Genomic DNA, 144179 nt, shown 5'->3' with positions numbered 1-144179 from the left:
TGTGTTGCATGTCGACGTTTGCCTGAATTAGGTGACGCGGGTAGTTTTATTGTTTCTTAACCTGTGCAGTCAAAAGTAATAGTAGCGACCGTCAGATACTTGTTTACTTAGTTGTTTTCGCGCAACAGCGCTGGCCGACGGGTTTGGCGTCCGACGAAAGGACGAGCACTCAACGCAATCTACGCCCAAAGTGTTCGTCGGCCTCCTAAGAAAGTATGTTCTGTGCAGCGATGCGATTTCGACACCCGTACGGCTGATCTTTTCCGGCATCGCTTTTCGCGCTGAAAACTCGGAACGCCCATGAAGTCGAATGGCGGGGCATTTGAATATACAGCTCTAATGGCAGGCCTCCGAAAACAAATTTCGCGCCTATGAGAACAAAATGTTGTCACTTCTGTTTTTGACGGATATGACGTCAAATTATTTTTTCTTCCGCCGGAAGTGTTCCCTCCTCACACAGATGGCGCTAAGCCCCATGAACCGCCGGTAAGCAACCATGTTTTGAACGTATGGGCTTCTATGGAAGCTTCGCTACCAGGTATATCTACCTTGCGACGTACGCCGAGCGGCGTCCGTCGTGCGAAGATAGCGCGGCGCGAACACGTGCTATTATACCCCGGCTCCTCTCCTCCTCCTCCCCGGTGCGCGCTCCGATTGGTCGGCTCCTCTCCTCCCGGCGAGCGGGTCACCTGACCTCTCCGGCTCTGCTCCTGCCTGACGGCGTTGTCATCGACGGCGCACGCTACACTAAGAACAGCTCCGCTGTATCCTCTCACGCCTTGATTGCAGGTCTATAATTTATCATTCCGCAACGCCAAGTGCATTAAAAATACTAGACCCCGTCCACCATCTGGGTATGTCAAGCGTATGTATGTAACCAGCATGTCATTATATGCTGGGTGCCTGGCCATAGAAGCATTGAGGGTAATGTGCTAGCTGACCGAATGGCTAGGTCAATAACGTCGCACGCTATTAACCCTACACCTGTTGTCCCTGTAACAGATCTGAAACCTTTCTTGCGAAAGAAACTGCGAAGCCACTGGCAACGCTTGTGGGATGCTGAAACAAGTAATAAGCTTAACTTGATTAAACCACAGTTAGGTTTCTGGCCCCCCGTAGTGAAAACACGGCAAACTGACGTCCTATTCAGTCGGCTGAGAATAGGACACACCTACGGAACCCACAGTTTTTTGTTGACAGGTGATGAACCACCAACCTGTCGTAGATGTGGTGAGACGCTGACCGTCCTCCATGTCCTCCTGGAGTGTCGGGAAGCCGAAGTAGAGAGAAGGAAACATTTCCCTGTAGCATACCACTATCATATCCCTCTTCATCCTATGATGTTTATTGGTGAAGAACCGCTGTTTAACACCAGAGCAGTCCTCGGTTTCTTGAACGAAGTGGTCCTGCATGTTATAAGCCCAACAAATTCGTAGCGCATCCTCTCTCAAGAGGATGCCGCTGTGATAGTTTTGTATAAGCACATGCCTCCAGGCCCTTGTGTTTCAAGGGCTCTGTTTAGGTAGTAGTGTTTTTTGACAATTTTTATATCTGACATATCTTGTATATCATATCATTGTTTAGCAATGCCTCTTTTACGTTCATAGTACACGTCACCAGTCATTGCCATTATCTTATTCCGTGTAGATTTTACGCACTTTACAGCGATTATTTTAGGCCCCTTTACAGCCATGTCACATCTACTTCTCTCAATTCATCACTTCACTGCGAACTAATACTGTCATGGCGCTCTTTGGTCATACCTGGCCCTTGCGCCACTAAACTCCAACAATCATCACAGCTCCGCTGTTAAAATAAAGTCACGCACTGCCAGATCGCCGACCACGCACCGTCACGGGAAACTAACTCGCCCCGCTTTCCCTTGAATGGCAGCACCTAAAACAAGGTTGAGCTGCATCTGTAAATTAGCCTTCTGCAATGCCGAAACAGCTGCTCTTACCGGCAGAAGAGGCTTGGTTAGCCAGAATTAGCGCAAGCACGAAAAACGGTATACCGACGCTGCCTTGAGGTTCCAGCGCCACCTCGTCGTGACGTCACAAATTTTGACGGCGCCTGTTCTGGTCTAGTTAGTTTGTTATCGGTAAAGAGGGCTGCATTGTATTGCAGAAGAGTCAAAGGCTGAACGTGGACAGTTTTCAGAAATTTGGCGAAAAAAAATAATTTCGAAATCCGTGGTGTCACACTGACCTAGCGGAGCTGATGCTTTTGCGTACAATTTAAAAAAATCTACGCTTCAATTCCTCTTCTATTATTCAACGTATTACGATAAAATTGGCTGAAGGTACCGCCTACCGCATAGCGGAGGAGCGACCTACGCTCATGTGCTCATTTGTGTAAAGTTTATTCTCTCTCTCTCTCTCTCACAACCAAAATAGGGCTTTGGAAGAATATACTTTTATTGCGATAGCAATTATATTGACACTTCAAGTGGATTTCTGCCATCGGGGTCGTCGTCATCGTCACCGTGAGGTTCCGTATAAAGTCCAATGGCGATAAAATCGTCGCCGCACGCCGTATGTGCGAGTGAAAGCGCGCGGGGGGCGCGGGACTTCACCGAGAGCGAACGCACAACGGTTGCGAAAACGCGACTTCTGTCGCGGTGGTAAGTGGTTCTTGAGGGAAAGGGAAAGGTTGGCGCTATCTTCTGCAGCCCTTGAGGGAGCACGGCTCAGCGCCGCGCAAAAGGCCGTGGGGGTATGAGAAGGAGAGAGAGGGGGTACGCTGTGCTGCGGCACCAAATGCGTGTCTTGCAACAGGGCGCAAGGGTAACTGGCGGCGCAGTCTCCCACGCGAAAGGAGCAAATCGGGAAGGCAGCGCGGGAGGGAGGGAGGGAGGGAGGGGGGGGGGACGGCGTCTACTCTGCCACCAAATGCGTTCTTGTACTTTGCGCCTGTGACGGCTGTCGGTGTTGTCGCGCGCACCGTAGCTTGAAAGCGATCTTCACACGGCTCTGACCTTTGTATGCGCTGTGCGTACGCCGCTCAGTTTCCGTTGACGCGATAGACCGCACAACCCTTCGCTCGCTGCGGCGGCCGCGCTTCCCCATGCCCACGTTTTGACAGTGGTTGTCTGCGGTCATCGAGTCTATTCATGTTTGCTTGTGCGCGCTGACACCACGCTTGTTAATTCAGTTAGTAAGCGCATGTGTCCAAGTTTATGCCACCGATGAAACTACTATCCCTACTCCTTATAGCTCTCTACTAATTTGCTATCGCAATTGATGCTTCGCCTTTCGGGCGAAACTGCGACATTTTTTTTGTCTACACTGATTTGGCGTTTCACTTGTTGGCCCTTTTTAAGTCCTGCGACTGCCTTTCGTCGTTCTGCTTCGCTTAGCGTGTAATATAGTTTCGAAACACTATTTGCCTATTGCCACGCACTTTTCGCCTGGTTAAGGTGCGCCTCGTTAGGGACCTTTTCAAGAAACGAAGATACACCGATGCTGGGCCTATTATTAGCGAAGGTGCCATGGCCAGTGGCAGAAAGCACTCAGAGAAGGAATGCTTTCTGAATTTGGTCCCTGTTCTTATGGCGCAGGATGGCGACGGACTTTTTGCGCAAGTGCACCCAGCGACAAGCTGCGCCATCTCTGGACAGCTTCAAGCACTTCTTCGCACTCAATTCTCTACCGTGGCCTTTTGACGTCGCGGAGAGAGTTGACACGGGTTTGCGCCCTTTGGAACGTGTCCTCAGCCTGAGCCTGATGTGGGATATCGACACGTGGTTCCGCGCTTACGTGAACTCAGCCCCAGTTTACGAGTCCAACACCACTGGGGTCCTAACGTTGTTCATCGAGGTAAGTGACTCCTGCTTTGAGAGGAACTATAAAGCGCCAGCCGTCAGCTATTCGTATTGAGGAAGTTCACTTATAAGGAAAAAAATCACGCGCCATTCCACTTCGGTGAAAGTGGATTACCAGCGAAGCAGTTTTGCACACGACATACAGGTGACACAGAATTTCGATCAGAGGTATTAGCTAAATTTTATTTCTCTTGAATGGGGATGGCGGTCATTGCGAAGAAAGACACATGCACACAAACTTTTATTTTGATCAGCGGTCTTAATCGGCGGCAAACATTCGCGTGGAAGACTATACCGCCACCTCAAGGAGCCGGAGGAACTAGACACGTACGACGGGACCGCCGCTCTTTATTATCTTTGTAAGTTCCAGTTCTGTCTGCGCTCCCTAATACGTCAGTTCCTCGAGTTTGCTTTTATGTCTATAGTGAGAATGACATAAACACTTCCCCGCTGTAAAAAAAAATAACAACGGACTTGTCTTCCTGCTTAATGGCAGGCCAGCGCACAAGCATCCTTGTGGCTCGACTTCGTGCGCTCCCTCGACATGACCCACAGCCGAACGCGTTACTACCGACGTATGCATAGCGCCTACAACGCCACCCTTCCGGACAAGGACGAGGTCGTTCGTCGACTCGCCGTCGAAAAGAAAATCCTGTCCGTCCTGGACACTGTGCGAGCATCACGGACCGGTGCGAAGCCCGCGGTAACCAGCTTGCGCAAGATACTAACCACCATCGCCAACGCGAAACTCTCCGACTGGCTCGAACCAATCAGGGCTGCCTCTGGCTCGAAGGCCGCTGATGAGAACCAACTCGTGTCTGTGCAAGACGTGCGCTTGCTACGGGTGGTAGACGAGTTGCTGTCGGCTCACAGCTCGCAACACCTGCTGGAACACTTGTCCTGGTGGCTGCTTCAGCGGCTGACGGTGATTGGATGGCCGCAGGGGTATGACGTCATTGCCGGGAGCGAAACAGTAAGCGCCACGTGTTTTCTGCAGTCTCTGGATGGTGCATGGTAGTGCATGATCAGTACTTTTCAGTGCTAATATTTTGTTTCGTACGGTGACCTCGATATTTCTGTTGAAAGCTTTTGAAGATATACTTCTGGCACTTAATGCTGCTTTGATATCACTCCGAATGTCGCAGTATGATCACATTTTACGTTGCCGACTGTTTTAATGGGTGCGTATTGCAGGCCTGGTTTGCCAACAAAATAGTTGCGAAGTCTTCGTCTGTGCACCTCGCCATAAGCGATGTTCAAATAGTGGAGGGCATGCCATCACCGATGGCTTCCAGCACCTGTTGGGCACAGTACGGCTCTTCGAGATTGTTTTTCGGTACTCTGAGGGAGCCGCTGCTGCGGGAAGTGCTATATGGAGGCCAAGAAGGGTACAGAAAGATGGCAACTTGGCACTTACATTTAGTGATATCGCATTTAAGCAAGACTTTCCCTATTTCGAGGTAGCATCCTCTGGCCCCAAAACGTGGGCCGATCGCGAGGCTGTGTAGTCTGAAAATGTGAGCCAATGGCGAACGCATTGCACTCTAACACAGCGGCTCAAAGCGCTTGCTGTCGGGAGGGAATAATGTCAGGAACTGGCACGTCACACGCGCCAGAAGATTCAAAGGACGACTTTGGCTCGAGAGAAGTAAGGCGTGCGATCGTGGCCTAATGGTTTGAGCACTTTGCGGCAGCTGCAAGATGCCTCTATCATGCATTTCTCTAGAGCATTGTATAGGCAGACTTCACCCTCTTCGGAGGTATCTAACAGTAAACTCGAAGTGTGATAAGCGTGTGTGATCGCGTCAACGCATGAACGAAATCGCAAAAGAAAAACGAGGTGCAGAAACGTCGCTTTGATAAATTAGTGCGCAACGTCGCACACGCGCCTGCGAATGTCGACACGTCACAATCATGGCAATCTAAGTACTCAGAAAGTTAGCAGCGCTAAGTTCTGGCTTGGTTTTGTTTCTGTGCATTTAGCCCTTGTTTATTTGTTTGTTTGTTTGTTTGAGTCTGCCTACCATTCCTATGTGCTATTTGCCTAAACGAGAGGAAATAACATAATAACCCTCATCACTTGTGATGCCAACCTCTTATACACACATATTTAATTAGAAAACAAGACCTCCTGCTTCCTTTTAATCTATTGCAAGTAGCTGGTAATGTTATTATCTGATATCACATAATCTCCTCTTTTATATATGCAGAAGCAAGTTTTCAGTTGTAGATAGTTCAAGAAACCAATTACTAGTTGCTATAGACGTTTTCATCGTCAGGAGGGAGCAACTCTTCACTGGACGGTTACACGCAGGTACAAAGGCACGTGCTGCAGCTTTTGCAGTGCTTTTGCGGAGGTTGCCGACCATAATTGTAACAGCTCATAGGTTGAAACATGTCCACTGGCGAGGCCAATGCAGATCTTGGTGCAAAGGTTCATAGTGAATAATATTGTGTTCAAAACGAATTTCATTGTTTTTATAGGAATGTAGCCCTCCATAAAGATGACAATACCGTAGAGAACATAAAAAGTTGTCGCAGTTTCACCTGAAAGGTGAAGCATCAATTGCGATAGCAAATTTGTAGAGAGATATACGGAGTAATGATATTAGCTTTATCAGCTGTATAAACTTGGACATGCAGCAGCACCGGCAACGCGCCGAACTGTTGTCGACGCCGTCGGCATTTTGCCCGCGTTCGCTCAAAATGCGTGCGGCGTTGGTGACTGTTGCCGGAGCCTCTGATATAAATAGGCACTTGGTGCCGCAGCTAAACGTCGCCTCCCTTCCCTCCCCCTTCCCCCCTCCCCCACGGCCTCTCGCGCATCGGAAGAAGGCGCGTTTGCTCTACATATATGGTGATTGTAAAGGAGGAAAGAGACGCCTACTTCTGCAGCCCTTAAGGAAGCACGGCGCAGAACGCGCGTTTGTTCTCCGCCGTGCGTTCACTCCCCGTGAAAGAGCGCGTCCCTCGCGCCCTTTCACTCGCACATACAGCGTTCGGCGGCGCGCGGCCACGATTTCATCTCCATTGACGTCATACGGAACCTCACGGCGACGGCGACGGCGACGGCGACGGCGACGCCGACGGCAGAAATCTGCTTTTGAGTGTCCATATAATTGCTATCGCAATAAAATGTACTGACGATTTCAAGAAAACAACGATGCATCGATCACGCCATAGCCTGAACTAGTGACATTAACCTGCGTATTCCGACGGGAGCCCAATGCTTGTGAAAAACCAAGCGACCTCCGTACATGGTCTGGTAACCTACGATGAGCTTCTGAGATTTTTCAGAAGCTTGTGTATAACTATAAATGGTGATCACATATAGTGCTCTGTATACATCAATAGCGTATGCCTTTACCTTAACACTTTAAATATTTAGAGTCTGAGAAAATGGTACTAAATAATTTAGCAGATTCACCCGAAGGACGAAGCATTGACTGCGGTAGCAAGTTTCAGCGTTGCGCTTGAATCCTCCGACGGTGTCAAGGGGGCCGACAGTTGGAGTAGCACACTGGGGTGTAAAGGTTACAAGCAGAAATAAGGTGCCTCACAAAGAATGGTCTACGTTTGGATAGGATGACGTATCTTCGTTAAAAGCTTCCGACGAAGATAGGTCCACCTATAGACAATTGCCTTTGACCATTTTTCATAAGACGATTTCCTTTTCAGGTACAATTTCCTTTGACGAAGTTAGGTCCACCTATGGTAATGCTAGTCAGCCTTTCTGAGGCACCTTATCCCTGTTCGTAACTTTTATACCACAGTAACTATACGCGGGTGTCACATGTTGGCGCGACGCACCATGCAAGGCAACTCCAGCTGAGTATAGAAGGAACGGCGTCTCGGTAGCTACAACGCATGTCAACCAACGCTGGATTAATAACGCCGGTGGCATATTATTACAAATATTAGATGAAACGCATTCGGTGAAATTCTAGTTTGGCGTTTACTCCTCCGAACAGAAAATACACACTGCAGCTCAGCAGGAACGCTGGTGTGCTCGTATGCGTTAGCATGACGCTCGTGCAGCAGCGGAAGGCAGATTGCTCCGCTTGCGCCGCCACCGAGGTGATTGAGCGTAGCGTTCGTTGATGGTTCATCCTCTCGCTGCGCCTCGTTTGCAATGCGTTTAGCGGTAAAATGGTTATTACGAGGCCATACTGTTGTGCGCGATCAAGCGACATAGTGGATAGCGAAATATACTTTGCAAAGAAAAAAAGAGGAGACTAGCATTTTCCAATAGTAAAAAAAATATTTGTTAATATAAGGACAGACGGTGCGGATATTTAGCGTAAATATTATTGGTCACCATTTGCATTCGCCCAGTACTTTTCTGGGAAAAGGGGGGGAAAATTATGTGAAGATGCCAGGGAAACAATGGAGTTTGTGTAACGTAGCAAGAGTGGGCTTTTCGTTACCCTATTGGCTCCATTGGCGGTGGCTCGCAGCGTGCTCAAGGTAGATATACCTGGTAGCGAAGCTTCCATAGAAGCCCATACGTTCAAAACATGACGGTTCATGAGGCTTAGCGCCATCTGTGTGAGGAGAGAACACTTCCGGCGGAAGAAAAAATAATGTAACGTCATATCCGTTAAAAACAGAAGTGACGTCATTTTGTTCTCAAAGGCGCGAAATTTGTATTCGGAGGCGGGCCATTACAGCTGTATATTCAAATGGCCCGCCATACGACTTGGCGGGCGTTCCGAGCTTTCAGCACGGAAAGCGAGGCAGGGAAAGGTCTGCTGTACGGTTGTCGAAATCGCATCCCTGCACTAAACATACTTTCTTTGGAGGCCGACGAACGCTTTGGGCGTAGAGTGCTCGTCCTTTCGTCGGACGCGAAGGCCGTCGGCCAGCGCTGTCGCACGAAAACAACTGAAGTGGACAATTATTATCAGGCGGTCGCAACTTGCTGCTTTTGACTGAACAGGTTAAGAAACAATGACACTACCCGCGTCACCAAATTTAGGCAAACGTCGATAAGCAAAACAACACAACATGTGAGGGAGGCGTATTGCAACAGGTGAGCGTTACGAGCGCGCCTTTCTGCACACTTCAAGAGCTGCATTGCATTGCAAGTGATAGCGGCGTGAACGGCCGCCGCTATCGATGGGCGCTCTTACGGTGGGCGATGAAAAAATGGATTTATTGATAATGATGAAGTGAAACATAATTGTCACTTTTTTTCTCGCCATGCGTATATAAAATTGATTCGAACTTTATTTTCGATGAATGAATCTCTGTGTCTCTCTTTAATTATAAAACACTTTTTTTTCTTTCCCAATGTCTGTTCCCTCCAAACATAGTCGCGCTTCAATCGCTGCTCCCATAACCACCCTTGCTGATGTCGGTGACACTTTGTTCTGAACCGCTTTTCGCCCGAAGCTTCGCGACCTATGTGAATCGACCTTGGCGTGCTGCCGTACTAAAACAAACAGGCAGGAAGGTCCTGGATGATCTCCACATTGTTATTCCTCCTAAAGCGTCAGGCAGGCAAGACATACCCTGTGAATGGCGGTGCTGTTTCCTGACATCGCCTTTACCCCGCAACATGCACCCAGATTACCACCAAGGAAGAAGAGCAGCCCGAGCTAAAGCCCTGAATGAACGCTATAGCAGCGCAGAGGGAGCCTACTTCGTTGACGATGCGGGCCCCGTTAGAGGGATTTCCACAGTAGCAGTCATCCACCAAAATCAGGTGGTTGACGGTCTATCAGTAAGGTTCTCGGATGCATCTATTGTAGAAGAAACCGCGATCTCCCTCCCAGCAACACACTCTTCTGCGGACTATATGCTTACCGACTCTAAGGTAGCATATAGGAACTATATGAGAGGACGAATTTCACATCTAGCTCACGCCATCCTATGGCAGGCACGAAGACGAGCCACGAGAAAGAGGCTCATCTGGGTGCCGGGTCACCAGGGGGTAGGCGGAAACGAGTTAGCACACAACTCGGCCCGAGCCTTCCTTCCCCGGGCTCTGTCTACCGACCCCTCAGACCGCTGCGTTCAGTTACCAACACCCATTACAACATACGCAGATATACTGCAACTATATCGCCTGCGCAGACAAACTCTACCTCGTCCCGCTAAGGGACTTACTAAAGCAGAAAAGACTCGTCTGCGCAGGCTCCAAACTATGTCGTACGGCAGCCCGACCGTGCTGGCCAAAAGAGATCCCGAACATTTTAACGCTGCCTGTAAATTCTGTGGCGGTCGGGCTGACCGGTACCACATGGTTTGGTCGTGCCAAGCAAACAGCAGCATAGAGCAAATTACGCAGCCGAGGTGGGAGTGGTGGGAGGAGGCCTTGTTCAGCCCGCCTCTCGAGGACCAGCGGAGCCTCGTGGAGTGGGCGCGGGTGGCAGCCCTGTCCAACGGAGTCCCGGAATAGGGACCCGCCCGACCCTGTCCAGCAATAACTGATACAACATATAACTTTCAATAAATGTTTTTTTCATTCATTCATTCATTCATTCATTCATTCATTCATTCATTCATTCATTCATTCATTCATTCATTCATTATGCTTCCAATAATCTCACGTGAAAACATGTTTAAAAGTTGACAAAACAGGAGACGTATGCTCGGACAATTACTTTCGGCAATGGAACTTTCAGTGCTCGGTTATTTGCCTGTGTCAAACGTACGTATGCGAAATGAGCCGTATCTCCAGCAGACCTCTGAGGCACACGATCACGGAGACGTTAAAATATTATGATGTAGGCTTGGTTTAAGGCATAACGCTAGCTGTGTTCTGTAAGACCTGCGTTGTGTACCAAGCAGTGTGTTGTGGTATCTGTTGTCATGTAACCGCGCGTGCGTACACACCATTGTACACCATTGTTCGTTGGTTTGTTGATCTCTATGAGCCATTTCATTTGTGCGACATGTGTGTCGCTCTAGATGGCAAAGTTGTGCTAGCTGCTTTAGAAGGCAATCTTTTGAAACTTCCACTAATTTTCATGTATTTCTTTCACCACGCAAATAAAGTTGCTGACAGTGAAACTAAACTCACTGACAACCCGTCGTGGTTGCTCAGTGGCTATGGTGTTGGGCTACTGAGCACGAGGTCGCGGGATCGAATCCCGGCCACGGCGGCCGCATTTCGATGGGGGCGAAATGCGAAAACACCCGTGTACTTAGATTTAGGTGCACGTTAAAGATCCCCAGGTGGTCCAAATTTCCGGAGTCCCCCACTACGGCGTGCCTCATAATCAGAACTGGTTTTGGCACGTAAAACCCCATAATTTAAACTCACTGACGGCTAGCGTTAGGCACCTGAAGCATGAGGTCGCAGTTTCATAAATTCATAACGACTCCGGTGGCTGCATTACGATGGCAGCGTAATTTGAAACGCTCATGTGCCTGAAACATCCTCACGCAGTAAACAACACTTAGTTTGCGAGATAACGGCGGAGGCCGCCGTCCGCGTCCCACATTAGGACGTCGCTTGTTACGAAGATATGCCTGCCTGTTAAAGTATACGAATGATTTCGACAACACATAATCCGGGAAACAATTTTAAAAATTTTGGATGCCAAATGTAAGACAGTGCAGTAGCAAGTGTACTTTAGTTACGAACTTAAAAACCTGTTGCCTTTAGTTTCTTTTGTATAATAATTTATCAGTACGTAGCGCCTAAAAAGAGGTGATGGGAAGGAAACATTTTGGAAAACGTACTGATTTCTAGTGCTGTAGTAATAAATAGCCACAAAGCCTGTGTTATATTGCCAGAACCGAGTACGAAGCTCTTCAAACGCATGTACCGCAGCTATCAGTATGAGAGGTAACAATCGACCGCCTTCCATTGGGGCATTTAATCCTAATTGAACATTATTGAAAAGATGTAACTGCACGCCCACATACCACAATCTGTCGTTTAGTACCACGAATGAGCGGTCGCTTTAGACCGAGCTACTTAAATAATTCGCCATGTTGGATCAGTGCTAAGCGAATCGTTCACGGATTATTTTTTCGTTTATGAACATGTTTCAGATTTTCTTTGCGTGGTAAATCTAGAGATAAGAAAGAATAGTAAAAAGAGTTGCATGTTTCACTGCAAAAATCAAGCCCGGTAAAATCGCTCCATGTGGGTCGGGCACTCCTCGTCTCCGGAGACCCTCTAACCATCCGCGCGTAAAATGCACATTTACTGACAGGGATTATGGTGATGAGGATGATTCCTAATGGCATTCCTTCGAAACGGAGCACCGACAAATAGTAACTTACACCCTGTTTGAGCTAATCCGTTATTATATACATATTATGCAGTGTTCCTTTTGTCTCTCTCTCCTTGAACTTTTCTCAATCTCACTATTCTACAGTTAGCAGCGGCAAACGCCTGATGACTTCCTTGGCAGTACGGCCCCGGCGCAGGACTACGCCTGTAACTACCCTGGCCCTATCAATCTCGTTCCTTCTTTTATTGCGATCGCAAGTATGTGGACACTCCAGGCGCATTTCTGCCTTCGCCGCCGGTGTCGGCGTCATGTTCCGTATAAAGTCCAAGGCCGATAACACCGTCTCCGCGTTCCGTATGTTGTATGTGCGAGTGAAAGCGTGCGAGCGTGAGCCGACAATCGCGGCTCAATCTCTCGCGCACAAGGGAGGAAAGCCGGGGTGGAAGCACGACGTCTTCAGTCGCGCGCATAGCACCGGGGGAGGGGAGCGAGCGAAGGGAGGGGGTGTTGTGCTTCGCAGCAACAGCGTATGGCACGGCCGCGCGCGCTCGCACGGACTTGAAAGTGCTTGAAAGTGGTCGGTTCGCACGATCTTGAAAGCGGTCTGCTTTGGGGGAACAGTCTAAGCGGGCCGAGAGCTCGTAGCTTTGCGCGTGCAGTGTTCTCGTCGCTCAGTTTGCATTGAAGCAATAGACGGCACGAAGCTCACATCGCTCGCTGCTGCTGCTGCTGCAGCAGCACTTCCCCACGTCAGCGTTTTGACAACGAGTGTCCGTGGTCATCGAGTGTGATGTGTTCTTGTCTACCTGTGCGCACAGACGCCATGCTTGTTAATTTAGCAAGTGAATGTTTATAAGTTTACACGGGCGATAAAACTACTATCCTTACTTCGTATGGCTGTCTACTAATTTGCTATCGCAATCGATGCTTCGCCTTCCGGCCGAAACTGCGACTTTTTTCTTTTTCCACGAATATTCTAAATGTATCTTCCAATCACCAACTCGCCCAACTTGCCACATTACTAAATGTATTTTTTTATCTTGACTGCTGACCAGTTAATGGTTTTAGCAGCTGTGGACTATGCAGAAGCCGACAATCTGTGACTTGCAGGTCATTGGCTTCCACATAAACTCGACCGTTCGGCCTAATCTCATATGGAACGGCCAGCGCATGGGGTAATGCGATCGTCGTCACCGTCGTCTTGCTGTTTTCATCACACGCGTACTGACGTCACCGGCACACATGATTCTAGGTCTACTTCCGCAAATGGTCTATCTATCTGTCTGTCTGTCTCTGCCTGTGTCTGTCTGTCTGGTCTGTCCGTCTGTCCGTCCATCCGCCCGTCCTTAAAGATTTAATGAAACATTGGCATTTTACGTTACCGTAATCTGATTATGAAGCACGCAGTAGTGGGGGACTCCCGATTAATTTTCCACCTTGGGTGTTTTACCACGCGCCAAGAACAACGATACAGGACCATCCTTTGCATTTCGCGAGCAGGGAATCAAACCCGCGACCTCGTGCTCAGCAGCCCAATGCCATATAGCCGCTATGCCGCCCTTCGTTGTGATCCAAGTTATCTGCTAGCTTGAGCCATTGATGTGGCCTGGCTGTGGTCTGGTAAGTGCCATTGGATATGTGCCCGTAAAGACAGGTTACACCTTCATACTTACATAATATAAACTTAATCCTTAAAATGCTTACCAGTAACGAATTCACTATCACTAAATTACATATGCACTACCAGTTGAGTGTTAATCGCAATAACGTAGATAATAGTCGCCAAAGGATGCGTTCTGTTAGATTTTTCTGTTTCGTTCTTTTTTTCCCCCAGGCTGCAAAATATGCCGTCAAGCTGGACTGCTACACACTGGCAGCCACCAGGTTCGCTCTGCTGTTCGCATCGGAGAGCGCAGTCCAGCTGTTCTCGGTTGAAACGCGTCACCGCGCCGAGACATTCCTCAGAGACCTCATCTCAGACTTGGCGGACGTAGCTGGCAAGGCTCCCTGGCTGAGCGACAAGGCTAAAGCCGCCGCTCGGAAAACGCTTCTGGAAATTGAAGTACGCATTCCACGAGGCAGCTAAAGGTGCTTGAGGGTGGCGATAACATAAAGGACTACGGGCATTTAATGTACGTCAAATGAATGTCCTTTCAATCTTACATAAAAGCAATGACAAGCCTCAGAGCACCCTCAATGCCGTCGAACCCGGATATACCGAACCCACATACAACGAATTATTCTGGATAACGAACACCAGTATTATCTCTGAAAATGTTTATACAATTTTTATTTTATATATCGAAATACCTATATACCGAACTTTATTGTGGTGCCCTTCAGATTCAATGTATCCAGGTTTGACTGTAATTCATTATGATAGCTTTTCGACAGCCTATAAGGTTTTGGTAAAACTTGCTGCTGGGATAGTTTGTACATAGTAACTGGTGTGAAATAGACGTGGTACAACCACAGAAGGAAGATGATTCGTTCGTCTTCTTCCTTCCGTGGTTGTAGCGCGTATATTTCCCACCAGATATACGTTCCATTTTCTTGTTGTTTTTTCCGGGAGGGTGACGGTATAGTGACGTCATGACGTAGAAGGTGGTCACGTGGGAGAAGGACAACGCGACGTTTTGGCACTCGCTTCTGCTCGCTTGGTCACCTCCTACGCTGCATGCTACTCGTTGTGAAGCCCAGTGAAGCAGCACAGCGGGCTATATCACCAAATGAGTGTATAATTGGTCAAGCACAAACAGATTCAGTGCTTCATTTTTAGACTTCCATTAAAACGCAAACGAGCGCTGTCATGAAAGAGCGTGTTCAAATTTCACAACTGTAAAATCGACTAGGTTATCAATATAAAAAAAACAGATGGGGACTTGTGTTTTCCAATCCAATATCGAAAGTGTTTCAACTTTCTAATTGTAGCAGAAAAGATTGAGAGGAAATGTGAAACGTATTAGCTGAAATACCCGTGATACAGTTCACTCAACTCAGCAGAATTTTAGAGAGAGTGCAGATTGTCAGCACAGTTTCTTTGTTCGCCAAAGGGAGCACTTGAAGGATTCTATCGATCACGTGTGTGGCCACTTTTCTATACCAAGCGGACTACAATAATTGCTGTAGTTCCTATATAATGAGTCCTAAGTAAACATTGAAAATCGAGAATATAAATTAACAAATTTGATACATCGATGTCAAATGCGTATTTATTCGTGTCTCAGTTTTCGCATATTCCTACACGCCCACCAAATATTTTAATAATATAATGATGATAACAGTACAATTTTTTAAACAGCATAACTACCGAGGCAGCCGCAACAAAAAAACTGCTACCAAGAAACGACGAGACAGCCATCGCTACATTGGGAGCATACAGCATGCCCATAAGCTTGCACACTAAAATTCTACTAGCGAGTACAAAAGGTCAAATTATAAGGAAACCATCACAGTGGGGATACAAAAAAAAAACGAAAGATGTGCATTAAAGATCATCTGTGACAATACTAACACAAACATGTATGACTACGTCTTTTACAATGCTCCTGTCGCGAAACCGATATTCGATTTTTATTCTCTTTATTGTTCCCATCTGAGCGTTATAGTAGCTATGGCATTGTCCTGCTTTGCCCGAGGTCGCGGGTTGAAGTCCCGGCCGCGGCGGCCTCATTTCGACGAGATTGAAGTGCAACAACGCCGTGCACTTAGTTTTAGGTGCACGATAAATAATTATTCGAAACTTGACAACTTCTAGATTCTGAACGCCGTGTTAATATTATTATTATCCTCTCCCTCGCCAAAGGTTGTTCTCTGGCCCCCAGACTTGGGAGCGTCGAACACGACGCTCTGGAAGCTGTACTCGCAATTTGGCGTCTCTCGCGAGCCGCGAAGCGACAAGGCTGCCGGCGGTGGTCCGTCCTCGCCTCCTCTCTCCGCAACTAAGCCTCTCACGCTGTTCGACCAATGGCGGCACGCGAGCGACGTCTACCGCCGTCTGCCCGCCGCCGAGCGGGAGCGTATGCACCTGCTGTGGCAGAACGACGAGTTGTCGCCATTCTTCTTCGACCGCTGGAACCGGAGGCTACGGGTTTCGCAGGCCGCTCTGCTGAGCCCGCTCTACGGGCCCAATTCCGTGGAGGCGCGAGATGCCGACTATGGCGGCCTCGGTGCAGCCTTCTTGCTACACGTACTGCGAGCATTTGAGCAGCCGGTAAGCTAGCTCGACGAGCACTGCCGTCCCCACCTGCCCGTGAAAGGCCCGTAATTTAGCTCCCTAATCCCTACCTGCCCTGGAGGCTCGATAGAACCTCCAGGGCAGGTAGGGATTAGGGAGAATCTATGGGTGTCACTGACACCCATAGATTCTGCAAAATGTTTAAACTGCGCGAAGAAGGCGGGACGGGAATAGAAACATAGACGCACACACAAAGCGCAGTGTTTAAACAATTTGCAGAATCTATGAACCGATTGGCCAACAACATGCCTTACACCCATAGAGTTTGCCACACAAGCTGCAGGAGGAAGCACTCAATACCGTTCCTGCAAAGGCATGTCGCAGTGATGTGATTACGCGGTGATGTCAAATTGACGCCTGCCCGTAAAAAAAATCATAATGTAATTCGTAATCCCTACCTACCATGGAGGCACAATGGCCTTTGCGTTCTCTGCCCGAGCACGTAGGTCGCTGACAAACTGCAGGAGGAAGCACTCAATACCTATCCTCTACAGACATGTCGCTGACGTCAAATTGACGCCGTCCAGTAAAAAAAAATAATGTATTTCGTAATCCGTACCTACCAAGGAGTCACAATGGCTTTGGCGTTCTCTGGCTAGCAAGTGGTCTCGGGTCACTGACACCCATAGAGTTTACTACGCAAACTGCAGGAGTAAGCAGTCAATACCGCTCCTGCACAGACTTATCGGTGACGGCAGATTCAAGAAGCACAGGTGCCCGGAGTTATTGAGGATCGTCAAGCACGTGTTCGAATTTGGTCGGATGAGCCGAAGCTGAATAATGCCAAGTTTATTGGACTGCGTCATCACAAAATGAGCGTGGGATTGCAAATATATTAGGTCGTTATTCTTGGCGCTTGGATCGACCGCACGATAGTGAAAACAGCTGCCAGTAATATTTTAACCTAAATGCAGAACACTGGGCTGCCCTCCAGACTTATAGTCACGTGATCGTCATACTAAATACGTGTTCCTTCTTTTCTTTTTCCTCATTTTGCCATTGGTCATTACTTTTCTAAACCCTTTTCCTTCTTTCTCTGTGTAAAGTATATAGCAGGCCGGAAAACTTTGGCCGAGGCCGAACTCTCGGGCTTTCTTATAAAAGTTGTCTCCCTCTCATTGAAAGGGACAAATGACTCAAGCTGTAAAACACCAGGCGTTGATAAAGTGAGCTCTCTGTAGAGAACTCGCTTTATTTATAAAAATGGCATATATACTATGTTTACTGGCAGAAATTGATGATGGCACTCTGTTTAAGCAGTTTCCCACCCGAAAAGGATACTCTAGACATTTATCAAGCTGTCGCCGTCGTTTTCGGTAAAACCTCTGGAGCATGCAGAATTCTTGAGCGAGCTTTAAAGCAGGCAATGTCGATGCCACTAGAGCCATACCCCAGTCCATCACCTTCCTTCGTCGAGACACTAATACGATACAGTTGGTTCCATTAATTGTAAGCAAACTGAGTCAGCACCTCCTAGACTAGTTTTCAAACAAACCGCGTCTAGAAGTTGGTAACTGAATCGGTTGTTCTAAGTTGGCAGACCTCTCACGGCTGTCTTGCGAAGCATTTTGGCTGCTAAGAAACCGTCCGCAGTAGCTGAAAGATCACTGTTAATGAGATACTTAAATGTGGACTCGACTGTATTAGACAAGTCCTACAAAATATTGTCACGTTATGTTGGCCCCTACCATCTCGTGCGCACTGTCATTAACGAGGCCCGGCTATGAGAGCGCTCCACTAAATCCTAGGTTTCCGTCTACCATCATCACCAGTGACCTACCTGTAGTCCATGGGCGCTCTGATGGAAAGCTTTTGCAGTCTGTTTTTATTCCATTTGTGCCGCTAGCCATCCACGATTGGCCAAGCGTTTTTCGGGCCACCCCCACTTCATCTGTGTGTCACGCGACGTCACAAAAAAAAAAAAACAGCGGGAATTCACCATCCGATATCTCGTGTACACACTGATCATGAATTATGAGGCCTAACCAAAGCAAGGTAACTATTGGTTATTCTACACCTTTTTAGCCATTAGCCAAAATTTTTCCGGCTGCGCCCACTTCGCCTGCCCGTCACGCGACGTCACAAAACCGCGAAAATGCACCACCTCAAAGGGTCATGTACGCACTAAATATGCATAATATGTCGATGTCACGGAGCGGCATATTTTCGAATGGTTTGGACGCTGATTAACGACACGCCGAATTACGAGCGTCAAAAACGTGGGCTCCTGACTGTGCAGCGTATAATTTATTCGGCATCGACACGCCGAATTACGGGCGTCAAAAGCGTCGTGGCCGCTCGGGCTGCCATCTCGATTCCAGACGCGACACGCCGATTACGGACCCAGAAGTGTGCGTGTACGTCTGCGTGGTATGCCGGGTTCCACCTTGGCCCTTGACATTGGGAGAGAGGATAATCTGCGGTTCTTCGTCCATGGTGAAAGGGACGCGGCCAAGATTGTTCGGAGCAAAGAGCCGTGAATTCGTAGAACTCTACATAGCGGCAGTTTCCCTACATAGGGAACTAGGGAAAGGAGAGGCTATTTAAGCGCAGGTTTTGGGCCCTGCTGATTAGTCTAGAAGCTGAACCTATGCGCTGCTGAGAAGCCGTTGGGGGGCTAGTGCCGTCCAGTATTGCCTGGGCCGCCCGGCCACGTCGGAACTCCGAGGAACTTGTTGACGTACGAGACGTCAAACCAGCGTCTGCAACGAAGCTCACGGTAGTTCGCCTCAAGTTAGCTCAACCTGCTTGAGAGAAGACGTTCAATCTAGACTCCCGGGAAATCCAGCTCAGCAATTCGCATCCACCTCGACAAGATCGGACCGCCAGCATTCTTCGGGAAAGCTTTGTGCACCGACTTCCACGGTTTATGGACTTGCTGCTGCTGCACGGCCATGCGTATGACACCATTTGTTTTCTTTTGAACTTTGATTTCTTTTGAACTTTGCTTTAGTGAAATACTGTTAAGTGTGTTCTTGTCTATTTGATCCTCGCACTGTTTCATATGTATATGTTCTGTTAATCGCTCGTATTTATTGGTCTTCATCATTGTGTGATATTAAGTTCAGGTGTGTTAGTCTGTCTTGTGTTTTTCTTATTATTTTATTTTATTAACTTGTGTATATTTATCAGTCGATAAATATCTTGTTTTTTTGTTGTTGTTGTTGTTGTTTACTCCCGACTCTGACTTTTTTCACTGTGTTCGCTCAAGTACGGAACGACCAACCGGCTTGTCTACCCCGTCGATCGACTTCGCGCCGACGACAAATCGGGGACAGCTGTGACAGTCGAACAAAACTTAATTTCTTTCTCCGTAACAGCAGGTTGCCCCGTTCCGAGAGGAATAAAAGATGGCGGCTCGCTGATCGCTTTGGCACTACCTACACGGAGTGACCGGGGAGAACGAATTTCTCTGAGTATAATAGAAAAAATCGTGGCAGTATAAGGTCATCGAGCTATTGACGCGGTACAAGATATCGCTCTGCCAACCATGTCAGCCAATCACATAAGAAAGTCCTATCGAGGTAGGCAATGCTATTTGCTTTCAAATCAAACAAAGGTAACCATCTATAAACAAAGGGAGCGTTTTTATTGGAAAATTCAAACAACGTTGCGGGCAACCACCCGATGTTTGCGTCGGCGGTTGCGTGAAATTGACGTCAGAAGATTGGAATAAAATCACAATAGAATAGTTTTACGTTATGCGGGCCCCATGCCTCGCGTCTTACACCGTACCGCTCTCGCTAGAGTCCTAATTGTACCGAAGGGGGTGCTTCTGCCACCGGCGTGTAATGTCACGGGTGGTTGTGGTTTGTGACGCGCTGATGGTTCCGTGGTCGGTGCTTGAATGATATCTTTGAGCGAATTCTGGCGGGCGCAGGCCGAAGGCATCGACGACGGCCTGGTTCCCTTGCTAGACACCGGCGCCGTGGCGTACAAGGCGGGTGGCCTCCGATGTGGCGTCGACTTTCTCGCAAATCTTCGCGAGATTGTCGCCCTCGGAATAGCGTGGCACGCCATGAAGAAGCGCAACGCTATGACTACGGGCCGGCATTCGGAATTTGCCACTGCCGCAACCACGACGGATGAACGTGGCCGGATCCGCACGTACAGCTCGGACCAGTTGTTTTTTCTGGCACATTGCCGAAGCAGGTGGGTGTTTGCAGTGCGCCGGCAAGGAAGAGTTCTAGACCATATTCATGATTTTTTTTGCTAAGGTACCTTTCCTACAAGACGCTCTGAAGCCCAGTTTCATATCATGAAAAATTGGCAAAAAATTGTTCAACTTTATTTCTGGCCACCGAGAGTGCCTTCATAAAAAGCAACAGCACATTTTAGAGCGCAGTTCTTAGGCGCCCGTTTCTGCAGAGAGCGTCGGCGTAGCCGAGTAAACGAGCACAGCTAAAGATGAAAGCGAACGCGGAGCGCAGTGGGGGATGAAAGACGCGAGGAGGAAGGTATGGCGAAAGCGTGAGAAGAAAAGCATAGTGCGGCGACGATGGCTACGCGATGGCGCTATAGTAGCGCGTGTCGTCTGGGAGGTCTGTCGGTGGCGGTTGCTGTGCATCGCGCCCACGCGTCACCCACGCGTAGGCTCTCGCGATCTCCGGATTAGTAGGCAGTAGCGCAACACCTTGTTCCGTTTGCAACGTGTCGCACGAGACATATTACTCGCGCCAGCCAATATATCGCGAAATGAAAACAGGTGTAGAGCTGCGCTCAAATTTCGCATTAGGGAGTATCGTAATTCTCGGTGATTTTTTACAGCGTAAGCTGTTATGGGCTCATTCCAATAGCCGTTTCGGTTCGCGATGGTGTCCGCCGTTGCGGCCGCCTCTGCGGACGGCGTCCGGTGATCGTGACCGCTATCGCTGGAAATGCGAAAAAAGCATTCGGTTCCCGCAGGGATCGAACTCGCGTCCGCTGCGTGGGAGCCAGGGGTGCGATCGCGCACAGCTCGCTTTTCCATTCCTTCGCTTACCCTCTCTGGATTGATCAGAATTGTGATTGCGTCAGCGGCTGTCAGAGACAGCGGGGCGGTACCGCAGAATTCCCACATTTGTGACGTAGCAGTCAAACCGAACGTGCGGAAAGCGAGCTGTTTGCGCGATCGCAGCCCAGATACTCTACCACTGAGCCAAGCAAGCGCTTGCTATCGGGCACCGGAAAAATGCGCTTTAAACGCAGGCGCAGACGATCCGAGCCTCCGCCAGTATGGTGGTGCGATCTATTTAAGGCGCCTGCAAACGCAGCGTGTGCATGCGCAGACGACAAGATGCCATTCAGACCGCAATGAAAAAAAAAAACGCGATCCCCAGTCTCCGCCAGTATGGTGGCGCCATCTAGTTAAGATGCCAGCAAACGTCACAGGCCTGCGCGGCCAGGCACCATCGGGCTCAGCATACTGCTGTGCAGAGAGCATTACAAGCCGCAGCTCGTCGTCGACGCGGGGCTGGCAGTTCAGATCGTTCTCGTCAAAACGAGGTAAAGAGACTGTCGCGAAGACCCTGGTGTGTGTAGTGCCGAAATTGGAGCTACTCTTAAGCCGCTCCATCAGCTTACGCTGTGACTGTGCTGTGTGTGCCGCGCAGGCCTGTGACTTTTTTTTTATTTCAGTGCAAATTTATTATTATTGGTAAAAATTATTTATTTAGTAAACAGTTCAGTGAACATTCCGCAGCTGAAGCTTCACTCCACCTTATAAAAAAACGCAACTATAGGCTTCGTGTCAACCTTTCCACGCAGAAATCAGAAGTTTTAGTCATCAGGCAGCGTATAGCAAGTACGATACGTTGGGCATTTCAAGGCTAATTGCAGCATATCAAGCACGCAATGTATCCAAAGAAAGCATTGGGACATTTGACAGCTCTATTTAATTGTAATGTAGAAATAATAAGCAATGCGGAAATAAATATCAACGAAAAGACAACTTGACACTGGTGGGAACCGAACCCACGTGATCTACATTACGCGTGAGATATTCTACGACTTAAGGCCCGTAATTAAAGTCGCACGGCCGGTAATTGTATAGTTAGTTTTCTTTTGAGCAGCCTTTAAAGAGCACCTAAACAGGCGACGCGTGCCCTCTTGCTGCACGTGCGAGACGATATGCTAAAGATCGTAAGCATGCATTCTCCACACAGCTTACTTTCGCTAACCAAGATGGCGGCGGTCCTGCTAACAGCGCTGTACAAGCTGAGACACGTGTTTGAAAACCCTCGGTGCGGCGCAGCGAAACACGGTGGCAGGAATGGTGTCACTGAACCGCATGTTGATACTTCAATTACGATTCTATTGCGAGATCCGCCATCTTGGTTGCGTCAAAGAAGGTCTGTCGAGAAACGCACTTGAAGGTTTTGCTTATCGTCGCCGGCTCCGGCCTTTCCCTCTGTTTGCGTTCCGTGTCTTTCGGAATGAAAAAAACGCCTATCTGCATGTAAGTGTAGGTTCACGGTAAAAAATATAAATAAATATATTAAAAAATAAAAAGGTCACAGGCCTGCGCGGCACACGCAGCACAAAGTGTAAGCTGGTTGAGCGGCGCAAGAGTAGCTCCAATTTCGGCACCACGCACAACAGGGTCTTCGCGGCAAAGTGTCTTCGCCTCGATTTTGACGAGAACGATCTGAACTGTCCACCCGGCGTCGACGGCGAGCTACGGCTTGTAATGCTCTCTGCACAGCAGTCTGCTGAGCCCGATGATGCCTGGTTGTAGCCGCGCATGTAGCTCTACCATTCACTTCTTCAGCAGCGGTTCGTACCTTGCGAGGAGACGTCATAACGTCTACCGAAGAGGTGCCCAGAATAAGGGCACACATGTAACATCAAGATAGCGTTGATTGCGCTTCTTCGGAATCGCAACTAGTCGTCTGTGCCTGCGCGCCTGCCTATAGGGCGCGTTTAAAGGGAATATTTCTGCTGCCTGATAACAAGCGCTTGCGTGGCTCAGTAGCAAAGTATCCGACTCGCATGCAGTGGTCCTGGGTTCGATCCCGGCGGAGAGCGGGCACTTTTTTCTCATTTCCGGCGATAGCGGTTACGGCCAAACGCCGGCGACGGCATCATCGCGAACCGAAACGGCTATTGGAATAAGCCCATGACAGCTTACGCTGTAAAAGCAAAGAGGCACACTGTGCAGACACGGGACGTGAAAGCCCACAAATTGATGAGGTATAAAGGACCACAGGCCTTACCCCTGCAACTTCCTAAAATATGGTTACGATGATAAAACTAATGATAACGTATTATGATCGCGAACCTGTCATCGGGTCCCGTATAATGTCAATAGTCCCGTATACTCGACCACCATTTTGCTTCAATTTCGGCTACTAAAATTGCAGCGAGAAGTTTCCAACTTGTCTTTTGCTCTCCATATCCGGTGCGCAGGTGCAGAGGACACCTTCCTAGGGAGAGCTTGCGTGGCACGGATTGTAACGTCGCTGTTCGTCACGTACGCGGCTTCGCTGACGCATTCGGCTGCGTGCGTGGCTCGCCAATGGCACCAGCAAATGATTGCGACGTTTCGGACTTATTCTGAGCGGCGAACGATCGGATGCCAAAACAGTGTGGTTTTCTTTTTCTTTTTTCTTTTATGTCCACAACTACGGTCATCTCACGTGCCGCATTCGTGCTCTTTGTGTGTTAACTCGGAGTTATATTTCCCGGACTATTTTTTTACTAATTCTGTGGACGGACCCACCTAAGCTCCGCTTAATGAGAGACGTCTGATTCATCTCACGTTTGATATACTCTGTACGAATGAACGCTTCCTTATTCGTCTCAGGTGGTTTGATTCAAGATGGCCTGGATGTGAGTGTCCGGTTGCTACTGGAGCCAGTACGCAGCATCGTCTGCGTGCCACATTGACTGTTCTAGGCCTGTTTGATGTAGAGTAGTAAAGAACAGACTTTTCAGACAATTATATTTCGCATATTAGTCACGTAAAACGTGGACTCCTACATGCGTGCGATGCTGCGAATGTTATGAACAAATGACAATGTCGAGGCCGCCCCGCCATTAAAGATAATTTTTTATTGTCGAATAGAGCATCGTGGAATTAAGGTGCTCAACAGTGGCACTGAGTAGGACCGGTGAGTGTTCTGTACAAGAATGTGAAGTCGAGGTCGTTGGTTGGAGATAAGCACCGCGAGAACAGGACCGAAGAGAAACAACGCAACACCTGCCCTGTATTATTTTTGTATTTCTTCGGTCCTGTTGCTGCACTATTTTTTCTCTCTGGATGAGTTAATGTTCCTTCCTTGGTAACACATATGAAGGAACATTGCAACAATTAGGGTCACTTACGCATGACAGAAGAAACACGCAAAGTCTTCGTGCTTCAAGATACTGATATTGTATGTCTACCCATCGCTACCAATGCTATACTATTACACTGTTATAACGATTATGTGTGTTCACTTGGCCAATTATGCATTTATTTTGTGGATATGTCGTATCAACTGAGCCGAAACGCTGTCACAACCGGTTCTTCTTTTTTAAGCGAAGCTTTATGGGCCCACAAGTTTCGGCGGTGGTGGTTGTGGTGTCACGCGGAAATGTGGGCCGATCCTGGTGATAGTGCAGAAAGGGTCCAAGCTCAATGGCACATACAGCTGTGGGCTCGGGGACCTGTAACGCGCCCTTGAACCACCCTTGTCACACGTGGGACTCCAAGAGGCAAAATCACCAGTCCTTCCCCTATCGAGAAAATGGACGTAAGCGAAGCTTGTCGACCGATTCTAGCGTGAGGGCTTCCGAAGCCCAGGCGAAACGTCAGCGAAGAGCCGCGGACCCCGATTTGCGGGAGCGCGATGTTGAGCCCAAACGCAGACGAAGAGCCGCCGACCCTGAGTTAAGAGCAAACGAAGCGGAAAGCCTGCGACAGTGTGGTCTCGCCACCAAGCTTCGCTTACCCCCATTTTCTCGACGGGGCAAGGGCCCTGAATTTTGTTCCCCACACCACATCTTTTACAGCGAAGCTGTTTACCTCTACCAGCCAAGGAAATTTTCGTGTCGTTGGCGTAAGCAAAAAACGTCACGGTAAGCACGCGGCTCGTGCTCGCGCTCCCGCGTTCATCTTCGTCGTCTTCCACAGCTGGCTGCGTTGCCGCTCATCATTCCAGCGTAGAATTTCACTTCTCTTCTGTCGTCGTAATGCGGACGCCGCGTTTACGGGGCTATGAGCCATTGCTTAAGGCAGCCTGAGCCCGTTAGCGGTGCATCACTGCATGCTTCGCACCTCCTCAGGTTTCACGTTAGTGGAGCTACAATTCGCTCAATGGGCCATTTGACACTTACGCATACAATTTAATTCACCGCTCAAACCGAGCCTACGACCTAACTCGTGCTAACTGGAATAACTAATAAAAACTAAAGCAGTGAGAAAGGCGTCCATAATGGCCAAATTGCTGAGGGAGTTAAAGAAAAAAAATGAAGGTTTCACCGCATACAGCTCAGCACCCGTTTTCAAAAGAAAAACCACAAAACAAGCGTCAAAACCGCATGATGGATGATAAGGCGCGTGTGAACAATGGGAACGCCCTCCGACGCGTTGCGGTAATGATTAGGTTTGCAGCTGCTTCGAAAGGGGCTGACGTCATTCAAAACCCTCGTGTGAAGTGCAAACCATGTAATGTATGCTAATGACGTCTGTGAATAATGCGAAACACGTTCCTTCTCCCGCGTGTGTTTCCCGGTAAAGATTACGGTTGCGTAAGCTACTCCAAGTGTAAAAGTACCGAACAGCACAGAAATCACGTAGCGACGTCACCACGGTCTGGCAACTCATTCAGTTCATTCCAGGCTACCATGGGTAGACCACGGAAAGTAAAGACACCAGAAGAACAGCGGGAATATAATGTCGTTGTGAAGTAATAAAGGGTGTGGTTAAGTACATTTCACTTGTCTCTGGTTTCACTCTTTGTAGACCCACGCGTGTTAGTTCACTTAAAAGATCACTTGAATTATTCGATGCTGAGCGGAATCGATCCATCACAAGGATTTCTCAATGACAGCAACCTAACGCTTTAGCAGGCTGCGCCAAAAATGCACCGGGTATGTGCCGTTTTTCAATGAAGGTCGTTCACACCAACGTTTCGGCTTGAAAGAAAATATTTTCGTTTTCATGACCTAACTTTTTTTTTCATTTTGTCAAGAAAATTACTCTGCACTGATTCCTTTGTTTATCGCGTAAATCGGTGTAAGCACGTGCGTGAGGAGTGATGTATGCGGAGAATTAGTGTTCTTGAAAGAATTTTTAATAAAAGCTGTAATGCAGTGATTTGGGCTTGTTGGTATGACATGGTGAGGCTTATAGCGCGTGAAAAAACAAAGGCGAAGGAAGGCGTATAGCGCCTGTGTATATAGCACCTAGACTAGATAGCGCCCGTGTGTGTCACGTCTTCCTTCATACTTGTCTTTTCACGCGCTATAAGCCTCATTGGTTGGTTGGTAACAACTTTATTGAGGTCCTGCAGAGCTTTTGCTATAAGCCTCATTAATAAAAACATTTGCCCGTTTACGCCAAAATCCGGTGTCGCGTCGCCGCCACTGAGCGATCCTACCAAAAATGGCCGACGGCGCAAAGCCTAAGCATGCGCGTAATGACGTCACATTTCTCAGGGAGGTAAACAAAGTACATCAATGACTTCGAAAAGAAAAGTTGGTAAATTTCGGTCTGGGTGGGAATCGAACCCGGGCCTCCACGGTGCGAGACGTGCACGTTTTCCCTAGGCCACTACGGCACCATGGTTCTGGTTGACTAAAGGTTTGCCTTGTGCGTGCGTCATTGAACACGTCACGCCGAAAGGTGTGACCTATGTGTACGTCACTGGGCACGAGATGGCGCAGCCAAAGGGGAGGAGGTGGCGGCGCAAAGCCGCTGAGCGGTATTTCGAGTTATGAACTCCTCGCGGGCCAGCGAATGCGTTGAGGCGCTTGCCGCGTTTTGATTTCGCCTTACAGAGGCCCAGTTACACCGCAGGCGAGACCTTGCGGAGATAAGGAGTGCTCGAAAAAAAAAAACATTAACCGGAGTGGCTCTAATTCTTCCGCATTCTCACACGTAAGCAGTCTTATGTATATCGGCCAAATTTTTGGACCTGGATGAGAAAATATTTTAAATGAGCAGCTGTGCACACAAAAGTATTTGCGCGCTATTTCTTTTGACTATGCCAAAATGTAAAAGTATTACAAAACATGAATGATCATTTTCTGTTTTCTTCAGGCGCATCTATACTTAACAAGAAAGAGCCCACTTATTACAGCGTTACACATAACACATACTCAGTCATTGATTTAAGTATAGTATCGAGTACTCTAATTCCGTATCTGGAGTGGTCTGTTCTGAGGAACCCCTTTGGGAGCGACCATTTCCCAGTTATGCTAAACTTAACGAAACAAGATACATGCTTGCCACATTTTCCTCGATGAAACATGGACTCGGCCAACTGGGAAATGTTCCGAGAGCTTACGTATTTAGGCGGTGATGAAATTGCTGTTTTTAATGTAGAAGACGCCGTTGCATACCAAACAGGTTTCATTATTGGTGCTGCAGCTAAATGTATTAAGCAAACTAGCGGATTAGCTAATAAGCATCATATCCCATGGTGGAACGACGAATGTCGGAAAGCGCGCAAAAATCAAACAAAGCTTGGAGACTGCTTCGCAATTCTCCAACCACTGAAAACCTCATAAATTTCAAACATATCAAATCCCAAGGCAGGAGAACACGTCGACGTGCAAAGAGGGAAAGTTGGGATAGGTACATCTCCCGTATAAATTCGTACACCGATGAAAGAAAAGTCTGGAATCGGGTAAATAAACTAACAGGTCGGGAGTCACATCCCCTACCCTTAGTAAGTACACAAGGTGATAGCCTGGAAGATCAGGCGGATTGTCTAGGCGAACATTTTGAATATGTCTCAAGTGCATCGCACTATACCGAAACATTCCTGAGATTCAAAGAACGCGAACAGCGGCGACCCCTAAATCACAAAGGCTCATCGAGTGAGGCCTATAATTGCCCAGTCACTTTAGCTGAACTTAAAGTATCTCTCGCTTGTTGCAACAACTCGGCGCCAGGTGGCCATCGTATCATGTACGAAATTAATAGGTACTTACACCCCGAAACACTGAAAACACTCTCGTCTCTTTTTAATGCCATGTTGGCGGCTGGCTCTATTCTGTCCTCAAGGAAAGAAGCCATAGTCATCTTGATACTTAAACAAGGCAAAGACCTGTCCTTAGCCAGCAACTACAGGCCAATAGCTCTAACAAGCTGCCTGTGCAAGCTGTATGAAAAAATGATAAACCGGCGCCTAATATTCTTCCTAGAAAATACCCCGCAGGGGCGTCTGCGTCAGCAGGCGTTTGGTGTGTTGCGACACCACGTACCCGAGCACATGAGAGTTGGACCCTCCCGCGTGTAGCCTTGCGCGGCTTAGCCGTGTCTGGGGAAAGGGGGATCCTGGGGGTTGAGCCAATACCGGGCGTTTGGGCCGTTAAGGCCCCCCGGGGGAGGCAACACACCGCTTCGGCCTCTGCTTCACATAGACGGCACCTCCAGACTGACCCACCTGGAGGAAATCGGCAGTCGCCTTTTCCTGCCCCCCTGTTCAATCTTTCATCTTTCTCTCTCACTTTTCCATCTGTCCTATCTTCTAGTCACTTCTCACTTCTGAATTTCTGGGTGGCAAGAGTTAACCTGGTGTAGCTATCCAACCTTGGGTATTTTATATTGGGTTATAGCGGCGATGCATGGCTGGCGTCTGCAAGCATTGCATTCTTGTAGCGTCCCCTTGTTGGGCTCGGTGGTGGGTGGCTACCATGGCCGCCGAATTTTGCAATCTTATATGGCAAATGCTTTTCCCCCACTTCCTGATCGCTCCCTGAAAAGGGATCGCACCGATGACACTTTCAACGTTTTTACGAAACCTAAAGAAATTTCTCCCAAGTACCACGTAATACGTAGCTAACACGAAACCAAGACTGTCCGTACAATAGCCCCATGTGTTGTAGCAAAATCTCTGACAGAAGCAATCGGTCCAGGTTACAAAGTAACTAAGATAGCAAGTGGAGACCTTCTTCTGGACGTGCGTGATAAGCCCCAGTATAACAAATTGTCGAAACTTGTGGCATTTCCTGACATTCCCGTCTCAGTGGGCCCTCACAGGTCAATGAACACTGCACGCGGTGTCATCTCTGACGACGACCTTCTAGAACTCAGTGAAAGCAAACTGTTGGATGGATGGCAAGACCAAAATGTAGTAAATGTTCAAAGAATTAAGTTAAGGCGTGATGACAAGGAAATTCCCACAAAACATGAAATTATCACGTTTGGAACAAGCAACCTACCAGATTCAATCGAGACCGGATATTGTAAGCTCCATGTACGACCGTACATTCCCAATCCACGCCGATGCTTGAAGTGTCAGCGTTTCGGGCATGGGTCTCAAAGCTGCCGAGGGCGCGCTACCTGTGCAAAATGTGCTTCTAAAGAACATGCCTCAGACATCTGCACTTCCACAACCCACTGTGCCAACTGTGACGGAGACCAGCCCGCCTGTTCGCGATCGTGCCCGTCATAGAAGAAAGAAAAAGAAATAATACAACTCAAAGTCAAACTAAACATCTCAGTTCCAGAGGCGCGCAAGCGTTTTTCTGCCCATAATCAGTCCAGTCCTTCCTACGGCGATGTGGCGCGCCGGGGGGCAGCGTCACGTCCTGCCGCGGCCGCCCAAGTCACACAGAGTGCGACGGCGGTAACGCCATCAGCCCCCCTGATAGGAGCAACCAGTGCTGTTCCGCCCTCTACAACGCAGGGCCAGCAGTCCTCCGGGCCTGCCGGCCCCAGGGTCGCTGCTCGTGCAGACCGGCCCCAAAAAACCCGAGTGTGCCCGCGGAGCGGGCAGCATCCAGCGCCTCTGACGAGGCGATGGATGCAAGCATCACTACTCCGGCGTCCCAGGCGCCTAAGGAACGGCGTAGCTCTGGAGTGCGCCGGGAGAAAAGAAAAATCCCGTATCATGGGGCCTGGAAAGGTCTCGTGAACTACCTCAATTCTCTTGACACACACCACAAAACAATTCCAATATGGCTACGCAGATCATGCATTGGAATGTGAGAGGTTTACTCCACAATCTGCACACTAAACATTTTCACACCCTTAAGGGTGTTAAAATGGGTGTTTTCCGCTTTTACACCCCCGTGCACACCCTTTTAGCACCCATTTTGTTAGAAACACCCTATCATATGGGTGTATACGGCACATAAGGTGTGAAGTTGCTCAAAGAAGGGTGTTAAATCGACGTCTGAAGGGTGTTGAACACAAGGATGCATGCATAAATCTGGCCATAACAACGCGCATACGTCCGCGCAATGAGCCATGTGTCTATGTAGGTCATTTTTTTCTAAGATACTGATGTTACTGACATGACGGGCACTCCAAAACGTATTACCTTGAAAAGTAGACACATTCACTTGCAATTTCATGAAATATCATTAGATTTATTATCACTGTGACACGACAGTGCAATTAGACACTTTTAATACAAACTGGAGTAATTGAATGAAAACGCGCAAGCAACTCGCAAAATCTTTCAGGAATTTAGCGGTGCCCTTAACAGCCCAACAAAAAGTTGCGAACCTCGGTGAGATGTCTTTTTAAGCGATTCAAGGTAGTAATTAGACACGCAGGCATAAAAATTAGGCTAATTCACTTGTCAACCAACCAAGTCAGACGATCCTGCTTACTTATTTGAAGCCCATCATCGATATAGTTCATAAATGGTTCTTTGAATGCCAAGAACTTGAATTAAATGGTTGTTTGAATGCCGCTAATTGCTTCAGTGTAATGAATTCCGGACTATGGAAATATGGAAAACCAAAACATGTACTGCGGAAGAGCACAATTGTCACTCCTTTGGCAGACGCCACGAGTGATGTGAATGCTTGCGCCTCACACGTGGCACGACCAATAATGTAGCGCTCTTATCGAGCCACGATCTCGATGAAACTTTATGCTGTGACCTGGCATGGTCTCCTTGATCGGACGCAGCTGTTATTTTGATCGTACCTGTAGAAGCGCGCTGATCGGCTCACTCACGGTCAAGATTTCTGCGATGCACTCAAAGTCATGCAGCCCAGAAATCGTAAAAAAAAAACAAAAAAAAACACGTAACGCTCGACACGAAACGTATTCGCCACTCCCAGCTCACCGGTACAGCTAGAGACCACAACGAAGTGGCAGCAAGCACGCGGCCACGCCAACAAGCAAAGCTGTGAGAATAAAGGGGCAACGGCAGATAATTTTTATAGTTCGACTGAGTTCGGCGCAGCGCGATTTACGCGGCTGCGCCAACCCGACTGAAAAGCGACCGGAACTGACGCTACGACGCTTTACCGTTGCCTAGACAACCCGGCGCGCGGCAGGGTGGGAAGGCGGAAGCTGCTACGTCACTTCATTGAGTCTTGCTTCAAAAGATGCGTTGTCTCTTTTTTGTCTTTGTCCGAGTCTCGCGCTCTGGGAAATAATTTTAAACGTGTGATTGGTTTTATGTGCGGTCTAATCAGAGACGTGGTTCGTGCGTTGTGTATTAACCGTGCCCCACCTCAACTCAAAGCCTTGGCACGCGCTGGAAGATGGATCCACGGAAGCAGATACGAGCAGTTGCAACGTGCCCGGTGTCGGCGGTCGGTATACTACTGTCAGTATGGAAAGTTTGAGGCAAGTGTCCGTTCATTTGGTGTTTCTTTATTTGATTACGTGTTATTGTTGGCTGTAGAAGTATCTCATTGTGATCCGATAGCATATTTCACTAATGTAAGCGCAAAAGCAGTTGCACGCAGTACTACGGCAAGATGGCTACCTCGATTGCCCCGTGTGACTAGCAAGATGGCTACCTCGATTGCCCCCGTGTGACTAACGTTTCTGTGGCCACGTTGGGCGTGGTGCGCCTGTATAATCCCGCTTTGTTTCTGAGCGCTTGAACTATCGGAAATGTGGTGTTCTTGCGAGTTCAGCGCGGCTTATAACACGGTCGTTCGTTTTGTGTCGAGTAGAAAAAGAAGTGACGACTGGCTTCGCCTTTGAAAGTACCGGCGCAATATTGGCTCTCCCTCGCGCGCCCGCGTACTGCTGCTGCTGCTTGCCGGACGCTTTCTTCAGCGTGTTTTGGGCTATCTTTCTCTCTCCGTTTGTGTGTGTGTGTGTGGTGTGTGTTAGCGCGCGCGTACGTGTTTTGTAAGCGCTTTACGTGTACGTGCGTGCGTCCGTGCGTTTTTTCTGAGCGCTGTGTACGTGCGTTCGTGCATGTTTTTTGAGTGTTCTGTATGTGTGCGTGCGCGCGCGCGAGTGCTTGTATGCGGGTCTCTATGTGCTTGCGCGTGCGTGCGTTCGTACGTGTTTTGTGAGCGTTTTGTATGTGCGCGCGTGCCTGTTGTGTGAGTGCTTTGCATGTGTGCGTGCGCGCGCGCGCGTTGCTGCTTTGCGAGCGTTTTGCTTGTGCGCGCGTGCTTGTATGTGCGTCTCTATGTGCTTGCGCGTGCGTGCGTTCATGCGTGTTTTGTGAGTACTTTGTGTGTGTGCGTGCGCGCGCGCGTACGTGTTTTGTGAGCGCTTTGCGAGTGCGCGTGCTTGTATGCGGTACTCTATGTGCTTGCGCGTGCGTGCGTTCGTGCGTGCGTGTTTTGTGAGTGCTATGTATGTGCGTGCGCGTACATGTTTTGTGAATTTTTTGCGGGGGCGCGCGTGCTTGTGTGCGTGTGTGTGTATTGAATAAAGTCGGTAGTTTTACATGCAATAAACCTCTTCAAAATTGGTGCAGTGGCTGTCCCCGCCCTGAAAACCGAGTTTGGTTTCGAGCCACTCTGGAATATATGGAGGCGCCGGAGGACCAGTGGAAGGTGTAAGTTTCCTCCTTTTTCCCTCCTCTACCCTGATGAATCCACTTCCTTGATTGTTATTGTGAAATAAGCGTTTCATCAACAGCATAAATACATGAATCAGAAATCCGGAAAGTGTGTTTCACGATTACACTAATTTCGATCGTGAAACGTGTACCTTGGGTTAGCCCACATTTCCTTGAAGTAGGCAACTGCTTATGGGGCGGCGGCGGGCGAAATGCTGCCGCCCTTTTCGCCCGCACAAAAAATGTTTTGCCTACAAATGCAAAAACGCCCGTGTCTCGTGCATTGGGGGCACGTTGAAAAGCCCCTAGGGGTCAGGATCAATCCAGAGTCACCCGCAATCCCGTGCCGCTTAATCAAATTGTCGTTTTGACACGTAACACTCCCGAATTCAAGGAGACAACTGCTTAAATTGTGAATAGCTGGTTATTTGCGATATTCCGCATATAGCAATTGGTTTAAGCAGCTTTTACTGAAGATATGAAGTGCTAAGATTTAGGTCTCTCTGGGGTGGTTCTCATGCCCTTCGAAAATTGTCCTCTATAGCCCAATTATAATTCGTAAAATGGAATTATAAGGCATGCCCTCGGACTCGAGAATGTGTTTGATTGATCTGTAGGTTTAATTGAGAAGGTTGCAGTGAGTCCAATAAATTTTATTGCGATAGCAATTATATGGACACTCAAAAGCAGATTTCTGCCGTCGGCGTCGCCGTCGCCGTGAGGTTCCGTATGACGTCATTTGGAGATGAAATCGTCGCCGCGCGCCGAACGCTGTATGTGCGAGTGAAAGGGCGCGAGGGGCGCGTCTTTCACGGGGAGTGAACGCACGGCGGAGAACAAACGCGCGTTCTGCGCCGTGCTCGCTTAAGGGCTGCAGAAGTAGGCGTCTCTTTTCTCCTTTACAATCACCATATATGTAGAGCAAACGCGCCTTCTTCGGACGCGCGAGAGGCCGTGGGGGAGGGGGAGGGAAGGGAGGCGACGTTTAGCTGCGGCACCAAGTGCCTATTTATATCAGAGGCTCCAGCAACAGTCACCAACGCCGCACGCATTTTGAGCTAACGCGGGCAAAACGCCGATGGCGTCGACAACAGTTCTGCGTGTTGTTACTACCAAAGCCGCTCACCTTACTTCGTATGACATTGCTGTGTTGCTATCGCATTCATTGCTTCGCCCTTAGGGCGAAACTGTGACATTCTTTAATGCTTTCTCAGTAGGAGTGTCAAAGTGTAAAAAAAAAGCGTATGTGTGTGTGTAAATTGTTGAAAGCGAGTCATGTGGTGCAGGTGTGCGTGTGTGTGTGTAAGACTTCGCTCCTCGAAAGGGCAGGACTTCTGTAAAGTGACTTGTTGAACAACACTTTGCAAATGTAGTGAACATGGTTTAAATAATGGATTTGAGACCTGCAAGGAGTTGCGACATTCTAACGCATTCCTCTTGCATTTACCACGGATTTGCCACTGAATTGTACAACTCTCTGGTGCTGTTTGGCCAGAAAAGGCAAGGAAACAATAATTAATCAAATTTGCTTCATTCACACTATTTATAGCCAACATAGTAGCCCAAGTCACTAGTGTGAGCGAGTATATATTAGCAATGTGGCACTAAGATTACTCATTACATTCTACTTAGCCGCTTTCATAGCTGGTAATAAACTTAGTGAGCACTAAAAGAAATATTAAGCAATATAAATACCGCTGGCACAGCACTGGCAACAGTGTATGAGCAGGCAAACATATATGTGTGTGGAAATTTCAATGCAATGAACTTTCACAGCAACATCTGTGGTATGAGGCTTTTTTTTTCTCAGTAAGCTGTACCGAGTCCATACTTTGATTTTTCTCTTGCCAACCAAAATCACCTTTATTGCCAGTGATCTTGTCTCTCGTTCTGGTAGCATTTGTTTATGTGGAACTAAAAATGTCATTTCTTGCAGGTCATCCAGATGACAGCCTCACAATTCGCAGCCTTTGTGCTCTCCATCAGAAACCCATCAGGGGCAAGCCACTTATGTTTGCCTTGAGACAAGACAACATTGTAAGTAGATATAGGCGTGTAGTCGAATATTCTGAAACAAGTTTTCATTTAATACTGTGAGGCTCCTTTGGTAGCCTTAGGTTCATATTTTGTGCAGTTGTGTGTAGGCAGTTTTTAGATATTGCCGATGGCACAGTGCACATTGCAGATATGACGACTATGAAGTATATACTTGCAATTTCATCATTTCCTTTCATAATGAAGTTTTTCTTTTGTGCAAGGATATTCAGAGATTGGGGCATTTCAGCATCATATTCTGTATTGTGCATTCAGTGCTCATTTCAAGTTACCCTCCTCCTACCAATTTATTTGCGGGAAAAGAGTATTTGTTTACCCTCTGCAATGCGATTCTTATTTGCTCATTGTGTCAAACTCCTCTACCTTTAATTATCACATAATTATCACAACCTCAAAATTTCGGCTGTTATTGTTTTGAAAACAGTATCAAAGTCAAAATGTGCTAGATTGCTATCAAGACTGCAAGGGAATTGAAGAAATTGCAAGAAACCGTGGCTTCTTATGGTAGTTGAAAACCTCTTTTCAGCAAAGCATGTGCCTATTTCGTTTACTGAGCTGCTCATGAAATTCGCAAGCATGTTTGATTTAACACAGTCGTTACAGGAGAAGAGAAAAAAAAGATTAACAGGAGCACTTTTCATGAGGATGCAATGCTTTTGGATATTCTCCAGGTGGCAAAATGTACATTTAGGAAAGAGAGTGACCTGGAATCGGAGAGGGTGGGGGAGGGAGCCAATTTGCAGCCATTGTGACTCATGCATGTAGTGGCAACACAGGATGAGAAATAGTTGTGGCACTGCGGTCTAGTAAATAGGTCAGCACTTACATAAACTCCCCCACAGTGAGGGGGAAACGTAGGATATGTGGTCCAATAAAGATGGTGCTTTTAGGAGACAGCAGGAAATTTTTGGCTCTAGTTGAGCAGCTACAATATGAAGGACCACGTAAATTGTAGGAAGCCAACATAAACTGAGTAGAAGGACATACGTCACTGTTCAGAGCACGAAGTAGAAATTCGGAGCATCAGGAAGGATTGTAAGTATAAATAAGGGAATAGTACTTGTCAGCGTATTGCCTAGCTAACAAGGGCAAGAAATAGTTGGCAGGACGTTCTATATTTTCCAGGGAAATGTGCTGAAACACTGATTCTTACTCAGTCAGTAAAGAAATATACAACAATAAATAAAAATAACTACGTATACAGAAAAGGCCTTATAGACTGCAGTGGAGAGTTGGACATTGTTGAGCTAGATGCAAGTACTGCTTTGCTACTGTAATGCAGGGCAGGTGAGATTGCAGTTGGGGGTTTCGTCATTTTCGTCTGTTGTGCACTCTCTCTGTACAATAGTGCTCTTCGTCTCGGAGTGTATAAATGTTGCATTCAAAACAATTCTCATGCCTTGAGCACAGCAGTCTTATTGTGTCTTCTCCCATGAAGTCTTCTGCTGCAGTGCTTCTGAAGTGTAATGCACAACTACATTGCAGATTTTATATTGTGAGTTTTATATTGCGGTCACATCCATGCTCCTGGAGAAATGCCCATTGCTAAGAGATGTCGTTGGTAGAGTTTACATTTTATGCTTTTATTTTCCATAGTGAAAAGGCTACTGTATATTCATTTTTGCTTCTATGCGATTTTGTATTCACGATGACTTAGTGATCGCGGTTTCTAAATTTGAAAACTGGAACTTTTGCCCAATTGAGCTGTGCCTTGTGTTCGGTCACAATAATTAGTGGTGTTGTTTTCAGAAGCTTGTTGCCTTATCAAATTCCCCGCAGTGTATAGGATCGTAATGAAATGTAGAGTCAACTCTCATGATTCTGTTATTTTGCTAATGCAGGAAGCAGGATTCCAGCACAACCATCTCCTGCACTTATGGTCAAGATGCTCAGACAATGGAGTCCCTGTTCCTTGTGGTTAACCGTGAACAGTATTCTCGCTTTTATGAAAGCTAAATGTGATTTCCTGCATAAATTAGAATTTTGCAGCTCAAATGTATACACTTTATTCTAATTTGAATCAACTAATATATGCTGTTTAATACTTTTATACTGTTTGATACAATCATTTCTTGTTGGAAAATATTAAACATGATGTTTAACATTTATTTATGCATTACTGGCTGATGCATGATGGCCTGTGTTTAAAAAAATGTGAACTCACACATTTGAAGCTTCATTCATAACCAGAGTATGGCTGATTTAATAAACATTATTTGCTCATTTATGTACAAGCCCTAATCTTCCATTATCGCACCAAGTACAAATAATTTAGAAATCGGCAATGTATCATGCGCATGTGGCCAGTAGAGTACCTTAATGAACAGTGGTTTGTTTTTATAAGGCCGCCATTGATACGGCGCTTCGCACCTAAACAGTAATAAATCTGGCATATTTAGGCTGTCTTGCAGTAGACAAAAAAAAAACATTTTCAAGCAACATATTTTATAACAGACCATGGATTGTCTTCGCATTACAAAATTTAAGGAAACCAGAATTGTAATTGGAAAATCTGCTACACAGCATTTTTAGCTCAGAGAACTCTATTTACATTTAAAAAAATGATTTAGGTGGGAAAAAATTTTCTTGCTCAAGGAATCTTGTTGAGGAGCGAAAATTCATCTTGATGCTCCTGGATCAAACCTTATTTAAAGCAAGTTCATGTGTGAAACATACGGTGTTTCAGTATATAAAAAATGTGCGCCAGTCAAGCTTTATATCGACTTTCCAAATCAGCTTTTCACAATGATTTGCCATGACATTGGTGTACAAAATAACAGGGTGTGTTTGTGTGCTTGCTCTGCATTTCATGTACTTCCCTAATTGACCTTTGCAATATATTTTTTTTTCAAAGCCGCCAAAACTAGAATTTTTGTACCTGAAATTTATTATTGAAAATTTATTCCTTTAAGTGGCACCAAACAGGCTGTTTTAGGGTTACCATATATACAGGTTGTTTCAGTTAACTTAAGCTAAACAATAAATAAATGCAAATGCTACGTAGCTGGACAGAACCAAGGTAATGTTGTTCGCCGTCGCTTGGAGATACTCAGACTATTTTTTGTACTCGGCCTAATTAGATAATTAGACCTAATTATTTATTCAACTTTTCAATTATTATAATTAGACAAAAAGTGTCAATGAGTAAATTGTAGAGCAACATGAGAAACTCCCAATACAGCTTTCTGTTTCTCAATACGTGCAACATAAAATGGTTTTTCCGAGCGTGAAAGAAGCCCGTGAATATACGCAAAATTTTCGTCCGACTGGCCGCTCGAGGCACTTTATGCGTATTCGCGGGCATCTTTCACGCTCGGAAAACACTTTTGTGTTGCACGTATTGAGCAACAGAAAGCAGTATCGGGAGTTTCTCATGTTGCTCTATACAATCTTCTAATTGACACTTGTCATCTAATTATAATAGTTGAGAAGTTGAATAAATAATTAAGTCTAATTAGGCGGAGTACAAAAAATTGTCTGAGTATCCCCAAGCGACGGCAAACAATATTACTTTGGTTCTGTCCACCTACGGAGCATTTGCATATTCTTAAAGTTTGTCCCAAGTTAACTGAAACACCCTGTATATAGGACAGATTTGATGAGTTATATTAAAAAACGTTTTTGCAGGAAATGTAAATTTTCATGTACTTACAAATGTATTTGGTGATTGCACATTTTAGGTTGTTACGTATGTATTATGTAGTTATGTATTCTAGCATGGAATAAATATATTTATTTTCCTTGAAAATGCACTATCGTATATGTGTTGCTGGTTCGTATTACATTTTATATGGATATGTAAAGCGTAATCACCATTGATGTAGATATACACGCTCAGAAGTTATAGTTTGCTATATATAGGTTGCATTTGTGCAGTGAAGACAGGTTTTGCCCTGAATTACTAATATTTATTGTCATGCACACGTATAAATGTTGTGTATGCCTATCGAAACTTCAAGCTTGGCTATTGGACGCCGTGCTTGGTAGCTGAACTTGAACCTTCTGGCACACACGAGTTATGCCTGGATCGCTCTATATAGTCATAATTCAAGGTATGTACAGCTGAGCCTGCCTTCCCTATACTGTAGAAATAAAGGGTGTACACCCTTTCAACACCTATGAAAATGGGTGTTAATGAGGACTAACACCCTAACACCCTTCATAATTTTAGCTGGACACCCTTCCTCTAGGGTGCTATAATAGCACCCCAACTGTAGGGTGTAGGAAACAGCACCCTTAGGGTGTCCGTCTGGCGACAAACTGATTTACACCCTTAAGGGTGTTAAAATGTTTAGTGTGTGGACGACATAAAGGAACTCCTACACAAGTTTGATCCACGAGTGCTCTGTGTGCAAGAAACACACCTCAATCCTACACACACAAACTTTCCGCGGCAATATGCCATTTACCATAAGGACCGCAACGACCCTTTGGTCTCATCGGGCGGGGTCGCCATAATAGTTGATAAGGATGTCGCCTGCCAAAATTTGCAGCTGCAACCGCCCCTTGAGGCAATTTCAGCCAGATCAGTGCTTTTTGATAAGCTGTTAACAATTACTTCCTTATACATCCCCCCCCCCCAGCTATCAACTCTCCGGAACAGAATTTGAAAGCTTTAATGCTCACCTTCCGGAGCCTTATATTCTCGTTGGAGACATAAATGCACATAATACCTTGTGGGGTGACTCTCGATGTGATGCCAGAGGGCACCTGATAGAAAACTTCGTGTTATCTACAGGTGCATGTTTATTAAATAAGAAAGAACCAACCAACTACAGCGTCGCAAACAAAACATACGGGAGCGACCATTTTCCGATTATTTTAAAATTAACAAAACAGGACAAATGCTCACCCCATTTTCCCCAGTGGAAAGTCGACTCAGCGGACTGGCAGCGATACAGAGAGTTGACATATTTGACCTGGAATGACATTCGTATGCTTAGCATTGACGATGCAGTTGCATATTTAACAGCATTTATTTTCAATGCAGCGTCGATATGTATCTCACAATCAAATGGATCATCTTCTAAACGACGTGTTCCCTGGTGGAGCGATGAATGTAGGGAAGCGCGAAAGAAATAAAATAAGGCTTGGTATCATGTCCGGAACTCTCCGACTACAGAAAACCTGATCAGCTTTAAGAAAATAAAGTCCGAAGGTAGAAGAACGCGCCGCCGTGCCAAAAGGGAAAGCTGGCAAAAATACATCTCCGACATTAATTCCTATACAGACGAAAGAAAAGTCTGGAACAGGGTTAAGAAAATCAAAAGCCGCGACACTCATCCTCTACCTTTAGTAAAAACACAAGGAGACACTCTTAAGGACCAGGCTGATTGTCTAGGAGCACATTTCGAGCACATTTCCAGTGCATCACATTGCACAGATACATTCCTAAGATACCAGCGACAAGCAGAGTGTCAGCCTCTGGGCCAAAAAGCCACAGCGAATGACACATACAATCGTCCATTTAGCATGGCGGAGTTCCAGGCTTCACTGAATTGTTGTAACAAATCCGCTCCAGGAAGTGACAGAATAATATATGAAATGATCAAAAATTTACACCCGGAAACCCACAGAACACTACTCTCACTCTTTAACTCCATGTTCTCTGCTGGCTATATTCCGTCCGCCGGGAAAGAAGCCATCGTAATTTCTATTCTCAAAGAGGGCAAGGACCCTTCCTCACCGAGTAGTTATAGGCCTATAGCTCTGACAAGTTGTATATGGAAACTCTTTGAGAAAATGGTTAACTGACGCCTCATCTATTCTCTTGAAAACAACAAAATACTCGATCCCTTACAGTGCGGCTTTAGAGAAGGCAGATCTACAACTGATTACCTTGTCCGCATCGAGACAAATATCCGTGGTGCCTTTGTTCATGAACAGTTTATCTTGTCAATGTTTTTAGATATGGAGAAGGCATACGACACAACTTGGCGTTTTGGAATTCTCCGTGACCTGGTTGGAATAGGAGTCCGAGGCAAGATATTAAATGTGATACAGAGCTACCTCTCTTATCGTACGTTCTGTGTTACAGTCGGTAACGCCCTGTCTCGACAATTCACGCAGGAGGCTGGTGTACCACAATGTGGTGTGCTGAGCTGTACTTTATTTATTGTCAAAATGAACTCGCTCTAAACTGTCATACCACGTACAATGTTTTATTCTGTATATGTGGATGACATCCAAATGGGTTTCAAATCATGTAATCTTAGTATCTGCGAGCGACAGGTACAGCTTGGCTTAAATAAATTGTCTAAGTGGGCGGATGAGAATGGATTTGAACTCAACCCTCAAAAAAGCACATGCCGTCTCTTCTCGAACAAGAGAGGTATACTGCGTGACCCCGCTATTGATCTTATTGGACAACGGCTATCTGTCAGCCAAGAACATAAATTTTTAGGAATTATCTTAGACTTCAAATTAACTTTTGTTCCTCACCTCAGGTATCTGAGAACGAGGTGTCTGAAGACAATGAATTTACTGATGCTCATGTCTCGGACATCTTGGGGAAGTGACAGGAGATGCCTTTTGAGCCTCTACAAAAGTCTTATACGGTCACGCCTCGATTACGGAGCTATAGTATATAACTCTGCTGCACCTAGTGCTTTGAGGATGCTAGATCCCGTTCACCACTTGGGTATACGCCTTGCTACAGGTGCTTTGACTAGTCCTGTAGAAAACCTGTATGTGAACTCTAATGAATGGTCTCTACATCTACAAAGGACATATTTAAGTTCTTCCTACGCCCTGAAGGATAAATAGGATATTCAGCATCCATGTCATTTTACTATTCGCGACATCTCAACTGCCAGGCTGTTCCATAGCCACCCCGCTATTAGGGCTCCATTGAACCTTCGTTTAAAGGCACTGGCAGACGACACTGGCGTCCCACTACTAGAAAATGTCCTCATGGCTCCTACTCGCCTGCCCCCACCTTGGGAATGGCAGACTATTCAGTGTGACATCTCTTTTATAAAAATATCCAAACAAGCACCGGAGGCACATATACATTCCCACTTTCTTGAGCTCCAGGAGAAGTACTCCTGCGCAGAATACCATACAGATGCTTCGAAGTCCTTTGCTGGTGTTTCTTACGCAGCTCTCGGAGACTCATTTTCCACATCTGGGGCACTAAATCCACACAGATCTATTTTTACAGCAGAAGCGTACGCTATACTCTCGGCTGTTAAACACATAAGGCTCACAAATCTCTCTTGGGCAATTGTGTTCACTGATTCATTAAGTGTAGTCAGAGCCCTAATTAGTCTACGAGAACATAATAACTCTGTTTTTAATTAACTGTACAGCTTGTTGTGCTCAGCATATAAGTGCAACCAAGTGATTATTTTATGCTAGGTACCTGGCCACAAAGGTATAAAAGGCAATGAAGCTGCTGATGAAAAGCTACGTCAGTAACCTCTAGCGACACGGACGAAAAGATTCCCATCCCTGCCACAGACCTAAAGTCTTTTCTACGCCGTAAGCTGAGGAAGCATTGGCAAGGAGAGTGGGATACCCAATTATTAAATAAACTACACGTGATAAAACCAAAACTAGGCAACTGGATAACTCGGAAAACGGCACGATATAAGGAAGTACTTGTCTGCCGATTAAAAATAGGACACACTTACAGTACTCACTCTTACCTGTTGACTGGGAGTGATCCTCCGACTTTTAGTAAGTGCGGCAATATTCTGACAGTTGTCCACATTCTTATTCAATGCCCCGCAATAGAAGCAGAGAGGAAAAGGTACTTCCCCTCTGCATATCGCGAAAACATACCTCTTCACCCGGCATATTTTCCTAGCAATGAACCGCTTTTTAATATGAAAACAGTCTTAGAATTTTTAAGTGAAACAGACTCCCTAAAAATTATTTGGCCAGGTAATTTTTAGCATGTGATTAATAGCCCTTGTATTCAAGGGCTCTCTTCAAGCGCTAGTGTCACATTTGTTATATAGCGTTATATGTGTTACATCATGCTTTTTTAAAGAAACTCAATATCCATAGCCCACATCACTAACTAATCAATGTCATTGTTTTAGTACTTATGTGTTTTAAGCCATTTACAGCGACTGTTTTAGGCCCTTTTACAGCCATGTCACATCTGCCATGCAAAACCCCATTGCCCGCGTCATTACCAGCTCATCTATAACGTTTAGTTCCTTCGGGGCTAATAAATGTTACTTCTCTCTCTCTCTCTCTTAACACTTTTCACGGCGCTCTTTGGCCATACCTGGCCCTTGCGCCATAAAACACGACACATCATCACCATTCCTAGAAAATAACAAAATACTGGCCACTTTCCAGTGTGGTTTTCGAGAAGGTATGTCTACAACAGACCACCTTGTTCGCATTGAGGCATATATTAGAGATGCTTTCATAAACAGCTCGGTCTGTGTGCATTTCTAAACCTAGAGAAAGCTTACAACACCACATGGCGCTTTGGAATTCTTCGAGGTCTTTCAGCGATGGGTGTTCGTGGCAGTATGCTTAACACAATCAAAAGTTGCCTCACTAATCGCACATTTCGCGTAAGGATGGGCAGGGCTTTCTCTAGGTCATTCACACAAGAAGCTGGTGTGCCACAGGGGGGCATGCTTAGCTGCACACTACTTATTGTAAAAATGAATTCCGTGCGTACAATCACCCCACGCACAATGTTTTATTCTGTTTATGTCGACGATGTGCAGATAGCCTTTAAGTCATGTAATATTGCCATCTGCGAACGACAAGTACAGATTGTCCAAATGGGCAGATGAAAATGGTTTCAAAGTGAATTCACAGAAGAGCACTTGCGTGTACTCTTTACAAACAAGAGAGGCATAACGCCTGTCCCCAGTACACAAATCATTGGAGATGCACTCTCTGTCAGCAGCGAGCATAAGTTTCTAGGCATTATTTTAGATTCCAAGCTTACATTTATTCCTCATATTAAGTATCTTAGGGCAAAATGCTTGAAGACAATGAACCTTTTAAAACTTCTGTCGCGCACAACATGGGGCAGTGATCGAAAATGTTTGCTTAAGTTGTACAAGTCTTGTCCTCTCACGCCTTGATTACGGGTTTAGAATTCATAATTCTGCAATGCCAAGTGCATTAAAAATACTAGACACTGTTCACCATCTGGGTATCCGTCTCGTGACCGGTGCTTTCAGAACAAGCCCTATCCAGAGCCTATATGTAGAGTCGAATCAGTGGTCACTTCATCTCCAGCTATCATATAGCAGTTTTACATATTATATCTGAAAATACACGCGAACATTGAACATCCTTCTTGTTCAACTATAAATGACATGACCGCAGCCACACTCTTCCATAATCTACCGGCAGCGAGAAAGCCGTTCTCTTTGCGTGTGAGGAACCTCAGTGAGGAAATGGGTATTCCACTTCTTAAACATTGTACTATGGCTCCAGCGAAAGAGTTACCACCGTGGCAGTGGCAACTCATAGATTGCGATACATCGTTTGTAGAGGTCACGAAGCACCCACCAGAGGCACACGTTAAAATGCATTTCCTAGAGCTTCAATCCAAGTACTCGTGCACAGAGTTTTACACAGATGCTTCTAGGTCACATGCCGGGGTGTCGTATGCAGCCGTCGGCCCATCCTTCTCGGAATCCGGTGTACTCCACCCGGAAGCAAGTATCTTTACGGCTGAGGCCTATGCACTATTGTCGGCTGTGAATCATATAAGGAAACCAAAACTTCAAAAAGCAAATATATTTACAGACTCCCTAAGCGTCGTGAAAGCCCTGATGTCACTCTGCAAAAACAAAAATCATGTACTCACTGAGCTCCATTTCATTCTATGCAGGGCATATATATCAAACCAGCATGTCGTTATATGCTGGGTGCCGGGCCATAGAGGCATACAGGGTAATGTGCGAGCAGACCAAATGGCCACATCAGCTACATCGCATGCTACTAATCATACAGTAGCTGTTCCTGCAACAGACTTGAAACCTTTCTTGCGAAAGAAACTGCGAAGCCATTGACAACGCTTGTGGGACGCTGAAATAAATAATAAACTTCACTTGATTAAACCACAGTTAGGTATCTGGCCCCCCATTACGAAAACACGACAAACTGATGTCCTATTCTGTCGTCTCAGAATAGGACATACACTTGGCACCCACAGTTTTTTGCTTACTGGTGATTAACAACCAACCTGTGGTAGATGTGGCGAGAGGCTGACCGTCCTCCACGTCCTCCTGGAGTATCGGAAAGCCGAAACAAGTGTACCGATATCATGTCCGCAAGTGTACCGATATCATGTCCCTCTTCATCCCATTACGTTTCTTGGCGAAGAACCACTGTTTATCACCAAAGCAGTCCTCGGTTTCTTGAATGAAGTTGTTTTACATGTTATTAGCCCAATACATTCATAGCGCATCCTCACTCCAGAGGATGCTGCTGTGATAGTAGTTCTGTATAGCACATACCTCCACTCCAGGCACTTGTGTCTCAAGGGCTCTGTTTAGGTAGGAGTGCTTCTTGCCAATTTTTATGTCCCACATATTTTGTATATCATATCATTCTTTAGCAATGCATTTTTTTATATTCATAGTACACGTCACTAGTCATTGCCATTATCTTACATGTTGGTTTTACGCACTTTACAACCACTATTTTAGGCCCCTTTACAGCGCCGTCGCATCTTCTCAGAATTCATCACTTCACTACAAACTAACAAACACTGGCATGGCGTTCTTTGGTCATACCTGGCGCTAGCTCCACTAAACCACACACCATTCACATACGAAAGTGCACCATATTTCAGGTTGTTTATTTCAAATAAATGAATGAAGTCGTTATAAGAAGTATGGACGGATGACTTCGACAAGCGCCTTAGGCCTGCGCGTACACTGAGCTTTCGGCGCACCAATCTGGTGCAGTTCTTGCTGCTTAATAACACAACAGTGGCTTCAAGCCTGGGCAACTGCCAACGTGCAATCTGCAAAGAAGATACAGAGAAAGCTGTGACGTCATTTGGGCACAACAAACGATGAAGCTGCTTCCGTGCAAGTCTATAGGTGTGGAACAAAAGTTACAGACGTTTCAGCACCGACTAACTAATCATCAACGCAAAGTGTGTCAACTGAAAGGATCTTACAAGCCATGGCTTCCTTGTTGATTGTCGCTATTTCCCCACGTGAAGCTTATAAAACATTTACTCATTTTACAACAACACATCTCCCGTCCCCATTCCTCTGACGAAGTACGTGCGTTGAACAGGTGTGCGAACATCTCCAAGATTCGGGGATATACAAATAAAAGCACCCATTGCATTTTGCATACTTAAGCTTATCAAGAAACTTCCAAGTTTGACTTCAAGTTTAAGCCGATGACATGTAGCCGGGAACATGTCATCGGACACCGAGCACAGCTCAAGCTGTCTACAGCACGTACCGCTTTCATTACGCTACTGCCCCCTGGCCAGGCGTTCGACGTTTTCATTGCAATACACAGTTGACTCCCAGTAATACGACCCTTGCGAATTTGGCGGAACATATATAACCGCATTTAGGACGGAGACCATTATTTCATAGAAGGCTGATCACCGACCAAATTGTTAATTTTTGAAATACTTTGTTGTTTCTGAAACGTACGTGGAATATATATATATATATATATATATATATATATATATATATATATCGTGGAAGGTGCGTGAAGTATCATAAATATAGCTCTGACATCGGTGTCGGTGGTGTGACAGTAGTACTCGACACAGTATGTGAGCGCAAAACCACGCCCACAATTCATAAGAAACAGACAGGAAACCACCGCTATAGTTCTCCGTCAATGTTTATTACCTCTTGTGCGAGTACCCATGAGCTGAGGTACTAAGGCACTAAGTCAAGTATGCACTAATTAGGCCCTCAGCAAGGCATTTTAAGTGGCAGTATTTGCATGCTCATGGAGCTCTATACCTGGAATACAGGGCATAAATGCTTCCGAAAGAAACTTTGCAACTTTTTGCATGGTTAGCCGTAGTTACAATGCGTTATAAATCAAGCGATATAAAGTATCGGCGAAGTACTTTATAACAGATAAGTTGGTAAAATACACAAGCGCCATCTACCAGGCCAATCTGGATGAATATTGTGCTGTAAAAGCACCGAAAACTCCAGCGAAGCGAGCTATTCTAAATGCAGTTTATTGCGTGAAGGTCACCAGGAAAAGACGAAGCACACGACACGTCGACAATTAAATTACTGTACTATGTATTCTAAGTATGAAGAAACTAAATCAACGTGCGCGGCACGAACGTCATTTGACCCCGGACCGCCTGACGTGAAGTTCGGAAACATCGTCACGGACATTGCGAAGCGCATGAGGTCGTTAGGCTACCTTAAGATCATCATCATCATCATCATGCTATATTTATGTCCACAGCAGGACGAAGGCCTCTCCCTGCGATCTCCAATTACCCTTGTCATGCGCTGGCCGATTCCAACTTGCGCCTGCAAATTTCCTAACTTCAACCCCTACCTAGTTTTCTGACATCCTCGACAGCGCTTCCCTTCTCTTGGTATACCCATTCTGTAAATCTAATTGGTCCACCGGTTATCCATCCTATGCATTACATGGCCTTCCCATCTTAAGATAATAACTTGCAACTACGTGCCCATCCTATTTCTATGTGGAAACGGAATAAAAAATGAAACGAAATTATAGGCACGCATCATCGTATTCACTTATCGTCGTCCCAGCCGTAGTCCATTTACTGGCGCCTCCAAAAGTTATTGCTCTTTCCGACGCCTTACGACCCTTCCGCGACCCACCTGGATAAGTACCAAGGCCATAATTTCCTACAAAAAACTACTAGACAGAATTTGCTAGAGTCTACGTAAGCTGCAAGCATATCGATTCAGTCAGCATGGGGAATGATGGATATCTCTAAACTTCCTACTTCTGGCCTAACGATTAAATCACTTTTCCAATAGATAATCTTCATAGACATACTAGTGGATTATACATGTCACAGTGTCCCTATTATTATGCACTTCAACCGAGATGTATTGCCCTCTGTGTTCATAAATATATTATTGCTTCAAATTGCGGCCAATAAAGGCAAGTAAAGCCTTGTAGAACGTTTGAATCCACAATCACAGATATCAGATGCATGTATTCGACTATTATTCTCATGGTAGTTGAGCAATCGCAGCGCAATAATTTCTGTCGAAAACTGTATAATCAAGGCTAATGATAATGGCCGCTCTCATGCCACAACACTGCAAAGCTTCTATGAGGAAATAGCAGCAGTGCTTCGCGTAGATTCTTTCTTGCCTGCCAAACAACTTACCCTATTTCGAAGGCACGACCTTCTACTCAGATTGGTGACATCCCTGGGGATCTTGGCAGGGCAGGGTTTCCTGAACCGCATCCTGCTGCCGCCGGGGTCACTTGCTGTTTCTCTACCAAGCCATCAAAGGCTGGTTTCAGGTCCTCGTTGGTCTGAAACGACAAGTTTAATCCCTTCATCAGCCAGTCCTACTATAGCACACTTCTACTGCTATAATGCTATGGAGTTGAGAAAAGAGCCAGCCAGATTCGGACCACCGTTGTTACGGATGGAAAGTTGTACGGCCACATGCGCGTCTATGCGTAGACACACACAGAGAAGAAAAATATTGCGTACTGGGATGTACTACACGTGCGTGTTCAATGATACGTATTGGATGAAATAGGGTGATGTCCTTGACCTGCTGCTGCATGCGGTTACGTTAGGCATGATTAGGTTGTTGTTTTTCTCCAGTATTTCTTTTTTCCCGTAAGGCAGGCCCTCCTCGAATTAAAAAAAAACAGAATGCGGTGTTATTACTGTTTTAATAAAGGAGGCCTTCACCAGGTCTGCAGAGCACTTCGAACAGACAAGTGCGGTGCTTGGTTATTTGCACTTTTTTTGTGCTCCGCGCCAGCCCGTCACATTGCGGATCTCAAGAACTTTCTCTTTCAGTCAAAAGGTCACTCTGTTTCTGACCATAGTGGCAAGATGGGCTTGTTGGTTCATCATGAAGGCAGTATTTCAGCGCTTAGTAAGGACGAGGACAAAGAAGGAGACGTACGAACACACAGGCGCTACTCACAACAATGAAGTTTATTGCCTTGACCACGCCGAACAATATAGTGCCATGGAAGTACGTCACCGACCACGTGAGCCACATTGCTCGCGGGGAGCAGGGTGACAAAACAGGGCGTGCAAACAGCAATGAAAAGTTACTTGTACATGCGCAAAAAAGCAAGTTCTTTGTCACTCAACGCTAGGGAAGTCTTACTAATACAAGAGTCACCATGATAGTTTATCTGCTCACTCTCAATTATTAGACGGGTTAGTTCACACTTGCTACTTCCAACTATCTGCGTTTTGTCAAAGAGAGGGAGACACCCACAAGTATGGCAATGAATAGCTAGAAAACCATCTGAAGGCGTTTTGTTAACTTTGTAGTTATGCTCCTTGAGCCGTTCATTCACGCAGCTTCCCGGCCGATGTTACGTTGGGCAGACGGGACGCTGGGCAGACGGGACGTATTTTGCCAGTATACGGCATGACTTTGTACGTGATATTGTTTCAGGGTTGTGCTACCCAAGATATGTCCCTAAATTATGTCTCTAAAATTCATTTTCCTTAATTTACAGAATATACATGCACCAAATTCAAGTGGGCAGACCTCAAATTGAAGAGGGCATAGGCTCCATGCTGCAGAAAATGAGGCCCAAGAGAGACTCCTCTTCCAAGGAAGCAAGTGTCGCGTAGATATTCTGACTCACTACTTCATCATTCGTTGTGCTGGGGCAGGCGCTGTGACACACAAAGGTAGTGGAAACAAAAACACATGACAAGTGAAGCGCAAAGTGTCAGCTGAGTTTGGTGAACAAGAAGGAAAAACTTATACCCGTAGCCAATATTATCAGCTGGCTGCGGGTTATATGTGCTAAAAATGCGGAGATAAGATAATCAGAACTGACAAGGCGACCCCCTTGAATCATATCAAGCCGATAATATGTTGGAAATTGAGTGTGATGATGAGGTAGAGACACAGACGGCTGGCTCACGCAGGCTTCAGCACCAGCCACAACTGTGCAAAATGATTCCCCTATCTCTCTCGCCACTTTGCGCTTGCTTCTGAGGAGGATTTCCGCGCTGTGAAAAGATGGTGTGCAACCGCATCTCGTGCAGTGCACAGCCAAGTAGCATGTGCATTTACTAGGCTGAGAGCATATCTGTGATCCTAGAGCTTCTCATTCATAACGTGAAATTCGGGTGCATAACGTACAAGCAGGCTTGCATGTGAAACTTGCATGTGAGCGGTACATTGTAAATTACTCCCGCTTCGCACGCAACGTGTCCCCAATTTTTCATGTGTGAAGAGGCAGTTGTTTATAAGATACCGCCCACATGCAACCATGCTTACCTAGGATAAGTGTGCTGGTGCTTGAATCAGAGTCTTGTTGAGCACAGATATACTGTCAGCCTAGTAAATGCACCAGTCAACTTAGCTGCGCACTGCACATATATGGTTACACACAGTCTTTTGAAAGTATGAAAATCCTGCTCAGAAGCAAGCACGCAAAGTGATATGAGAGATACGAGAAGCATTTTGCATGGCTGCGGCTGCAGCCTGTGTGAGTGAGCCATCTGTGTCCCTATCTCATCACCAAACTCAATTTCAAACATAATATCGCATCTATGTAATTCGAGTGCGTGATCTTGTTAGTTCTCATTCATTCTTATTCTCCTTTTTCTGCCATTTTTAGTGCATGTAACATCCAGCTTTCTGAAACTAGCGGCTATGAGTATGAATCCTTATTCATTAAACTCGGCTGACAGTTTGCGCTTCACTTGTGTGCTTTAGCTTCCACTAACTTTGTGTGTCACAGCGCAACAAACGATGAAGCTAAACTAGAGCCCTTTTAAGCTTTGCTTACCATACTCACTACTTCATTCCTTGGAAGATATATTTCTGGTTCAAACCAGGCAGCCATTAAGAAATCACAGACGAATAAAGAGTGCAAAGAATACTATTGCGTCTGTTATTTCATTGCATGCGTGCATGCCTGCCAGTTCCCGATAGGTAGGCTACACATATTCTCTCAAATTTCTGCTCATTTGCTGCATCCTGTGACCACAGTCTCGACAGAATTTCTGCAGACATGCTGCATCCTGCGGCTATACAGGCTGAGCAGACTTTCTGCAAAAAGGGTGTACCAATTGCCCGCTGGGAAGGAAGTGACAGAATATCTGTCACCTGTCTGCACGTATTCTGCATCCCGGGTGACTCAGAGTCTGTTAGATTTCTGCATCAATACTACAACTTTTTTGGTAACAGGCGGTCGGTCGCGAAAGTTCATGGGACACAGTTCATGCAGCATATGTGCATTTATGTTCTGTAAAGCATTTATTCGATGACTCTGTAGGGCCGCAAAAACTGTATCAGATGGAAAGTTTGAACTCGAGTCTATGTGCCCAGGCTTCAGTGACAATTGAGCTTTCTGGCCCATCCAGTGTCCTGTAAACTTTTGGGACCAATTGTACAACCAAACATGGCTAGCACGAGCACCATTGCATTCCGCCACTAGCATCACAATTCAGGCGCCATGGCTGGAATTGAACCCGCTGCGCACAAGCCAATGAGCTACCGGGGTGAGTAAAGTAGTTTTGTTTTACAGAACAGCCAACAATACGCACTTTGGGAGCCAGATTCGAACGTGAACAAATGAGCAGCGGAAATAATTTCTTTTTCAAATCCTCACGACCAACACAGCGCCCACCACGTTCCTTTTTCGTCAACACGGGAACCGGTGAATCACAGCTCACCTGAGCAAAGGGCTGGAGTCTCTTTAGGATGCCATTGAACCTTGCGGGAGGCAACTTGGCATGGACGTGCCACAACAAGCGCATCAAATGCTTCGCAGTGACCCTTGCAGTCTGGAAAAGATTGTACGCGAAAGACCAGTAAAAAATTAAGGGCATTCGAAATTTCGAATGCGAATCGAATAGTCTGATATTCGATTTGTATTCGACTTGCCAATTCGGTATGTTCGAACATTCCTTTCAGTTCTATAATGTATGAAGGATCAGAGACAAAAGAAGAAATGTAAGGAGGTTACCCAGGGCCGCTATCTTGTACGCGTTCGACAATCCAACGCTCAGTTTCGCCTCACGCAAGTGGCATAGATTGGCCAAGGCCGCGATATCGGCGTGGCCTGGACAATCGCGAGACGAAACCAAACGTCGGATTTTCGAACGCGTACAAGATAGCGGACCAGGTTGCTACTGGTCTGCTACCCTCCATATTCCATGATAGAACGCCTATTAGTGCATTGTGAGGCCTATTAGTGCCTTCTAATAATGACTTCCGACGTCGCATTTGTGCTGGGAACAGACAAGCTGCAGTCAGTGGGACAAAAATAGAAAACAGCGTTGAAGCAGTTGAAGCACACAGACATACTACGGTGTTGGTTTGTTAGCGGGGCCCGAAATCTCACATAATTAAACATAAAACCTGAACGCCCGATCGCACAGGAAAAATGAAAGGTCGTTGTGCAACGAATGACAATACGTCCACTCCACACAACCGTAGCCGTGAAAAGTGGCGGTTATTCCTTACAGGCACTGCATTTCGCATTCCTTGAAGAAAGACGGTCAGCGATCGGGTGTTCAGGCGGCATTTTTCGCAATGCACAAGCTGTTGCAACTAGCAAGGACTGACTAGTCGTCCTATCGGAGGAAAGACGCGTCGATGCAAGGTGAATTATCGCACAAAGTTTGTAGACTGCGTGAGCCAGGTTGTCTACAGAATACTCCCTCTCTTGCGGTGCATGTTACGTGGGGCAAACAGTCAGGTGCTTAAATGAACGTCTGCGCGAACATTGTAACACTGTAAGAAATGGGAGAGAAGGGTTGTTGGCTATTCATTGCCGTGACTGTGGGTTCAAACCGGAGTTCGGGTGTACCCGCGTGGTGAGTACACATAAGGACGAACCTACTCGCACTATCGCTGAGGCTGCGTGCATGATTGTGTTAATAGAACTTCTGTTGTATTGTCAGAAAAAGAATTATTCCTTTTAGAAAGCACAAGCATGTGCACCTCGATGGGTTCTTGGTTTAGTTTTTTTTTTATAGCCTTTTCTGAATATGCTGTCTTTTTTTTCTTTTTTTCTTTCTTTCTTTTTTCCGTCGCGACCTTCCGTTTCTTCTGTGTATATAAATCTGAGCAATAAACAAACGTCGATAGTGGTACGTTAGCTCTTGTTCCCGTGTGTTTCTTTCTTTGTGTATATGTTATGTTTTCAAATCAAATAATAATAATAATAATAGTTCGCGATGCTATACCTCAAAGAAGTACTGGCCCATGTTTTCAAAGTTGTAAAAACTCAAAATTTGTCGACGCAAGCAAATGACGCCAGCGAGTATGAATGTTAGGGAAACGCGACACGTTTCAATTTGATACTACAAATTACTACTACTACAAATTTGATACTACAATACTACAATTTGAACACCGACAATTTGGTCTCTAGATAGCGTTGTCCACATAATTCTCACTTCATGACACACATCAAAATTTCCTGACGTTCTTGAGCAAAAACAAAACTGCAAGATGACGTTGTTCATGAAAAAAATCCTTGCAGAACCAACTTTGCGTCGATATCTTTGTAAGCGATAGCTTTCGCATTACGCCGAGAGAAGCGCTGCAGATTTTAGTGACGAACGTGCCCCTCGGCCACCATAGTGGACCTCGCAGAGAAAGCGGCACATTTAGTTAGCATAAAAACGAGTTCAATCTCAAAACACGACATGCGTGGGCTTGCCAAAACATTCCACAGCCCAGCGATGCGATAAAAGAAGCGCAGCAAATTTGTTGCTGTTACCACAGAATGACCCCTACCCAATACGGGAGAATGGCCAAGAACCAGGCGTTTTTACAAGTGTTTATCCTGTTAAGACGGTAACCGAAATAAATATTGTCATATCAAGGCGCAATTTCTGGGACGAACGGGACCCTTACCATCTTTCTTCATCGTTGTATAAAAGACCCGCTGGCTCACTTTTATAAGTAAATTGTAGCGCGTCCTAGAGCGTCATGCGTCTTAACTCTCTCTCTCCGTGGTGCAATGGTTAGAGCGTCGATCTTCTGTGCTGGGAGGCCAGGGTTTGAAACCGACCATCGAACATTTTTACTTGTTCGCTTACAGTGACAACTGGTGGCAACTAGTGTTCCAAGTTGGCCATAAACGGCCACAGACTGACAAACCACAAAGTCTGAGAAAAGAGCCAAGGACAAGCTATGCCTTCGAAAAAAAACAGACAACAGCGCTTTTCTTCTGCACAACTGCGTACAGAAACAGCTCGAGCGAGTGTATCGTAGAATCATGGCGAATCAACATTCCCGGTACAGGATGCAAACCACCTTCGCAGGAACAAGCATTATGGTAAATTAATTAGCGTTCTCTGTCAGTAGTATATTTTGTAAGGATTAGAGCGTTTGCACCTTCTGCAAAGAGTAATAAAAAAATTGACAACTCGAACACGTTATTCCAGAACCTTTACCTGGATCGTTCTTTTTTTTCTTCTTTTTTTCGCTGCGGCTATGAGGACAGCTGTGATCTTATTTTAACGCGATAGCATTAAGGGCCCCGTGTCCAGGAAATCCGGCGTTGGCAACCGGCGTCCGCGTGCGATGTCGGCGGGTGGCGGAGGAGATCATCCCCAACCATCCCGACCGCGCAGGCCCTCCACGTGGTGCAAGGTTTCGGTGAAAAAAAATTGGATTTCTCACAGTGAAATCCGTCAGAAAAATGGTAAAGTACTACTTTACCATTCGGCGTCGCATTCACCGTCGGATTGTTTACAAATCAGCGTCGGTTTGTAATTTGAATGTACGAGAAAACCTAATTCTGCTACGAGGAAACTCAAACACAAACCCATTTTCTAGCATTTCTACCAGACCTACAGCCGCACGTTCGGGTACTTTACTTGTGAAAATGATATCCAGATGGCGCTCGAATCCTAGGCAGGTCAAATTGGGACTTCGCCTGCTCATTCGTTTTGGACACGCGCGCACGTCGGGGCAATAGCAAACAATTAATAAAATATTTAAAAAAGGTGCTAGGGCCTTCACATTTTATTATAAGACCACGTATATTGCCCCTGGAAAAACGCCTTTCCACCAATGCATTTCTGTTTAAAAGTGAAGCCGACTTTAAATGGATCAGTGCAAGCTTGGTCTGTGTAAGCTGGTTTTCCCACGTTTAGTGTTGCAGTGAATGAAGCCTACTTGCCGTATGCGAACGATGCGATGCGAAGGGGTCCCAATAACGCTATCGCGTTCTACTCTTAAAGGCGAAGCTTAAGTGTCCTCCAGTTTTAGCATTTCCTATTGATTTCTTATTTCTCATGCTTTTGTTTCAATACACGTTATACTTCACATAATCATTTTTATGTACTGTACACAAGCATCATATCGGTGCACAAGAACGAACACCTATCAACGGCAGTTACTGGACATTTTGATAGACATTGACAGGTTGGAAGAATGTTTGGTTGATTGATATCGTGATTATTCTGAACAATTTAACACCGCACAAAAAATAATCATCCGTTCTTGCCCCCTGAAAAGGCATGCAGTGCCACAGCACCCGCTTTAAGGCAACACATGCACACAAAATAAACTAGGCCAGAAATTAACGTTGCTGACTGTTACTTAGATTGCGGCTTCTCGGCTGCTGCGGCCACGCGATTCACGGGTGACCTGAGGAACACTTTCAATTATCAAAGCGACGTTTCCATACCCTCGCATCTCTTACAATCTTGCAACTGCGTGCACCAGCCACAATGCGACGCACCTGCGTACCCTCAACACACCTCGAGTTTGCTGTTAGATACATCCAAAGTGGGTAAAGTCCACCTGTAATGCTATAAAGATATGCGTTGCCGATGGCGAGATCAAAGCTCTGTTTACCGGCACAGCGGCCCAGTGCTTTAACCGTTAAGACACGATCGCCCACACGCTTCTCTCGTGCCGAAGCCGCTCACTGAAAGTCTGGCGCATGGTTCACGTGACAGCTTCTCGCATCCTTCTCTTGTGGCAGCTAGCGCTTCAAGTTTTATTTCTTTATTTACTTTTTTTTTCGATTTTCGCAGCCGACAGAATATTAAGCTTGATGCAGGGACAGAAGATAAAGTTAGGCTGCACTGCAGTCAGGATAGCCCATATTTTCTGTTAGATGCCTCTAGAGCGGCTGAAGTTATCCTTGAATGCTACCGCATTAAAAAGGGGAGAGAGCGAGAGAAAAATGAAAGCGCAGCGTTCACCCATTTGCGACGCTGCACTGGGTGAGGACAGTCGGGGGAAAAAAGACACCGGGGTCATGGGAACAGATACAGGAGCAGGTCTGACAGCACAAGGTTGTATACCGTGCGCACAGTATGTCCGGCGTATACCTCTGTGGCATTCCTGTGGCCTTTCAGGGCACTGCTCCTCAGGCCCGGGAGGAAGAAGTCGTCGAAAATGATCATGCAGAAGGCTTCCTTGGCAAAGTGGTCGGCCATGCGAGTCAAGTGGCCAACCAGCGTGTGCATGAACGGGTCCCGGTAAGCGCGCCGGCCTTCGGCCAGCGCCAGCGTTCCCAGCACTCGCAACAGGCCCGCTCGGTCACGCTGACGAGCTGCGCGAACAACACGTGCGCACGACTGTTCACCAGGAAGCGTATATTGAAAATCTATAAGCAACAGCGCCTACAAACCACGGTTCAACGCGATTGGTTGAAATACGCCGGCAACGCTTGACGCCCTTTGCAACCTCTATGAGAGCACGACGCGCCGCCTGACGCCTAACCCAAGCTAACCGATCCTAACGACGCGGGCACCAATCAAAAAATGGCGGTCCGTTGCTACGGTGTGACATCAGAGCGTCGCCGGCGGCGTGTCAGCCAATCGCGTTCAACCACTGTATCTAGTCGATGTGCCTTTTAGATTTTCAGTATACGCCACCGGGGAACTTTGGTAATGTGCCCAAAAATTCAGCACATACCCCTTCGGCCATCTATCGAACTTCACCCCAATGCGACAGCGTGACTCAACGGACAACGTTTTCATCAACACGATCGGCCGTATTTACGCAACGTTAAGTTAGCGGCGTCGATATGATAATCCCTTCTAGTAACAAAGGAATTTACGGCACTTACCTGTAACTCCCCTGCTTCGTTATAGTAGAGAGTTGCTCGTGGTTAAGTGTACAGATGGAGGTATTTGAACAGTAGCGTTAACGATCCAAACACAAGAACTGGAGGGCGTAAACTGTAATACCTGAACTAGAATATTTGCGCTCTATCTACACGTCAGATTATTCAAGCGTCAGCGTACAACACACAATGTATTGTATCATAAAATGAGTGGCATTCTGATATGAACTCTGCGAAGGAAAATCTTGCTATTCTGCGTCTTTCTTCGAATTTACCAACCTCCATAATTGTACGGAAGTACATTAAAACACAAATTGATCAAGAACCAGTAACGACAAACATAAGCGTGCATTTGCATAAACCAACATACATACCAAGGTGCAAAACGTAGAAGCGAAGGAAAATCTTGCTATTCTGCGTCTTTCTTCGAATTTACCAACCTCCATAATTGTACGGAAGTACATTAAAACACAAATTGATCAAGAACCAGTAACGACAAACATAAGCGTGCATTTGCATAAACCAACATACATACCAAGGTGCAAAACGTAGAACACTGCCAGCACACTGGCCACAGCATTCTGCTGAACGTACGCTTGGAAGGTGCCAGAAACGCGTCCCAAATAATCAGCACTTGAGCTAGCTGACCGCAGATCATCCCGAGATTTCAGGCGGGAGTCCAGACTCCGCATCTGAAACATTAAAAGATAATAATTACAATTACGAGCTCAAAAACGTGGTCTACAAAGTCCTCTTGCCCTGTGGCCGAGCCTACATCGGTCAGACTGGCAGATGTTTAAAAAGCTCAGGGAGCACAGCTATGACGTCACTTCCGCCTCTCGAACCCTATAGGTATACATTGCTGAGACCGCAAACGGTTTAAGGAACAAGGGCCTTTATTTGGGCACACCACGCTTCGGGGCAGCTGCGCCGTGATGACCGCGAGGGAAATAGATGAAGCAGGCGAGATCTCAAAGCTTAAAGAGAATTGCGTCAGCACGCCATCACTGTTGATAACGTTAAGGAGCGCCTTCTCCTGGGCATAGTGGCCGAATATAACGGCTGTTTCAAGGTTGCCGGTTCTCGTGGTGACTCGGTCGGCAGAGTACATTCGTAGTGCAGTTTTGCTTTTAGTTTTCATTTTGTGTGTGACGTGGCCTTGATTCGCACGAGATCCTTCAGCGCTTTCGAGGAAAGGCTTCGCGTATCATCTTGACTTTGTATTTTCTGCGCGCGCTAATGCGCGGCGCCCAATTGTATTTTTACAAGCGTTTTGCGCGGCAATAAACCATTTGCAGTCAGTGCTTTGCGGTGTCTACTCTGTCGGTCCCTATCAATTTAGTGCATGCTGCGATCAAACAGACTCCTTTATGGTACTGTGTAACTCCCTGCTCCCCTGTTCAAGGTCTCTTGACACTGAGGGTATACCAAATAATGAAATAAATTGTATATATTTTTACTCACCATTAAAGTTAATTTTGTACCCCTACTGCGTCGTGTTTCAATAAAGTAAAATTGCGTACTGATAACGTCTCGATGTATGTCGTGCGTACAGAACTTTGGTAAGAACAATGCACAGAGTACTCCTCACCTGATCGTCAACCATGAGGCACATGAGAGCCGGCAAAAACTTTGTGACGATTTGCACGTCCTGCATCAAACGCACCAAAAAATATATAGTGAATATATCGAGAAACTTGTGTGATAAAGAGGCCTAATGCCTACAGCACCTTTCCATCTAAGCTTCAAAACGTCAGCGATAAAGATAAGCATCACGAAAATCTTGTCCCGCGAAATTTTTCTACTAGTCTGTTTCTAGCGCGAATCGAACAGCCTTCGTCTTCGTTATTCGATTCATATACAATTCAGAAATTTGGCAGTAAAAGTGCGGTCGTGGGAAGGTGCGTGGCCCTTACGGGACCTTAACACTTATAAAGGGGTGTGTCTCTCCAACCCGATAGCATCCCAAACTAACAGGTGCTATGGGATGCCACATGGGAAATTGCCGCCATCGAAGCAGCGCATACCCATCATTTTTTTTTAGGGCTTTTTTGTGCCCAAATGGTTCGACGGGATTTGTACGGCACGGTATCCTTCTTTATTTTTCGCCCCTAAATAAAGCCGAGTGTCGGGCCGGAACACGCCTGTGCCTCATTTAGATAACCGGTATATTACCGGTCATGGACAACTTCAATGCAAAAGTGGGGGGAAAGCAGAGTGGTGAACAAGCAATTGGTAACTATGACATCGACTCTAGTAACTCTAGAGGTAAGATGTTAGTAGTTTCGCGGAAAGGAATACGCTCCGAATAATGAATACCTCCTTCAGAAAGCGCAGAAACAAGAAGTGGACCTGGAAAAGCCCTAATGGAGAAACAAGGAATGAAATAAATGTCATACTATCTGCCGATCCCAGCATAGTGCAGGATGTAGAAGTGTTAGGTAGGGTAAAGTGCAGTGGCCATAAGTTGGTGAGGTCTACGATTTCTCTCAATTTGAATAGAGAAAGAATAAAATCAGTCAAGAACAGGCCAACCAAGACGCAGTAAAGGTAAAAGCAGAAAAATTCAGGCTGGTGCTCGCTAACAAATATGCCGCTTTAGAACAGGAAGATGAGGATAACATCGAGGTAATTAAGGAAGCTGTAATTAGGCTGATTCTAGAAGCAGCTATTGAAGTGGAAGGTAAGGCACCAAGGCAGGTAACACAGGATCTAATAAAGAAACGACAAAGCATGAAAGTATCCAACTCAAGAGATAAGATAGAATTCGCTGAACTGTTCAAGCTGATCAACAAGAAGAAAGTAAGGGATATTCGAAATCATACCGTGGGAAAGATTGAGGAAGCCGTAAAAAGTAGACGCGGCATGAAATCAGTGAGAAGAAAACTTGGCAGAGGACAAGGCAAGATGTGTGCACTGAAAGATAAGCAGGATAATACCATCAGCAATTTCGACGACATACTAAAAGCAGCAGAACAATTCTATACTGACCTGTGCACTGCTCAGAGCAGCCAAGCTATTTTCATTCGAAGTAGTGATCAACAGGACACAGAGGCTCCTTCTATAACTAGTGATGAAGTTAGAAGGACCTTGCGAAACATTACCCGGGAAAAGCGGCTGGATAAGATGGAATAACAGTAAATTTATTCAAAGATGGAGAGATATATGCTTGGAAAGCTTGCGGCCCATTCTACGAATAGTCTCACGACTTCAAGTGTACCAGAAAGCTAGAAGAACGCCAACATTATACTAATCCATAAAAAGGGAGATGTTAAAGAATTGAAGATTTATAGACCCATTAGCTTGCTTTCAGTATTGTATAAAATATTCACCAAGATAATCTCCAATAGAATCAGGGCAACGCTTGACTTCAGCCAACCACGAGAACAGGCTGGCTTCTGTAAGGATATTCTGCGATGGATCACATCCAGGTCCTCAATCAGGTAATCTAGAAATCTGCGGAGTACAATCGGCCTCTCTATATGGCTTTCATAGATTATGAAAAGCATTTGATTTAGTACAAATACCAGCAGTCATAGAGGTATTACGAAATCAAGGAGTGCAGGAGGCATACCTGAATATCTTGGGAAATATCTACAAAGATTTTACAGCTACATTGGTTTTCCACAAGAAAAGTAGAAAGCTACCTATCAAGAAACGGGTCAGGCAAGGAGGCGAAATCTCTCCAATGCTATTCACTGCATGCTTAGAAGAAGTATTCAAGCTCCTAGTCTGGGAAGGCTTAGAACTGAGAATCAACGGTGAATATCTCAGCAACCTTCGGTTTGCAGATGACATTGTCCTATTCAGCAACAATGGGGACCAATTACAGCAAATGATTGTAAGAGTGGGGTAGAAGATTATTATGCAGAAGACAAAGAAAATGTTCAATAGCCTGGCAAGGGAACAAGAATTCAAGATAGTCAGTCAGCCTCAAGAGTCTTTAAAAGGTTGCGTTTATCTAGGTCAATTACCCATGCGGGACCCTGATCATGAGAAAGACATATACAGAACGATAAAATTGGCTGAGTGCATGCAGCAGGCATTGCCAATTCCTGACTGGAAGCTTACCACTGTCGTTGAAAAGAAAAGTGTACAATCATAGCATTTCACCGGGGCTAACATATGGGGCAGATACTCGGAGTTAGCAAAGAAGCTCGAGAACAAGTTAAGGATCGCACAATGAGCGATGGAACGAAACATGTTAGGCCTAACATTAAGAGACAGGAAGAGAGCGTTATGGATAAGAAAGCAAATGGGGACAGCCGATATTGTAATTGATATTATGAGAAAAAAGTGGAGCTGGACAGGCCATGTGATGCGTAGGATGGATAACCGGTGGACAATTAGGGTTACGGAATAGATACCAAGAGAAGGAAAGCGCAGTCGAGGATGGCAGAAACTAGACGGGATGATGAAGTTAGGAAATTTGAAGGTACAAGTTGGAATCAGCTAGCGCAAGAGAGGGGTAATTGGAGATCGCAGGGAGAGACCTTCGTCCTGCAGTGGACATAAATATAGGCTAATGATGATTATGATGATGATATTACCGGCAGACTACGACCAACCCGCAGCTCAAGCGTACGCTCAACCACGACCCTAGAGTGTACTTGAAGTATTCTAGTACGCTCTAACGAGGCCCCCACAACTGCGGCTGTGGCTTCGTTATGAGGTTTCAAGAGGTCCAGTAGTCACCTGGAACTCCTGAGAACAATTTGACAGCACTCGTGTACTGGGTAGATTTAAGCCTGAGAAATACAGGTTGATATGCGATGAGTAGCCACAGCTGCGGCTACTCATCTGCAATCACCGCCACCGGAGCGCAAAGGCGCATGCGCGGACTAGCCCGACGAGCTCGCGGTGCGTTGAAGGTCATGTGATCTGCTGCGGGCTCGATGGATAGTATGCGAGAGCGAGCCGAGAAGGCTGGTGTTTAGGCTTGCGGCTTGATGCGTGCCGTCTTCTCGCGCGCCAAATATTGGAGGTTACGCGATCTTCCGCGGGTGCCAGGACCGTGAGAGAGAGAGAAAGTTCTTTATTGAAATAGCAGAGTAAAGCAAGTATGCAAGCTAATGAAGGTACGCGCTGATCCCAAATACTCCGCATTGTGCGGGCGATAAAACTTAAGCTGCTACAAAGATTTATCGACCAGAGAGAGAGAGAGAGAGAGAAAAACATTTATTTAGACCATCGAGTTGATCTTGAGGACGATTGGATGGTGTTCTCATTCCAGGACACCACTGACCAACAATATTGCTGGTAAGTTAAGTGAGGCAATATCAATTTACGCAGGTGACTAATCCGCATCTCCTGTACCAAGACGGCCAAAGATAACGATCTGACTGACCCGAACGTTGTGATACAGGCGTGTCCGCGAGAAACTTGAAAAAAAATAAAACGTACGAATTAATTCTAAGCATCTACGACAATATCACTTCACATGTCCAACCAGCCTTCGATTTAGTAGATACGACGCCTTGCCAAATGCATTACTGGCTGAATTGGTCCCGTATATCCCGCTTCACTTATTCAACAGCTTCACTCTTGCGAATGGGATGTGTTATTTTTTGCAAGCATGTGGCGCTCTTTAAAATTTGTCACAAGGATTTAACGGTTGTCGAGCCTCTCTAGAATCTGCCGTGCTTTCTATTTCTGTGATAGTCCGAAGAGCAAAATCTCACCCACAAGGGCAGGGAGAAACGCCAGGTTTTCTCATACAGTGCACGAAACCTCAAAACTCAAGAACAAATCACGAGCGGTACTGCGTAAAAGTACTAGAAAACAAAACGAAATTTCGTGGCGGTACGACGAAAGATCAAGAAAGATCAAATTAGGTGCTGCAGCAGACCCTTCGGCACGTGATCCAACTTTACACGTCATTCTGGCGTTGACAGCAGGTGGCGCCGCGCATGTGCTCACCCCCGGTACTGTTCCACTTAAATTTCCCAATTTGCGTTCGTTTCGCCAGCTTAACTCACCAGCTTCGGCTCCGTGTAGTTGTCGGTGCTCAGCATCTTCCACGCCTCCATGCCCACGGCCAGCATACGCAGCATTAGTACCAACTCATGGTTGTCCTGCATACGTCGAATGAGTTTAAAAAAACAAAGAGTGCGTCGTGACAACAAAACAAAATAAGGCATGCCGTGCTTTTTTCACAATGTACTACGTATTCAGGAGCAGCTATAGAAATCACGGTACAAAACTTGAATTCTCTATATATGGGAAGTACGAAAGAAGAATGGGAACCGAGGGGCTCGATTTTATTAGTCACAACCACAGAAAGCCAACAGACAACGAAGCCAAGGAAAGCATCGGGGAAATTAAGTGTACTTGAAATTGGAATGTAGAAAATAATGAAGAAAAGGGAAATGAAAGTGGACGAAAAGATAACTTGTCGCCGGCGGGAGCCGAACCCGCAACCTCCGCATTACGCGTGCGTTGCACTACCAATTGTGCTACCGCGACGGCCATCAACTCGTCCACTAACTTGGGTATTTATGTTTACTAGATCTAGCCCTAGGACTGTCCCTCAAGTCCCTCAAGTGTGGCTTAAACCTAAAGTGCTTGCTTCTTGCGCCGGGTTAGACATCGAGTAGTCGGAGCAGGAAGAACAGGTGAGGGGGGTAGGGGGGTGGAGGTCTCCCACAGCCGCTAGTGCGAGTAAATGATGCCATAGGTTGAATATAACATGCATTTTCATGCATAGTGTATATTTTTTCATTCAATTTCTTTGCAACTATTGAGAATGATTCGCTTGACGTATGTTGCAACAAGTTCGTCGCGTCTGGCATACTTTTTTTTCCTGTGTTCTATTTCATGACAACAATTACCGTGCAACACAGGAACCCTCCCAGCATGTTATGGTTCACCCGAACATCGGAACACGTCACCACCGGAGCTGATCGCGAGGGATATGCACATGGGTTGACGTTGCGGCGCGTATGAAAGACGGCAGCTCCCAGTTCCCCGAGTCTGTTGGCGTCTATTGGAAACCTGATGGTTGTTTGTACGACAGGTCGCATATCTTATACCACCCGGAATCGTACTTTCTGTCTTCTTCAATGGTGTTGTTTAAGTCTACGGTATTACGTCTCTGCGTTGCTGAAACTATCTGTTAGGACCGTTGTGCGTCTGTACTGCCACGAGTGAAAATTTCATGGTGATGCAGAGCAGAACATCACATTGACCACAGGTGAATAAAAATCGACTCACAATGCCATAACATGCAAGGAACGAACTTCTGAAGCAGACGGTATTGTACTTTAGCAGTCTGTGAGCAGTCCTCGCAAAACTTCTTTGAAGCTATACTTTAAGACAGTCGCCTATAGTTGTTACAGCATCTAATATCGTATGCTTTAGCATATTTCCGCAAGACAAGATGTAGTGTTGTGGTTTGAAAGTGGGAAAAAAAGCTGCTCGTGCACACTTGACGATCCCCAAAATCGTTTCTCAATATTACAGCAAAATGTACTTTATGCAATGCTCGCTCCTGAAACTTCGTTGAAGGTATATTGTGCTAGATACATGAATCAATACTAATGAATCGAACAATACAAACAGATGGAGTTTGAAATAGTCTGTAGTTACTCACCCTCGGCATGCCTTCGGCGTTAATGAGCTGTTGCAATGTTTTTAAAACTGACTGGCCAATAAAGTTGACGGCGTGCGGGTCACACAGTATCATGGCAAGATCACTGAAATAAAAAAAATTGGTTGTTATATGCAGCTTCTTTTTTGTTATATAAATTCTTTGTATTTATACAAAGTAATTTAAACACGATCGACGAAACCGATTTCCCAGTTTCCGTACAGCTCTGCCACGCAATGAATTATGAATGCTAGAGTGACCTTTGTACACACTGAAACATACGTATATTGGCAGCGGTAGGCACTGAGTATCGCAGCATGATTTTGCACGTGTGGTCAATCGTAGAGCAAATGCAGTCAACATCCTGTATATACAGTGTTCGCAGCGCACAATTCTATAAGAGGCAGTTTCAGTGGTCGATCAAGCATAGAAATCAAGCGCCCGCCATAACTGCTGAAAAAAAACTATATATATATATATATATATATATATATATATATATATATATATATATATATTGTTACGAGACTGCGCGCAATGGGACAAAGATGACGTTGACCATTTGGGTGAAGAAGACGACGGTTGAAGAGATTGTCTTTCCGCCATCTTGGCGGTGCTACAGCTCGCTGTATATATTTACAAAAATCATGCACCAAGATTTAAAAATATGCAAATGTCACGTAGCTAGACCGAACCTACGGTAATGTTGTTTGCCGTCGCATGGAGATGCTTACATTATTTTTTGCATTGCGCCTAATTAGATTAATAAGTCTTAATTAATCAGTCAACATCTCAGTTATTATATTTCGATGAAAAGTGTCAATGAGAAAATTGTACAGCAACATGAAAAACCCGCGATACAGCTTTCTGTTGCTCAATACGTGCTACGCAAAAGTGTTTTTCCGAGCGTGAAAGAAGCCCGCGAATACACGCAAAGTGCCTCGAGTGGCCAGTCGCGTGGCAATTCGCCCTTTTGCTAGAAGCAATGATAGTCGAGCGAGTCGATATGAATTCATGGTCATTGCGCAGCACAAGCGAACACTACACGAGGGGAAAAAAAAAAGGAGAGGAGAAGGCGCTGCCATGTCCTTTTGAAGGGCTGAACAATCCACACACAACTTGGCGCCGACGCGAAGCACAATCGCTACTAATAGCGGCTCGGTCAGTCGTGGTGTCCAAATTGAAACGCGTCTCGGACGGGAAAAAACTTTTTTGAAAAAAGCACCTGCGAGGTTGGCGGCGCGGGCTCAGGACACCCGGGCATTATGTGCGGTGAGGCATAGCCTTTCTACCGCTGCGCCGGGCGACTTTACAATAGCTAGTAGGTACAGCGGGAACGTGGCACTGCGGGTCACGTCACTTCCGCTTAACACGTGTTGTCAAGGCAATCGTGGAGCTCCTAGGTGCCTAGGGACATAATCGCTTAGGGACTTTTGAGGCACTGGTCTGACACGAGACGGTCTTTGGAGGGACCGCCAGTCGTTTGTCCGCAGGAGCGAGGGACCGCCAGTCGTTTGTCCGCAGGAGCGAGGAGAATCGGGTGCAAGAGAGAAAATTGCGTCCGCTCTTGCGCCAGCGGATACTGCTCGCGTTGGTACCCCGGTGTCGCGGCCGAAGCCGCGGTGGCGGGCGCCGACGCGAAGCGGCGGTTGGGGTGTTGCGGAGCGCAGTGTAGCAACACCCCAAATAAAAATACTTCTCCAGTAAGGTAGACTGCTCCCTCCCTGATAGTGAGATTATATTTGGGTCATCAAAGCAGTGATGTGTTTATTTAGGAATACCGTCGTTTCTCTCTCGCACCCGCTTGTCTTCATGCCTGCGAGAGAGAAACGATGGTATTCCTAAATAAAAGCATCACTGTTTTGATGATCTAAATATAATCTCACTTCAGAGAGGGAGCAGTCTACCTGACTGGAGAAGTACTTTTTTATTATTTGGGGTGTTGCGGAGCGCAGCGTAGCAACACTCCAAGGACCGCCGCTTCGCGTCGGCGCCCGGCACCGCGGCTTCAGCCTCGGCACCGGGACACAAACGCGAGCAGTATCCGCTTGTTTACACCACCACAGTTCACCGAGATCAAAAGCCGTCATGCCACACCACCACTACTGCAAGGATTTCCACCACTCGAACAAACGCTACAATAATAAAGCGCCACCGGCGTGGGCCAGACACCGCCAGACATTATACGCGCCCTAAACCATTCGCTCCCTACGCACATAGGACCAGCGCTCGGCAAGGTCGCTGCGCCCGGTCCCGGAGATAAGAGAGCTACGCTTTGTAACTAGCAGCCGCCGCTCGGCAGCGCAGACCAGTGCCTCAAAAGTCCCTACGCAATTATGTCCCTAGGCACCTAGGAGCTCCACGATTGCCATGACAACGTGTTAAGCGGGAGTCACGTGACCCGCAGTTCCACGCCCCCGCTGTACCTACTAGCAATTGTAAAGTCATGCCCGGGACCGCTGCATTGCCCATAGCTGGTCGTGTAGATCCGAGCTAGTCAGAGCGCTTAGCCATCGGAGACGACTACATAGAACCGGACCATCTCGAGAAGCGTGTTATGACGCTGGCTTGCCGGCAACGAATTCATATGGACGTTCTATGCCGCTTGTCGATACATGCGTCCGTGGCGGGATGGTTTCAATGTCGGGCTTCTGTGCTATAGAGGTCCTGTGTTCGAATCGTGCCACCGAATGATTTTAATAATGTGTACTTCATTATTTATTGCACAGTAAGTTTGCTGAAAATGAAGAATTTACAAAGTCGAAGAGAGGTTTAAAGCCAGAAGGACGAAATTTAGGCAAATCCATGCACTTTCCAAAATTCCCATGCTGGCAGAACCGCCCCGATTGCAGCTACCAAAGACACTAGAACCCGAATTCTATTTAGTAATTATTGTATAAAACTCTGTGTATTGGGCGGTTTCCTAGCTTTCCTTTTGCTACGCCAGGTGTCAAAACATGCCTTACATGGTTCGTTTTGCCTCCTCATAGACGACATGGAGTTTTGAGGCGCGGACATTGAAAAATATACGGGAGGGTAGACATATACAGCTCCGCTGTAAAAAGATGCGGAGACAGCGCGTTCCACTCTATCTCAGAGGCCATGTTTGAGATCCTTTGACTAGCAGGCGGTGATCGCGAAGCCCACACAAATGCCTCATCCTTTAACAGTCGCTTCACTATTTAAACAACGCGCGGCGATGCTGCAGTGCGAGTGCGCCAGGCGACACAAAGGGATTCTCATTGCCTCTGAGAACACGTGGTGCCTACCACCCGGTCTCGGAGGCCATGCTTGAACCCAACTCAAAGGCAGAAGTTGATCTAGAAACCCATATTACGTACCACACTAATAAGAAAACAGCGCAGTGGACACCACCGTGGTTCTAATGGCGGACACGTACCACAGGAGTTCTTCTTGGCCCCGTTGGACGTCAAGAATGGCTTGAAGCTCTCGAGACCGCTTGACATCCATGTTCTTCTCCCGGATGCAGGCATCGAGACACCAGGTGAACTTGTGAGAACGGTCTCTAGACGTGATTTCTTTACCTGCATTTGGGAATAACACTTCCTGTGCGTCAGTTACATCATAAATAGAAGCTCACGCACAAAGCTAGCCAGGGAAAAGTCGGCGCACTTGCTCGAACTCATGGAATAGAAAACACTATTTTTATTGAACTGGAATGGCAGCCCAAAGTTTGCGGACGAAATGTGTTGTTGTTCTACTTAGTTCTTTATCAAACCTTCGTTTACAGCCATACGGAATAAGTTTAATGGGAATGCCAACGTATTGCGTCGGGCATATTAGGAATCAATATAAACTGGTACTCGACGCTAAATTACTTCTATTTTTTTGTTACTTCTTTTTATTTGTTCGGCATTGCGAATTCCAAACTTGCTATATATCCACCTGAACGAAACGTTTAGAAGGTCATCAGTGCATTTTCAGTGATACGTCAGATATCCCCTCTGATTTCTCGTTACTCAGCAAGGTCCGTCCGTTAGAATAATCTAGCTTATACAGAGTAGATATGTATGCCATCTCCCACAACCAACATGTGGTTAAATTGTATTTAGATTAAAAATAATATTAATCTATAGATAATTTTTGCAATATATGTTTCTACGAAACTACGCCTACAATCACGCTACTGATGAACGACTTCCATTGAACGCTATTGACGATCGACAATTGTGGACATAATAAAGCTATACACTACGCCATGCAGCTTAGCACAACGTTATGCGATATGTGATAATAGTATAGCCCTGTAAGTACACTGACATGCAAACAACGACACGCAAGGCGCAGTTCGTGATGTGCGGAGTTGAAGAAGAAAGCAACTCCAGTGATCGCCCTGCCTCTGCTTTCTTCCACTGCCTTTACCGCACCTTCTAAGCGCGCGACATCATCGCAGCGCTGGGGTTATCTAACGCCTCCTGAACACAACGACGTGAGACCGCCCGGCACGCAGTCGAATTTATCAAGGACAGCACTGCTAGGCGTCAATCCAGGGACGAGTACAATACGGGTTCATGAGCCGATTCCGGAATCACTTGCAATCATTATTGGACTGCCACGTGGCGGTTTTGACCGCCCAAATGCGATGCTCGGTAATGTGATGTTCGTAATGCTGCTTACCACGAGACAGTGAAGGGGCTGCTAATGTGCGTCGGACGAAGACGACTGCGACGAAGTAGTCAGAGGCTCTCTCAGAGCCACCTCGTCGCCATGTGCCGATTTCGAAAAAAAATAATATCAGCAGACTCCCGCTTACGCAAGCAGAACATCTCTGTCGCGTTTTGCTGTCATCTTCCAATATCAATCGCCCTTTAGGACAGCCAGCAGTTGTTCAGCACAACATCCACACCGGCGATGCTAAACCGGTTCACCGGCGCCCTTATCGCGTTTCCCCTTCGGAACGCGGTATAATCCAAAAGAAGTCAACAACATGCTGGCCAAGGACATCAACGAACCATCCTCTAGTCCTTGAGCCACTCCTGTTGTGCTGGTCAAGAAGGAGGACAACACCTGGCGATCTTGTGTTGATTATCGACACATCAGCAAGATAACGAAGAAAGACGTGTATCCCTTGCCCCATATAAACGCGCACTCGACAGTCTTGACGGCGCCCAATATTTCTCGCTATTGACTTCGCTGAGGTTATTGACAGATTGCTGTTGACCCACTGGACCACAAAAAAGCGCATTCATAACTCCAGGTGACCTCTATCATTTTAAAGTGATGCCTTTCGGTCTTTGCAATGCGCCGGCCACATTTGAGTGTATGATGGATTCGCTCCTTCGTGGCTTGAAATAGTCAGCCTGCTTGTGCTACCTTGACGATGTAATTATCTTTTCGCCAACATTTGACAGCCATCTTCAGCGCCTCTCTGCCATTCTCGAGGTATTCCGCAATACCGGTCTCCAGCTCAAAGCCTCAAAAATGACGTTTCGGACGCCATGAAATAACCGTACTTGGCAAACTCGTCAACGTGGCGGGTGTCCAGCCCGATCCTGAAAAAGTTCGCGCCGTGCAGAATTTTCCTCTACCTTGTTCGGCTAAAGACAAAGGCAGCTTCATTAGTTTGTGCTCTTATTTCCGACGTTTCATTCGCAATTTCGCCGACATTGCGCGTCCCCTTAATGCGCCCCCCCCCCCCCCCAAAAAAAAAACGACGTTGCTTTGATATGGGGCTTGCCCCAAGCTGCTGCCTTTGCTGCGCTTATGTACCACTTGTGTACCATTTTCTGAGGCTTTAAATTGAACCTAGACTGTTCACGGTTTCCTTCGGTGCCCATACGGTGCTGAAACAGCCTGAGTTTTGTAGGGCACTTCTAACTCGTTAGCTTCTCTTAGCTCGTTCCTCAGTAATCGTGCCGTTGTCATTCAATCCCGATTGTGCCGGCGTTGTGACGTCATCGTCTTCATTACGTCATCCTCACACTGTCAGTGTCAATCGCGATTGTGCCGGCGTTGTGACGTCATCGTCTTCATTGCGTCATCATCACACTGTCAGTGTCTTGCAATCGCTTTCATGCCGTCGTTTTGATGCCATCGTCTAAGTTCCGTTGTCATAATTGCACCTTCATTACCCGATTCTCGTCATAGCATCGTCGTCAGGCCGTCGTCGTTATGGCCATCGTTGTCATCTCATTTGTCCTCAAGCCGCCATCGTCACGCTGACGTCATTACACTATCTTCGTGAGTTCAGAATCGTCATTCCATTTCTATGCTGTCGTCGTCGGAGCGCCTTCGGCTGCGCCAGTGTCTGCTTAGAAAGCCGGCGAGCGCTCAAGCATCGGTGAGGAGCGTAGTAGCTTAAACGATAACGCTATAAAACATGCCTTACACTTGAATGTCAGTGCGTTGGTGAGATCCAGATCGGGAGCGTAAATGAAACACCTATAGGCAACACCATACCACTTGCGTCACACACTAGTAACCGTCCTGTGAGTTTGATGGGTATGATGACCCGTTGCCGAATCAACAGTAGCTTTTTTTTAAGCGCAGCTCTTAGGTGCCCGTTTCTGGATTGAGCTTCGGCGTCCCTCGGCGTAACCTCGAGAACGCGCACGTGCCACTGCTCGCGCGTTTGTCGTCGTCGTCTTCCACAGCTGCCTCCGATGCCGCTCATCATGCCAGCATTCTCATACTGCCCCTCCATCTGCGAAGGAGCTGACGGCAGTGGCCCACTGCCAGTCGGTGCGGTCATTTCGGTCTCAAATTCTTTGCCTCAATACATCGCGAAATGAAAACACGTATACAGCTGCACTGAAATTTCGCATTAGGGAGTATCGTAATCGTCGGACATTTTTTTTTTCATTTTTTTCTTATTACGTGCAAACATGATCCTCCCAGAAACGTCGTGTGCATTGGCTCCGTCAATAAAGTTAACTAAACCAAACGAACAAATCTCTGTAGAAAGAGCCACCAACCTCAAAGTCGTGCAGCGCCATGAGCAGCTCGACGCGCAGTGTGCAGTAGTGGGCGTTGTGCGTTCGCAGAAACATGGTGCGCACGAACTGTAGAACCATGTCGTACAGGACCAGGCTGCGGTCAACCATCTCCAGGAGGCGCTGCATGACGGCCCCCTGGCGCCGCTGTTTGGGCGTCTCTCCAAAGAATGCGGGGGGCGACTCGGCCGCCGCCGACGCTGTCAGGCCCTCCAGGGCCTCCTCTTTCTCGCTCACGTACTGGGACAGCAGAGGAAGCACTTCGTCCGCGAAGAGGTCCTTGTTGTCGTGCCAGATCTGACGCTTCACCTGCGCGTGAAAGAAATTAAAGGGGGCATTCAGACGAGGGAGGAATCCACCTGCCGCATGCAACGTGAGCGCACCACGTGACGACGACAACGTCACGCGTCTCCGTCGGGCGGCGCTGCTTCAACAAGATGTCCTCGCGGGAATGGTGGAGCGTTTCTTCCGGGGCTACAAACACTTCGGGAAAGGCCGATGGGGGAGAAGAGTCCAGCATTCGCGCATGTATCGTATAGACCCGTGTAAGGGCCGCACCCGTGTAAGGGCCGTACTTACAACTTGGCAGCCATAAATTTTGAGAAAAAAATGCGAAAGGAGAAGCAGTCGCGTTCGTTGTGTCGATGCCGCACGCGCACATCGGCGAATTTTCGCACGCTGCGTACTTCCATGTGCCGCTATTATAGATCTAGTAGCTGCATCTATTATCCAGAGCCACCTAGTAGCGGCCCTTACAAAACCTGTTGCTTCGGTCCCGTGTAAGGGCCGCAACTCGCCAAAGTTGTGACAAAAATATGCGGCCCTTACACGAGTCTATACGATATCTGCTGGGCGGCGGCGCGCGAACTTGCTCTTCGCGGCGCAGGAAGGAGGCTCACCGGAAACGACATAACGGATGGTAATGCCCCTTATCCCCGGCAGCTGTACCCAGTGCGTGTATACCAATACCTTCAATGGTCTGCGAATTCACCTGAAACTGAGGTCAAAGCCGTCACTCCGCACCCACGACATCCGCGCACCGGTCAGTTCTGACGTATTCTTCCAGCTGAATGGATAAATCGCAGACGAGAGGTGCTATACCGTAAAGCTATTCCATTCAGATGTTGTTCCGATCTCCTGACGTCAAATTTACGTAAACGACAACGCAAACCGTTTTTTGAACAGCCCAATGAAACACTCCTCGTTTATAGGAGGTGAGCTTCGTTTGGTTTAAAAGCGAATAGCATTGCACACACCGTGACATGCTTTCCTTATCTAATTGGCTTGCGTGACGCAAGATGGCGCAGAAGAGATGAAAGTTTCAGTGGGGCCAAGCCGACGCTTCCTAGATAGCATAAGACCTGTGCACTTCGATCAATGACGTCATGTTTCCTTTCTCGACTGCCATAAAATCTAACGGGGATGCTCCCGAGTAAGCCGCGGTGATTTTGACGGCACCGCTTTCGTCACGCCGGCCTTGACAGTAGACATTTCGGTACAAGTAGCATGACGTCATAAAGCAGAGTGCACAGGCCTGCTAACTATGAGACGTTGCTAGCGCAGTGAAAGTAGATAACCGGATGAGGACAGTGGTGCCCGCGTCTCCGATTAGTACGCTTCCCCTTGCGCATATTACAGGGAAGCTGTTACTACGGGCCCTGTGCTAAAGTTGACGGATTTCGCTAAAAAGGGGCCACGTGACCCAGCGGGAGAGGAGAGGAAAAGGGCTCAACAGGGGGAAAGCTAAAAAGGGGCCACGTGACCTAGCGGGAGAGGACAGGAAATTCTTCTTCTTTCTTCTTCTTTCTGCGGTTTTACGTGCCAAAACCAGTTCTGATTTCATATGAGGCACGCCGTAGTGGAGGGCTCCGGATTAATTTTGACCACCTGGGGTTCTTTAACATGCACTACAACGTAAGCACACGGGCGTTTTTGCATTTCGCCTCCATCGAAATGCGGCCGCCGAGGCCGGGATTCGATCCCGCGATCTCGTGCTCAGAAGCACAACGCCTTAGCTGACTGAGCCACCCCGGCGGGTAGGACAGGAAATGAATAGCTCAAAAGGGGGAAAGGGGTTGGAGTGAGGCAGTGACCCCTTTCCCCTATGAGAATGCTGTGAGAGGGTGCAGATGAAAAGAAGAACGGGGAAGGGGGGTTTAACGTAAGTCGCGCCGTCCAATACTCGCGTTGGAGCAGGAGGAGAGCGTGAGGCGCGCCAACCAACGGCGGTGTAGGAAAAAAGTAAGTCAACGGAGGAGTGAGGTGGGAGATGCGTTAGCGTTGGCTGTTTATACGGAGCTTTGGATTAGTGGCTCCGCACATTACATCCCAGCTACAACTATGAGAATGCTACAAGTAGTGCGTACTCCTGATGAAGAAGCTGCCCACTGCGAGCGTCAGGGAGAGTAGGCTCGTGAGCGGGCTCGTCGTCGTAGGCCCGACCCCGAGCTGCGCGCCCGAGACGCGGAACACATCGGCAGATCCGGGAGGCAGCTTCGCTGTTCGTCCATCTTAACGCAGTAGAAGCTAAAAGCGGTCATTTTTTTGCGGTGGATAGTCGACGATTGTGGTGACGTGCAAAGGGGCGTTAGAAATGCCACCGCAACGGAAGCTCCGCGAACAATATTTGGCTGAGCGATGCGTATGCGTGCCGAAAGAGCTCGGCAACGTTATACTGCAATTTTCATTATGCGCAAAGGAATCAATTATCGTGGGCGTCTGCGAGTAGACAGCGCCAGAGCGATCAGCAGGCAGCCGTCTCCTATTTCTTTCGGAACGGGGCAGTCTCCGTCTATTTCGAGGAACAAAAATGAGCTTTGTTCGGCATAATATGTTTAGTGCGTACTCGTCACTTTGACGTGATGAGCTTTCGCAGTTTTCGTGACGTCGCGTGACAGACAGGCGAAGTGGGCACCATCCGAAAAATTTGGAGCAATACCGGAGGGCTAATGGAGCCAAAGGCGCAGAATCGAAAAGAAATGTTTTTTTTTTCTTGTATTCAGCCCAATCATGCATAATCAGTGTGTACATGTCATCTTGAGCTGGGGAGCCTTCGCGGTTTTCGTGACGTCTCGTGACAGACAGGCAAAGTGGGTGATGCCCCCCGAATGTCTGACCAATCGCGGAGGGCTAATAACGGGAATAGAATAGAAACCAATAGGAATATGTTTACGTTATAGCGCCTAAGGACAGGAAGACCAGAAGCGCTAGCGACTACTGTCCTTTCTGTCCCTGAATGCGTCTTCTGCTTGACGAATGCAGTCTCTCAACCCGAGCCAACTAGCGTAGCTCGTTACGATAAGCTCTCACTCAGCCTCCGAAAATGAAAGCTTGGGAAATGCTCACCTGGATGTCGCATTCTTGGTAAAGTGACTTGTCCTTCACCAGCAGCTTTATGTACTTCTCGTCCACACACTTCATATTCTTGAGTACGCACATGACCACTGGACGAAGTGCTGGGACCTGTCGGAAATAAAGATAAACAAAAAATATGCAAAAACTGCGTTATTGATAAGGTCGTCACACCATGCTCTGTGAACATAAGAATTGTAGAAGATGTACTTTTTTCAATTACATTCAATTTCATTAACAAAACACGTGAAAGTGCAATGCTACATTGCTCTACAGGAGCACGAATATTACGAATAATAATAAGTACGAATAATAATAAACACATAATAGCAATCTGACAAGTATTATGAAGAATGTGGAAATAAACTATAAATGTGGCGATAAGTAAATAACAAAAATCGTGCAGGAAAAGTATTACGAAAATAGAGTTTAAAATAGGTCACACTAAAATGTATGCAATGTAATAGAAACTCATGAGGTCGAAGGTACGACTGGCTGCCATTGATACTGTAATCCGGTGAGGGTATAACGGTAAAATACTTACGTACTGCGATTTTACTGCGTGTAAAGGAAAGTTAATGCAGTAAACATTCGTTTGCTGATTGAACAAGTCATGTGTCAAACTAGGACAGACCTTGACGTCATCCAGCAACCCTTCGCGAACGAGCGTTATGTGATGCCGCGCCCGTTACCATTTCACTGTGCGGTGCCTCCAAAATTCTCAGCAGGTCACGTTAAATACATCCAAAATTACCCTCACACCTGTGAGACTACCCTTGGTTAAATTTGTACGCTCGTTTAATGAAAACTGAACTGGGCACGTTGCAAAAAATATAGCCCCTACCATTCGCATGTTTTCGTAATGGGCAAACTCGGGCTTGGCAGGTGGAGTGTTCTTGGAGTGTTCTTGGAGTGTTCATTCTCGCCGGAAGGACAATGCGCAAAGCGTTGTATTCCGTGTGTAGGGATGGCGACACGCTTACCCGTTTTTTTTTTTTATAACCACACATGACTAAAAATCCGAATTTCTTATTTAAGGCCAGTTATTTTAGGGCCTCATTGCATAAAGCAGCGTTTTGTTAAAAGAAGTAACTGGAACGCAAATGCATTTCGTCAGACACTTTGAAACTTAATATCTCTAAAGTGGTGCAGTCCTGAGAATTCTTTCTAAGTGGATACGCCTTGCGAACTCACCCGATATAATTCGTAGATTTAGATATCTGCCGTAATAAAATTTATTTTCAGCCTATTAGCGTAATTAATTATTTAACGAAGCATTTTGATTTCCCGTAGAACTAATGGCTGCCTCATCGAGTAATTTAGATCAAGGGTTAGAATTGTGCTATCTGTAACAGGCAATTTTCTCACTTTTTTTGGACTTTCCAAAAATGAACACACGGTATATATGAAATATCACGCGACGGCGAAAATTCGCCTGGAATGTCCATGTAGTACTTTCAGTCGCTACGGAAACACGGCCGAGTGCTTCCACCATCGTCGGCTCCTCTTATCTGCCTCTACAACACCACTAAGACAGTGCGTTCGCCCTTAAATTTCATCGCCTTATCATAAAGGGTGGAGCGCTAAAGAAGTGACAGGGTTCCTTGAACTGGTACCAAAGCCCTAAAGCAACCCCAGTAACAGAAAAGCAGTAACCAATTACAATTACTTCATTCAAATTGTAATTGATTTCAAATACCGATTAATACTGATTAATTGAGCAATTACTAAAAAGTAATCAATTGTCACAACCTTTCTTTCCACCCTAAATTACCATTGCACAAATACAGCAAATAGAACGAGCTGGACAGGCTCTTGCAATGTGTTTTCCGCAGTCCTTCATACGTTAACCTTCTGTAGAAGTATTGCTTTTTCAAGCAATGTTCTCTTTTTCAAGCAATCTTCAATCTTTGTCAAAGATCAAAAGTGCACAGAAATAATGCCGACATCCTCTGGCAGCACAGCAAGAATTCTTTATCGGTTCACTCCTTCCAATCGCAAAAATCAAGAGCGGAAATGAGGAAGTTTTCCAATCGGCGTGTCGGGATTCTACGTGCCTGCACCATAAATGTCGAAAGTGGGCGTGTCTAGGAATTTCAGACGTAGCCCCTTTAGGTTATCTGCCAAACCTCACCGCAGTGCACCAACTTTGCTCAAAGGGCAGCATTATCCAAAAAAAATATATATTTCAGAAGGCCGCCCGAATTTAAAGAACTTTCAATTAACAACATCGAGAGGCTGTGCGCTTTTAATAACATGCGTGTTTGCGGCACTCATCAGTAACGTCATTGCTACGTTGTAGAATAATTTTGGCCATGAATAAACACTGCTGTAGAGAAGCAGAACAGTTACGGATAATTGCCATAAATACGCCTGAAATGACTTTTTTTTTTTTCTCATTACTAGGGGCCCCTTGTGCTACAACTAAGACGACTTGAAGGCGATAGCACGAGCGCCGCTAACTCAATGACTCGACGACCACTTTTTTGTAGCGAAAGCTACACTGGCCGGATTCTCGCCGTTTCGCTGTGGCCGGTGGCAGCATCGGGAGCTGAGCCGTTGCCTAGCAACCGCCGCAACTGGCGTCGCGGCGTTTCTTTCTATATGGTCCGACAACACCGCGGCGTCTGACACGCGTCTTTCGCCCGGCGAACTGCTTCACTTGAGAGGGTCCGTAACGCCAAGGGCGCGAGGCTAGCGTCGGAGACTGAGGAAGAGCTAGCCATTCGGCTCGCAAATCGCTTGGACTTGTCGGCTTATTATTTATACCTGGCTTATATCTATGAGTGTATACCTAAGTATACTAATTACAGCTAAATCAAAGGATAACGAAGTGAAACCAAGACTTAACCAGGCTAAACCAAGCTTTCGCTTTGCATATCCAGGGTTAGGTGATGAGCCAAGCCGCAGCAAATGTTTTTAGACTATTCACCTTTAACTGGAAAGGGACAGTAAGACACCCAGATACCTTCGGAATAGATTCAGCGAAAGCCAACCATGGTGCAACTCTGACGCAAGATACCATGGCAATGTTAAGGTCACGCGTCAACCAGCTGCACATGCAATCTTTGCTGACATCCTGTCGGCGACCCTTTCGCCTGCCGCTGAGATGAAAACGATATGTGGAGAGGGTGGTAACAGCGCAGAGAGGTCAGGAACCTCGGCCCGGGGCCTTGCAGACTTCGAGCTACAGCCACTGCGGCATATGAGCGGGGCAAGCTCACTGACGGCAACGCATCGTCCTGTGTGCCGGTTTATAGTCACTTTATCTGTTATACCTACCATAGTTCTCTACCGGTATGATATTACGAATCAATACTCGCTCAATTTGGGTTCGAATATCACATGCACTTACCTTTAGTTTACTGTATAGTCACAAGGCCGGAATGTGTTGTTCCGTAGGATGCTTCTCGAAAGCAATCATAATTATGCGTGTTGAATGCAACTTCAGTTTTGAATTCCAGAATATGACGTCATACTGAACGCTTCAGCGCCAATAGAATCAAAGAACAATCTTCGCCTAAAAAAATACCTGTAAGCATGATGCAAGAAGCATCTATCAAGATACTTCTTGCACCGTCAAACATCTGAAAAATGTCCTCCCTAAAAAATTAAGCCGGCTTGTGTTGTGGAAAGAAAGCGCTAACTGTCGAATAGCAAACCACGAATAGCACTATATCTGCTGTTCACATTAGCCGAGCAAGATTACGCCAAAATAAAACTCAGGCAACGAAACAAGGATTTCAATGCCCCCATGCTCCGTGCAGACTATTTTTTTTTGTTGAGTCATCTTCACTCCGACCCCATATTTTGCTAAGTCAATTTTGCAAGTCATCCTTATTTCACCAAACTCGTACTGCAACTCAGACCTTTTTTGCTCAGTCATCATTACTCTGAAGCCACAATTTACACTCACTTTTGCAAGTCACGATGTTTTTTTTTTTTGCAAGTCACCCATCCTATGATTCACCAAACTCGAACCGTGACTCAGTACTTTTTTTGCTGAGTCACACTCACTAGGATCCTAAAACCTCAAATATATTTTCGGCAAGTGACTCCCCCACTCCTTCACCCCTTGATTCACCTTTAATTCAAACCTGATTCACTCTTGATTCACCCTATCACCACTTGAGTCACCTTCATTCCCTAATATTTCACTCTCATTTACTCTTCATTATCTTAACTCACTCTATCTCATCATTACCTTTCGTTTAACTCCTATCACCCAACTAAACCGATTTAATTCAGCATCAATTCGCTCTTAATTCAGCATCAATTCACTCTTAATTCACCTTATTCCCCCCTCTGTATACGTATTTTTATTGCGATAGCAATTATATGGACACTCAAAGCGGATTTCTGCCGTCGGCGTCACCATCGCCGTCGCCGTGAGGTTCCGTATGACGTCAACCGCGATGAAATCGTGGCCGCGCGCCGTATGCTGTATGTGCGAGTGAAAGCGCGCGAGCAACGCGCGCTTTGACGGATAGCGAAGGCACGGCGTAGAGCAAACGCGCGTTCTGCGCCGTGCTCCCTGAAGGGCTGCGGAATTGAGCGTCTCTTTCCTCCTTTAAGTATAAACCGCATTCACGCGATCTTGCGCGCAACAGCGACAAGCGACGCGATGGAGATGGCTGTCGCGGTCGCTCGTCGCCTACAAGTCGCACCGCATGCGAGCGACAACTTCGAACGACGTCTCCCCGGTGTTGCCGGTATGAGGGCAGCAAATACTCGCCGAAACTGGCGTGACGCTTGCTTTATTAATTTAAGTTAATGTGTTTTATTGTAAAGAGCAGCATAAATATTTCTAAAGGTCTTGCACTACGTTATTATCCTTGCACGTATCAAAATCTAGTCGTTTGCTCGTTCCGTGCGACAATCGGTAGTACTTGACTGATGTATATCCAGTTCCGGCTTCGCGCTATTGGCTAGTCGCTCATAGCACTTCCGGGCGACGAGCGACGAATTCTAGATTTCTAGAACCGAGCGATTGAGCGAAAAGACCAAGCGATCTGTTCGCGCGACGACCCGTTTCGTCGCTCGAAGCCGTCGCTCGTCGCCGTCGCGCACAAAATCGCGTGAATGCGGTCTGGGCTTTACAATCATCATGTATATAAGAGCAAACGCGACTTCTTCCGTCCCACGAAAAGCCGTGGGGGGACGGGTGGGAGGGAGGGGAGGCGACGTTTAGCTGTGGCACCAAATGCGTAATTATATAAAAAAATGCCACAGTTTCGCCCTAAGGGTGAAGCAATGAATGCGATAGCAACACAGCAATGTCATACGAAGTAAGGTGAGCGGCTTTGGTAGCAATATGAATTGTAGTAAACATGAGCTGATTAAGTAAGCAGGTGTGCTGCGGCGTAAGTAGACCGACATGAAGAGAGACTCGATGACCACGAGAAGGCGCGTGTGAAACGGTGGTGTTGATGAGAAGCGCTTCCCGTGGGCAGCGCGTGCGAAGGGACACACCTGTAGCGCTGCACTGCGATCCGGGCAGCATTGCATGTGTAACGTGCGTTGGAAAATGTGGCCCGACTATTGCTAACTGAATGATCAAGCGTGGTGTGAGCGCGCACAAACAAACACGAATAGATCACACTGAATGACTGCAGACAACGACTGTCAAAACGCTGGCAGCGAGCGCATACGCCGCGCAGCGGGCGAAGGTACGTGCGGTCTATCGCTTCAACGGAAACAGCGGCGAATGCACGGTGCATAAAGGTCTGAGCCATGTGGAGATAAGAGACGGTGCGGACGAGCGACGAGCGCGGTTGTTGGCGGAGTAGAAGAGCGCCCCCCCCCCCCCCCCCCAGCTCTTTCCGGCGCTGGCTTCCTGCTTCCTTGCTTGCGCGTGGGAGATTGAGTGCGTTCGCTCTCCGTGATAGCGCGCGTCCCCGCACGCTTCCGCTCGGGCATACGGCGCGCGGCGAAGATTTTATCTATAGGGAACCTCACGGCGACGGCGACGACGACGGCGACGGCAGAAATTCGGTTGAAGTGTCCATATAATTGCTATCGCAATAAAATGTTGCGAGGCGAGAAGGTCGTAAAGACTTCTGACGCTGCTCGACGAGTGTCCCGTTCTGATCTCGTCGAAAACTTCCGAGCCGCCCCAGAGACACCGGCAACAGTCACCAACGCTGCGCGCTTTTGGTGCGAACGCGGGCAAAATGCCGACGGCGTCGACAACAGTTCTGCGCGTTGCTGGTGCTGCTGCGTGTCGAAGTTTATACAGCTGATAAAACTACCATCCTTACTCCGTATAGTTCTCTACTAATTTGCTATCGCAATTGATGCTTCGCCTTTCGAGTGAAAGTGCGCCATTTTGATCATTATCATTAGCATAATTACCCATTACTATAATTCTCGGTTCTTGGTCACTTTTTGGCTTTTTCGTCCGACATTGCCGCTTTCTCCTGCTAATTTTAATTAATTTAATCACTATTATGATCATTTACCAAAATTTATATTTCCCATGTAATTATCTGTCGACTGATACATAATGTTATCGGGTTTGTAATGATCTTATTGAGCTATCGATTTTTTTGTACATCTCTTGCCGATTCTTTTGTCCGATTTTTGGATCCACCTCTTCAAGGTCACCTCAAAACGACACATATAAGGCTTCCGCCTTAAGAATGCTATCCATTGAGTAGGGGTGCGCGAATATTCGGAACTTTCGACTAAGGAATCGAATAGTGTCCTGTTCGATTCGGCCTTCGAATCGAATTGTCACTATTCATGCATGCGAATATTTTTCGAATACGTTTCGAATATTCTAAACGTCATCACCATCATCATAATCGGCATATATTTATGTCCACTGCAGGACCAAGGCGTCTCCCTGTGATCTCCAATTATCCCTGTCTTGCGCTAGCATTAACCAACTTACGCCTGCAAATTTCCTAACTTCATCACCCCACCTAGTTTTCTGCCGTCCTCGACTGCGTTTTCCTTCTCTTGGTATCCATTCTGTAACTCTAATGGTCCACCAGTTATCCATCCTGCGCATTACATGGCCTGCCCAGCTGCATATTTTTCCGGTTTTCTGCTTTTTTCCGCTAAACGTCAACTGCGTCCAAATAAACATTTGAAAACAGAAGCTGGCGTCGGCGACGTTGGTGAGATAATTGAGAGCCGCACAGTCATATGTGGGTTGTGCCAAGGTTCTTAGTCTAAGAACGTTGGGTTGTGCAGGATGCATCAACGGGCAACAGCGTTCCTTGCCCTGTGTGCTAAGACGGTGTTTGGCGTTGTGCCAGGAACGCCGTCCGGTACCCGCCGACGCGTCTGATGTAATACAGGCAGTCGAAATCTCGCGAAAGCATCTCCCAAGGTGATCGCCCGAGAATTCGTCCCTAGACTGGTGGTATTTACAGGTGATTTTAAAGCACGTTCGGCTTATAATGTTGGCTCATACTGTTGCCCGCTCCTGGAACACGCGACAAACCTCCCTGACCAGCTGCTTTCTGCAGCTGACGGCAGGCGGCGACACAAGTTTATGCTAACGCCGTCACTGCAGCAGCTGGCATCCCCATAAGTGAAGGCAAATTTGCACTTTTAACAGCGAAGCTGTTTAAGCCAGCCGTAATTTGTGGTTTGTATCAAGAAACTATTAAAAAATGAAAGAAAATAAATGAACCCGCGTACCCACGGTCCCAGGGCGAGCGTCGTAACCACTAGGTTATATTGCCAGGCTTGCAGGACATGCATTTATGCGAACCATATGATTGGGCTCGAAAGTCGTCTTCTTCGTACTATAGTGCCTAGAATATACTTACATTCTAGGCACTATATTCGTACACAGCTGGCGCGTTCACGCTCGTGCTCTGCGACGTGAAGAAGGGGTTTTGCGCGCTATCAGAGCGAAAGAGAGAGAGAGAGACTCATTCACGGAGCCTGGAACGCGGTGTCGGTATTGGAACGCGGTGTCGGTGTTGCAAGCTGCGTTATGCAACGCACAGTGACGGCCTTAAATCCGAGACGCGCGGAAAGAAATTTACCATCATCGTGAGTCATAAGATGAAAAGTTCGGGCGCACTTCCGGAAAATGCTGGGCTACGATCGCCCAGCTTCGCTGTTTCAAGCGTTGCGCGGCCGAGTGCAAGGTTAACTGTTTTATTATTTTCTTAAAAACCAGGCAATTAACTGTGGTAAGCGTTAAACTAAATGAAGCGGACACCAAAATGCGATAGTTCTGCAAAATTTGAGCAAGAACAGTGCAGCGGTGAGCGCAAAATCTTTTTTCGAACAGGTGACGCGAAATATTCAGGACCCTGTATACAATACCCCTGCTTTGCACAAACACATACGGGAATACTCGACTCGATGCTGACGGAATCGAGCGCTGCTATGCCCGTCATAATCAAGCACGCTCGGCTTTGAACCTCGTACACCCGATCGCGCACCCTTGTGCTTAGACTGCGCTTTAATATTTCGATGTAGATCGACTTCAACCTGGATCGAAATAGCCCCAGTGAAAAAGTGTATTACGCGCCTTACACGTGCAACACAGGAACGGACCATTACAGGCTGCCCTCGTACCTTGATGTATGGGAAGGTTCCCTCCAGCATCTCCTTGAGCTTCTTCTCCTTCTCGTGGCCTCCTTGCTTGGCCAGGACCTCGATCTGCTGCATGAGACGGTCCTTGAGTTGATCCCGCACGGACGTGTGGAACTCCAATCGCCGGACGCCGTGCATGTCTAGCAGCGATAACACCGGGCCCAAAGAAGGCAAGAGGATTGCATTGTCCTCTTGAAACTCTTCTATTGCTCGCACGATGTCCGTGTGGTTTGTCAAGACGTCGCGGAGAGCCTCACGACCTGGAATGCCAACTTCTTCGAGACCGGCCATGGATGAGACAGTTCATACGAGGATGCCGTCGATCGGCTGTGACGTTGTCGGCCTCGCGTCTGGTCGCACCGGCTCCAGCGTCTCGGCTCCAACGGAACGTTCAGCAATCTGCAGCATCAAACGCACACCACGCGCGACGCGAAATGCGGTGACGTCGAGCGGGAAAGGAAAACGAACACAGAGGAACGCGCGTTGCGACGGACGCCGCACGAGCGTTCTAAATGTGCTAACCGACGCCGGTGAAACGCTGTCGCAGACGCTGCCGTTTAAGTTGAGTGCACAGCAAGTACAGCGTCGAACCTCCTAGCTAAAGCTCTTCCGTAACACCAAGGAGCTTTACTCCTAGCAAGCGTCTGAGGAGAGCCGCGAGGACGGTGAAAGCATGCGTCTCGTGCATACACGGTGGCTTAATTGTTGCTCGCACGCGCATGACTTTAGCCGCCAGCTCCATAGGTGAAGCGTTTCATCGAGATGCCTCTATGGAGCGTTTACGGCGATCGCTTGGGCGGACCGTTACCTTGGTATGCAAATTCCAAACAGGGCTTTTGCAGTTAGCTCGCGCCCACAGATACATGTGACGCCAAAACATTTCACATATTTCACGCCACGCATTTCAGCTCGCGAAGCACGAACGACAAAAGCATAGCTATACTCTGTTTCGGTTGTTCCATGCAGCACTGTGGAAGGTACAGGCCTCTTCGACCAATCGGGAGCGCCAACACATCTTAAACTTGTCCTTCTCTTATTATTGTCCTTCTCTTATGTCGTCTGCTAGCGGCGAGCGCTACAGCGCGGAAGCGGCGGGATAAACTCCGAAGACTACATGTTCCCCTTACACACAGTGCCTAGAATATACTAGGCACTGTACCATACCTATCTCTCTCGACGTGGTGCAACGCTACGGTAGTCGTATTTAGCGACTCATCACGTCCAAGCGAAAATATGAGCCTTTAATAATAATTTACGACTTACGGACGCAGTGTTCGCTGGGCGTGCAGAATCCCAATGCTCATACCTGCCACACTTACGCTCATGTGGCTCGCGCTCGCCGGCTAAAGCTCATCGCGACGCGATGAATGAGCTTGCGAGACATGGCGTAGTAGAGCTTTCGCTCTAAAACGAAGCAAAATCACCGAAAAAACGGGCAAGTTTGCACTCGGTCGTGCAAAGCTTAGGCACAGCGAAACTGTCGATGGTCCAGTCTTACTGGCTGCTACTGCTAGGTATTAACTTGGTTGCTGCTAGGTCTAAACTTGGTTTAACTTAACTACGCATGTAGGGAAGGTATTCTCGAGCGATCATTTTCGGTGTTACCTTCCCTTTCGGGGCATTTCGCGTGACTAGCGCTGGACGCGTCGGCGCATATATACGAGCGACAGCGTTCCTGGCATGCCACAAATGCAGGCAGGCTAACCAAGGTTGGCACAGTGCCAAGAACGCTGTTGCATCTCTAACATGCAGAGAGAGAGAGAGTAAACATTTTATTGCAAAAATAAAAGGTAGTAAGAGCGTGGGAGGGACCCCTAGTCCGGGGTCCCTAGAACGATCTCAGCGACAGCACGGGCCCGTTGAACTAGGGCCCGGCGGACCTCGGGAGGCCCGTCGCGGAGGGCATCCTCCCACAGCTCTTTGATGCGGAAGGGGTGCAAGATGACTGGCAGGGGAGGGAATAATTTTGCGGTGCACTCCACGGTGACATGGAACGCCGTGGGGGAGCTTCTACAGCCCGGGCAAGAGTCTGCGTAGCGGTCAGGGTAAAATTTATGTAGGGAGAGGAGATTGGGAAACGTGTTTGTTTGGAGTTGGCGGAGCGCCACCTCTTCCTCTCGCGAGAATGACAGCGGCGGCGGACCCATGGTGTGTCTAGCTCGTGTATAGTATTTTAATACGTCTCTGTATGTGAGTGGGGAGCCCGCCTGATCTGGACTCCGATCCTCGTCATGCCGGGCAGCTCGGAGGGTAATTTCTCGAGCGACCGCGTGTGCGCGGTCATTACCCGGCAGTGAGGCATGGCCAGGAGTCCAGAGCAAGTGGATGCGCTGTGGGGCAGATGTGTCTGTGTTTGGGGACTGGTGTAGGATGTGGAGAGCTGCCTTGGAGAAGCCGCGTCCCGTCGAAAAGGCGCGGCATGCCTGCTGGGAATCGGTTAGGATATACACCTCCCCAGGAATCTGGAGAGCGTGTCGCACAGCAAGCGCTACTCCAAGGACTTCTCCGTGTCCAGGTGTAGAATTCCGTAAGGAGGCGGCCGTAATAAACGTTTCAGCGCCATCCAGCACTACCGCGGAATACCCGTTGTGGCACCGAGCAGCATCCGTGTATAGGGTATTTGTCTCAGGGATGTCACCGAGCATGCGCACCAGGTACCGTACACGGGCGCGCCGGCGTCCCGCGTCATGCTCAGGATGCATGTTTCGTGGTAGTGGGTGCACCTTTAAGGCTGTACGGACCCAAGTCGGAATAGTGATGGTGATGTCTTCATCATAATTGTGCAAAACTGGATGTCCCAATCTCGAGAGCAAGTGCCGCCCAGTGGGTGTGAGCAAAAGACGTTGTCTTTGACTGGCCCACTGAGCTTCCAATAACTCACTGAGAGTGTTATGCGTCCCTAGGGCTAGCAGACGTTTCGTGGCGGTGTAGTGTGGGAGGCCGTGGGCGAGCTTGGTCGCCTTTCGCAGCATTGTGTCGACCCGTATCTGCTCCGACTGCGTAAGTCTGTGGAAGGGAAGGTGGTAAGTAATGCGACTGATCACACAGGCCTCCACCAGGCGCAGTAGGTCCCGTTCCCGTAGACCTGAGCGCCTGTTGGAGACCCGCCGAATCATGGCCAAAGTCTGTTCGGTCTGCCGGGACAAGAGAGATATAGTGTAGTTCGCCTTCCCATTCGCCTGAACGTGTAGTCCAAGAATGCGAGCACGGTCTACCTGGGGGACAGGAACGCCATCCACGTGCACCGTGATTTCGGGTGGAGGGGTAATGCTACGTGCGCGGATGAGAACAAGCTCGGACTTTTGTGGGGCACAGGACAAGCTGCCCTGTCGTGCGTAAGCGGTGACGATGTCGACGGCCTGCTGCAGTCGATCCTGAATGGTCCCGTCTGACCCTCGCGTCGTCCAAATCGTGATGTCGTCTGCGTAAATCGCATGTGCAACATGGGGGATCTGGTCGAGCTGCTGAGGTAGTCTTGCGAGGGCGATGTTAAATAGAGTGGGGGACAGAACTGATCCCTGAGGGGTGCCGCGACCTGTGAGGCGAATCGTATCTGTCCGATGTGGTCCTATTCCAATGGTGGCTGTGCGGTCCCGCAGAAAAGAGCGAATGTAGTTATACATGCGGCTGCCGCAATGTGATTCTGCGAGATTTCGAAGAATCAAATCGTGTGCCACGTTATCAAATGCTCCTTTTAGATCAAGGGCGAGGATGGCCCTCGTCTGGGCACGGGACGGGGGGCCGATAACCTCTTCCTTGAGCTGTAGAAGCACGTCCTGCGTGGAGAGATGTGCCCGGAATCCGAACTGTGAGTGGGAGAAGAATGACTGTCGTTCGAGAAAAGGTTGCAGTCGCCGCAAAAGCACGTGCTCCATTAACTTTCCGATGCATGAAGTAAGGGATATTGGCCGTAAATTTGCTATGTCTACGGGCTTTCCTGGTTTGGGTATTAGCGAAATGTCAGCATGACGCCATGCCTGTGGGAGCGTGCCCTGACGCCAGTGATCATTGAATAGCTTTGTCAGATGATGGAGGTCTGAATCACTGAGGTTACGAAGGGTGGAAAATCTGATACGATCTGCGCCTGGGGCCGTGTTTCGACGGAGATCTTGAAGTACCACGCGAACCTCATCGATTGTAATGTCCGCGTCGAGTTCCTCATTAGATTGTTCTGCGTGCGGGTAATTCAGATACTGTGGAGGTGTGCCGGTAGGGATGAATCGTTTTTCTAGCTCTTTGAGAAGAGCAGCCGGATCGTCTCGGTACTTATGTATTAAGCTGAGTAGGCGATGAAATGTTTGCGTCCTTGTATTTGAGGGATCTATGAGTGCGCGAAGTATCGACCATGTTTTCGCGGTGCCTAGGGTGCCTGAAAGACGCTCGCAAAAACCTCGCCAGTTGTTTCGGACGAGTGTCTCAGCATATTCTTGTGCCTCCTGCGAAATTTGGGCGATACGCCGGCGAAGCTTGCGATTGAGACGTTGGCGTTTCCAACGCCGCGTGAGCCCCCTACGTGCCTCCCACAGATGCAGTAGGTGCGGGTCTACGTCCGGGGTCGCAGTTGTGGTAACCAGTGTGCGCGTACACGCATCTAGGTCAGAAGAAAGGGACTCGATCCATTGCTCGTATCCTAGACCTTCAGGAGGATTCTGTCGGCGCTCCCTGAACCGCGTCCAATCCGTGATGCGCACTTTCCGCTCGGGACAGTGTGCACTCTGCAGTGGTAGGGTAGTGGCCACGATATAATGGTCACTGCCTAGATGTTCATCGAGAGGACCATGCGCAATCACTGGTCCTGTATTTTTGGAAAAAGTAAGGTCTGGGCACGTGTCACGTGTGACGCTGTTACCTAAACGTGTTGGGTTCCCTGGGTCTGTATGTAAGGTGTATCTCAAGTTACATATGTCATCCCAGAGTCGAGTTCCTTTGGCTTCAGATTTGCGGTACCCCCAAACTGTATGCGGAGCGTTGAAGTCACCGCACACGAGAAGGGTGCGCCCAAGGCGTCCGAATTCTATTAGAAGACGATGAAACGAGTGTGTGCGTGAGCGGGGAGAACTGTACACGTTAAGTATGAAGAGACTGCAACTGTTCTTGCCCTGTGTAATGATTTCAAGAATTTGGTGTGGGATATCGATGTTTATAGTGTGGGAGTTGCACGTTAAGTGTTTTGATACTAGGGCTCCCACGAGTGGAGAGGTACCCGTAAAAGTGGTGAAGCCGGATAGGGAAGGGGAGCAGTTTGGTTCCTGTAGGAGGATAATATCAGGTTGATGTGTGGACATAGCAGCGTACTGTTGCAGGGATGCCCTTTTCCGACGGTATCCTCTGCAGTTCCACTGCCAGACCACGAGCTGCTGCTTGCTAAGGGTCGCCATCATCCTCGAGAGAGGAAGCCGCCGGGCGTGAGTATGGGTGCGATCTTCTTGCACCTGTAAGGGGTGGCTGGGGACGCGCGGATTTGGAATCCGGCAGGGGTGCGCTTATAGAATCCAAACGGGAGACTAACTCTGCGAATAGGGCGTGTGTCCGCTCTTCTGATGCGTGTATGACGCTTATGATCTCCTGCCGGAGCGCTAGAGACTCCTGCCGCGCGCTCTCTATAGCTGCCTGTATTCTGGCGTTTGTGCGCTCTATTGCAGCTTCCAGCTGCGCATGCATGTGAGCGTGGCGCGCTTCCATGTCACGGCGTAGCCGCGCGATTTCGGGGAAAGGATTACTGTGGGTGTTCGGTAGGGGAGTAGAGGGGGACATGTTGTGGGGTGAAGGTTGGGGGGGAGCGAGCTGTGGGGGATCCCGCGGGCAACTTACCTCCCGAGGTTCCGCCTTGGCATTGGTGTTCTCCGGGGCCTGGGCCTGCTGACGGTCCGGGGTAGCTGCTGAAGTTGCCAGCTTGTTTAGTAGTGCCTTCTTGTAGGGCTGCGGGGATGCCTGAGACGCCGGGGTAGTCTGACGCTTCACCTGGTTGCGGGCGGAGGACGACTGGGAGCGTGATCGGGAACGGGATTTGGAGTTTACCCGAGCCTTGGGGCGGGATCTGGACGGCGTCTTCGAACGAGACCGGCCAGCTTTCTTGAATGATGTTCCAGAAGCAGGGGTTGTCGCTGATGGAGGATCCGCATTGGTGGAGGCCTTCAGTTGTCGCTGTTCATCTTCGATGGCTTTTTTCACCCAGGCTCTGTTGAAGGGTTGTCGCTGGCGTTGCGGGCACTTCGGTTCAGTTGTAGGATGGTCCCCTCCACATGATTTGCACCGGGGAGAGCATGGGTGTGATGGGATGGGATTGTCGATGCCGCACTGTTCGCAAATAGTGACGTCTGGTGTGGGGCAGTGGTCGGCTCGGTGTCCCAATTTGAGGCACGTTTTGCAGACTGGCTGGCGGGGACGGTGTGGGTAGCAGCGGAGCTCTGCCCCAAGAAATCGGACGAAGCGTGGCACACGTAGGCCCTCGAACGTGACCAGTGCAATATTCGTCTGACCCATCATTCGAGCCTGTAGTATCTGGATTCCAGATGCTTGCATCTCTTCTACCAGCATATGTGAGGAGGTGCCTGGTTCCAGTCCCGGAACGATACCCTTGCACGAATCATCAGGGGCGGCTAGATATGCAGACACCGGGTAGGTGCGTTGGCTGATCGACAGTTCCTGGATATTCAGCAGGGCGTCTGCGACGTGCGATGATGGGGTGCTTACTATTGCCAGGTTTTGTTCTGGCCGGGTCCTTAGGATGAGGTCTCTCCGGTCATTTGGGCTCACTCCGGCCGCTGTCCAAAGCGCAGTGGCCAACGTTGGTCTGGGCCATTTATCCAATCTCAGGCCTCCGAGAGGCCGGAGGATAACTTTTTCATCTCGGAGGGGAAGAGGAGGCAGGCGCTTTGGCCCGCTCTGCTTGGGCTCGGCGGAAGGGTGTTCAGAAGCGTTCTGACGGAGCGACGCCGTTTCGTAGGCTGCAGCGTTGCGGGCGCGTCGCTTGTTGCGGACCACCTTCCAACAGGCTCCGTTGTAGGCTTCGTCTTCTATGGTGTCCGTGTCGATGGCTAAAGGTGTGGTATCCTCGTCCATGTCCTCCCCCGGTGGCGAGTCATTCGTTTGTTCTGTGATGGGAACGCTGGCAGCGTCGCGGTCGCTCAATGCTCCGATAGCTGCTGGCTTGTCGTCGGTTGTGAGCGTCTCTTCGGCGTTGCTAAGCATTGTTGGCACCGTTTGCTCGTTAGCGCACTCCGAAACAGTGCATAATAGCGGTAATGATGTTAGACGCTGCCTTGCTGCAGGGCCGTGGTTGGCAATGTCGTCAGTAAGAGCGCGAGGTGGAGCGGTGCCCACCGTGAGCGACATGCATCGATGCAGCCGTGCCTAAGTTGGGCAGACGCCTGTTCCGTTAGGCTTATTGGGGCGTTCCCCGCGTCGAAGTCTTCAAGGCTCGTGAGATGATGGAAAATGGACTCACAGTGACCCCAGAGGTATCGGGTAGCTCCGGTCCACTAGGTGAGTCGTATGGTGTACATGAATCGGGCACCGGAGTCGATGAAAATCCAAAACACAGATCCGAAAGAGGAGCCCCATGCGAAAACACGTCCGCACACCGTGGCCTCCTAGCGGGAAATCTAACATGCAGAGAAGCCTTCAAGTAAGTATGTTCTGACTTGACCACTTGTTAAGCCCATTAAAACAAGCAACGGGTTCCGAACACTGGCCCCCACAGGGGCGTCCGCGCAAGTAGGCGTTTGGTGTGTTGCGACACCACGTACCCCAGCACACGAGGGTTGGACTCTCCCGCGCGTAGACGTGCGCGGCTTTGCCGTGTCCGGGGAAAAGGGGACCCTGGGGGTTGAGCCGATGCCGGGTGTACGGCCCTTTATGGCCCCTCGGCGGAAGCAACACACCTCTTTGGCCTCGGCTGCACGTAGACGGCACCCCCGGACTGACCCACCCGGGGGAAATCGGCAGTCGCCTTTTCCTGTCCTCCTCTCTCCAACCTTCGACTTTCCATCTCCTTTTAAATCTTTCCTGTCTTCTCTGCACTTACTTTTACTTCCTATTTCTGAGGCGGCCAGGGTTAACCTGGTGTATGGTATCCAACATTGGGTATGCTATATTGGGTTATAGTAGATACATACAGCTGGCGTCTGCGATTCCTCTCGGCCTCTTAGCGTCCCCTTGTTGTGTTGGGCTCGGTGGTGGGCGGCTGGCGTCGCTACCGAAATAAAACAATCTTTTATTGCTTCGACATCGTTTCCACGCCTCCCCGATCGTCCTCTTTTTAAAAGAGGGCGCACCAATGAAACATTTCAGTTTTCCGCAAAGAACATTGACAAATTTGAATGCCCAGAAATGACAGCAAGATTAGTCTCACCTTTCCTTTTCTGTCGAAGTGTCTTACGGACACAATCAGACCAGCTGGGGCGCTATAACGTAAAATGGTTCCAAGTTGGTTTGATTCCAAACTCCTGACGTCAAAATTACGCCGCAGAACATGCGTATGGGGGCGGGACACGACGACGTTTTTCAAACAGGCCAATCAGCAGCCTCCATCTTTGCCGGAAGCACGCTTTGCTTGTGTTTTACTCCTAAAGGTTCCGTATAGCAAGTTCATGTTAGATGTTAACGCCTAATAAATAGATCATTGTTTTTCTCTGACATTAAAACTGTTTTGTAATGTTTTGACGCGCAAGTGGTAGACGCGTATTGCCAATTATTAGCAAGTATTCGCATTTTTCGAGCCGTAGTCACACACGCGTCGATTCCGCATCCGAGCCAGTCCGAGCCATTTTGCTATGCAGGTAGAGTGACCTAGAATATGGGAGAGTGTCCAAAGCGCCGCGCGAATACATAGGAGGAGCGAGGACCTTTTTGTGTGAACTCCCGCGCCGCGGCGCTGCTGTACCGGGCCCGTGGGCTTTCTCCGCTGCGGAAGCCGAGCCAAGGCGGCGGGCGTCTGCTACGAGGCTGTTATTTTGGTTGCTATTAGCCAACATCACGATCATTTGGGATATAATAAGTACCACGTCACCGCAAGGTAATAGCGCAGTGACTCACCGCACAGAGAACGCGTTTGCCGGCTGTGAATACGGGTATTTTGTCTATTTCCTTCTAGCTCACTTGGCCCGCGCATACGCGGCTGTTTGAGTAACGCATTCCGCGCGCTTACTTCATTTAGTTATGCGTGGAATGAGCAACGTGAACGTGCTGCAGAATAAAATCAGCTGGCGACCGCAATAATAACCAAGAGAACGTAGCAGATATGGCTAGCTCATGCTAAGCGCTTTTTACACCCTATCGTTTCCTTTCTTTTATTTCATGCATTCGATTTGCTTTACAAGAGTGCATCCCGTGCTCTATTGTTTCCTTATTAAAGGGAAATCATTAACTGGGCTCTTGGGAAGCGGAATGTGTCTGTTGGCCGATGCCGCGGTACCAAAAATAAATACAAACCAAACCGCGTAACTCTCGCGGCTCGTTCACTTGGTATATATACCAAAGTATAGTGTGGAAAGGCACAAATGTGTGACTAATATGACTGATGGATCATGGTATTAGTGACTTGACATACTTGCACTCGCGCCACGATTAACGATAGCAATAGGACGTGTGGTCATATGACGACGGCAAGAAATCCTTCTGATGCTGTGGGTGTGACGATAAAAACGTGTTGAATGCCAATCTCGATCTCAACGTGTCGAACTTACCCATATATCACGAATAACTGAGAGCACAGGTAAAGGTTTACGGCGTAATGATAGTAGTAATGATAATTTCTGGGGTTTTACACCCAAAAATCACAATATGGCTATGAGAGACGCCGCAGTGGAGGGCTCCGTTAATTTCGACCACCTGGGGTTCTTTAACGTTCACCTAGGTAAATCTATGCATACACGGGTGTTTTATGCATTTCGCCTCCATCGAAATGTAAGCCGCCGTGGCCGGGAATCGAACCCGCGTCCTCGAGCTTAGCAGTACAACCTACCAAAAGCCACTGAGCACGGCGCGTATAGGTAAAGGGTACGCGAGAAATCTACGCGGCAAACAACAAGACAAACCAAAATAAATGGAACGCTAACTGTGCAACATTGTATACGTATGCTTCATTTCATAATTACGAGCAAACGTCAGAAAACGAACATGATGGATTACGTATGTGCAATTCGTCTTTCGCCTTCTTGTGTTTAAGAGCGCAAACACTAAGCGAATTTTAACATGAAAGTAACTTTAGGAATATTTATTGCGTATGCTCGCTCGTTCGTACACAGCAAATATACTTACTGATCAATAACTACGTACTTGTAGTTACGTAATGAAAGAGGCAACAAATCACCAGAACATAAACTTTTCATTTTTTGCTGTTATTGAAGGTAACTATTTTACGGATATGTAGAATCAATAGCGATATTTGTAGCGCATCAAAGACAGTAATTTTCCAGACGAGTTCCACTCGGTATAATGCAAGCACAAACATAGTCACGCGCCATGAATGCTTGTTAGTTTACGTAAAAAATCACACGTTACGCAATAACTAAGATATAATGAGAAGTTACATGTTATTGGTAATTTCAGAGAGCATTCACGGGTTATTAAAACAAGGCTATTGCAGTAATAACTTTTACATAACAAACTAGTAAATGGCTAGGCCAGTAGTAGCTATCTATTCAGTTCAATGTAGAAAAAAATATTTGTTTAGCTATTGGCTGGATCGAATGACTTTTATTTCAAATGTCTGAATTTGAAAAAAAGCTTCGCTCACGGTGAACCGTAAGGTACATCATGCGCGAAGTTTGTATTGAAGAGATAGCGTACAGCAAGAGTTGTTCGTGTACGCAATCTCTGAAGCGAAATAAGCCAACAATATTGCGGCGTTAGGGCCGTCTTTGCTCCGTCTCTTGCCTCCCTTACACCTTCTCACTCTGCTCTGTTCATAATAAAATATTGTCGTGGCTAAAAATATTCGAATAAATACATATGCATATAGCTGTAAACCACTATTGACCGTGAGTGAAAAGCGCGTAATGGTGAGCGAAGCGTTCCTGCACCCACGTAAGTATTTCACTTCAATGCGCGAGTAATTTACTTTTTTCGTTACTCTTATTTTTGCAAGCATGGTGCTATTGCCCGCGTACCCATGCGAATAACGTTTCTTTTTTTACGTTCTTTCCTTGGGCGGGCTCATTTAGCGCGTTTCTACGCACGCACAGTTACCGTAATACCGTTCCCGAACCCTAGCACCGAAGCTAGGCCGCGCTGATGAGTTTGATACGTTAGTTTTTGCATTATCTTGCTGCCCAAGCACAACGAAACACTCAGAGATGGGTAAGCTCCATGCAGCACCACACTGTTGAAGTTAAATAGAGTTTAAGTGCTTTGCGTGGAAAATGAACGCAAAAAACTACAGCGCGCAGCACACGACCCTCTCTTCCCGCGCGCTTCGCGAGCGCGAAAAGCCCACGGGTCCGGAGCAGCAGCGGCGCGGCGCGGCAGTTCACAGAAAAAGGCCCTCGCCGGAGCCGGCGCTTTGGACACTCTCCCATATTCTAGGTCACTCTAGCACAGGTAAGATGGCGGCTACGTAGAAGCAGCTGATCAGTGTGTGGCCCGCATTTAGTGTACCTTTGCCCGTAACGCTGCACGATTAGATGAGTCTCGGCCTCCGTGGTGTGCTTTCGCCCGAGAAGAATTTCGGAAGCTGTGAACGTCACGGAAACCGTGAAAGCGTACCGCAAGGTGAGTAAACAACATCAGTCTCTTGTGCTTAATGCCTGGACAGTCGCATCTGAACATCTGCAGTGGTCGCGGGATGCTCACATTTGCTTTTATTCGCACAGGATAGCCAAGAATCGATGAAGGTTGGAAAGCAGCACGATGTACTGCAGCAGATACTGGTAAGCAAACTTTTTCATTTCACAACGATCTGAACTGTCTCCGGGTGTGGGTGAAGTGCGCAGTGATAAATCCCCCTACATGTTGGAAGTGGACTTAACCGGGAAAAACGATCTGTTATTTTGTTTGTTTGTGAAGTTTATTACGTTTCAGAAAAACAGTGATTATGTTGTGATAATGTAACCACTATTTTTTAACGGCATGGTGAAATGATATGTGAAACGATACGACTTGTTGCTTGTATTAATTTGCTGCGGTCCGGCGAAAATTGAAAGTACGAAAAAATGGCGGCACCTCCAGGACCCCGCGTATCGGCAGCTCAAACCACTCTGCTTCTTGAGTTTATGGAGCAGCACCCGTACTTGGCGAGAGGCGCCACAAGCCTCTCGCCAAGTATGAGTGCTGCGCATAAAAAAGTGTTGTGGAACGAGCTGACGGCCGCGCTCAACGCGCTAGGGCCGGCTGTAAAAGCAGCCCGGCGCTGGCGCCAGTATTGGGCGCGAATTGTGCACGACTTGAAAAAACTTGCCGCGCAAGTTGGGTCGGAGAAGAGGTGAGCCTGCAGCTTTCAACATACTTTGGAACGTAAGCTCACTGTGTTCATGTTTTTGCAGGAAAACAGGAGGAGGCAGGTTGGGCGGGCTGGAGGGCCGTGTGTTGGACGTCTTGAGCCGCACTGGCCCAGGCTACGCGCCGGTCGATTTTTTTGCTGATGACGCCGAGGTGCGTAGTGTTTTGTGTTGCTATGTGGACCGGTTTGGGGAAGTTGCACTGTTCAGAGCTGATGAATGTTTTACTGCTTTGTGTTTATGTCTGTTTTCTTGCAATTAAGAACACATGCCAGCACATGATATCCATACTTTGCAGAAATGAAAATCTGGCCCCCCCTAGAATAACATAAGAAACCAATGCTGTTCAGAAATGTCCTGTGATTGATTATATGGTTCGTTACTCCGTGAAGCATGTGTAGTCACGAGTAATTCAGTTGATGTATCAAGCATATTCTGTACAGAGTGAATAAATTTGAATAGACTTGGCAAACAGTTCATGGAACTGAAGCAACAATAACAGTATTCAAATCATATTCATCAGGTGCAATGCTCACATAGTGTGTCTACTGTGCTTTGTTATTGCAGCAGGCAAGCTCCAGCGAGGAAGAGGCCGCTGCCGCCCATGTGCCTCTCCCGACGGCCCCACCCCAAGTATCCGTGGGCACAGAGCCGGGGACGAGCGGCACTGCACGTAAGGCACTTTAACAGCAATTGAAATGCGAAGCCTTCAGAAGAAAGCACTGCCTGTTGTGAACTTTTAAACAGAAAAAAAATTTATTTCACATAGTCACCTACAAAGAAACACAGCTAGTCCCTGCCATAATCTGACTGTGCAAGACGAAACTATATTCTGTTTGACTAATCATACCACTTGTAATGCAGCTTCTGTAGCGTTCAAGTTGTCGTGTAGAAATTAATATTGGTGCAGCATATTGTAGTGCTGTGGTGTCGCTTTATTTATTTATCCAACTGTAAGGTTTATATTGCCTACAGCTTGTTGCCGGGAATAGTTTCCTATTTTTCTACCTATGAACCAGTGAATGTTCAACATAGAAGGGCACAACAAATTTGTTATCCTCTTTGCCCATTTAATTTTTAAGGACCACCAACTCGGCAGCAGCCCCAAAGACCACCTCGGCGGCAGCAGCCGCTAGATGATGCGGCCTGCAGGGCAGCAGAGGAATGCACGAGGCAGAGGCAGCTGGTGGAGGCTGCAAACGTGGAGGCTGTCGCCTTCCACCAGATTCTTCTTGAGCAACACAGACAGGTACGTACAACTCGCCCAGGTTGCAATTTCTTTAAGAGGGCATCTGTATTCACTGGGCTGAAGTGTTCATTGGTTTGTTTACTTATGTATCCTCTGTGAGATGCTTTCTCATTCTGTTACTTCGCAAATTACAAAGCATTTCCGTGGTTGCATGTACCGGCACAGCATGCTCATCTTTTGCAGGTAAATTCAGCTTATCACCGACATTGCCTTCTTAGTGACAAAGGTAGCTTGGTAGCATTTTCTGTCTTTGAACATGTTTATAACATAACAGATCATATACAGTTTGCACTTCAACTTCTCACGTCATATGCATACGTTCTCACTGCCCTCTAGAGTAATCGTGCTGAAAGTGTAACCCTTGCAAACACTGCTGAAACGAACAATTTAATTTCGTTTCCTCTAGCTGCAGTAAGTGCATTTTTTTCGCAGCATCATCAACAACTGGTGGAGGAGCAGAGGGCCTCTCGCGTGGTGCAGCAGCAGTTGGTGGTGGAGACGAGGGGTTTGCGGGAGGCGACTGCCCTCGTCGCAGCCACCTTGCGCCAGCTCGTGGCTGCCCTCGCCCGTGGCCTCCGCGAGCCGCCTCAGCCATAGTTTGTGGCACGAGTCACCATTATATGTTGTTCATTATGTCATTTGTTTATTATTTAAGGTTTCGCATAATGCATAATTTATTGCAAGTTTTTTCTTATGTTTAGTTCCTCTTGCTGAGCAAGTTTGTCTCAGTGAGTGAACTGTATGTCTAATGTTTCATCTTTTTGGTTAGGTGTGTGCTTTCGTTTTGTTGTTTATGAGCTATTTATGTATTCACTGCTTTTCAAGGAACATGTTGACATGTGGTCACTTTTATTTTAGCCACAACAGTGTTTCACACACAAATGCTGTGATAACAGGTATTGAAATCCACTGTTATGATTTTCACACTATATTTATGTTGTTTCCAATCTTATTTGCCCTATGGAACCCACAAGTGGCCATATTATTTATTTTAGCAACACGTGCGTGTTACTTGCAATAGTTATTCTGATATATCAGGTTTCCATATCGGTGATAGCAATGCAATCTAGTCCCCATTGATGTTGAGAATTTTTTATACACCCAATGTAGCCATTATTTTACTACATTCACTGCCAGGCTGTTCTTCTTGGCCTTGTTATATGTCAGATTATCGAAGTGCACGTTATTTTTTCACGTCTGTCATTCCTTAAAGGCGCCGGACTGCACTTTCACACTGGTGGCCCTATTGTGGCAGTAGTTATTGCAAATAGCATCTATTTTGTGCTACAAACACGGATGCATAACAGGCAAGTCTTGCAACACCTTTTTGTGCTGTGAAGTTGCTGGGTGAACGCAAATGATCGTGGATGAGCCCAAAGAAAAACAGTATCAATGACAGACATTTATGTGATTTAATGTGTGCCAGCAGCCTTTCACAATGTATTAGATCCCATTTAGTGGAAACCGTACTGTCACTTTGGCACCGTGAAATCGTACCCTGTGTACATTGATTTGTATCATGATGACTGTTATTCACTTCGAATAAAACATGACACTGAAGATGTGTTGAAATTGTTCGTTTACTGTAGGGACATGAAGGAACGAGTTTCAAGAACATCACTGGCACTTGATATCACTTTTTACGATATCACAGGCACGTTTGTACAGTTATACAACTATGTACAAATGAATATACATCCAAGGGAGCATCATGTGCTTGACATGCCAGGCGATCTGTGTCAGCATGACTTGGCCTGTTGAAAAGGAACTGTGCGGAGGCTGTGTGGCAAAGCTGTGTGGGGCCTGCAAGGTGTCCAAGAACAGTACATATGATGGAGCGAAAAGTGTGCTTTGCTGCGGCCCAAGCAGGAAGCGAGGAGACGAAGTCCAATATCCTCCCATGCACAGTGCAGACGGCGGTGACAGTGGCAGTGATGCCAGTAGATAAATGCATCAAGACGACAGTAGCAACAGCAGCAGCAGCAATTCAACTAGCAAACTCCTGCTGCCCAGGGAAGTGGCTACGACATTCTGCTAATGACCACAACGTTGTCTGTCCACAGCTACTAAGTAGTGTCACAGTGGAATGATGCAATAATCTCCAGTTGCGACAGCTCATTGGTACACGCTATGTGAAAGCAATGGTGGTAATTTAGCAAATTCTATAAAAAAAACACAACGCTATCCACTCATGCCAATACGCCTTCACGTTGGTTCCTTCTCTTTATTAGGCATATGTGCCTGACACTGCAGGCACGTTTACTGCTGCTGTCGGTGCTGCTGCCGACGCAGCCGCCTTCGCAGGTAGTGCTGGTGCTGCTGTCGTGTGGTTCCGAATAATGTAATTACATTGTCACGGGCAGCACATCCTTTCAGGTACATTATGCGTGCTGCCCTCGCTCGGGGAACTACAAGTGGGAGGGGGCCACCGTTTGCCTCGTCACTGTTGCTATTGCTGCTGTCATCATCATCAACCTCATCAAACGCACTGTCACCTTCATCAAGACACAAATTGTGCAACACTGCACACGCTGCAACGATGTTGGCTGCGCGCTCTGGTTCATAGTGGAGGGCGCGGTACCTCTGAAGGCAGCGGAAGCGGCTCTTCAGAAGTCCAATGCAGCGTTCCACTACGGACCGCATGGAAGCGTGTGCAGTGTTGTACCTGCCTTCTGCAGTGTGAGCGGGAGGATGGCCTGGGACCGGAGTCAGGAGCCATGGTTCCAGGGGGTAGCCGCTGTCACCTGCACGAGCATAAAAATGTTATCAAATCAAATGCGCATGGTTGAGCTAGTGAAGCATGAGTCATGTTACATACACCTACTACACAGAGGCTGTAATAAAATAATGTACAGGCTGAGCACTTGATGCTGCTGTGATCAGCACAGATAACAATAGCTGGTGGTAAATAGTAAACTTCATATTATTAGCATCCAGCAAGGTGGCCGTTTGGCCGAGTTGTCTGTATTCTCGAATTAATGTCAGTGTAAAACATAATCGGGCAAGACAAACGTTCTTTGTTTCGTAATGTACACTAATTTAAATTAGCTTGCAATACAGCAGTTAAATGTCATTTTGCTGCAAGCAGATACTCATTTAAAAAATTTACCAGCCCGTCTATGTAACCTATACTTAACACGCTACTATAATATTGTTACGCGAACGAAGGATGAAGTACAGGAGACTATTTACAAGTATATTTACAAATGATAGCTGCAGCGCTGGCCAGATCAGCCGATAGCTCGAGAGCGCAGAGCAGTTCGTCTTCTTCGTCTAGGCGCCCGCGCGCCTCGTTCAAACAACCAAATACCACACGCGTGTAGCATAATCCCCCGGCGGCAGAAGCGACGTCCCGGAGCGTCTAAATGTCATCACTGGGAGGGTGATACTACTTCAGTCGTGTAACGTGCACGATATCACTGGACTGGGAAGCAGATGGGGCGTCAGGGGCGATCTCGTAGGTGACGGGAGTCACGGCACGAATCACTCGGTAGGGGCCTGTGTAACGAGACAGCAGTTTTTCTGACAGGCCGACCTGACGCGACGGAGACCATAGAAGCACCAAAGAACCAGGCGGGAAGTGCAGGTCACGGTGTCGCTGGTCGTACAAACGCCGTTGACTCTCTTGGGAGTGCAGAAGGCGGCCACGGGCAATTTCCCTTGCGTGGGCAGCGCGGGCCACGGCGTCAAGTGCATATTCACTGGTGGGTGCTGCGTGAACAGGGAGGCTTGTGTCGAGGGGCAGTGCTGGTTCTCGGCCGAACAGAAGGAAAAATGGCGAATAACCGGCTGTGTCGTGGCGCGAGGAATAATACGCAAAGGTGACAAACGGTAGAGCGAGGTCCCAGTCAGTGTGGTTGGAAGACACATACTTCGCGAGCATGTCTGTGAGAGTGCGATTAAGACGCTCCGTGAGGCCATTCGTTTGCGGATGGTATGACGTGGATGGTATGACGTGGCACAGGACTGCAGGATGTCCGCGATAACTTTTGACAGGAAAGTCCGGCCACGGTCTGTGAGAAGTTGTCGCGGAGCTCCATGTAATAAAATCACGTCGCGTAGGAGAAAATCGGCAACATCTGTGGCGCAGCTTGTAGGGAGCGCTCGGGTGATGGCGTAGCGCGTGGCGTAATCTGTGGCCACTGCGATCCACCTGTTCCCAGAGGTAGAAAGAGGAAAAGGACCAAGTAAATCTAAACCAACCCAAAAGAATGGTTCCGCGGGAATGTCAATTGGTTGAAGGTACCCAGCAGGGAGCGTCGACGGTGTCTTGCGTCGCTGGCATTTCTCACACGCAGCTACGTATCTTCGAACGGAGCGAGTAAGCCCTGGCCAAAAGAAGCATCGGCGGGTCCGGTCGTAGGTACGGGACACACCGAGGTGACCGGCAGTGGGGAGGTCGTGAAGTTCGTGGAGAACAGCCGAGCGAAGGTGTTTAGGGATCACAAGGAGTAATGCTGGGCCGTCGGGGTGAACGTTGTGGCGGTAGAGTACGCCATCTTGAAGTGTGAATAAGCGAAGGGAGCTGTCGGCAAGTGACGATTCCCGGCGGTCAATGATGACACGCAAGGACGGGTCACGGCGCTGCTCGTCGGCGACATGGACCAGTGGAAAAACAGAGAGAACGCAGGCGTCGGTATCAGTATCAGACGTAGAGGTCGGGTCTTGGACTGGGTAGCGAGAGAGGCAATCTGCGTCCTGGTGTTGGCGTCTCGTCTTGTACGTCACATGCGTAGGGATATTCTTGTAGTCGGAGAGCCCAACGACCGAGCCTACCAGTAGGATCCTTGAGCGACGAAAGCCAACACAGCGCATGATGGTCTGTGATTACTGAGAAGGGCTTGCCATATAAATATGGGCGGAACTTTGAAACAGCCCAGACGAGAGCAAGACATTCGCGCTCGGTAATCGAATAGTTCCGCTCTGCAGTTATCAGGAGCCGGCTAGCGTAGGCTATAACGCGGTCGTGTCCGTGTTGTCGTTGCGCTAAGACTGCGCCGATCCCATAACCACTGGCATCGGTTCGGACCTCTGTAGGTGCGGACGGGTCAAAGTGGGCCAAGATCGGTGGATTGGTCAGAATCGTGATAAGGCGTGAAAATGCGGCAGCCTGAGGGGAACCCCACGTAAAAGGCACGTCTTTCTTCAGAAGGTCAGTGAGTGGTCGAGCGATTGCTGCGAAATCTTTCACAAACCGTCTGAAATAAGAGCAGAGCCCCACAAAACTCCGGACGTCTTTGACAGACTGAGGTACAGGGAAAGCCGTTACTGCTCGAACCTTCTCCGGGTCGGGTTGTACTCCGGAAGCATCGACGAGATGGCCGAGCACTGTAATCTGTCGGCGCCCGAAGTGGCACTTCGATTAGTTTAATTGGAGCCCAGCCTTGCGGAAGACGTCAAGTATAGCTGCGACGCGCTCAAGGTGCGTCTCAAATGTAGGAGAAAACACAAGAACGTCGTCGAGGTAACAAAGGCAAGTTGACCATTTGAAACCTTCAATGATGATGATGTATGGTGCTTAATGGCGCAAGGGCCAGGTATGGCCAAAGAGCGCCAGGCCAGTGTGTTCATGAGTTGACAATGGAGCAATGAATTGCGAAAGGTAGATGTGTCATGGCTGTAAAAGGGCCTAAAAACAATCGCTGTAAAATGCGTAAAATATATATGTAATAAAATTATGGCAATGGCTGATGAGGTGCACTATGAACACGAAAGAACAAATTGCAAGATAATGAAGATAAACGAAAATTTATCCCTGATAAACTTTTCAAACAGCACTGCTGCCTTGACAGACCCTTTGAAACGCAAGGGCCTGGAGGCGCGTGCTATGCAAAACTACTATCGCGGCGACATCCTCTGGAGAGAGGATGCGCTACGAAACTATTGGGCAAATAACATGCAATACTACATCACTCAGAAAATCCAGGACAGCTTTAGTGCTAAAGAGAGGTTTGTCGCCCAGAAACATAGCGGGATGGAGTGGAAGACAGTACCGGTACGCTAGGGGAAAGTGCCTTTTTCTCTCTGTTTCGGCTTCCCTGCACTCCACGAGGACGTGGAGCACGGTAAGCCTCTCTCCACATCTACCACAGGTTGGCGGGTCATTTCCAGTTAGGAGGAAATTGTGGGTGCCGTATGTATGTCCTATTCTCAGACGGGAGAATAGGACATTTGTTCTTCGTATTTTCGTAACGGGATGCCAGGGACCTATTTGTGGCTTAACTAAGTGGAGCTTATTGTTCGCTTCGGCATCCCACAAGCGCTGCCAGTGGCTTCGAAGTTTCTTTCTCAAGTAGGGCTTGAGATCGCTGGCAGGGATAGAAGCGGTAGGGTTAAGGGCTCGCGATGTAGTTGATGTGGCCATTTGATCAGCCAGAACATTCCCCTCGATGCCTCTATGGCCAGGCACCCAGCATATAATAATATGCTGGTTAGACATGTATGCCTTGCACAGAGCAGAATACAGTTCAATAAGTACAGGGTTTGTGTGTCTATGTAGAGTCATGATGGCTTTTACGACGCTTAGGGAGTCTGTAAATATTATTGAGCTTTTGAGTTTCGATTTGCCTATACTCTTCACAGCCGATAAAAGTGCATAGGCCTCAGCCGTAAAAATGCTTGTTTCCGGGTGCAGTACATCGGACTCGGAGAACGATGGGCCGACTACTGCATAAGATACCCCTGCATGTGACTTGGAAGCGTCGGTGTAAAACTGAGTGCAGGACGAGTACTTGAACTGGATTTCCAGAAAATGCATCCGGATATGTGCCTCTGGAGCATCTTTTGTGACCTCTACAAACGAAGTATCACACTCTATGAGTTGCCACTGCCACGGTGGCACTGGCTTTGCTGGGGCCATCAGAGTATTTTCAAGTAGTGGGATGTCCATTTCTTCACTAATTTTTCTTACACGTAGTGAAAAGGGTTCTCTTGCTGTCGGCCGGTTATTAAAGAGTGTGGAACTGGTCATATCATTTACGGTTGAGAAGGACGGATGTTCCGGGTTTGAATTTACTTTCAGGAAATAGGTGAGGCTTAAGGATGAACGTTGCATATCAAGCGACCACATGTCCGCCTCTACATACAGGCTTGCCACAGGACTTGTCCTGAAGGCACCAGTGGCTAGGCGGATGCCTAGATGGTGTACAGGATCCAGCATCCTTAGGGCGCTTGGCGTAGCGGAATGGTACACTATGGCGCCGTAATCTAATCTTGTAAGTATGAGGCTCTTGTACAAATTTAAAAGACACTGTGTGTCACTACCCCAAGCGGTGCGTGACAACACTTTTAGAATATTCATTGTTTTCATACACTTGTTTCTTAGATACCGTATGTGTGCCACAAATGTAAGCTTCGTATCTAGAATCATACCTAAAAATTTATGTTCTGTTTTTACGTGCACGCGTTCTCCCTGCAACTCAATGTGAGGATCGGGGTGCAGACCACTCTTTCTGGAGAACAGGACGCAGGTGGTCTTTTGTGGGTTAAGGCTAAATCCATTCTCGTCTGCCCACTTAGACACCTTGTTCAGACCAAGCTGAATCTGCCGCTCACAGACTACGAGATTGCACGAGGCGAAACCTATCTGTACATCATCGACGTATGCAGAATAAAACATGTTTCTTGGGATATACAGACGCAAAGAACTCATTTTTACGATAAAGAGAGTGCAACTGAGCACCCCACCCTGTGGCACTCCAGTTTCCTGCACAAAAGGTCTTGATACAGCATTTCCTACACGAACACGGAAAGTGCGATTAGATAAATAACTTTCTATGACATTTAACATGTTACCACGTATACCAACGTGCGAGAGGTCTCTAAGTATTCCAAACCGCCACGTGGTATCGTAGGCTTTTTCTATATCAAGGAATACAGAGAGAAAGAACTGTTTATGGATGAAAGCTTCACGAATTTGCGTCTCAATACGTATCAAATGGTCGGCGGTGGATCGACCTTCTCGAAACCCGCATTGGTACGGGTCAAGCAATTTGTTTGATTCGAGAAAATGTATTAGTCGGCGGTTAATCATTTTTTTGAACAGTTTGCAGAGGCAGCTTGTTAGTGCTATAGGGCGGTAACTCGAAGCAGACGATGGGTCCTTGCCCTGCTTCAGTATAGGAACGACAATGGCCTCTTTCCAGGCAGAGGGGATCTTACCGGAGGTCCATATAGCATTGTATAGGGAGAGGAGAGTTTTCTTTGTTTCATGAGGAAGGTGTTTCAGCATTTGATAAGCTATGCGGTCAGAGCCTGGCGCAGACTTGTTGCAACAACTAAGTGATGCATACAGCTCAGCAATGCAGAATGGCTGGTTGTATGCCTCGTTTCCCGTACCTTTTCTTTCTAGTTTCTGTTTTTCTATTGTAGCTTTGTGCCTTTTAAATGTTTGGGAATAATGAGATCAGCTGGCCACATGTTCAAAATGTGCTCCCAGGCAGTTAGCTTGGTCTTCCAAACTGTGGCCTTGTGTGTTTACCAACGGGAGTGAATAGGTTTGTAGCCCTTTTATCTTATTAAGTTTCTTCCAGACTCTGCCCTCGTCTGTATATGAGTTTATGTCTGATAAAAACTTTTTCCAACTTTCTCTCCTGGCGTGTCGGCGCGTTCTTCTGCCCTCCGATTTAATTTTCTTAAAATTAACAAGATTTTCCGCAGTTGGGGAGTCGCGTAGCAACCCCCACGCTTTGTTCTGTTTCCTACGAGCGTTCCGACATTCCTCGTTCCACCATGGGACACGGCGTTTGCAGGTCGCACCATTAATTTCTGGTATACATTCAGTAGCGGCATTGATTATGAAAGATGCAAGATACTCAACCGCAGCATCAATTCCCAGCAAAGATATGTCAGGCCACGAGATACCACTTGTAAGACTTTTGAATTTCTCCCAATCTGCCATATCCAACTTCCAGCGGGGTGCCTGTGGTAGAGGTTCGTTTTGTAGTGGTGATCTCAGCAGTATCGGGAAGTGGTCACTCCCGTAAGGATTTTTTATAACTTCCCATTTAAGTTCAGCAAATATAGACGGGGAAACTATACTGAGATCAATGGAAGAAAAAGTTTTGTTTGCGAGATTGTAGTAGGTGGGTTCCTTCTTATTCAGGAGACACGCACCAGAGGAGAAAAGAAATTGTTCAATTAGGCGTCCTCGCGCATCGATACGTGTGTCGCCCCACAAGCTGCTGTGTGCATTGAAATCGCCAAGAACGAGGTAGGGTTCTGGTAATTCATCTATAAATGACTGAAATTCATGCTTGTGTAAAGAATGGTGTGGGGGTATGTAGAGCGAGCAAATGGTTATGAGCTTACCCAGAAGTACAGCACGAACGGCTACCGCCTCTAGTGCCGTTTTGAGTGGAAGTTGCTGACAGGCTACACTTCTGTCGAGTATGATGGCCACACCACCAGATGATGCGGCAGAATCCTCGCGATCTCTTCGGAAAACAATATTCTGACGTAGGAAGTTGGTGTTTCTGGAGTTTAGGTGTGTTTCTTGAACACACAGCACCTTTGGATTAAATTTATTGATAAGTTCTTGGATGTCGTCTAGGTTGTGGATTAGTCCTCTAACATTCCACTGCATTATTGTGTTCATGTTGGAGGAAAATAAAAGGCGCTGTGTGTCTCAAAAGGGAGGAGAGTGACTTTACTTTACAAGGCCTTTGTCAGGCCCTGTAATTGGTGTTTTGTCTTTTTTGGAGCGGTCGAGAGAACCTCGCCGCTCCTTCGACGCTACCTGCGCCGTTTGGCTTGGACTGGTGTCCATAGCCTCTTGCGAGGCACTGGACACCCGCTCCAGAGAGCGATGTGTGCGTCACGTAGACTTCACCTCGAGCGACGAAGTCTTTGTCCCCACCGGGCCGGAGGTCGAAAGGACCCCTGTGGCCTCTGCGGTGCCCTGGCTGCTGCCGGAGCTTGTAGAGGCCACTGGTGTGGACATTTTGAGAGATGGCAGGGCAGCGTTGGCTGCTCCCACCTTAGGGGCGGGTGGCGTTAGCCTCGGCACGCTAGGCGTGGTCCGGGCTACCGCCAGAGGCCGTTGTGGTGCCGCCCCCCGTTGGACCACTTCGGCGAAGGATGTTTTAAGCAAGAACAACGAGGAGATACGTTGACGTGCTTCGCGGAATGTGATATTCTCCTTCACTTTTACAGTAATTATTTCTTTTTCTTTCTTCCAGGCTGGACAAGCTCTGGAGTATGCCGGGTGACTGCCGTCGCAGTTCGCACAATGTACCTCGTCATTATTGCAATCGTCAGAAGAGTGACCAGTTGTGCCGCACTTTGCGCACATAAGCTGCCCTCGGCAGCTTTGGGATGCGTGACCAAATCTTTGGCATTTGAAGCAACGTCGCGGGTTTGGGATATAAGGTCGAACATGAAGTTTTACATAGCCGGTTTCAAGTGTCTCGGGTAATGTGGTTGAACTGAAAGTGAGTATTAAATGCTTTGTTGGGATTTCGTTGTCATTCCTTCTGATTGTGATGCGCTGCACGTGGATTACGCCTTGGTCCTTCCATCCATCCAGGAGTTCTTCTTCATTCAATGTCATTAAGTCTTCATCTGATACTACGCCCTTGACTGTGTTCATAGTTCGATGCGCGCTCACAGAAACAGGGATATTACCAAAGGCTACGAGGTGTGCTAGTCTGTTGTATTGTTCCTTGTCTTTTAGTTCCAGGAGCAAATCTCCACTTGCCATCTTTGTTACCTTATAACCAGTTCCAATGGTTTCTCTTAGGCACTTGGCCACAAGAAATGGTGAGATTGTTCTAGCTTTTGTAGATGATTGTTCGCAGTGGAGGACGTGGAATTTCGGGAAACGTTCGCTGTTTTTGGGCAAGAATAGTGATGTTGCATCGGTGCGTACCCTTTTCGAGGCACGATCAGTTGAGAAAGGGTTCGGGGATCCCATAGAAAGAAACTACATGTTCGGCAACGGCGTCTGCCACCCACCGCGGAGCCCAACAAGGGGACGTGGCAGAACATAAGACAAGTCTGCACAGCGCCAGCAGTATGCCGTTGCTATAACCCAATATGGTATACCCAAGGTAGGACAGCCACACCAGGTTAACCCTTGCCGCCAGGAAAACTCGAAGTGAATGGAAAAGATGAGAGGACAGGACAGATTAAAAGTGGAAGGGAAAGACGAAGATGATGGTAGAGAGAGATAGGAAAAGACGACTACCGGTTTCCCCCGGGCGGGTCAGTCCGGGGGTGCCGTCTACGTGAAGCAGAGGCCAAAGGGGTGTGTTGCCTCCGCCGAGGGGCCTTAAAGGTCCAAACACCCGGCTTCGGCTCAACCCCCAGGATCCCCTTTTCCCCGGACACGGCTAAGCCACGCACGGATAAACGTGGGAGGGTCCAACCCCCATGTGCTCGGGTCCGTGGTGTCGCAACACACCAAACGCCTGCTTTCGCAGACGCCCCTGCGGGGATTTGAAACCTTCAAGCAGAGAGTCCATCATCCGTTCGAACGTGGCGGGGGCATTGCATAAACCAAACGGCATAACCTTAAATTGGTAGAGGCCATCCGGAGTGACGAAAGCGGTCTTTTCTTGGTCTGGCTCATCGAGGGAAATCTGCCAATAACCAGATCGAAGATCAATGGACGAAAAGTATTTGGCACCGTGAAGACAATCAAGAGCGTCGTCAATTCGTGGTAACGGGTAAACGTCCTTTTTAGTGATTCGGTTTAGGTGGCGGTAATCAACACAGAAACGCCACGTGCCATCTTTCTTTTTGACGAGCACCACCGGCGACGCCCAAGGGCTCGACGAGGGCTCAACAATGCCTTTGGCGAGCATCTTGTTGACTTCCTGCTGAATAACTTGCCGCTCTGCCGTGGACACGCGATACGGTCGGCGATGAATGGGAACAGCATCACCAGTGTTTATCCGATGCTTAACAAGGGACGTCTGACCAAGTGGGCGATTGTCAGTGTCAAATATGTCGCGATAGGAAAGCAAAAGGCGATATAGGGCGGCTGCTTGGCCAGGGGCGAGGTCCGGAGCGACCATGGGACGTAATGGGCCGTCGAGGTTCAAGGCATCCTGCGGGTAATCAGGAGGATCTGGAGACGCGTCGGCTGCAAAAGCAGTGATGTGGTCGTCTGTCACTGACCGGAGCGTGGCCACCGCTATGCCTTCAGGTAACACTTGCTTCGTCAAGCCAAAATTGACAACGGGGAGACACATCCGATTAGCGGCAAGGGTAACGACGGAGTGTGGCACAGAGATGTCGCGCGCCAGGAGGACATCACGAATAGGGGCGACGACATAGTCGCCATCAGGCACGGTTGCCGTTGAGGCCAATTCGACGAAGGTTAGGGCTTTTGGAGGTAACCGAACAAACGCTGTAGTGCCTAGGGTGTGCGGTTGTTCGGGGCGAACGTCGGAAACAAGAGGAAGCTCGAGGCACAGCGTACCGGTGGAACAGTCGATCAGGGCAGAATGCGTCGTCAGAAAGTCGAGCCCGAAGATTAGGTCATGAGGGCAACTGGTCAGCACGGAGAACAGGACGGGAACTTGGCGGCCAGCAATTCCTACGCGAGCAGTGCACATACCACAGACGGCAACAGTGGCGCCATTGGCGACGCGTACGGCTCGAGTGACGGCAGGCGTAAGAACTTTTTTGAGGCGACGACATAGGTTAGCGCTCATTATAGACACTTGGGCTCCAGTATCAATCAATGCCGTCAACGGGACACCATCTACATCTACTTCAATTAGGTTCGTGTTCGTGAGGAGCGTCAACGGAGGATTTGGACAGGACGAACGTGATGCAGCACTACCTCCAAGAGCTGCATGGCCTAGTTTTCCGTCCGGGAGGGTCCATAATGGGTCGGCGACGAATAGCGGCGTGGCTGGGGCGACGGGGACCGACGGCGCTGAGGTGACGGCGAGCGAGTGGGACGACTGTCATCGACGGATACGTGAGAGCTCGAAGGCATACGGCGAGGCGAGTAGCGGCGAGGGTCGGCATATGGGCGAGGAGACGGGGAAAAGTAGCTCGAATATGGCGATGACCAGGAGGTGCGGCAGTGGCGAGCGACGTGGCCAATGCGGTGGCAACGAAAGCAAATGGGCTTGTCGTCCGGAGTTCTCCATTCTATAGGGTCGCGGTATCTGGAATAAAGATCGCTGCGAGGCGCAGCTGTCGGCACCAGTCGGCCGCCAGGTCGGGAGATGGAGCAGGCAGCAGGAAAACCGAGGTTGGCAAACTCTTGCCGCACAACCTCCTGAATGAGGGAGATCGCTGGGGCTGGTTGGTCAATGGTGGGGTCAAGTGGGCGGGGATGGAACGCGGCAGGACTGGCAGCCTCGATCTCGCGGCGAACAATACGCGTGACGGTCTCATTGGAGGGGGGCGAAGCGGTAAGGGCGACGCAGGACGACGTCGCAGCTGTGTTAGGGAGCCGGGAGAATTGTGGAATGACGCGGCGGCTTTTGGCGAGCTCAAAGCGGCGGCATTCCTTGACAATGACGTCGATGGTAGACACATTGTTGAAGATCAACAAGTTGAACGCATCGTCCGCGATCCCTTTGAGAACGTGGCCAACCTTGTCAACTTCGACCATGTTCTCGTCGACTTTCCGGCAAACCCCCGCAGGGGCGTCTGCGTCAGCAGGCGTTTGGTGAGCTGCGCCACCACGTACCCGAGCACATGAGGCTTGGACCCTCCCGCGTGTAGCCGTGCGCGGCTTAGCCGTGTCCGGGGAAAAGGGGATCCTGGGGGTTGAGCCAATGCCGGGTGTTTGGACCTTTACGGCCCCTCGGCGGAGGCAACACACCCCTTTGGCCTCGGCTTCACGTAGACGGCACCCCCGGACTGACCCACCCGGGGGAAATCGGTAGTTGCCTCTTCCTGTCTCTCTCTACAATCTTCGTCTTTCTCTTTCGACTTTTCATCTTTCCTGTCTTCTACTCTCTTCTATATTACTTCCTATTTTCTTGGCAGCGAGGGTTAACCCTGTGTGAGTAGCCAACCTAGGTTATTTCATATTCGGTTATAGTGGTGACGTACGGCTGGCGTCTGCAGGACCTGTGTTTACAGGCCCTGTAGTGTCCCCTTGTTGGGCTCCATGGTGGGTGGCTGGCGTTGCTGCCGAAAAATCTATATATCCTTATGGCTAGTTCCTTCCCATCACTCCCCGATCGCCATCTGAAACGAGGGCGCACCGAAGACGTGTTCCAGTTCTTTGGACAACAAAAACAAAACTTCCCACGATTCCATGTAATTCACTCCGAAAAAGCAGGAAAACAAGTACGGACAATCTCTCCTTTTCTAGTCTCTAAATCCCTAACTGAGGCTCTTGGGCCAGTTTATAAGGCATCGAGGATGGCCAGTGGTGATCTCCTCTTGGAACTCCATGATCAGAAACAATATGAAAAGCTGCCTAATCTAGTGTCCTTTGGGGACATCCAAGTAACTGTAACCCCGCACCGCACCATGAACACCACCCGAGGCGTTGTATCAGACGACGATTTGTTGGAGCTGACTGAAGCTGAACTCCTAGAGGGCTTCAGTGAGCAGAATGTAATCAATGTTAAACGGATCAAGATGAGGCGCGACGGCAAGGAAATCCAGACCAAGCACCTGATACTTACATTTAACTCAAGTGTTCTGCCCGAATCCATCGAGGCTGGATACATCAAGCTTCGCGTTAGGCCATACGTGCCAAATCCTCTCCGATGCTTCAAATGCCAGCGGTTCGGCCACAGTTCACAGAACTGCCGAGGCCGCCAAACTTGTGCGAAATGCAGTGCTCATGAACACTCATCCGAGTCTTGTGAAAGCTCTCTACATTGTGTTAACTGTGATGGGGAGCACGCCGCATACTCGCGGTCGTGCCCATCCTGGAAAAAAGAAAAAGAAATTGTGACTATCAAAGTTAAAGAAAATATCTCGTTCAAGGAGGCACGCAGGCGGGTGTCATACCTGCCGAAGCGCAGCTTTGCCGAAGTGGCGCGTCAGGGGGCAGCGTCGCAACGGCTTCCGGCGGCTGTCCGGCCCACACACAGTGAGCCGGCAGTGACGCCATCTGCCCCCTCAGCGGCTGCAGCTAGCGCTGCTCCGCCAACTCACAAGAAGGGGCCATCGACCTCCGGGCTGGTGGCCTCCAGGGCCTCGTCCCTCGATACGAGGCCTTCCCGTCACACCAACCGCTCGCAAGAGCGCGTGCCCAGCGCCTCGCAAGAGGCGATGGACACCACAACCAGCCAGACGGCGCCGCAAGCGCCTCAGGAGCGGCGAGAATCGCGCGATCGCTCCAAAAAAGAAAAAGCCCGCATCACAGGGCCCGACAAGGGTTCTGTAAGCTAATTTTGCAGTCCCTTCACACACAGCACAAACCTCTCTTTCAATATGGACACGCAAATATTGCAATGGAACGTTAGGGGACTTCTCCATAACCTCGATGACGTTAAAGAGCTCCTTCATAAATATAGTCCAAGGGTGCTGTGTGTCCAGGAGACGCATCTAAAATCAACAAACACAAACTTTCTAAGGCAATACGCCGTTTTTCGCAAGGACCGTGACGACGCTACCGCCTCGTCGGGCGGTGTCGCTATAATTGTCGATAAAGGTGTTGCCTGTCAGCAATTAAACCTCCAAACTTCCCTTGAAGCAGTTGCTGTCCGAGCAGTACTGTTCGGTAAACTAGTCACGATTAGTTCAATTTATATCCCCCCTTGGTATCAACTTTCCAAGACACAGTTTCAAAATTACATAAATGAACTTCTGCCGCCATACATAGTTGTCGGAGATTTAAATGCACATAACACTTTGTGGGGAGACTCTCGTTGCGATGCCCCCGCAGGGGCGCCTGCGTCAGCAGGCGTTTGGTGAGCTGCGCCACCACGTACCCGAGCACACGAGGGTTGGACCCTCCCGCGTCTAACCGTGCGCGGCTTAGCCGTGTCCGGGGAAAGGGGGATCCTGGGGGTTGAGCCAACGCTGAGTGTTTGGACCTTTAAGGCCCCTCGGCGGAGGCAACACACCCCTTTGGCCTCGGCTTCACGTAGACGGCACCCCCGGACTGACCCACCCGGGGGAAATCGGTAGTTGCCTTTTCCTGTCTCTCTCTCCAATCTTCGTCTTTCTCTCGCCTTTTCATCTTTCCTGTCTTCTACTCTCTTCTATATTACTTCCGACTTCTTGGCAGCGAGGGTTAACCCTGTGTGAGTAGCCAACCTAGGTTATTTCATATTCGGTTATAGTGGTGACGTACGGCTGGCGTCTGCAGGACCTGTGTTTACAGGCCCTGCAGCGTCCCCTTGTTGGGCTCCGTGGTGGGTGGCTGGCGTTGCTGCCGAAAAATCCATATATCCTTATGGCTAGTTCCTTCCCATCACTCCCTGATCGCCGTCTGAAACGAGGGCGCACCGAAGACGTGTTCCAGTTCTTTGGACAACAAAGACAAAACTTCCCTAGATTCCATGTAATTCACTCCGAAAAAGCAGGAAGACAAGTACGAACAATCTCTCCATTTCTAGTCTCTAAATCCCTAACTGAGACTCTTGGGCCAGGTTACAAGGCATCGAGGATGGCCAGTGGTGATCTCCTCTTGGAGCTCCATGATCAGAAACAATATGACAAGCTGCCTAATCTAGTGTCCTTTGGGGACATCCAAGTAACTGTAACCCCACACCGCACCATGAACACCACCCGAGGTGTTGTCTCAGACGACGATTTGTTGGAATTGACTGAAGCTGAACTCTTGGAGGGCTTCAGTGAACAGAATGTTATCAACGTTAGGCGAATTAAAATGAGGCGTGACGGAAAAGAAATCCAGACTAAGCACCTGATACTCACTTTCAATTCAAGTGTTCTGCCCGAGTCCATCGAGGCCGGGTACATCAAACTTCGTGTAAGGCCATACGTGCCAAATCCTCTGAGATGTTTTAAGTGCCAGCGCTTTGGGCACAGCTCACAGAACTGCCGAGGTCGGCAAACTTGTGCGAAATGCAGTGCACACGAACACACTTCTGAATCTTGTGAAAACTCTCTCCACTGTGTAAACTGTGATGGGGAACACGCCGCATACTCGCGGTCCTGCCCATTCTGGAAAAAGGAAAAGGAAATTGTCACAATTAAAGTAAAACAAAACATTTCGTTCAAAGAGGCACGTCGGCAGGTATCCTACCTGCCAAAAACCACCTTTGCCGAAGTGGTGCGTCAGGGGGCTGCGCCACAACGGCTATCGGCGGCTGTCTGGCACACGCGTAGTGAGCCAGCCGTGACGCCATCCGCCCCCTCGGCGGCTGCAGCTAGTGCTGCTCCGCCATCTCAGAAGAAGGGGCCATCGACCTCCGGGCTGGTGGCCTCAAGGGTCTCGTCTCTTGAGACGAGGCCTTCAACGCGAACAAACCGCTCTCAAGAGCGGGTGTCTAGCGCGCCGCAAGAGCCGATGGACACATCTTCTAGCCAGACGGCGCAGCCAGCGCCTAAGGAGCGGCGAGAATCTCTCGACCGCTCCAAAAAAGAGAAACCCCGCATTACAGGGCCTGTGAAGGGTTCTGTAAGCTAACTTTCTTTTCTTAAACACACAGCACAAAACTCTTTAGTTCAAATAGGGCACTCAAATAGCTCACTGGAACGTCAGAGGTCTCCTTCAAATCTTGACGACGTTAAAGAACTCCTCCGCAAGTTTAGTCCCAGGGTGCTGTGTGTTCAAGAAACACACCTTAAACATACACAAACAAATTTCCTCAGACAATATGCTATTTTTCGCAAAGACCGCGAGGACACTGTCGTGTCATCCGGTGGTGTAGCTATCATAGTAGACAGAGGTGTTGCCTGCCGGGAAATAAAACTTCGTACGCCCCTAGAGGCAGTTGCTGTTCAAGGGGTGCTGTTTGACAAGCTAGTCACTATCAGCTCTATATACATCCCTCCCAGTTATCACCTTAATAAAACCGAATTTCAAAACTACATAGATGAACTTCCGGCTCCATACATAGTTGTCGGAGATTTGAACGCACACAACACACTGTGGGGAGACTCTCGTTGCGATGCAAGAGGTCGCCTAATCGAAAACTTTCTCTTTTCCTCAGGAGCATGTATACTTAATAAGAAAGAGCCAACATACTACAGTGTGGCGCATAATACATACTCCTCCATAGATTTAACTATACTATCAAGCACACTAATGCCGTACCTAGAGTGGTCCGTTCTCAAAAACCCTTTTGGGAGCGACCACTTCCCTATTATATTAAACTTAACAAAACAAGATATAAGCTCACCACACATTCCCCGATGGAAGGTTGACACAGCTAACTGGGAACGTTTCCGAGAACTTACGTATTTAAGCACGGATGATATTGCCTCCTTTAATATAGAAGACGCTGTGGCATATATTACAGGCTTTATAATTGATGCTGCCACGAAATGCATCCGTCAAACTAACGGACTTACGAATAAACGTCGCATCCCGTGGTGGAATGAAGAGTGTAAACAAGCGCGGAAAAATCAAAACAAAGCTTGGGGACGACTTCGCGACTCTCCAACTGCCGAAAACTTGATTAGTTTCAAACAAATAAAATCCCAGGGTAGAAGAACGCGCCGACGTGCTAAAAGAGAGAGTTGGGAGAAGTACATCTCCAGTATAAATTCTTACACAGATGAAACAAAAGTGTGGAATCGAGTTAGTAAATTAAAAGGCAGGGAGGTGCAACCATTACCCTTAGTCAGTAGCCAAGGTGAGAGCCTGGAAGAACAGGCAGACTGTCTGGGCGAATACTTTGAACATGTGTCCAATGCGTCCCATTACACACAAACATTTCTCAGGTTCAAAGAACACGCAGAGCGAACGCCCCTTGATCGAAAATGTTCACGGACTGAAGATTACAACTGCAAATTCAGCCTAGTTGAACTCAAAGCTTCTCTTACTTGCTGCAACAACTCGGCGCCAGGTGGCGATCGCGTCATGTATGAAATGATTAAGCACCTGCATCCTGAAGCGCTGAAAACACTCCTGTCTCTTTTCAATGCCATGTGGGCGGCTGGGTATATCCCGTCCTCGTGGAAGGAGGCTATAGTCATCCCCGTGCTTAAACAAGGCAAAGACCCGTCCCTAGCCAGCAGCTATAGACCAATAGCGCTGACAAGTTGTCTGTGCAAACTGTTTGAAAAAATGATCAACAGGCGCCTAATATGTTTCCTTGAAAATAACAAACTACTAGACCCCTTCCAATGTGGTTTCAGGGAAGGTATGTCCACAACAGACCACCTTGTTCGCATTGAGTCTTATATCAGGGATGCATTTATACATAAACAGTTCTGTCTTTCAGTGTTTCTTGACCTAGAGAAAGCTTACGATACAACATGGCGCTACGGCATTCTTCGAGATCTTTTGGCGATGGGTGTCCGTGGCAACATGTTAAATACAATCGAATGTTACCTATCTAATCGCACATTCCGCGTAAGAGTAGGTAACGCTTTGTCTAAGTCATTTACCCAACAGACTGGTGTGCCACAGGGAGGCGTGCTTAGTTGCACACTATTTATTGTAAAATGAATTCCCTGCACACAGTCATTCCACGGACAATGTTCTATTCCGTTTATGTCGACGATGTGCAAATTGCCTTCAAGTCATGCAATATTGCCATCTGCGAACGACAAGTGCAGCTTGTAATAAACAAATTGTCCAAATGGGCAGATGAGAACGGTTTTAAAGTAAACGCCCAGAAGAGCACTTGCGTACTCTTTACAAACAAAAGAGGCATAACGCCTGTCCCCAGTATACAAATCAAAGGAGATGCACTCTCTGTCAGCAGCGAGCATAAGTTTCTAGGCATTATTTTAGATTGCAAGCTTACATTTATTCCTCATATTAAGTATCTTAGGGCAAAATGCCTGAAGACAATGAACCTTTTAAAGCTTCTGTCGCGTACGACTTGGGGTAGTGATCGAAAGTGTTTGCTTAACCTGTATAAAAGTCTTGTCCTCTCACGCCTTGATTACGGGTCTATAATTTATAATTCTGCAACGCCAAGTGCATTAAAAATACTAGACCCTGTTCACCACTTAGGTATCCGTCTCGCGACTGGTGCTTTCAGGACAAGTCCAATCCAGAGCCTCTATGTAGAGTCGAATCAGTGGTCACTTCATCTGCAGCGGTCATACAGCAGTTTTACATATTTTCTGAAAGTGCAAGCAAATACTGAACATCCGTCTTATTCAACAATAAACGATGTGACCGCTGCCACACTATTCCACAATCGACCTGCAGCGAGAAAGCCATTCTCTTTGCGTGTGAGGAATCTTAGTGAGGAAATGGGTGTTCCGCTGCTTGATCATCGTCCTATGGCCCCAGTGAAACTGTTACCTCCGTGGCAGTGGCAGCACATAGATTGTGACACATCATTTATAGAAGTCACAAACACGCACCAGAGGCACACATTAAAATGCATTTCCTAGAACTTCAGTCCAAGTACTCGTGCACAGAGTATTACACAGACGCTTCTAAGTCACATGCCGGTGTTTCTTATGCAGCCGTCGGCCCATCCTTCTCGGAATCCGGTGTACTACACCCGGAAACAAGTATCTTTACGGCTGAGTCCTATGCACTTTTATCAGCTGTAAAGCATATAAAGAAATCAAAACTTCAAAAGACTATCATATATACAGACTCTCAAAGTGTCGTGAAAGCCTTGATGTCAATCTCCAAACTAAGAAATCCTGTACTCATTGAGCTCTATTCTGTTCTCTGTAGAGCTTACGCAACTAACCAGCATGTCATTATATGCTGGGTGCCTGGGCATAGAGGCATCGAGGGCAATGTTCTTGCCGACCAAATGGCGACATCAGTGACATCACCCGCTATTAACTCTACAGCTGCTGTTTCTGCAGCAGATTTGAAACCTTTCTTGCGAAAGAAACTGCGAAGCCACTGGCAATGCTTGTGGGACACACAAACAAGTAATAAGCTTCATTTGATTAAGCCACAGTTAGGTTACTGGCCCCCCATAACTAAAACACGACGAACTGATGTCCTGTTCTGTCGTCTAAGAATAGGACATACATATGGCACCCACAATTTTTTCCTTATTGGTGATGAACCACCAACCTGTGGTAGATGTGGTGAGAGGCTGACCGTCCTCCATGTCCTCGTGGAGTGTCGGGAAGCCGAAGCCGAGAGAAGGAAACATTTTCCTGTAGCATACCGCTACAATATCCCTCTGCATCCCATGCTGTTTATTGGTGAAGAACCGCTTTTTAATGCCAAAGCAGTCCTCGATTTTTTGAATGATGTTGTGCTACATGTTATTAGCCCAATAAGTTCGTAGCACATCCTCTCTCCAGAGGATGTTGCTGAGATAATTTTTTTATAGCACATGCCTCCAGGCCCTTGTGGTTCAAGGGCTCTGTTTAGGTAGTAGTGCTTCTTGCCAATTACTGTATCTTAATTATTTTAAATATATTATTCTTCTTTCTCAATGCATTCCTCATTTCATAGTACACATCATTAGTCATTGCCATGATTTTAGTACATATATATTTTACGCACTTTACAGCGATAATTTTAGGCCCCTTTACAGCCACGTTTCATCCACTTCTCAGAATTCATTGGTCGACGGCACATTCACAAACACTGGCATGGCGCTCTTTGGCCATAACTGGCCCTTGCGCCATAAAACACCACACATCATCATCATCATCTCGTTGCGATGCGAGAGGGCGGCTAATTGAAAACTTTCTGTTCTCTTCAGGCGCAATTATACTTAACCAAAAAGAGCCAACGTATTTCAGCGTTGCACATAACACATACTCATCCATTGACTTAAGTATAGTATCGAGTACACTAATTCCATACCTGGAGTGGTCTGTTCTCAAGAACCCCTTAGGGAGCGACCATTTCCCTATTATGTTAAACTTAACGAAACAAGATGGATGCTTGCCAAGTTTTCCTCGATGGAACGTGGACTCGGCCAACTGGCAACTGTTCCGAGAGCTTACATGTTTAGGTGGCGATGACATTGCTGATTTTAATGTAGACGACGCTGTGGCATATCTAACATGTTTTATTATTGACGCTGCTACGAGATCTATTACGCAAACTAACGGACTTAATAAGAAGCGTCGCATCCCATGGTGGAACGATGAATGTAGGAAAGCACGCAAAAATCAAAACAAAGCTTGGAGATTGCTTCGCGATTCTCCAACCACCGAAAACCTCATTAATTTCAAGCAGGTTAAGTCACAAGGCAGAAGAACCCGTCGACGTGCAAAAAGAGAGAGTTGGGAGAGGTACCTCTCTGGCATAAATTCTTACACAGATGAGGCGAAAGTATGGCATAGGGTGAATAAATTGAAAGGCCGGGAGTCGAACCCTCTACCCTTAGTAAGTACCCAAGGAGATAGCCTGGAAGATCAGGCAGATTGCCTGGGTGAACACTTTCAATATGTCTCCAGTGCCTCTCATTACACACAAACATTCATGAGGTTCAAAGAACGCGCAGAGCGACAGCCCCTTAATCGGAAATGTGCTCGAAATGAAGATTACAACCGCCCGTTTAGTCTAGCTGAATTTAAAACTGCTCTCGCTTGTTGCAACAGCTCAGCACCAGGTGCTGACCGTATCATGTATGAAATGATCAAGCACCTACACCCTGAAACACAAAATACACTCCTCTCTCTTTTTAATGTCATGTGGGCTGCTGGGTACATTCCATCTTCTTGGAAAGAAGCCATAATAATACCCATACTTAAACAAGGCAAGGACCCGTCCTTACCAAGTAGTTACAGACCCATTGCTTTGACAAGCTGTCTGTGTAAACTCTTTGAAAAGATGATTAACCGGCGCCTTGTCTATCTCCTAGAAAGCAACGGAATACTAAATCCGTACCAGTGTGGCTTCCGAGAAGGTAGGTCCACTACAGACCACCTTGTCCGTATTGAGGGGATTATAAGGGATGCCTTCATACACAAACAGTTTTTTCTCTCTGTATTTCTTGACTTAGAGAAAGCGTATGACACCACATGGCGCTTCGGTATTATCCGAGACCTATCCACTATGGGTGTCCGCGGCAATATGTTGAGTGCTATCGAAAGCTACCTTTCTAACCGGACCTTTCGTGTAAGGGTGGGCCGGGCCTTGTCGAGGTCTTTCACCCAAGAAACTGGTGTCCCGCCAGGCGGTGTGCTTAGCTGCACATTGTTTATTGTTAAAATGAACTCTCTACGGACGGCTATCCCACGAACGATGTTCTACTCTGTATATGTAGATGATGTCCAGCTTGGTTTTAAATCGTGCAACCTTGCTATCTGCGAACGACATGTCCAGCATGGCTTAAATAAAGTAGCTATATGGGCTGACGAAAACGGCTTTAAGTTGAGCCCACAGAAAAGTAGATGTGTCCTTTTCACAAATAAGAGAGGAATAGTACCATATCCGGCTATTCAGCTCTTTGGTAGTATATTACCTGTAACCACTGAGCACAAGTTCCTGGGAATTGTGTTGGACTCAAAACTGACATTCATGCCGCATATCAAATACTTGAGGGCGAAATGCCTGAAAACTATGAACTTGTTGAAGCTTCTATCGCGTACAACATGGGGCAGTGACAGGAAATGTATTTTGAACTTGTATAGATGCCTTGTCGCCTCACGACTTGACTATGGTGCGATAGTGTATCAGTCTGCTGCACCCAGTGCTTTAAAGTTGTTAGATCCCGTTCACCATTTGGGAATCCGACTCGCGACCGGGGCCTTCAGGACAAGCCCCGTAGAAAGCCTATATGTAGAAGCAAACATGTGGTCGCTACACCTTCAGAGGTCTTATGCCAGTTTTACATATTTCCTGAAAACAAACTCAAACCGTTCACATCCTACCTATTCTACCATAAACGATACCACATGTGCCACACTATTTCATAATCGACCTAGAGCGAAGCCGCCCTTCTCACTACGTGTGAGAAACATCGGTGAAGAAATGGGTGTTTCATTACTCGAACATAACCTAATGACTCCAGGGAAACTGCCACCGCCGTGGCAGTGGCAGATGGTAGAATGTGACACATCGTTTATCGAAGTCACAAAACACGCGCCACATGCACACATTCAAATGCACTTTTTAGAATTAAAGTCGAAGTATTCCTGCCCTGAATTTTATACGGACGCGTCAAAGTCGCATGCTGGCGTGTCTTATGCAGCAGTCGGTCCGTCCTTCTCGGAATCCGATGTACTCCACTCCCAAACAAGCATCTTTACTGCAGAAGCCTATGCAGTACTATCCGCGGTGAAACACATCGAGAGAATGAAACTACAAAAGGCAATAATATTTACCGACTCTTTAAGCGTCGTTAAAGCTTTGATGTTGCCGCAGAAACGCAATAACACTATAATTGCCAACCTCTATTCACTGATCTGCTCTGTTTATGCATCCGAACAACAACTCATAATATGCTGGGTGCCTGGGCATAGAGGCATCGAGGGTAATGTTCTTGCCGACAATATTGCCACGTCTATAACAACGAAAGGCGGCACCTCTTCCTTAGCTATTCCCGCCACAGATCTCAAACCTTACCTCCGGAAGGAACTGAGGAGATATTGGCAAAGCATGTGGGACAGCGAAACACTCAATAAACTCCACATAATTAAGCCCAACCTAGGAAATTGGCAGCCTATAACAAAAATACGACAAACTGAGGTTATTTTTTGTCGTCTCAGAATCGGCCACACTTTCGGTACACACTCATACTTGTTGATTGGTGATGAGCCACCTGTCTGTGGTAAATGTGGCGCTACGTTAACGGTCCTTCACGTGTTAATAGAATGTCGTGAACTAGAGACGCAGAGGAAAAAAACACTTTTATTTGCTACGCCGTGAAGAAGTTCCATTACACCCAGCAATGTTCCTAGGCAATGAACCGCTCTTTGAGGTTAAATCAACCTTAGCTTTTTTAAAGGATGCAGGTGTACTGAATGTTATACACCCAAGTGATCCGTAGCACGGCCTCTTATCAGAGGCTGCTGCTGTGGAAATAGTCATAGGAGCACGTGCCTTCAGGTTCTTGCGCTCAAGGACCCGGGTAAGGCAACAGTTCTACTTCCATACTTTTACATTTTTATCTTTTATTCGCTTCGCCTCGTATATATTTTATGGTCATAGCATACCCCACTTTTTACACTTATAGCACATATATATTTGACGCACTCACACATTAAATGATTTTAGGCCCCTCTACAGCCATAGTGCACTTTAGACTTCATTAACCATTGTTAACTCATTGCATCATGTGTATGGCGCTCTTTGGCCAGAACTGGCCCTTGCGCCATTAAAACCAAATCATCATCACTTTCCGGCAAAGAGCTAGCACGTCTTGTATGTACGAGACATACGACTCAGTGGAAGACTGCACTCGGGTAGCAAGCTCTTTTCTTGCAGCCTGCTGCCGACCGGTCGGATTTCCAAAGAGGTCACGGAGCTTCTCCTTGAAAGCGTCCCAGCTAGAGATCTCCTCCTCGTGTGTCCGGAACCAGACACGAGGTGTTCCGCCCAAGTAGAAGAGGACATTAGCTAGCATTATGGTAGGGTCCCAGTGGTTGTTGCGGCTAACAAGCTCATAGATGCGTAGCCAGTCATCAACGTCGACATTATCTTGGCCGGAGAATATGCCAGGATCCTGGCATATTGTGGTTGGAGTTGCAGTAGCAGCAGCAGACGAGGTGTCACCGGGAGCCATGGCGGAAAGCTAGACGGTGCGGCCGCTGCGGAGCTCCGTGGTGAGGACGGGGAACGGCACGCTCCACCAAAATGTTACGCAAACGAAGGATGAAGTACAGGAGACTATTTACAAGTATATTTACAAATGATAGCTGCAGAGCTGGCCAGATCAGCCGATAGCTCGAGAGCGCAGAGCAGTTCGTCTTCTTCGTCTAGGCGCCCGCGCGCCTCGTTCAAACAACCAAATACCACACGCGTGTAGCAATATAAACGGTTAGTGCTTCCAACATATACTCTTACGGCGGGAGTACACTTTATTGTGTTCTGCTAGGCAACTGTATGAATTTTTCCCTCTGCTCACCAAGGAGGTGCTCGCCGGCCTTGGCAATATGTCCCTCCTGGAAACGACGACGCAACCACGTCGTTCTCCAGACGTGTGCGTCGTGATCCGACCCCGGTCGCAGAGCGTCGACGGCCAGAATCCGCATGCCTGCGTCGCAAATCTGACGAAAGCGTGCACAGCATCAGCCGCGCGTTGCTATGAAATGCAAATTAGACAAACATGACGATACTTACGAACATGCTGTTAAGGGCATAGAAGCCTTTGCGGCACATGTATGACGCCTTGTTGTCGCCCTTCGGTGCGATGATGGCAATAAGGCTGCCGTCCACGCAGCTGATGACGCCGGGAATGCCGCCGCGTCGAAGGAACCCTTCTTTCACGGCCGCCTTTTCCTCCGACGTCCTCGGGTAGTGGACCCACTTGTTGCGAGTCCCGGCGTGGACGATTGCTTCCGCCACGCGTCGCACGCACTTTCTGACCGCAGGCTGCGTCACGCCAATCGTCTCCTCGCTCCCAACGGACCCCTGAAAGCTGCCCGTCGCGAAGAAACGCAACGCGCACAACACTTGTCGCTCCACCGACAGCGCTGTTGATCGCACGCCTCCGAGCTCCTCCGCCACTTCGTCGCACAGCCACCGCACAGTTTCCTTCCTCAGACGAAAGTGCCGAAACACGTCGTCTGGCATGTCAAACGCGTCCTCGGCCTCCCTCCTTCCGCGCCTCCGCCCGAGCTGACGAGCCGCCGCCGCCAGCACCAGCAAGAACGCCGCCATTTTTTATTCCAAACGGAACGGGTCACTCGCCGGTGATTCCGCGATGTTTCCTGTTTTGATCGGTATAATTTAGCATAAGTAGTGCGTAAACGTCACTATGACGTGTCAGTTTTTGCGGTTTCGTGACGTCGCTTGACGCACCGGCGAGGTGGGCGCGGCCTCGGAAATATGAGCCAATCAGCGAGCGGCGATCGTGGATTTGGAATCAAAACAGTTTGGAATCATTTTACGTTATAGCGCCCCTGCTGGTTACAGAGCCACGAAAATGGCCAGTGGAGGCCTTCTCCTAGAAGTTCAGAACAAGACCCAGTATGACAAACTGAACAGCCTCCTGTCCTTTGGCAATACTCCTATAACCGTAACTGCACACCGCTCCTTGAACACAGTTCGTGGTGTGGTATCTGACAGTGACCTCTCGAATCTCACCGAAAATGAACTCCTTGACGGATGGAAAGATGAAAATATTGTCCAAGGGCAGCGAATCAAGATAAGGCGCAATGACTAGGAAATACAGACAAAGTACTTGGTCCTAACCTTTGGCTCCAGTATACTCCAAGAATATATCCAAGCAGGCTGCATAAAGATACCTGTCAGACCAGACATTCCTAATCCTCGCAGGTGCTTCAAGTGCCAGAAATTTGGTCATAGCTCCCAGAGCTGTCGTGGCCGAATGTCCTGCGCAAAATGTAGTGCTAATGTACACGCAGATGAAAATTGCACATCTGACCCGCATTGTTCAAACTGTGATGGAGATCATCCTGCGTACTCGCGCTCTTGCCCTGCGGGGAAGAGAGAGAAGATCATCACTCTAAAAGTGAAAGACAATATTTCATTTATAATCACGCAAGAAAGTGATTTTCTTTTGGGAAACCTTTTTATGCCGATACGGCGCGCGGAGGGGGGGGGGGGGGGGGGGGGGCGACGCCACACTGGCCTCCAGCAGCTGTCCCAACCACACACAGTGTGCCGGAAGCAGCTACATCTGCTCGCTCGGTGGTGGCAGCTGCCGCTGCTCCACCTTCGTCTAAGAAGGGCCAGCAGGACCTCCGAGCACGTGGCCTTTAAGGCCCCTGCACATGCAGTGAGGCCTGACAAATCGGCCCATGTTCCCCGGGAAAGGGCGAACAGCGCCTCGCAAGAGGCGATGGATACTTCTTCTTACCCCTCTACGACTCGGGCAGAGAGGGATCGGCGTGGCTCACTTGAGCGCGCCAAAAAAGAAAAATCTCGAATCGCTACTCCACAAAAAACACAACTCCTTAAGTTAAATATCTTGTTTTTTACACAGGGCATTCATTTTGCTTTTAATTAATATGGCTGTCGAAATTTTGCAGTTGAACGTCAGAGGTCTTATCAATAATCTAGATGACGTCCAAGTACTCATCAGTCACTTCCAGCCAAAGATGCTCTGTGTAAAAGAAACACATCTGAATTCATCGCATAATTTTCTTAAGCAGTTCGTAATTTTTATAAAAGATCGGGATTGTGCTCTCACATCCTCAGGAGGCGTTGCGATAATGGCTGGTAAGTCGGTCGCCTGTCAAGAAGTGACATTACAGACTCCTCTTGAGGCTGTGGCAATCCACGCCATATTGCCTGATAGGCTCGTAACTCTCCACCAGATTATATATTGAATAGGATGGTCTTTGAAAACTTGATATCCCAGCTGCCTCAGCCCTACATGATGCTTGGCGATTTTAATGCCCACAATACGTTATGGGGCAACTCGCGGTGGGATGCAAGAGGTCACCCGCCGGGGTGGCTCAGTCAGCTAAGGCGTTGCGCTGCTGAGCACGAGGTCGCGGGATCGTATCCCGGCCCCAGTGGCCGCATTTCGATGGAGGCGAAATGCGAAAACGTCCGTGTGCTTGCATTGTAGTGCACGTTAAAGAACCCCAGGTGGTCAAAATTAATCCGGAGCCCTCCACTACGGCGTGCCTCATAATCAGAACTGGTTGTGGCACGTAAAAACCCAGAAAGAAGAAGATGCAAGAGGTCGCCTCATTGAAAATTTCCTGCTGTCTACAGGTAAGAAGGAGCCTACCTTATACAGCACGAGGCACAACACGTGCTCTGCCATAGACTTAATTGGCTCACCTTCACTACTATCACATTTCGAATGGTCAGTGATTAATAATTCGTATGTAAGTAAATATCCTATCCTATCATTCTACACACGGCAGAACAATTGGGACATAATCTTTATCCGTCTCGCTGGAAGCTAGAGAGTGCAGATTGGCAACGATATCGGGAACTTAGCTACGTATCTCGAAATTCTATTATTAACCTAAGTATAGATGGTGTGGTCTCATATATCACTGCTGTCATAATTGACGTGGCGACAAACTGTATACAGCAGACACATGGTTCCGCAACCAAGAAACGAATCCCTTGATAGAATGACGCATGTAGAAAGGCGCGGAAAGATCAAAATAGAGCTTGGGGTCCTTTTGCGTCGTTCACCAACGACAAAAAACCTTATAAATTTTAGCGAGATAAAATCAAGAGGCCGGCGCACACGACGTCAAGCACGCAGAGAAAGTTGGGAAAGGTTCCTTTCAGGAATCAATTCTTACACGGATGAGGCTGAGGTGTGGAAGAGATTGAGAAAATTTATTGTCGACAAGCGCATCAACTTCCTTTGGTGAATGATCAAGGAGAAAGCTTGGCAGCCCAGGCAAACGCCCTTGGTAACCACTTTGAAAACATATCTACTTCGGCACACTACTCCAAGTCCTTCCTCAAACGTAAAGCAATAGCCTGAAAGAAAGCCATTCAATCGTAAAGGTGGAGATGATGAACCGTACAACTGTTCTTTTAATCTCGCCGACTTTAAGGCTGTACTGAGCAGCTGTAGCAACTCCTCACGTGGAAGTGGCAGAGTTGTATATGACGTGATAAGATAACGGAACGCTGAAACTCAAATGACATTACTTCCCCTTTTTAATAGAACTTGGTCTGCGGTATACATACCTACCACATGGAAGAAAGCTATAATAATTCCTATTCTAAAGACAGGAAAAGACCCATCTTCAGTATCCAGCTATAGGCACCGGGCGCGGGATGAATTTGGACCGGTGGCGCCTTCATGCGGCTGCGCCGCGAATGTATGGCATGTGGCGGCCGGGCCGCGCGCAGCAGGCGCTGCCTTGAAACCAAGTCTGATCAAACATGTTGCGTTTTTGGGTGCACCAACAGTTACTGAAACATGACTGAAACTGGTTAGGCCATTAAATTCAATCGTTGTTCATCGCGGCATCGTGTTTTTCAGGCGGAAAGTCTGTATATGTGCGGTCTGTAGGCAACAGCGCGTGCAGTGCTCGGCAATTGAAACGCGATACTCGAATCGCATGGTCGCCAGCGCTTTTATTGCGATAGCAATTATATGGACACTTCAACCGGATTTCTGCCGTCGGCGTCGCCGTCGCCGTGAGGTTCCGTATAGATAAAATCTTCACCGCGCGCCGTATGGCCCAGCGGAAGCGTGCGGGGACGCGCGCTATCACGGAGAGCGAACGCACTCAATCTCCCACGCGCAAGCAAGGAAGCGGAAAGCCAGTGCCGGAGGGAGCAGGGGGGGTGGGGGGGGCACTTCTCTGCCAACAACCGCGCTCGTCGCTCGTCCGCACAGTCTCTTATCTCTCCCACGCGCAAGCAAGGAAGCGGGAAGCCAGCGCCGGAGGGAGTGGGGGGGGGGGGGGGGGGGCGCACTTCTACGCTGCCAACAACTGCGCTCGTCGTTCGTTCGACCGCACCGTCTCTTATCTCCACACGGCTTTGACCTTTATGCGCCGTGCATTCGCCGCTCAGTTTCCGTTGAAGGTTGAAGCGATAGACCGCACGTACCTTGCGCTCGCTGCCAGCGTTTTGACAGTCGTTGGCTGCAGTCATTCAGTGTGATCTATTCATGTTTGTTTGTGCGCGCTCACACCACGCTTGTTCATTCAGTTAGTAATAGTCGGGCCACATTTTCCAACGCACGCTACACATGCAATGCTGCCCAGATCGGCAGTGCAGCACTACAGGTGTGTCCCTTCGCACGCGCTGCCCACGGTAAGCGCTTCTCATCAACACCACCGTTTCACACGCGCCTTCTCGTGGTCATCGAGTCTCTCTTCATGTCGGTCTACTTACGTCGCAGCACACCTGCTTACTTAATCAGCTCATGTTTACTACAATTCATATTGCTACCAAGGCCGCTCACCTTACTTCGTATGACATTGCTGTGTTGCTATCGCATTCATTGCTTCGCCCTTAGGGCGAAACTGTGACATTTTTGCACTGACTGTAAGCGCTGGGGACGCCAAACTGATGCATTGTGGTGTAGAGTGAGAGCGAGAACCTTAGTAACGCATTATGACTGCATTTGGTCCCATGGCGCTCACCTGTGGCGAAAAAAAAAAAACGGCGGCAGCCGCGCGCTGCCAGCGCTTCAATCGCTGGGCACTGTACATTTCCGACGCTGATTTGCTATGGTCTAGTTGTTCTAACGTTAATAAAAGAACCGTTCATACGCAAGAGCTTCGTGTCCCACTTGCCTGTCTTCGCCTCCGCAGTGTAACGACTCCGAAGCTTGGGCACCGAAGGCGAACACTCAGATTTGTCGTTATTTTGCCGTCTTATCAGTGTATCAGTCTTTCTTTTAATGTACATTTTCCTTCGTAGCAATTCCAAACTCTGGTTGAGTCTGGCACACGACTGTGCTGTGCATCGACGGCGAACGCCAACGCAGTGGCGTGTTCACACTCGCCGCCACCGACGGCTCCCGTCGCTCTAAGCTATATAAAATGGGCCGTGACTGAAGATTGGGCTAGTTTATAAGCAATTAAGAATGGGGAAGCATTGCAAAGATAAAGAACTACAACGGACGGAGAATGACTGACACATGTCCGATCGGCGAAGCAGCTCAAGAAACAGAATAAGGAAGACGTATGTCTCCTTTTTTTTTCTCTCCATAATTGTTGTGTTCTTCGCCTATTTACATGATTAAATACGCGAGAATGTTAACGCGCACAGCAAAATAACATTTGGAATATAACTGCTGGAGTTCCACGTGTTATCTTGCCGCGGTGAGCTCCGTTCGCGTGGTGCATTTGCATCGCAATTTGCGCTCATTTTCTGCTTTATATACTACTTGATGCCACGAATGTGATCTGCCTCGTACAAGTGACGACCTTTCTCAAAAGCAGACACACGAAAATGCGTTTTCCGGTGCGTCATCCCTTAAAACCCGCAGTGTCAAATCACTGGAAGCACCGAGCGCCTTCGTCCCGTCGTCTGCTTCACATGCCAGTGCTTTGACAGGTGCCGTTCGCGGCGCTGTTCGCCAGCATATCGCCGGCGCGCCGCTGGCGCCTTACAACGGCCGCCCGGTGTCTATAGGCCAATAGCGCTCACGTGTTGCATCAGTGCACTTTTAGAGAAAACAGATCTACTGTTGACCACCTTGTTCGAATAGAAGCAATTATAAGAAATCCATATGTCCACAACCAATATTTTTGTCAGTCTTTTTTGATATGGAGAAAGCCTATGATACGACATGGCGCTATGGAATACTACAACACCTATCGTCTATGGGGATACGAGGCAAGATGTTGAATCTCATAGAAAGTTATATCTCGAACCAGATTTTCCGTGTTATACTTGGGGATACATTGTCAATACTTTTCATTCAGGAAACTGGTGTACTTCAGGGAGTTGTCCCGAGTTGCACGTTGTTTAATTAAATTAATTAATTAAAATTAATTCGCTTCGTTCTACCATACCACTAACAAATTCTTACTCTGTTTACGTCAATGACGTCCAGATAGGTTTTAAGTCTTGCAATCTGGCCATCTGTAAAAGACAAGTCAAGCTTGCTGTTAGCAAAATGTCGAAATGGGCCGATGAGAATGGCTTCAGGTTTAACGCTCAAAAAAAGCACTTGCGTGTTTTTCTCTCGAAGGAGGGGTTTAGGTGCAGATCCTGCCATTGAGCTGCATGGAATACATCTGCCTGTACGTTGCGAGCACAAATTTCTGGGAGTATACTTTGACTCAAAGTTAACTTTTACCCCTCACATTAAATACCTCAAGGCAAAGTGCCTAAAAACAGCCAATATATTAAAGATACTGTCACACACTGCTTGGGGCAGTGACAGGAGATGCCTAATGTATCTTTATAAGAGTATCATACGTTCTCGCCTGGATTAGGGATCAGTCATGTATCAATCTGCAAAGCCAAGCGCACTAAAGATGCTTGATCATGTCCATCACTTAGGGCTCCGCTTAGAGACTGGGGCTTGGTTTGGTTTGGTGCCTGTAGATATAGCACAACCCACTACGGGGGATTGGCCATGAATCGGGCGGCAGTGGGAAGAAAAATGAAGGATACCTAAATGGGATTTTATTACTTAAGATTGAGATAATCAATAAATTATAATCGTTAATGTTAATTTTTATGCTATAGCATCTTAAAATTTGAAGCAAATATTTTTGTTGTCCTTAAAACAAAAATTAGCATGGCAGTCTCTTTGTTTCCATTACAAAATTAAATATGGCATCACATACGTTCCTATTACAGTGTCCTAGTGCCGACGCCCCCAGAGATAGAATGATAGGTAACGTAATGTTCAATCCAAGTTGATGAAGGGGACCTTCTAGAAGTCGTTTTCTATGTATGGTGAACCTACGACACTCTATAAAGAAATGATCCATAGTTTCGGGTTCATTGCAATAAAAGCATTGAGGGGAAGGCGCCAAACCAGACCTATGGGTATAGAAATTAAGCCTTGGTATTCGGCAACGCATTCTAGTAAACGACACCTCAAATTTTCTTGTTGAACACCATCTGCTGTGCCAAGGAAACCTAAGGTGCTGAAAATCGGTGCTATTGAGTACACATGATTTGGCTTTTAGAACAAGCCCCTTCTTCTTCTTCTTCTTTCTGGGGTTTTACGTGCCAAAACCAGTTCTGATCATGAGGCACGCCCCATTCTCAGCCTCTATGTTGAGTCAAACGAGCGGTAACTCAACCTTCGAAGGTCTTACTCTAGCCTTATGTACTTTCTGAAAATAAATTCAAACTGCCAACATCCTTGCTACTCCGTCGTAAATGACACTACGTGTGCCACACTTTTCCATAACCGACCTACAGCAACGGAATCCTTTTCACTGCGGGTGAGGAAACTCGGCGAAGAAAGCGGTGTTCCGCTGCTTGCGCATCATGTAATGCCTCCAGCAACGCCGTTACCGCTCTGGCAATGGCAACTTATAGATTCTGACATATCGTTTGTTGAGGTCTCGAAGCATGCTCTGGAAGTACATATCCGAATGCACTTTCGTGAACTTCAATCAAAATACTCTTGCCCGGAATTCTTGACTGATGCATCAAAGTTACATGCTGGCGTGTCCTATGCGGCAATCGGTCCTTCCTTTTCTGAATCCGGTGAAATGCATCCAGAAACAAGCATATTTACGGCTGAGGCTCATGCCCTGTTGTGTGCAGGTAACCATATAATGAAAACAAAGCTTCAAAATCTGTGATATTCACTGACTCTTTAAGCATAGTAAAGGCAATAATGTCTCCTCGTAAACAGAAAAACCCTGTGTTCAGTGAGCTCTATTCAGTGCTGTGCACAGCATATACGTCTAAGCAACGTGTCACAATATGCTGGGTACCAGGCCACAGAGGTATTGAGGGCAACATACTTGCAGATAAAACTGCCGTTTCCCTTGTAAGGAAGGGGAACACCTCCTCTATAGCTGTCCCTGCAATAGATATGAAGCATTTCCTGCGCAAAAGCCTTAGGAGATATTGGCAGCACTTATGGGACGAGGAAACAAGAAATAAACTTCACGCCATCAAACCTCAATTAGGGAATTGGTCACCCACTACGAAAACACGACAAACCGAAGTCACTCTTTGCCGCCTTAGAATTGGCCACACGTATGGCACACACCCTCACCTGTTGACTGGTAATGAACCCCCTTCCTGTAGCAAATGTGGCGAGACGCTAACTGCAATCCATGTCCTAATAGAGTGCAAAGAATTAGAGTCTCAAAGAAAAAAATACTTCCCCTTAGCATACAAACAACATGTTCCACTAAACCCAGCAATGTTTCTGGGCACAGAACCGTTCTTTGATCACAGGTTAGTTTTAAAGTTTCTTTAAGATGCCGGTACATTGAGAGTCATAAGCCCTCCTGCAGGGGCGTCTGCGTCAGCAGGCGTTTGGTGGTTTGCGACACCAAACTTACCATGGAACCGAGCACATGAGGTTTGGACCCTGCCGCGTGTAGCCGTGCGCGGCTTAGCCGTGTCTGGGGAAAGTGGAATTCTGGGGGTTGAGCCGATGCCTGGTCGGACCTTTAAGACCCCCCGGCGAAGGCAACACACCTCTTTGGCCTCTGCTTCACATCGACGGCACCTCTAGACTGACCCACCTGGAGGAAATCGGCAGTCACCTTTTCCTGTCCTCATCTCCACGCTCTTTTTCTGTATACCTCTCTTTCATTACTATCCTGTCTTCTCTGATCTTCTATTTACTTCCTATCTTTCTCGGTGGCAAGGGTTAACTTTGTGTGGCTAGCCTGTCTTGGTTATGTCGTATTTGGTTATAGCAGCGGTGTACAGCTGGCGCCGGCAGGACTTACCTTGCAGGAGCTGCTGTCACGTCCCCTTGTTGGGCTCGGTTGTGGGCAGCTGGCATCGCAGCTGAAATGGAGTAAGGATTTATGGCATCAGCTGCATTCCCCAAACTACCTGATTGTCCTCTTTTGAAAAGAGGACGCACCGAGGAAACAATGAAATTCTTTGTCCAAATTAAGCAAATCTTTCCCTGCTACCATGTAATACATAGCGAAAACCCCGAAAAGACTGTCCGAACCGTTTCCCCATTTGTCGTTGTTAAGTGTCTCACTGACTCACTGGGCCCCGGCTACAAGGTCACAAAAATTGCTAGCTGTGGCCTCTTGCTTGAGGTTCGCGACAAGCTTCAGTACCGAAATACCTCTAAGCTCGTGACATTTGGTGACATCCCAGTTACAGTGACAGCACATCGATCAATGAATACATCCAGAGGAGTAGTTTCAGACGAAGATCTCTTAACCTTGAGTGAAGAAGAGCTTCTAGATGGCTGGAAGGACCAGAATGTAATCAAAGTGCAGCGAATAATCATCAAGCGTGAAAACAAGGAAATCCCAACTAAAGCACTTGATACTCACCGTTTGCAACGAGTGTACTGCCAGATTCTCTTGAAACCGGCTACAGAAAGACACGAGTAAGGGCATACATTCTCAACCCACGTACGTAGATGCTTTAAGTGCCAAAGATTCGGCCATGGCTCGCAAAACTGCCGAGGCCGACTGACCTGTGCGAAATGTGGACACCATGAACGTAACTCTGACAACTGTACCGGTACACTCCACTGTCCTAACTGCGACGGTGAACATGCAGCATACTCACGAGCATGTCCCACGTGGAAAACGGAAAAGGAAATAATAACTATCCACAAAACATTTCTTTCCAGGAAGCACGGAAGCGTGTTTCATTCCTTCGTACCTCAGGGTATGCTGATGTGGCGCGAAAGGGGGCAACGCCGCAGCAGACCTCGGCATTTGCCCGGCCCACAAAGAGTGTGGCCACGGTCGTGCCACCAGCCCCCTTGGTGACAGCAGCCAGCGCTGCTTCGCCTTCCCTGGGCAGGGCCCGTCGACCTCTGGGTTCGTAGGCTCCAAGGCCCCGTCTAATGAGGCGAGGCCTTCACGACGTACACACCGCTCACAAGAGCGGACGTCCAGCGCCTCGCAAGACGCAATGTACGCTAGCCCTAGCCAGCCGGCTCAACCAGCGCCGAAGGACTGTCGCGAGTCTCAGGAACGCGGCAAGAAAGACAAACCCCGCATTACGGGGCCTGGAAAGGACCCTGTAAGCTAATCTACATTAATCTTGGTGTCTTAGCCACACAGCACATATTCCTTTTAACATGGATGCTGCAATTATACACTGGAACGTCACAGTTCTCTTCCGGAACCTTGTTGACGTTAAAGAACATTTACTTAAGTTTAATCCAAAGGTGCTGTGTGTGCAAGAGACACACCTTAAATCTACGCGCACACAAACGTTTTCCGGCAATACGCCATTTTCCGGAGATACTGAGATGACGCGGTGGCGTCGTCCGGTGCTGTAGCTATAATAGTCAACAGAGGTGTGGCCTATTGGCAACTGAGCCTCCGAACCCCCCTTGAGGCAGTTGCTATCCAAGCAGCGCTCTTTGATAGTGGTGACCATTACGTCTGTATACATCCCCCTAAACTACCAGCTCTCTAGGGCAACATTTCAGAGCTTTATAGATGAGCTTCCCCATCCTTATGTAGTTGTCAGAGACCTAAACGCGCATAGTACACTGTGGGGCGACTCTCGTTGTGGTACGAGAGGGCGGTTAATAGAAAACTTTCTATTCTCCTCAAGTGCTTGCTTGCTGAACAAGAAGGAACCAACATACTACAGCACTACACACAAAACATTTTCCTCCATAGATCTTAGTATAGCGTCCGGCACACTTGTGCCGTATCTGTGGAGTGCGAAGTCATTAATAACCCGTATGGAAGTGACCACTTTCCTATCGCTTTAAACCTTACAAAGCAGGCTGAATGCCGTGCATACGTCCCTCGATGGAAACTCGATTCAGCTGACTGAACGCAGTTTCGTCAAATAACACATTTGCCCTGGGACGATGTCCGTGCACTTGGTACTGACGATGCAGTAGCATACTTCACAGCGCTTGTAATTATTGCTGCATCAATATGCATTCCCCAAACAAACGGGTCACCATCGAAACGACGTATACCATGGTGGAATGAGGAGTGTAAGGAAGCACGGAAGAAGCAGAACAAGGCTTGGAATCTCCTACGTAACTCCCCCACCACAGTGAACCTACGTAATTTCAAACAGATTAAGTCACAAGGAAGAAGAACACGCCGCCGTGCAAAACGGGAAAGTTGACAAAAATACATCAGTAGCATCAATTCTTATGCATACGAAAGAAAAGCATGGAACAGAGTAAACAAATTAAAAGGCCGACACGCTCATCCTCTGCCGCTAGTACTCTGCCGCATCCAGGGAGGTACCCTCACAGATCAAGCTGATTTTCTAGGTGCACACTTCGAACATGTTTCCAGTTCATCCCATTATTCCGACACATTCTTAAGATATCAATGACAAGCAGAGCGACTGCCCTTAGATTTAAAAAGCACGCAAAACGAACCTTCAGATCACCCATTTAGTATGGCCGAATTTCAGGCTTCACTGAAATGTTGCAACAAGTCTGCACCAGGAACCGATGGAATAGTATATGACATGATTAAACACTTAAACCCTGAGACTCAGAAAATACTCCTGTCGCTTTTCAATGCCACGTGGTCTACAGATCACATTCCGTCCGCTTGGAAACAAGTCATCGTAATCCCATTTCTCAAAGAGAACAAGGACCCTTCTTTAGCCGTCAGCTACAGACCCATAGCGTTGGCAAGTTGTTTGTGCAAACTCTTTGAGAAAATGGTAAACCGACGCTTGATTTATTATCTTGAAATAACAAAATACTGGATCCTCTGCAATGTGGATTCAGGGCAGGTGTATCTACTGTAGACCATCTTGTCCGTATCCGGGATACTTCATACACAAACATCCGGGATGCCTTCATACACAAGCAATTCTTCCTATCAGTATTTCTTGACATGGAGAAGGCCTACGATAGTACGTGCCGCTTTGGAATTTTCCGAGATTTGTCTGGAATGGGTATCCGCGGTAACTTGCTGAGCTTTATCGAAAATTATCTTTATAATAGAACATTTTGCATGAGGGTTGACAATGTCCTATCACGGTAATTCACTCGGGAGACAGGTGTACCTCAATCGGGGTACTGAGCCGTACTCTCTTCATCGTCAAAATGAATTCTTTGCATACCGTTATACCGCACACAATGTTTTATTCGGTATATGTGGACGATGTGCAGATTGCATTGAAATCAGGTAATCTGGCAATCTGCGAGCGACAAGTACAGCTTTGCCTAAACAAACTGTGAAAGTGGGCGGATGAGAATGGGTTTAGTATAAACCCACAGAAAAGTATCTGCATGCTTTTCTCAAACAAGAGAGGAATATTACCGGATCCCGATATTTCTCTGAATGGAGAACGTCTATCTGTAAGCTCTCAGCATAAATGTTTAGATATAATCTATTCCAAACTTACTTTTATCCCTCACCTGACCCCGCAGGGGCGTCTGCGTCAGCAGGCGTTTAGTGTGTTGCGACACCACGTACCCGAGCACAAGAGGGTTGGACCCTCCCGTGTGTAGCCGTGCGCGGCTTAGCCGTGTTTGGGGAAAGAGAGATCCTGGGGTTGAGCCGATACCGGGTGTTTGGACCTTTAAGGCCCCCCAGCGGAAGCAACACACCTCTTTGGCCTCTGCTTCACATAGACGGCACCTCCAGACTGACCCACCTGGTCGCCTTTTCCTGTCCCCCTCTCCAATGTTCGTCTTTATCTCTCGCCTTTTTCATCTTTCCTGTCTTCTTTTCACTTCTTACTTCTGAATTTCCAGGTGGCAAGGGTCAACCGTGTGTAACATATCCAGTCTTGGGTATATACATTAGGTTATAGTGGCTATGTACTGCTGGGGCTGGCAGGCTTTGTATAGCATACAGAATCTTGCCGCGTACCCTTGTTCTCCATGGTGCGCGGCTGGTACAGCTGCCGAAATTTATATACTTTTATGGCTTTAAGCTCGTTCCCCAAGCTGCCTGAACGCCCTCTTTTGAAAAGAGGGCGCACCGATGAATATTTAACCTTAAGAGCAAGGAAATCTTTCCACGGTTCCATGTTATCCATACTGAAATCCCCCAAAAGAGTGTAAGAACGCTATCTCCTATTGTTGGCGCGAAGTGTCTCACCGACACTCTGGGCCCGGGATACAAAATCACGAAAATGGCCAGTGGCGACCTTCTCCTTGAAGTTCGTGACAAAGTACAATATGAGAACCCGACAAATCTCGTTTCATTTGGTCACATCCAAATTTCGGTAACCCCGCATCGTTCCCTCAACAGCACACGAGGTGTAGTTTCAGAAGACTTCCTAGAATTGACTGAGACAGAGCTCCTAGAGGACTGGAAGGAACAGTCACGAATGTGCAGCGAATTAAGATCCGACGAGCCGACAAAGAAATTCCGGCGAGACACCTCATTCTCACTCTTTGCACCAGTACACTCCCCGAAAAGATCGAAACAGGCTCCATGAAAATCAATGTCAGACCGTACATACCAAATCCACGACGCTGTTTTAAGTGCCAAAGATTCGGTCACGGCTCTCAGAAATGTCGAGGCCGTACCACCTGTGCAAAGTGCACGTCGCATGACCACCCCGCGGACAACTGCAACGACCCACTCCACTGTGCAAACTGCGACGGTGAACACCCTGCTTATTCTCGCTCCTGTCCTTCATGGAAGAAGGAAAAAGAAGTCATCACTCTAAAAGTCAAAGAAAACATTTCGTTCAAAGAAGCGCGCAAACGCCTCTATTGTACAGGGACCGACATTCTCCGAAGTGGCACGGCAGGGGGCAGTGCCACAACGGTTCTCGGCGACCGTTAGGGCCACGCAGAGTGGACCGACGGTAGCGCCACCCGCCCCCATTGCGGGATCAGCTAGTGCTGTTCCACCACCCAGCAAGAACAGCCGGCAGCCCTCCGGGCCTGCGGCATCTAGGACTTCTAGGGCCTCTTCTTGTGCAGAGAAGCCCGAATCACCCGCGAGCGTACACAGTGAGCGGGCATCCAGCGCCTTGGCGGAGGCAATGGATACATTACCAAGTGTATCGGTGTCTCAGACGCCGAAGGACCAGCGCAGCTCTCAGGAGCGTGCCAAGAAAGACAAACCCGGCATCACGGGGCCCGGAAAGGGCCCTGTGGGCTAACATAGCTTTCCTGTCTTAAACACACAGCACAAAACATTTTCATTATGGATGCACAAATACTATACAGTGGAATGTTAGAGGATTTCTTCACAACCTCGACGATATTAGAGAGCTCCTACATGAACATAATCCAAAGTTTCTGTGTGTTCAAGAGACACATCTGAAAGCCACAAATACAAACTTTCTTCGTCAATACACCATCTACCGTAAAGACCGTGACGTGGCGAACGCCTCGTCTGGCGGTGTAGCAATAGTTGCCCACAAGTCTGTAGCTTGTCAATATGTCGCCCTTCAGACGCCCTTTGAGGCAGTGTCAGTTCGGGCAATTCTTTTCACTAAGTTAGTAACCGTATGATCCATTTACATACACCCGAATCATCATCTCGAGAAAACAGATTTCCATAACCTCATTGATCAGCTTCCCGAACCCTACATACTCATGGGAGATTTTAACACTCATAACACGATGTGGGGAGACTCACGATGCGACGCGACAGGTAGATGCATAGAAACCTTCCTTGTGAACTCCGGTACATGCCTCTTCAATAAAAAGGAGCCAGCCTATTAAAACTTTCATCACAATTCATACTCGTCAATAGACTTGGCGATTGGTTCTGCTTCCCTTTTTTCCGGCTTAGAATGGAGTGTAATCAAAAACCCATTCGGAAGTGACCACTTTCCAGTCACACTAAACTTAGAAACCCAACATAACTCCCTTCCGCATGTCCCTATAGGTGGAAATTAGCCTCCGCCGATTGGAAACTTTTTAAAGAATCGACATTTATATCACGAGATTTTATCAATTCATACTCGTCAATAGACTTGGCGATTGGTTCTGCTTCCCTTTTTTCCGGCTTAGAATGGAGTGCAATCAAAAACCCATTCGGAAGTGACCACTTTCCAGTCACACTAAACTTAGTAACCAAACATAACTCCCTTCCGCATGTCCCTATAGGTGGAAACTAGCCTCCGCCGATTGGAAACTTTTTAAAGAATCGACATTTATATCACGAGATTTTATCAGTGAATTTAGTATATAGACGACGCAGTAGCGTATTTTACCACTTTTATTATTGACGCAGCAGACAAATGCATTCCACAAACAAGTGGCAGGTCGTTCAAAAGACGAGTGCCTTGGTGGAATGAAGACTGCAAGCAGGCACGCAAAAAACAAAATAAAGCATGGGGCATACTCCGTCGTTCGCCAACAGCTGAAAACCGGATCGAGTTCAAACACATTAAATCACAGGGAAGGCGAACGCGACGGCTAGCTAAGGGGGTAAGCTGGGAAAGGTTCCTTTCAGGCATTAATTCCTATACCCAGGAGGCAAAAGTATGGAACGGGATACGAAGTCTTAAGGGGCAACAAAGCCATCCATTACCCCTGGTAAATGACAAATGGAACAGCCTAGAAGACCAAGCTGATGCGCTTGGGGAATACTTCGAACGTGTGTCTACCTCTGTGCGTTATTCCCAATCATTCATCAATTACAAAGAATTAGAAGAACATAAGGCACTTTACCACAGATGCAGACAAAACGAACCCTACAACAGTCTCTTCGACAACGCGAACTGAAAGCTGCTTTGAACGCATGCAAAAGCTCCGCGCCGGGAGCTGACAGGAGCATGTACAAAATGCTCAAGTACTTACACAGTGACAGGCAAATTACACTCCTCACACTTTTCAACACAATTTGGACCGCCGGATACCTTCCAGCTAGGTTGGAAGAAGCTATCGTTGTCCCCATTTTGAATCAGGGCATAGACCCATCCTTGGTATCAAGTTACCGCCCAATAGCATTGACGAGCTGCCTATGTAAACTGTTCGAAAAGATTATTAATCGCCGTCTGTTGCACTTTCTCGAATCGAAAAAGTTGCTCGACCCACATCAATCTGGTTTCAGGGAAGGGTGGTCGACAAAAGACCACCTCGTACGCGTCGAGGCTAACATTCGTGACGCATTTGCGCATCAACAGTACCTTTTGTCGGTGTTCCTCGACATGGAAAAAGCATACGACACCACGTGGCGCTACGGAATTCAGGGGAATCTGTAAGGAATGGGTATCCGGCGGAACATGTTAAACGTCATTGAAAGTTAGTTAGCAAATCGGACATTCCGTGTTCGAATAGGTACTGCCTTTTCCAGGTCATTTGTCCAGGAAACTGGGGTGACGCAGGGTGGCGTAATCAGTTGTACCCTTCTTATTATAAAAATGAACTCCTTGCATTCATCTATTCCACAAAGTATTTTTTATTCTGCATATGTCGATGATGTGCAAATCGGATTTAAGTCGTGTAACCTCGCGGTCTGTGAACGACATGTTCAGCTTTGCCTAAACAAAGTGTCCAAATGGGCTAACGAAAATGGATTTAAGTTAAATCCCTAGAAAAGCTCCTGTGTCCTCTTTACAAGAAAGAGAGGCCTCGTGCCAGAGCCCACTATCGAACTCCTTGGTCAACGCCTACCTATAAACGCAGAGCACAAGTTTTTATGTGTGATACTGGACACTAAATTATCCTTCATTCCCCATATTAGGTATCTCAAAGTTAAATGTCTAAAAACAATGAACATTCTCAAAATACTGTCACACACAGCATAAAGCAGTGACAGAAAGTGCTTGTTGAACCTGTACAAGAGCCTAGTACGATCACGCTTAGATTACGGTGCCGTGGTTATCGCTCTGCTGCGCCCACCGCGTTAAGAATGCTGGATCCGATTCATCATTTAGCCATCCGATTGGCCACGGGCGCCTTCAGGACAAGTCCTGTACAAAGTCTCTACGTGAAGTCGAATGAATGGTCTCTTAATTTGCAGAGGTCATACTCTAGTTTCACTTATTTTCTGAAAGTGCATTCGAACCCTGAACACCTCTGTTACACGACCATAAACAATACCACATCAGCCACACTGTTTCGCAATCGACTTACAGCAAGAGAGCCCTTTTTACTGCGTGCCAGAAAGCTAAGTAGTGAAATGGGGGTCCCATTGCTCGAACATTGCCTAATGGCACGAGCAAAGCTGCTACCTCCGTGGCAGCGGCGGGTGGTAGAATGTGACACATCGCTTATCGAGGTCACAAAACATGATCCACAGACACACATTCACATGCACTTTTTACAACTTCAGTCAAAGTAAGGTTACCCTGAATTTTGCACGGATGCGTCAAAGTCACATGCCGGCGTATCTTACGCAGCTTTGGGTCCTTCCTTCTCTGAATCCGGCATTCTGCACCCTCAGGCAAGTATATTTACAGCAGATACCTATGCAGTACTGTCTGCAGTAAACACATCAAGGCATCCGAACTACAAAAGACAATAATATTCACAGGCTCCTTAAGTGTTCCAGAAAGCTTCACTGTTTTTAAAAAAGCACAAGAATCCTGTTTTTTATGTAGCTTTATTCATTATTGTGCACTGTTTATTCATCTAATAAACATGTGATAGTATGCTGGGTTCCTGGGCATAGGGAAATAGAGGGTAATATGCTTGCCGACGAACTGGCTACACCAGTTGCATCGGAAGCTGTTAATTCTACCACGACTGTCTCGGCTGAAGATCTTAAGCCTTTTGTACGCAAGAAACTAAGAAGCCATTGGCAACGTTTGTGGGAGGCTGAAACGAATAATAAGCTATACGTAATAAAATCACAGCGAAAACACGGCACATCGATGTCCTATTCTGTCGACGCACAATAGGGCACACGTATGGTACACGCAATTATCTGCTGAATGGTGATGAGCCTCCAGGCTGTGGCACATGTGGTGAGAGGCTCACCGTCCTTCATGTTTTGCTTGAATGCCAGGAAGCAGAACTTCTGCGTAGAAAGCATTTCCCTCGGCTTACAGAGAGCATATTCCTCGCCATCCGGCAATGTTCCTTGGACCAGAGCCGTTTTTCGATACCGAATCAGTTTTCAACTTTTTAAATGATTTTGCTCTATTGAAAGGGATAGGCACGAGACATTCGTAGCGCATCTTTATTCAAGAGGATGCTGCTGCGATAGGATCGCTTTCTGACGTCCATGCTTCCGGGCCCTTGCGTTTCAAGGGCTTTGGAAATGCACTAGTGCTTAAAAAAATTCACAATGGACATAGTGTAGTTCATTTTATCCCCCCTTCTCAATGTGTTTCTTGTTTTAGAGTACATTCATTGGTGATTTCGATAATTTTATTACATATGCGTTTTACGGACTTTACAGCCACTGTTTTATAGGCCCCTCAACCGCGATGTCACGACCAACTACATAATTCATTATTTTATTGTTAACTCATTAACTGTGGCCTGGCGCTCTTTGGCCATAACTTGGCCCTTGCGCCACAAAACACCAAATTCATCATCATCAGCGACGCGCGAGAGTACGCTGCGCGCGACAATTCACTGTTGATCCCGATCAGAATCGGCGCATGGAACGCGATTGCTTCTCGGTTGGATGTCTTTTCTTTTTTAAATATTGGCGGTCAAGTTGTGGGTGCGGTCCTTACACGGGTGCGATCCTTACACGGATTTACACGGTAGGAATCTTCCTTCGTGTAATCTTCGCCTTTCCGACCAAACTGCACTCTTTTTGTTTTCAGTACTTTGAGTCCGAGTATAAGCGCTGATGTGCATGACTTCTAGACTTCTATTCATTCTGATTTCGAGTGAATCCGGCTTGGAATCATTTCGATTACTGAGTGAATTCTATATACAAGGTGTTTGAGTGAACACTTTCCAAAATTCTTAAAGGTGGCCTGTGGCAGATAGCACAATTCTAGTTCATGAGCTCGTCTACTAGAAAAGGTGAACATTACTTGCACAGAAAATTGAAATGCATAATCTACTAATTAATTAAACGACCCAATTAAGTTTTTAGCTACTTACCTTATGGTCCATGTTGCAATTTACAAATTCTAGCCGTGGAGTTCGGTTCCACTTGCAACTAATTCTCAAGCTGACACCAGTGTCGATATATTAACTCTATAAGTTTGCGGAGAAATCCATTGGCGTGCCAGTCACTTTATCGACAAAACGTCGTTCTATGCATCGAAGCACAAAAGTATGAATAGAACAAATTATGGGGCCTTACCTGCCAAAACCACGATCTTAGTATGAGGCACGCCGTAGTCGAGGACTCTGGAATAATTGAGACCGCCTGGGGTTCTTTAACGTGCACCTAAATCAATGTATACAGGGTGTTTTAGCATTTCGCCCCATCGAAATGCAGCAGCCGAGGCCGTTATTTGATCCCGAGACCTCATGCTTAGCAGTCCAACACCTATAGCCACTAAGCAACCACGGCTGGTAAGCACAAAAGTAAGTGGAACGCTAATGCATTTGTTCGCAATGTTCAGGAATTAATATCTCGGAACTGGTGCCATCCTAAGAATTAGTTCCTAGTGCATCGGCCTTGCGAATTCCACGGCTAGAATTTGCAAATTGCAACATGGGCCATAAGTTAATATGTTAAAAATATAATTGGTGATTTTTTGTTGATTAGTCAATTATGCATATCAATCTTTTATGCAAGTAATATCCGCCTCTTCGAGTAGACCAGCTCATGAACTATAATTGTGCCATCTGCCACAGGCAACCTTTAAGCCTTTTTTGAAAGTGTTTGCTGAAACACCCCGCATTTATGGCCTCTGCATGCAAGATGCGATGTTTCCATCCCTAATGCGTAAATGTTGTAAATAATTAGAATAGCTTTTTTGTCGCCAGTCGTTAGCATTGTCTACTGGAAAGAAAATCAATATTGAGACACATATCACTGGCGTGCTTTTCACACGTCTTTGATAGAAGACTCTGAAGTCTGCAAGTTATGTTCAGGGTCAAAAAAGCACGCAAAGTAATTTGAAGTGAGGTGAACATACATCAACATATTCATTGTCTAGGTATAGGCTATCCGATTAGTTGGCT

At 47.5% G+C, this 144179-nt stretch overlaps 3 protein-coding genes across 3 annotated transcripts; 1 reads left to right on the top strand and 2 right to left on the bottom strand.

Annotated features, from left to right (window-relative positions):
* The first annotated feature begins 4383 nt into the window (after positions 1–4383).
* LOC119433092 (uncharacterized) lies at positions 4384–14329 on the top strand. The gene is made up of 2 exons (XM_049659025.1): positions 4384–4796; positions 13850–14329. The coding sequence occupies exons 1-2, from the start codon at positions 4401–4403 to the stop codon at positions 14099–14101; spliced, it is 648 nt and encodes a 215-aa protein (XP_049514982.1). The 5' UTR covers positions 4384–4400; the 3' UTR covers positions 14102–14329.
* Positions 14330–45992: 31663 nt separating this feature from the next.
* On the bottom strand, positions 45993–85131 carry LOC119432612 (negative elongation factor B). The gene is made up of 12 exons (XM_037699773.2): positions 83851–85131; positions 75298–75414; positions 71928–72261; positions 68400–68538; positions 65003–65105; positions 63390–63485; positions 59003–59062; positions 57947–58103; positions 56672–56895; positions 52043–52153; positions 48530–48681; positions 45993–46174 (listed from the first exon to the last, which is right to left on the bottom strand). Exons 1-11 carry the CDS (start codon positions 84157–84159, stop codon positions 48556–48558), a joined length of 1776 nt encoding a protein of 591 aa, XP_037555701.1. The 5' UTR covers positions 84160–85131; the 3' UTR covers positions 45993–46174; positions 48530–48555.
* A 14682-nt stretch (positions 85132–99813) lies between these two features.
* LOC119432611 (putative nuclease HARBI1) lies at positions 99814–124585 on the bottom strand. Its single transcript, XM_037699772.2, has 3 exons — positions 123797–124585; positions 123582–123723; positions 99814–100298 (listed from the first exon to the last, which is right to left on the bottom strand). Exons 1-3 carry the CDS (start codon positions 124334–124336, stop codon positions 99814–99816), a joined length of 1167 nt encoding a protein of 388 aa, XP_037555700.2. The 5' UTR covers positions 124337–124585.
* Positions 124586–144179: the final 19594 nt, after the last annotated feature.

The sequence above is a fragment of the Dermacentor silvarum genome, chromosome 11 (assembly GCF_013339745.2).
Source record: "Dermacentor silvarum isolate Dsil-2018 chromosome 11, BIME_Dsil_1.4, whole genome shotgun sequence".
Lineage (NCBI taxonomy): Eukaryota > Metazoa > Arthropoda > Arachnida > Ixodida > Ixodidae > Dermacentor > Dermacentor silvarum.
Note: the sequence above shows the minus strand (reverse complement) of the source record. Positions and strands in the feature narration are given on the sequence as shown.

What these genes read in the sequence shown, in the direction of transcription:
- LOC119433092 (XM_049659025.1), top strand. Translation starts at nt 4,401, where the DNA reads ATGCATAGCGCCTACAACGCCACCCTTCCGGACAAGGACGAGGTCGTT. An exon ending in TCATTGCCGGGAGCGAAACA is followed by an intron (nt 4,797 to 13,849) that starts GTAAGCGCCACG and finishes TTTTTCCCCCAG; the next exon opens with GCTGCAAAATATGCCGTCAA.
- LOC119432612 (XM_037699773.2), bottom strand. Translation starts at nt 84,159, where the DNA reads ATGGCCGGTCTCGAAGAAGTTGGCATTCCAGGTCGTGAGGCTCTCCGC. An exon ending in GAACCTTCCCATACATCAAG is followed by an intron (nt 75,415 to 83,850) that starts GTACGAGGGCAG and finishes TATTTCCGACAG; the next exon opens with GTCCCAGCACTTCGTCCAGT. An exon ending in GTTCTACGTTTTGCACCTTG is followed by an intron (nt 56,896 to 57,946) that starts GTATGTATGTTG and finishes TTGTTCGCGCAG; the next exon opens with CTCGTCAGCGTGACCGAGCG.
- LOC119432611 (XM_037699772.2), bottom strand. Translation starts at nt 124,336, where the DNA reads ATGGCGGCGTTCTTGCTGGTGCTGGCGGCGGCGGCTCGTCAGCTCGGG. An exon ending in ATGCCCTTAACAGCATGTTC is followed by an intron (nt 123,724 to 123,796) that starts GTAAGTATCGTC and finishes CGCTTTCGTCAG; the next exon opens with ATTTGCGACGCAGGCATGCG. An exon ending in GGCCGGCGAGCACCTCCTTG is followed by an intron (nt 100,299 to 123,581) that starts GTGAGCAGAGGG and finishes ATGCTCGTGCAG; the next exon opens with GTGACAGCGGCTACCCCCTG.